Raw genomic sequence first — 144,179 nt, forward strand, 5'->3', positions numbered from 1 at the left:
TTTCATTGCTGCTGACATTTTTACTTTTTTTGTTATTAATCGAAATTTAACGATTTTTTTGCAAAAAAATGACATTTTTCACTTTCAGTTGTAAAATTTTGCAAAGAAAACAACATCCATATATACATTTTTCTCTAAATTTATTGTTCTACATGTCTTTGATAAAAAAAAAATGTTTGGGTAAAAAAAAAATGGTTTGGGTAAAAGTTATAGCGTTTACAAACTATGGTACAAAAATGTGAATTTCCGCTTTTTGAAGCAGCTCTGACTTTCTGAGCACCTGTCATGTTTCCTGAGGTTCTAGAATGGCCAGACAGTACAAACAACCCACAAATGACCCCATTTCGGAAAGTAGACACCCTAAGGTATTCGCTGATGGGCATAGTGAGTTCATAGAACTTTTTATTTTTTGTCACAAGTTAGCGGAAAATGATGATTTTTTTTTTTCATATTCCACTTACTTGTGACAAAAAATAAAAACTTCCATGAACTCACTATGCCCATCACGAAATACCTTGGGGTGTCTTCTTTCCAAAATGGGGTCACTTGTGGGGTAGTTATACTGCCCTGGCATTTTAGGGGCCCGAATGCGTGAGAAGTAGTTTGAAATCAAAATCTGTAAAAAATGACTGGTGAAATCCGAAAGTGGCTCTTTGGAATGTGGGCCCCTTTGCCCACCTAGGCTGCAAAAAAGTGTCACACATCTGGTATTGCCGTACTCAGGAGAAGTTGGGCAATGTGTTTTGGGGTGTCATTTTACATATACCCATGCTGGGTGAGATAAATATCTCGGTCAAATGCCAACTTTGTATAAAAAAAATGGGAAAAGTTGTCTTTTGCCAAGATATTTCTCTCACCCAGCATGGGTATATGTAAAATGACACCCCAAAACACATTGCCCAACTTCTCCTGAGTACAGTGATACCAGATGTGTGACACTTTTTTGCAGCCTAGGTGGGCAAAGGGGCCCACATTCCAAAGAGCACTTTTCGGATTTCACCGGCCATTTTTTACAGATTTTGATTTCAAACTCCTTACCACACATTTGGGCCCCTAGAATGCCAGGGCAGTATAACTACCCCACAAGTGACCCCATTTTAGAAAGAAGACACCCCAAGGTATTTCGTGATGGGCATAGTGAGTTCATGGAAGTTTTTATTTTTTGTCACAAGTTAGTGGAATATGAGACTTTGTAAGAAAAAAAAAATCATAATTTTCCGCTAACTTTTGACAAAAAAATAAAAAATTCTAGGAACTCGCCATGCCCCTCACGGAATACCTTGGGGTGTCTTCTTTCCAAAATGGGGTCACTTATGGGGTAGTTATACTGCCCTGGCATTCTAGGGGTCCTAATGTGTGGTAAGTAGGTAAATGACCTGTGAAATCCTAAAGGTGCTCTTTGGAATGTGGGCCCCTTTGCCCACCTAGGCTGCAAAAAAGTGTCACACATGTGGTATCGCCGTATTCAGGAGAAGTTGGGCAATGTGTTTTAGGGTGTCTTTTTACATATACTCATGCTGGGTGAGAGAAATATCTCGGCAAAAGACAACTTTTCCCATTTTTTATACAAAGTTGGCATTTGACCAAGATATTTATCTCACCCAGCATGGGTATATGTAAAATGACACCCCAAAACACATTGCCCAACTTCTCCTGAGTACGGTGATACCAGATGTGTGACACTTTTTTGCAGCCTAGATGCGCAAAGGGGCCCACATTCCTTTTATGAGGGCATTTTTAGACATTTGGATCCCAGACTTCTTCTCACGCTTTAGGGCCCCTAAAATGCCAGGGCAGTATAAATACCCCACATGTGACCCCATTTTGGAAAGAAGACACCCCAAGGTATTCAATGAGGGGCATGGCGAGTTCATAGAATTTTTTATTTTTTTTGGCACAAGTTAGCGGAAATTGATTTTTTATTTTTTTTTCTCACAAAGTCTCCCTTTCCGCTAACTTGGGACAAAAATTTCAATCTTTCATGGACTCAATATGCCCCTCACGGAATACCTTGGGGTGTCTTCTTTCCGAAATGGGGTCACATGTGGGGTATTTATACTGCCCTGGCATTCTAGGGGCCCTAAAGCGTGAGAAGAAGTATGGAATATAAATGTCTAAAAAATTTTACGTATTTGGATTCCGTGAGGGGTATGGTGACTTCATGTGAGATTTTATTTTTTGACACAAGTTAGTGGAATATGAGACTTTGCAAGAAAAAAAAAAAAATTCCGCTAACTTGGGCCAAAAAAATGTCTGAATGGAGCCTTACAGGGGGGTGATCAATGACAGGGGGTGATCAATGACAGGGGGGTGATCAATGACAGGGGGGTGATCAATGACAGGGGGGTGATCAATGACAGGGGGGTGATCAATGACAGGGGGGTGATCAATGACAGGGGGGTGATCAATGACAGGGGGGTGATCAATGACAGGGGGGTGATCAATGACAGGGGGTGATCAATGACAGGGGGGTGATCAATGACAGGGGGTGATCAATGACAGGGGGGTAACCAGGGAGTCTATATGGGGTGATCACCCCCCTGTCATTGATCACCCCCCTATAAGGCTCCATTCAGATGTCTGTATGTGTTTTGCGGATCCGATCCATGTATCCGTGGATCCGTAAAAAACATCCGGACATCTGAATGCAGCCTTACAGGGGGGGTGATCAATGACAGGGGGGTGATCAATGACAGGGGGGTGACCAGGGAGTCTATATGGGGTGATCACCCCCCTGTCATTGATCACCCCCCTATAAGGCTCCATTCAGATGTCCGTATGTGTTTTGCGGATCCGATCCATGTATCCGTAAAAAACATACGGACATCTGAATGCAGCCTTACAAGGGGGTGATCAATGACAGGGGGTGATCAATGACAGGGGGGTGACCAGGGAGTCTATATGGGGTGATCACCCCCCTGTCATTGATCACCCCCCTATAAGGCTCCATTCAGATGTCCGTATGTGTTTTGCGGATCCGATCCATGTATCCGTGGATCCGTAAAAAAAATACGGACATCTGAATGCAGCCTTACAGGGGGGTGATCAATGACAGGGGGGTGATCAGGGAGTCTATATGGGGTGATCACCCACCTGTAAGGCTCCATTCAGACGTCTGTATGTGTTTTGCGGATCCGATCCATCTATCAGTGGATCCGTAAAAATCATACGGACGTCTGAATGGAGCCTTACAGGGGAGTGATCAATGACAGGGGGGTGATCAGGGAGTCTATATGGGGTGATCACCTCCGTCATTGATCACTCCCCTGTAAGGCTCCATTCAGACGTCCGTATGTGTTTTGCGGATCCGATCCATCTATCAGTGGATCCGTAAAAATCATACGGACGTCTGAATGGAGCCTTACAGGGGGGTGATCAATGACAGGGGGGTGATCAATGACAGGGGGGTGATCAGGGAGTCTATATGGGGTGATCACCTCCGTCATTGATCACTCCCCTGTAAGGCTTCATTCAGACGTCCGTATGCGTTTTGCGGATCCGATCCATCTATCAGTGGATCCGTAAAAATCATACGGACGTCTGAATGGAGCCTTACAGGGGGGTGATCAATGACAGGGGGGTGATCAGGGAGTCTATATGGGGTGATCACCTCAGTCATTGATCACTCCCCTGTAAGGCTCCATTCAGACGTCCGTATGTGTTTTGCGGATCCGATCCATCTATCAGTGGATCCGTAAAAATCATACGGACGTCTGAATGGAGCCTTACAGGGGGGTGATCAATGACAGGGGGGTGATCAATGACAGGGGGGTGATCAGGGAGTCTATATGGGGTGATCACCTCCGTCATTGATCACTCCCCTGTAAGGCTCCATTCAGACGTCCGTATGTGTTTTGCGGATCCGATCCATCTATCAGTGGATCCGTAAAAATCATACGGATGTCTGAATGGAGCCTTACAGGGGGTTATCAATGACAGGGGGCTGATCAATGACAGGGGGTGATCAGGGAGTCTATATGGGGTGATCAGGGGTGATCAGGGGTGATCAAGGGGTTAATAAGTGACGGGGGGGGGGGTGTAGTGTAGTGGTGCTTGGTGCTACATATTACTGAGCTACCTGTGTCCTCTGGTGGTCGATCCAAACAAAGGGGACCACCAGAGGACCAGGTAGCAGGTATATTAGACGCTGTTATCAAAACAGCGTCTAATATACCTGTTAGGGGTTTAAAAAATCACATCTCCAGCCTGCCAGCGAACGATCGCCGCTGGCAGGCTGGAGATCCACTCGCTTACCTTCCGTTCCTGTGAACGCGCGCGCCTGTGTGGGCGCGTTCACAGGAAATCTCGCGTCTCGCGAGAGGACGCGCCGGCGCGTCCAGGAGGAATCAATCAACCACCTCCAGGACGCGTTGCTGCGTTCGGCGGTCCGGAGGTGGTTAAATGACCCTCATAACTATTTATTTCTTTAGCATTGCTCTCGTCTTTATAATACAAAATTATATACAATAATATAAAGAAAAATAGCAAGATTTATGACTATTAAACCCACATTTTGGTTGGTTGTTTGCAATTGCATGTTTTCCTTTGCAATAAATATTTTAGCACATAAGTTCATATAACTGAGACTGACACAAGCCCAGGAAGAAATGCTATAAATTCTAACTCAAGGACTTGTCTTGACTCCTGCTTGCCATCTTGTGGTTAGACCGGGGTACTACATTTAATATTTTATCCTATTGGTTTTACCATATTAATATCACTGTTTTATTAAGATTTAATTTCATGTACACGTCGCTGTCTTTAGTAAAGAAAATGTAAACACTGATTCTGATGTTTTGTATGGTGACTGAAGAAAAATGACAGTAGTTAAAAAATGTCAGTATTTATTATGCCTTCCACATTTCACGTTAGAGGCCATGCTTTGATCACTCATGCTTTGCTGCTGTGTATGAAACACCAGACTTTTTTTTCCCATTGTCCATTAAAAAAAAAATTGCTACATCTTTTTTTTTTTTATCTGATAGAGCAGCTTGTGCAGTTAATAGGGTTCTGTTACAGTCACAGTGGGATTGCAGTGCAGCAGTGCTAGACTAGAAATGAATGGGGTCACAGCACGCCTCACACATGTGCGCAACTGTGACCCCTGAATCGCAAAAAAATCCAACACTGCTGGATGTTTTTGTGATTCTGGGTTCTCTGCAAATGTGCGAGTCACACTGCAATTCCATTCATTTGTATGCTAGCACTGCTACACTGGGGTCCTTAATTGCCACACGTCACCTGGCCAAGATCGTTGTATAGTCGAATTATTACCATTTTACAGTTCACAGTAAATGCTGCTAATGAGTTCATATCTTTATTCTCTCATTTTTTTTTTTCTGACGAGTCTGTGACTTTTGGATAAACTGCCACAAAAAACAAGTTGATAAGCTTTGGCTTCCATATTGCATTGCATTACAACGTTCTTTTGACTCCCTTCTTGCTGTATTAGGCCCCTTTCACACGAGCGAGTTTTCCGCGCGGATGCGTTGCAGGAGGTGAACGCACAGCATCCGCACGGAATCCTGACCCATTCATTTCTATGGGGCTGTTCACATGAGCGGTGATTTTCATGCATCACTTGTGCGTTGCGTGAAAATCGCAGCATGCTCCTCTTTGTGCGTTTTTTACGTAACGCAGGCCCCATAGAAATGAATGGGGTTGCGTGAAAATCGCAAGCATCCGCAAGCAAGTGCGGATGCAGTGCGATTTTAACGCATGGTTGCTAGGAGACGATCGGGATGGAGACCCGATCATTATTATTTTCCCTTATAACATGGTTATAAGAGAAAATAATAGCATTCTGAATACAGAATGCATAGTAAAACAGCGCTGGAGGGGTTAAAAAAAAAAAATCATTTAACTCACCTTAGTCCACTTGATCGCGATGCCGGCATCTCCTTCTGTCCCCTTTACTGAATAGGACCTGTGGTGAGCATTAATTATAGTTCAAGGACCTTTGATGACGTCACTCCGGTCATCACATGGTACGTCACATGATCTTTTACCATGGTGAATCACCATGGTAAAAGATCATGTGACGTACCATGTGATGACCGGAGTGACCTCATCAAAGGTCCTTGAACTATAATTAATGCTCACCACAGGTCCTATTCAGTAAAGGGGACAGAAGGAGATGCCGGGCCGCGATCAATTGGACAAAGGTGAGTTAAATTATTTTTTATTATTTTTAACCCCTCCAGCGCTGTTTTACTATGCATTCTGTATTCAGAATGCTATTATTTTCCCTTATAACCATGTTATAAGGGAAAATAATACAATCTACAGAACACCGATCCCAAGCCCCGAACTTCTGTGAAGAAGTTCGGGTTTGGGTACCAAACATGTGCGATTTTTCTCACGCGAGTGCAAAACGCATTACAATGTTTTGCACTCGCGCGGAAAAATCGCGGGTGTTCCCGCAACGCACCCGCACAATTTTCCCGCAACGCCCGTGTGAAAGAGGCCTTACAGATGTGTCATTTCTTACCTTTCCTCTTGGCTCAACATATCCCGAGATTTGAGGTGCAAGATGACCAGATTTGGGGAAAAAAAAACAACAACAAAAAAACACCTGATTTTGCAATATTCAGATGTATAAGCTATATGTGACCATCCAGTTGCTGTAATGTGAATTGCAGGGTTTTGGTAATCTGTTGTGATATTATATTGAATTTGTTTTGACAGAAACTGAAGTCCTTAACAAAATGTACAGAAAGTTGACACATCTGTATATCTATTATACAGCTTGTGATGGAGGTAGTTGGTTGTGGACACTGCAGCGTCTGATTAAAAATAAAAATAAGCAAGGTTGGCTCTATTCACACTGCCATCACGGCTTCTGTTATTAAGCTATGATGCATCTGTTGTTTAATGAATCCTCATGGATTACACTGACATGTAATGGGTTTGTCAGGTTTCGATACCATTGTGGTTATCAGAAAGCAATGGAAATCTGGTGGAATGGTTACTAATGCAGTGGACTGAGACATAACATACTGTAACATGGTGTGGTTAGTACCAGTTACAAAGCGGATGCGGATCCTCTGTCTTATTTGTGCAGTATTGGCTTGGGGTTTCTCCTAAAGGCATTATCTAAGTAACACTCCTAGTAATCAACCTTTAACGCCTGTACAGGGATCTGGACTTTGCTGCAGGGGATCCACCAGGCTGCTAAAGTATAGAGTCTTACAGGTGGGTGTACCTTGGCTGGAAAAGGACATCCCTTGTGTTATTTCTCCAAAAATGTTTCCACAATGTGGAAGAAAGAGAAAAGGGATGATAATCAAGACATGCAAAGAAGGAGTAACAATAAGATAGGTCATTGCAAATAAATACAGGAGAGATAAAAGAGATGCACCAGGATCGGCATTCAGAAGACTCACATTTAATAAATAATATAGTAACCTTGCATATTTTTTGTCATATTTAACATATATTATAAAATGTTGTATCTCTCTACGTATTGACTATTTAAGGTGAAATACGTTTTTATTAAGTGAATATATTACATCAGTTAACTTCACTGAACATATTGTCCTCCATTGTAAGCATGTAAAATAATCTTATGTGTGCAAAATTTGATGATTCTTAGATCAGACGTGAATCAGGGTCTTCTCACAGTAAGGGCAAGTTCACACGGTGGATTCTGATTGTGCAAAATCTGCCTGTATCACAAGGCAGAAACCACTGTTCTGTGCTACCACATGGCAAAAACCAGTGCAGCCGCCTTTTGAAAACAATGCAGATTCAGCCCAGTTTTCCCACTGAATCCGCACTGAAACTTGCACCCAAAATCCTACGTCTGAAAATACCCTAAAGATCTACTGATCCAGTTCTGCTTGTTGTCTGGCTCTCATAGCCATTGAGAAGGCATCTGCTCTTGACTGACTCAAAGGCCGTTGTGCTTCATAACCTTCCATTTGTCTGGCATCGGATTGACTTCTGCGATGCCGTGCTTGTTGTATATCAGAGTCTTGAGACTGTTCTCCACTGTTCTGTGACTCTTCCTCATATTCACCCTGTTGTCTTGCTCTCATCTCCATCTCCATTGCATCTCTACCTTGTTTTCCATACCCTGCTTGCTGTTCCTCATATTCAGCCTGTTGCCTTGCCCTCATAATCATTGCTATGGTATCTGAAGGTTCAGCACTATCATTGACGGCTCTTTCATTTTCCATGGGAGAACTTTCTTCCATTTGCTGCCTAGCCCTCATAGCAAGTTCCAAGGCATTGGTGCCACCACTACTTGGAGGTCTGGACTCTGTAAGAATAAAATATACTCCTGAAGAACTGAAATGTGAAAGCTGAGAAACAGGCAGACAACAGCTGATCACCAAGGCTTTCTAAAGTTGGATTTTGTGGAGGTTACTTGACTACCATAGCACAGAAAACTTAGAAGAAGCTAATCAGTGCTTCAGGTCCCTCATTCTTAGTATGGTGGAGGGTCTCAGGAGGTCCGACCCCCATGATTATAAAGTCACAGTATATCCTAGGGACATGCCATCACGATAATACCCATGACAATACACTATTAACTTATATTTAAAATTTATATTTGAATTTATATCTAAAGTTTATGTCTATGTCTAAAGTAAATCTAGTTGGTGCACAACTCGGGTACCCAAAGTGCATTTTAACCCATTAGTCACTAATTTAAACCTTAGGGACAAGTAACATTTTCCCCCTCTGTGTTCTAGCGATCAGAACTCAATTTACCTATATGAGAACTTGAATTTTGTGGGACAAGTTGTAATTTTTAAAACCATTTTGGAGTACATGTAGTGTATTAAATACATTTTCTTTATTTTTAGGGGAAGATAAAAAAATTTAACATTACTTTGGGGGATTTATTGTGTTATAAAAAACATGGTAACTTTATCCTATAGGTCAGTACAATTATGATGATACTAAATTTATGTAGTTTGCATTGCAAGATCCAGAATTTTTTTTCTAACAGGGCTAACGTATAAGATCACTCTATTGATAATAGTTAACATGCTAGAGAATCTTTTTCCTCTCCTCCTGCAGGCTTTCAGCTCCCCTACTGCCGCCCCCCCCCCCCCCCTTCCTCTAGCCTCTGTTGAAGATAAAGATATGGGCCTAGTCTTGTTTGAAAGCTGGCAATCTTAGCTTTAAAACAACCAAAATAACAGCATTATTTCCATTATCAGGAGATTTAACCCTTAGAGCTGCTGTCATTTCCAACCTGATTTCTAAAGGCTGTATTTCCCGATCTAGAGGAGACAGTGCTGAAATTCTGGTCTTGTTTAAAAGCTTAGATTATCAACTTTCAAACAAAACACATATCTCTATCTTCTAAAGAGCTGGAGATAAGAAGGTTTAAATCAGACATCACCCTAACTCTGCTGTCCAAGCTCTGCTTAGGCTGAACTGTTTGGTCATTTTCAAAAAAGCCAGAGCATAAAAGTTATTAGGGCGTTAAATAATAAAATTCTACAAACCGGATTCCAAAAAAGTTGGGACACTAAACAAATTGTGAATAAAAACTGAATGCAATGATGTGGAGATGGCAAATGTCAATATTTTATTTGTAATAGAACGTAGATGACAGATCAAACGTTTAATCCGAGTAAATGTATCATTTTAAAGGAAAAATACGTTGATTCCAATTTTCACTGTGTCAACAAATCTCCAAAAAGTTGGGACAAGTAGCAATAAGAGGCTGGAAAAAGTAAATTTGAGCATAACGAAGAGCTGGAAGACCAATTAACATTAATTAGGTCAATTGGCAACATGATTGGGTATAAAAAGAGCTTCTCAGACTGGCAGTGTCTCTCAGAAGTCAAGATGGGTAGAGGATCACCAATTCCCACAATGTTGCGCAGAAAGATAGTGGAGCAATATCAGAAAGGTGTTACCCAGCAAAAAATTGCAAAGACTTTGCATCTATCATCATCAACTGTGCATAACATCATCTGAAGATTCAGAGAATCTGGAACAATCTCTGTGCGTAAGGGTCAAGGCCGAAAACCAACCATACTGGATGCCCGTGATCTCCGGGCCCTTAAACGACACTGCACCACAAACAGGAATGCTACTGTAAAGGAAATCACAGAATGGGCTCAGGAATACTTCCAGAAACCATTGTCAGTGAACACAATCCACCGTGCCATCCGCCGTTGCCAGCTGAAACTCTACAGTGCAAAGAAGAAGCCATTTCTAAGCAAGATCCACAAGGCGTTTTCACTGGTCCAGGGATCATTTTAAATGGAGTGTGGCAAAATGGAAGACTGTTCTGTGGTCAGACGAGTCACGATTCAAAGTTCTTTTTGGAAATCTGGGACGCCATGTCATCCGGACCAAAGAGGACAAGGACAACACAAGTTGTTATCAACGCTCAGTTCAGAAGCCTGCATCTCTGATGGTATGGGGTTGCATGAGTGCGTGTGGCATGGGCAGCTTGCATGTCTGGAAAGGCACCATCAATGCAGAAAAATATATTCAGGTTCTAGAACAACATATGCTCCCATCCAGACGTCATCTCTTTCAGGGAAGACCCTGCATTTTTCAACAAGATAATGCCAGACCACATTCTGCATCAATCACAACATCATGGCTGCGTAGGAGAAGGATCCGGGTACTGAAATGGCCAGTCTGCAGTCCAGATCTTTCACATATAGAGAACATTTGGCGCATCATAAAGAGGAAGGTGCAACAAAGAAGGCCCAAGACGATTGAACAGTTAGAGGCCTGTATTAGACAAGAATGGGAGAGCATTCCTATTTCTAAACTTGAGAAACTGGTCTCCTCGGTCCCCAGACGTCTGTTGAGTGTTGTAAGAAGAAGGGGAGATGCCACACAGTGGTGAAAATGGCCTTGTCCCAACTTTTTGGGGATTTGTTGACACCATGAAATTCTGATTCAACATATTTTTCCCTTAAAATGGTACATTTTCTCAGTTTAAACTTTTGTTTCGTGATTTATGTTCTATTCTGAATAAAATATTAGAAGTTGGCACCTCCACATCATTGCATTCAGTTTTTATTCACGATTTGTATAGTGTCCCAACTTTTTTGGAATCCGGTTTGTACATTCCTGCAGCCACCACTAGGAGGAGACAGGTGTATTATTGCAGTAAATGAAAGCTGTATATAAATGTCTGTTGTACTTCTCTGAGGGGTGGCTGTATTTAACAAAGAAAAAGGAGTGCCAATGCCATTACTGTATTATGTAATTCTTTAGGAAAGAATTATAATTTATTAAGAAAGCCTCTGCTTATCTGAAAGGAGACATCGAGCCTGCCCTCAACTTGTTGAAGGTTACTAGCAATGCTACACTACATCAAGGACCACTCTGGCATTGTGGAGGCCCCGATGACCACAATCAGTAACTACACTGCTATATTTAAAAAAGCGGCTCATTTATTAACTGATGTACACCACTTTTACATCAAAATCTGTGAAAGGGTGTGTGGCATGGATGGGAAAGAGGACAGGCCAGCAAGCTTGTCTCATTCATCATTTCCGCCAGCAAAGGAGCTAGTGTAGATTTAAGTTTGTTGCACGGCCTGCTGGAGGAAGCACCTGTTTATGCAGGGGCCTGTGCCTCCACATAACTTTGGTGCTTCCTCCAGCAGTGCAGAGACAATTAAAACCGGCATGTAAATCGCCGGTCTTAATGAATGAGCTCTATCTTTAGAAGATAGAGATGGGTGTCTTGTTTGAAAGCTGGTAATCTAAGCTTTTAAACAAGACCAGAAGTTTTTATGGTGGACCTACACTTTGAAAAGATATACATTCTTGCACTTTTTTTACTTACCACGTTGAAAAGATATACATTCTTGCACATTTCTTACTTACCACGACCTATCTGCTCATGCTGCTGATCTTTGCTTCCTTGTGACTGCTGAACCTAAAATGTTTAAAGCAGATTAGTAGGGCATTTATAAAAGGAGACGAGAGAAAATAAAAGAAACCTTTAAACTTCATAAAACATCACTCATTGTAAATGTGTTGTCATATTTCCAGCATAGAAATGTTCACCTAATCCAACATGTTTGAGTCTATGGTCACTGAAAATATATTAAAAAAAAATTTCTTCCTAAAAGGGAGTAAAGATATGGGGGTACATATTTTTGGAAAAATAACCTGTCTTTGTGATATCTGATGCGGTGCACCACGATTTCCTTCATCTTGTCTCTGTGATTTCCGAAGTTCTTTAAGCAAAAATGATTTATCTTTGCCTTCCTACAAAAGTAATAATACAGTTATTGAGGATAAATCATAGATAGACTGACCAATAGACAGGAAGAAAGACTTTAAATAGAATAGAAAGATAGATAGATAGATAGATAGATAGATAATAGAGGATAGATAGATAGATAGATAGATAGATAGATAGATAGATAGATAGATAGATAGATAGATAGATAGATAGATAGACAGGACACAAAGTACAGTATATTGGAAAAGTGTATAGCTTTTTATTATACAAGGAATAACCATTATTTGAAAAACCGCAATACTCCTTCATGCCTATATACAATGCTATATACTTTGCCACATCCACTTGTTTCTCTGCATTGTCCAAGATTACAGACATTCTTCAAAACTGAAAGGATGATTTGGCAGAGACTCATTTTACCTTTGCCTGTTTTAGTAAATAATTGTATTCCACATAAAATGGCAATTCTGAAGCATCTGTTCTCATGACTCTGTGTTATGTCATTCTTCTGTTATTCCTATTAGACGTTTATGTAAAAAATGGACAACTGAGTGTTACCAGTTAGGGGGGTGTCCCTGCACAGACTGACACTGTCCATTTAGGGCTGGTAGTGCCAGACACACCTCTTTGACAAGGGGAATGGTGACAAAGTTGGAAAGTCAGGGCCCATTCACACGGTCACTGTGCCCTTGTTGCGGACTGCAAATAGCGGTCAGCAAAACACGGGCACCGACCGTTTGAACTCCGTATTCTGGACTGCTATTTGCGCAACTGATTGTTTTCAGTTGTTCAGTTTTTTCCGCTCGAGTGCAATGTGTTTTGAGGCGTTTTTCACACGCGTGATAAAAAACTGAAGGTTTACAAACAACATCTCTTAGCAACCATCAGTGAAAAACGCATCGCACCCGCACTTGCTTCCGGATGCAATGCGTTTTTCACTAAAGCCCCATTCGCTTCTATGGGGCCAGGGCTGCGTGAAAAACGCAGAATATAGAACATGCTGCGTTTTTCACGCAACGCAGAACTGATGTGTGAAAAAAAACGCTCATGTACACAGACCCATTGAAATGAATGGGTCAGGATTCAGTGCGGGTGCTATGTGTTCACGTCACGCATTGCACTCGCCTGTGTGAAAGGGGCCTAAAACTTGATGCAACATTTTGCACCACAAAAGTGACAAAAGATGTAGGTGTAGTAAATGTGTGCCTTTGTGCTTTTATTTTTAGTTGCTTTAATGGCTATAGGCACCTTCGGGGTAATTTTTTTTATAAATTGCATCTTACTCATTTTGGGCTAGAAATAATTTCTTAATTTAGTCTTTATTAAACATTTAGTAGTTTTTCTGATAAATGCAGCAAAAAAATCAGTCTATTGGCATACTGTCCCCCCTGAGTTCCGTCAGCTGACGGCTCATGTGTAGAGTTGCACTGGGTATCGAAGTATCGATACCCAATCGATACTTTTAGACCCGTATCAATACGATACCGGGTTTTACTATTTTCCGATACTAGGTTGCGCTGCTGCACAGCCTAGTATCTGTTAGAGACCGTGGCACATGTCGCTCTCAGTGCACGCCATGTTCTCTTCAGCAGCACAGTGGAGAAGGAGTTAGTCCCTCCCTCCCCACTGTGCCACTGCCACCATTGAAAACATAGTACTGAGGAGGAGAGGAGGGGCTGTGGCCACTGTGCCACCAATGCATATAATTAACACATTAATTCAAGTGTAGGCTGCAGGTGCCGGAGGCGGTATCACATATCCGGCACCCGGCCTCAATAACAGGGCATGCGATCTCGCGAACCGCGGCAATTAACTCCTCAGGTACCGCACCTGAGGGGTTAATTGATAGGGATCACAGCGCCCTGTTATAGAGGCCGGGTGCCGGCAGTGGTATCACATACTAGCACCCTACACTTTGGTTAATAATATTCATTGGTGGCGCAGTGCATCCCCCCCCCCAACCCAGTATTATCTTCATTGGTGGTGCAGCGGCCACAGGGTCACCTCCCCAACTCTTCATTGGTGGCAGTGGCAGCAGTAAAATCGCAAGGCTCCGATCGGTTATCATGGCAGCCAGGACGCTACTGAAGCCCTGGCTGCCATGGTAATCTCCCTGCTGCCATATGCACAAAGCACAGGGCAGCAGGGACAGTGTAAAGTCCTATTCACCCTAATAGATCTCTATTAGAGTGAATAGGACAAGAGTTCTAGCCCCCTAAGGGGGCTAATAGTTAGTAAATAAACAGTAAAAAAAATAATAATATAAGTTTAAATAGCCCTCTTTCCCAATTTTACACATAAAATGAATATGCTGTAAAATGAACGCCGTAGCACAAAAAAAAAAAATTTGTCACCCCTTGTCCCCCCAAAAAATAGGATAGGACTGTTCTAATATGGGCCAGACGTTCCATAAAATGTGGAATGTATGCGGGTTTTTTGGTGTTTTATTTTTTTTCGCGTGGTATCGAGTATCACAATACTTTTTTATGGTATCGAAATCGAATCAAAATTTTGGTATCGTGACAACCCTACTCATGTGAAGCCTTGTGTCTGAACTCCTGACCTCTTAAACACTTATTATAGATACACTCTTATCAAGTTTACAAGAATATGGCTTAAATGGGTGTTTCTAAGGTCAAGAGATCAGAGAGCCTGTCAGCTGACAGGACTGAGAAGTGATAATCTTCAAACAGATTTTTAACCATTGTATCTAAAAAACGGTGTAACATTTTCAATAAAGACTCCTCGAAGGTGTCCACAGCCTTTAAATGGTAATATCCTGTCAATCCAATGGCTTTAGAGAAACATTATGCAGCTATTATAAGTTATAGTTTATAGACACTTTGGGGGTCATTTACTAACTGATATATGCCAGTTTTCTGGCATATATCTGTCGCAGATTGCGGCGCAAAGGTTATTTGTGCCACAAACTGCGACTTTTCCCCGCTTGCGGCAGGTCTAAAAAAGGGGGCATCGCTAGGCCCGTCTCATTTATCACTTTCTATGCCAGTTTTAGGCGTAGAAAATGTTCAAAATCTACGCCAGCAAGGAACCTAGTGTAGATTTAGACTGGCGGTGAATGCGCCGAAGTTATGTAGAGGCCGGCACCTCTACATAACTTTGCCGGATCCACTGCCAGTGCAGGGGTTATTAAGACCAGCGTCTAAAACCCCGGTCTTAATAAATTACCCCCTTTTTATTTGGAATGCATAGGGAAAGCAGATAAGTTTGCCAACATGTACACTTACATTCGCTATTTGTGTGAACAGCAGCTTCACCATTACCTTCCGCCCTTGGACGATTTGCCAGTAAAGATATGAAATTATTCTGTATCAGAACAGAAAAAGATTTGTGAGACGTCACCTGTGATACACATACTGCTCGCTCTGCTCAGTATATTTATATGTACAAATTGATGGGCTTGTGCAGGCAGTATATATCAATGACCTCAGACACCCAGCACCCCTGCCAATCAGCGGTTTGAAGAGGAGACGGTGCTTGCTTCCTGGTCTTTATACTACATGTTGTCTCCTGTGGAGCGGCGGCATAGTGTAATTACAAGTACTCGCTGTATTCAAGTGAATGGAACAAGTACTTGTCATTACACTGCACTTCCGAGACGATGTGCAGTCTAATGAACAGGAAGCAGCGCTCACATGAAGTTCCGTCTCCTCTTCAAACTGCTGATCAGCGAGGGTGCCGGGTCTCGAACCCCCACCAGTCAGATATTGTTTACCTATCCTGAGGATAGGTCATCAATATATACTCCCTGCACAACTCATTTAAGACCATGCCATAAACTCAATCCATCCACTCCATTCGTAACCAAAAATACAGTTCACAATAGTCATACTTATCACCAATGTCCAGTGGACTGTCAAATTGGTCAGACCCCGGTGAGAGGACTGTCTATCAAGGAGAGGGAGGAACTTGCAGAAGGAGCAAGGGTGCACAGAGTACCTTGGGACAGCGCCCGGTGCACTTAACTTCTCATTTGAATATGGATTAAAAGTACATTTTCTCCAGATATGGCTAAGTGAAAAGTATCATTGTATTCAGCTGAGCTAGCCCTACAGACATTGTGCCTGGTTTAACAATGAATTTCCTTGTGACAGGGCCTGCATATTGGAGGCTTGCATATGACAGTGGAAGGGTAGCCTAATAAATATTTGCGTGAGGTCTCTTATGTTATACCTTGTCACCATTCAGTGACTGGATATTCTTGAGGACCTGTCTAGATTTACTGTAGTTGTGTCCTCACTAGTATCATCTTTCTTTATTTTTTTATTTTCATTTTTAGTACAATGGTTTATCAGCCAAACATGAAATAACACACAGCTTATGCCTTGCTTTGACTTTGCAGATTGGATGCGGATTGCAGACCCATTAATTTTGAAAAAAAATAGTGGGCACCACACTGTGTGATGTCCGCATCCATATGTCCGTTCCACAGTCCCGCAAAAAAAAAAATAGAACGCCCTATTCAAGGATGCAACACGGACGTCGTCTGTACTTTTTGGGGATCACAAAATACATACAGTCATGTGAATTCAACCTAAGACTGGAGTGTTAGTGACGCTATAAGATTTAAACATACATTTATACTTACAATACAATCAGGGTGAGGATGTAAAAGAAGAGGACACTTTCAACCAGGTTGTTGTAAATCCACACGACCCATTTTGTATTTTCAAAAACATTTATAGACTTTATCCATTCATCAACTGAGTCGTAAATAGTAGGCAGAGTCCGGAAAGGTCCACACATCTGTGAAGGCTTCCGTCTGAAATCAGAAACAAGGAGCTTTAGAAAAACCATCAGGCCAAGCATCGCTAAACACAATGGCCAAAATCAAAAAGTGGTAAATTCTACATTACTTCCCCCCATATGTTCAAAAACTCTCTTTCATGCTGCACCATCATGCATCTCTGCTCTCATCTACATCTACCAACCCACACATGACATATGACTTATCCTCTCATATTCTCCTTATTACATACCATCACTCCAGTCTGCAGAACGTTTCCCATGTTGCATCCATTCTGTGCAGCTCACTGCCAAGAATATTAAATCTATCCATCCTGACCTGTTCACATACACCTCCGCTCTCAACTAGCTATTGTTTTCACATCATTCTGCACTTTATGTATCTATTGTATCACTTTTCCCATTATATTTAAATTGTAGGCTCAATCTCAGGCCTTATACAGTCAACCGTGTGTTCGGTCGGCATTTTCTGCAGATCGGATGCGGACTCATTCATTTCAATGGAGCTGCAAAAGATGTGGACAGGACCCTGGATACGGTCATGTGCATGAGGCCTAATCATCAGCAACAAACACTGAGAACCACTAAACTGTGACTTCACAGAGCCTCAATCATAAAGGAAAATCCTGTTTGACTTTACAAACTTTCTGTACCCCAAAGTTGCCTCCGTATGATGACAAACCCAGGCAAAATGACGGTGTTGGAAAGATGGATCCCTCATGAAGTACTGGTGATTTAAAATTCCACTATGAAATAATGAACAGCATGGCATTGTCACGGACGTTCCCATGGCAGGTACCAGGACATATGAGAGACTGGCAACTCGTGGGTTAAATTGACAAGTTCACTGTGGATCTTATTGTGTCTGTGTTTTGGTGAATGCCACACCCCTTGCTTCAGGTGTTGCTTGTTGGTAATTTACTTTTCCCATAAGTAGCCGCTTCTCACTCTTGGAGGTGCGGTTTATAGATTTTCTTCCTGCCTTCTAACTAGCTGGTCGGTTGTACCCTGTGGTGCTTCTGGAGTTGCCAGTTTTCTACTTTCAGATAAGTCTTGTCTTTTTTTATTGTTTTGTGTTTGTTATATTCCCTGTTGTTTGTATCTGGGCCTGAAACAGAGACTTCCATTCGTCCATCTGGGGAGGAATGGGTTGTCTCTGGTCCTAACCTCATCCCAGGGCCTTATAGGGATATAAGGGCCTAGGTATCCAGCATATGAATATTCCTACCTTCAAGGTCTATTCATATTGAGGCCCAGTTAATGTTCCCCTTCCCTCCTGTGATTAGTGTGGAGTTTTTATCCCACACTGATCGTGACAGGCATGCAATTCTATGATATTGATCGTCTCAATCAAATGTGTAATCCAATGTTGCGAGCTCTAAACATTGGCCCAAATGTACTAATCCTGTGGAGGGCGTAAGCTTAGATAGACTTTCTTGACCTGCACCAGATTTATCAGAGGGTGGCTGGATGATAAATCTGGTGCAGGAAGAGACAGTTTTCTGTGACCAAGCATTGGTTGGCTTACTTTAAGACAGATTTTCTACGCCAAAACTGTAGCGCACAATGGTGCATTGTATGCCCCTCCTCCTTTCCAGTGAAGTTCCACCAAGACCCACCCCTTGCTGAGCATGTCAGAAAAAGTGCACCAAACAAGGCCACTTTGCAACACTTTTTAGACAGTTTGGGGTCCACATTAAGGGAGTAAATCAGATCTCCCCCAGAAGGTTTAGGCCTGTAATATTCAAGCGCCAATAAATAAGTGGTCTGGTCCAGGGGTTCAGCAACCATAAAAAAAAAATCTGTGGGTGGTATGCTGTGCCACAGTTTCTGCTAAAAAGGACATTTGGGAGGAGCATGGCCATGTGTTGCTAGGGTTGCGGGGAGTGTTCTCAGCTCTACAAGTGACTGGCAGGGCTCTCCTCATAATTCTCTCTAGATCTTCCTCTAAGCTGGATGCTAGGCAGAGTATACAATGTTCTAAACCTCAGGATGAGCTTAGAACACATTAGTTTAACCTTAATGTTGCTGCCCTACAATTCTTATTCTTCACCTATTCACAGATGGCTGATCACTGGGAGCCACATTACTGGCACCAGTCAATAGAACAGGATCCCGAGCTCCTATTCCTTCCCACTACATGACTGTAGTGAGGACATATAGGAATGGAGTGGCGGTCAAGCATGTGCAGTGTGTCCATTTCAAAATCTTGCAAGAAAAAGTACGGGTGGCTTAGGACCCCAGTTCTAACAATTATTAGTGTTCCAGTGGTGGGGCCCCTAGGGATCCGATATTTCATCACCAAACCCATAGATACATGAGAAATGGTGATTTTGGGACAACCTCGGGAGAGCTTCTCTGCCTCAAGAAAATGACACTTTTTCCTTGAAAAGACATGGTAAGAAATGGTTTCAGTTTGATTAGACAAGCAGTTATCTCTAGTCTTTACCTCCACAAAGTGACCCCAATGACACAGAGGACTCCAGCAAATGATGGGAAAAAGAGGAGTAAAATGAAGATTGTGGTCATCTGGGATGCTCTCCAGGCTCTCCGCGGTGGAATGCAGTTCATCATCAGGCTTACCTAGATAGTGAGAAAATTCAAATATGTGCCTGGCATTTAGACAGTGACTTCTAATTCTTTGGTCTCCCACTTCTGAGCCAATTCAGAAGACTGAAATCTACAGCAGCTATGACCTTCCGTAGATTTCATTCTGGCACACGGACTGCCGGACATGCCCCAAATTTATGATGCACAGGACGGTCTTTAATAAATCTCCCCCACAGTGTTTGCCTTTATTACTAGTCTGTATTTAGTATTGATGATTAGTGTTCTCCAAGGGTGAGTTTTTGGCTAGTTTCACACTAGCGTTTAGGAGCCGGCAGGCTGTTCTGGCATTGCCCGAAGCTTAAACGTCACCATCCAGCCTCATTCACTATAATGGGGATCGTCAGAGATCTGGCCGCAACCTGGCAAATATGCCGGGAGTTGGCCTGAAGAAAACCGCTATGCGCAGAGAGACAGATACGGGAGGATGTTCCCTGCCGAATCCCAAGTGCTAGTGTGAAGCTAGCCTTAGGCCTCATACTCACGACCATATATGTTTTGCGGTCTGCAAACTATGGATTCGCCAACCACAGATACCAGCCATGAGAGTCTCACTCTTTCCTGTCCCGCCCTATTGTAAAAATGCCTATTCCTGTCCACAAAAGAGACAAGAATAGGACAGTTGTTTTTTTTTTAAGTCGGACATTCGGCCGCGTGGATGCGGACAGCACATGGATGACATCCATGTGCTGTCTGCATTTATTGCGACCCCATAAAAATGAAAGGGTTTGATCCGCCAAAAATGCGGATCGAAAAGGGACCAAAATACGGTCGTTTGCAAAAGGCCTAAGTGGGATGATGTCACTATAGTTTACTCATAGGCTGAGTTCTAATGCTGTGATGTCTTTATACAGCATACTGGCTGCGTTCTATTGTGGTGGACTTATTTTGGAAAAATATATTTATAACACATTGAATTTAAATCTATTACCTTTTTAACATAAAATATTATGAAAAGTTTGATCATCTGAATTATTGGTAGCAAAGGAGAGAAGAAGATTCCAATCCTGTGAAAGAAGGAAAATACTATATATGAGGACTCTAAGTCTTTTGCAAATTTGCTTTGAATTGCATTTTAGTTATTCTTTATACATTTTCAATATTGCATTGCCTCTTCTGGTTTTGTGTCCATTTACTGTATATTCAGGTTAGCCTATTCTGCATTGATGATCTGATCTGATATTTGAAGTCCATTTTTTTTTTACCAGCAAAGAATGTTCTCATACATAGACAGTTACATCAAAGTTAACCATACCCATAAGGCGTCTGTAATTTATCATCCCTGCAGTGGCGTACATAGAGAATTAAGGGCCTCATAGCAAGGATCAAACCATGCCCCCCCCCCCCTTGCCTAAACCCATTTCAATGACCCTTGGGCCATTTATTTTTCCACTGCCTCATTTGCAAAAAGTTGTTCCTTTAGAGCAGGCATCCTCAAACTGCGGCCCTCCAGCTGTTGTAAAACTACAACTCCCACAATGCCCTGCTGTAGGCTGATACCTGTAGGCTGTTCGGGCATGCTGGGAGTTGTAGTTTTGCAACAGCTGGAGGCTGCAGTTTGAGGATTCCTGCTTTAGAGTGTAGAGTCCTGACCAAGTTTTCACCTCCAGTAGAAGAGGAGATAATCCCAACTAAGACTGGGCCCCCTCTTGCCCTGGGCCCCATAGCAGTCACATGGTTTGCCGCTATGGTAGTTACTCCCCTGCATCCCTGACCTCCTCTTAAACATGCAAGCTTGGCTTGGCCAAACATGCATGTTTATTTTAAGCTACTGCCAGACACTTATGTCCTGCCACAAAAAAAATCAGGCACCGTAACCTCTTAAAGGAGTTGGCCACATTCAGGCTTCTCTTGATCAATGCTTTTGTGAGATAATTATAAGGCACTTACCATAAGGCATTTCTCATATCTCATAAGGTAGCCTCCATTGTTGCTCAAGTCTTTTGTGCAGTACACACAGAGTTTCTGTCCATAAAATGGCTGCTGATGGAGGATCATGTGACCAGGAAAATCACTCGGCCTCCTCCATTCAAATAGACTACACCTTCACTAAATTCTGAACATTGCAAGGACAGATGTGGTGTATTTGAGTGAAGGCTGAGTGATGTGTCTGGAGATATTTTTGCCTGGTCATATGACCCTCCATCACCGGCCATCTTATGGACAGGTCTCCTGTGTGGACAGCACAGAAGATATGCTCAACATAGGGAAATGACTTGTATAGCAAACAGCACCGAAAATCAACAAAGGTAATATTAGTAAGCGTCATATAGTCATCTTACATACGAATTAGTCAAAAGCGGCCAGAAAGTGGCCAACCCTTTAAGGACCAGGCCAAGCTATGTTTTTGCATCTTAGTTTTTTCCTTTCTACCTGTCAAAAGCTATGACATACCGATGTGTATCCTGCTGCTGCTGCTGGGGAACCAGGTAAGAATGTACTTTTTTTTTTTTTTTTTACTTTCTGTTAAAGGGACACAATCCTGGGCATATTACTGTGAGGGGGCACAATTGGGAATATTACTGTGAGGGGCGCAATCCTGGGCATATTACTGTTAGGGGGCACATATCTGGGCATCGCTACTGTGAGGAGGCACATATCAGGGCATAACTACTGTGAGGGGGAACAATCCTGGGCATATTACTGTGAGGGGGCACATATCTGGGCATATTTGTCACTACCAGAGCTTTGAGACGTTCTCACAGCTCTGTTTCTCCACCCCTGTGATGATGTCACTACTAGAGCTTGGAGGAGTTCTCACTGCTCTGTTTCTCCGCCCCTGTGATGAGGTCTTTACTTTCTGTTTCCTTCCTCCCAGCTGTTCCTCCTGCGTTTGATTTCCCTGCCTTTAAATCACCCCTCCTCCTTTGTAGGGTGTGGATTATATTTCTCATTTGAGTTGTAGCTCTTGCTTGAGTATCTTCACTTGTAAGCTATCATTTCACTGGACCTGTGTTCTGCTGCAGCAAGTACTCCGGATATTGCCAGCTGTCTTTGGATCTGTCTTCTCTGCTGCTGCTGCTGCTGCTGCAGCTCCTTCAGCTAAGTGTGCAGACATTGTAGTGTATCTGTTTATTTTCTGACTGGATCTGAGGCGACCACGGTTCCCTCCATATACTGAGCAGGGCACCGGTGGCCGTGCCCCTTCCACTATTGTAGGGGTTACAGTGGTCATCAGTCTTAGGTACGCGGGCATGCCTCGTTCCACCATTTGGATCCGGGCATGTGCTTTAGCAGCATAGGGAGAGCTTTGAGGGTCTGACAGGGGTCACCCTTTATCCTCCCCAGTTTGGGTCCGGTCAGTAGCTCTATTTACTGTGTATGCTCTTGTTGCTCACATACAGCCGTGACATTATAATCCACCAAAACCGTCCTTTTTGACATGGATCCGCTTTCTGGCCTGGTTGACCGCATGCAGGGTCTTTCTTTGGAGGTAGCGGATCTCCGTCAATCTATGACTCAGCTTCAAGCATTGGGCTCTGCTCCGGCCCATGGAGTCTGTTGCGAGCCAAAGGTCTCACTTCCGGAAACGTTCTCCGGGGGCAGTGAGAATTTTGTTCGCTTCAGAGAGGCATGCAAACTCCATTTTTGCTTGTGTCCCCACTCCTCTGGTAATGAGGAGCAGAGGGTGAGGATTGTCATCTCCCTGCTCAGGGGTAATGCTCAGACTTGGGCTTTTTCGCTGCCATCAGGGGATCCCTCCCTTCGATCCGTGGAAAGATTTTTTGTGGCCTTGGGGCAGATATATGATGACCCGGATCGTGTTGCTCAGGCCGAATCTAACTTACGTTTTTAATGCCAGAACAAACTGTCTGCGGAGCTTTATTGTTCTGAATTTCGGAGATGGGCAGCTGATTCTGGTTGGAATGATGCTGCACTCCGGAGTCAGTTCTGTCATGGTCTCTCAGAGAGATTGAAAGATGCGTTTGCTTTCCATGAGAGACCAACGTCCTTAGAGTCTGCCATGTCATTGGCGGTACGCCTTGACAGGCGTCTAAGAGAAAGAAACGAGACCTCTCTGTCCAGCCATTGTCAGTCTAGGGGCAGTGGTGCGGTCTCATTCAGTGTGCAGGGGCCTCATCCTGTCTCGCTCCCCTCTGAGGAGGAGCCCATGCAGCTAGGTCGACTTGCCCCTGATAAAAGAGGATTTAGTCCTCAGAGTATGGTGTGTTTTTGTTGTGGGGGCATAGGTCATTTGGCAAATGTTTGTCCGTCTAGGAGATTCTTGAACTGTACTAAGAGCGATAATAAGAGAAAAACCTCAAAAGGTAAATCATCAAACTCTGCTTCATCTGCTACTTTGGGCAAAGTTGATGTAGGAATTGATGCTTTTCCTCTGACCTGCAGTTCCCGTTTTCTCCTGTCTGCCAGGGTGGCGCTAGAGAGCAAAGTCATTTCTTGTGAGATTTTTGTCGATAGTGGAGCGGCCGTCAATCTTATTGACACTCAATTTGTAGCCATGCATGGTTTTCAGGTTTGCACATTAGAAAAGGATATACCTGTTTTTGCTATTGACTCTGCTCCACTCTCACAGAGATCTCTGAAGGGCATTGTTCACAATATCCGGCTAGCTGTAGGTGACACTCATGTGGAGGATATATCTTGTTTTGTCCTTAATGGATTGCCTTCTCCTCTAGTTTTGGGGTTACCCTGGCTCACTAGACATAACCCCACTATTGATTGGCAAGGAAGGCAAATAAATGAGTGGAGTGACTTTTGTAGAGAGAATTGTCTCACAGCGACTTTTGCAGAGGTGTCTACTAAAACTGTGCCATCATTTCTCTCTGATTTCTCGGACGTGTTTTCCGAGAGCGGTGTTCAGGAGCTACCTCCTCACCGGGAGTTTGACTGTCCCATTAACCTCATTCCCGGCGCCAAGCTGCCAAAAGCACGCCTCTACAATCTCTCACAACCGGAAAGAATAGCAATGCGAACCTATATCTCCGAGAGTCTCGATAAGGGGCATATTCGTCCCTCAAAATCACCTGTTGCCGCGGGTTTTTTTTTTGTTAAAAAAAAAGATGGCTCTCTGAGACCTTGCCTAGATTTTAGGGAGCTGAACCGTATCACGATTCGCGATCCCTATCCCCTTCCTCTGATCCCGGACCTCTTCAACCAAATTGTTGGGGCCAAGGTTTTTTCCAAATTGGATTTGAGAGGCGCGTACAACCTGGTCAGGGTCAGAGAGGGGGATGAATGGAAAACGGCCTTTAATACCCCTAACGGGCATTTCGAGAATCTCGTTATGCCTTTCGGCCTGATGAATGCTCCGGCCGTCTTTCCGCATTTTGTTAATAGTATTTTCTACCATTTAATGGGGAAATTTGTATTGGTGTATCTTGATGATATTTAGATTTTTTTTCCCCTGATGTTCAGACCCATCAGGATCATCTTTTTCAGGTTCTGCAGATTCTGCGGGAAAATAAATTGTACGCCAAGCTGGAGAAATGTCTTTTTATGGTATCGGAGATTCAATTTCTGGGTTTTCTCCTCTCGGCTTCTGGTTTTCGCATGGATCCGGAGAAGGTCCGTGCTGTACTTGAGTGGGAGCTTCCTGAGAATCAGAAGGCATTGATGTGCTTTCTGGGTTTTGCAAACTATTACAGAAAGTTCATTTTGAATTATTCCTCTGTTGTCAAACCCCTCACTGACATGACAAAAAAGGGGGCGGATTTTTCCTCTTGGTCGGAGGAGGCGCTTGCAGCTTTTTCTAAGATTAAAGAGAGTTTTGCGTCTGCTCCCGTCTTGGTGCATCCCGATGTTTCCTTACCTTTTATTGTTGAGGTGGATGCTTCCGAGGTGGGTGTGGGTGCGGTTTTGTCCCAGGGCCCTTCTCCTGCCAAATGGCGACCCTATGCCTTTTTCTCTAAAAAACTCTCCCCGGCAGAGAAAAACTATGATGTGGGAGATAGGGAGTTGTTGGCCATCAAGTTGGCTTTCGAGGAATGGCGCCATTGGTTGGAGGGGGCCAGGCACCCTATCACCGTTTTTACCGACCATAAGAATCTGGCATACTTGGAGTCGGCCAGGCGTATGAATCCGAGACAGGCCAGATGGTCTCTGTTCTTCTCCAGATTCAATTTTGTCGTCACATTCCGCCCTGGGATCAAAAATGTGAAGGCTGATGCTCTCTCTCGCTGTTTTCCGGGAGGAGGAAACTCCGAGGACCCGGGTCCCATTTTGGCGGAGGGGGTAGTTGTTTCTGCTCTATATTCTGATTTGGAGGCCGAGGTCCAGGCTGCCCAGACTGAGGCACCTGCCCGTTGTCCTTCTGGGAAGTTGTTTGTGCCTCCTGAGCTACGTCACAAACTCTTCAAGAAGCATCATGATACTGTTCTTGCTGGTCACCCCGGGAGTAGAGCCACGGTAGATCTCATTGCTCGGAGATTTTGGTGGCCGGCTCTTCGTAAGTCGGTGGAGGGTTTTGTGGCTGCTTGTGAGACGTGCGCTCGCGCTAAGGTCCCTCGTTCACGGCCTTCAGGTTCCCTTCTCCCGTTACCCATACCTTCCCGTCCTTGGACACACCTGTCCATGGACTTTATCACGGATCTTCCTCGTTCCTCAGGGAAGTCGGTGATCCTGGTGGTGGTGGACCGTTTTAGCAAGATGGCTCATTTCGTACCTTTCCCTGGTTTACCCAATGCTAAAACGTTGGCGCAAGCTTTTGTCGACCATATTGTTAAATTGCATGGCATTCCCTCTGATATTGTTTCCGATAGAGGCACGCAGTTTGTGTCCAGGTTCTGGAAGGCTTTCTGTTCTCGCCTGGGGGTTCGGCTGTCCTTCTCTTCTGCTTTTCACCCGCAGTCGAATGGTCAGACTGAGCGCCTCAATCAGAATCTGGAGACATATTTGCGCTGTTTTGTGGCAGAGAACCAGGAGGATTGGTGTTCATTTCTCCCTCTTGCTGAGTTTGCTCTGAACAACCGTCGTCAGGAATCTTCTCATAAGTCACCATTCTTTGGTGCATATGGGTTCCATCCGCAGTTTGGGACATTCTCGCGAGGGGCTCTTTCTGGTTTACCTGAGGAGGAGAGATTTTCCTTGTCTTTGTCTACCACTTTGCAAAAGATTCAGAGTAATCTTAGAAAGAAAGTATAAGCGTGTGGCTGATAAGAGACGTGTGCCTGGTCCGGACCTGAATGTGGGTGATCTGGTGTGGTTGTCTACAAGAAATATTAAACTGAAGGTTCCCTCCTAGAAATTGGGTCGCAAGTTTATTGGGCCTTATAAAATCTTGTCAGTCATCAATCCTGTTGCCTTCCGTCTTGATCTTCCACGGGTTTGGAAGATACATAATGTATTTCACAGATCTCTCTTAAAACCATATGTCCAGCCCACGGTACCCTCCTCTTTGCCTCCTCCTCCGATTTTGGTTGATGGCAATCTGGAGTTTGAGGTTTCCAGAATTGTGGACTCTCGCATTGTCCGCGGTTCTCTTCAGTACCTCGTTCATAGGAAGGGTTATGGTCCTGAGGAGAGGATGTGGGTTCCGGTGTCGGACATTAAAGCCACTCGCCTCATCAGGGCATTTCATAGGGCTCATCCTGAGAAGGTGGGTCCTGGGTGTCCGTAGTCCACCCGTAGAGGGGGGGTACTGTCACTACCAGAGCTTTGAGACGTTCTCACAGCTCTGTTTCTCCGCCCCTGTGATGAAGTCTTTACTTTCTGTTTCCTTCCTCCCAGCTGTTCCTCCTGCGTTTGATTTCCCTGCCTTTAAATCACCCCTCCTCCTTTGTAGGGTGTGGATTATATTTCTCATTTGAGTTGTAGCTCTTGCTTGAGTATCTTTACTTGTAAGCTATCATTTCACTGGACCTGTGTTCTGCTGCAGCAAGTACTCCGGATATTGCCAGCTGTCTTTGGATCCGTCTTCTCTGCTGCTGCTGCAGCTCCTTCAGCTAAGTGTGCAGACATTGTAGTGTATCTGTTTATTTTCTGACTGGATCTGAGGCGACCACGGTTCCCTCCATATACTGAGCAGGGCACCGGTGGCCGTGCCCCTTCCACTATTGTAGGGGTTACAGTGGTCATCAGTCTTAGGTACGCGGGCATGCCTCGTTCCACCATTTGGATCCGGGCATGTGCTTTAGCAGCATAGGGAGAGCTTTGAGGGTCTGACAGGGGTCACCCTTTATCCTCCCTAGTTTGGGTCCGGTCAGTAGCTCTATTTACTGTGTATGCTCTTGTTGCTCACATACAGCCGTGACAATATTACTGTGAGGGGGAACAACTGGGCATATTACTGTGAGGGGGCATGTATCAGGGCATCGCTACTGTGAGGGGGCAAACTGTGAGGTATTACAAACCGGATTCCAAAAAAGTTGGGACACTATACAAATCGTGAATAAAAATTGAATGCAATGATGTGGAGGTGCCAACTTCTAATATTTAATTCAGAATAGAACATTTTAAAGTTTAAGTTTAAACTGAGAAAATGTACCATTTTAAGGGAAAAATATGTTGAATCAGAATTTCATGGTGTCAACAAATCCCAAAAAAGTTGGGACAAGGCCATTTTCACCACTGTGTGGCATCTCCCCTTCTTCTTACAACACTCAACAGACGTCTGGGGACTGAGGAGACCAGTTTCTCAAGTTCAGAAATAGGAATGCTCTCCCATTCTTGTCTAATACAGGCCTCTAACTGTTCAATCGTCTTGGGCCTTCTTTGTTGCACCTTCCTCTTTATGATGCGCCAAATGTTCTCTATAGGTGAAAGATCTGGACTGCAGACTGGCCATTTTAGTACCCGGATCCTTCTCCTACACAGCCATGATGTTGTGATTGATGCAGAATGTGGTCTGGCATTATCTTGTTGAAAAATGCAGGGTCTTCACTGAAAGAGATGACATCTGGATGGGAGCATATGTTGTTCTAGAAACTGAATATATTTTTTGCATTGATGGTGCCTTTCCAGACATGCAAGCTGCCCATGCCACACGCACTCATGCAACCCCATACCATTAGAGATGCAGGCTTCTGAACTGAGCGTTGATAACAACTTGGGTTGTCTTTGTCCTCTTTGGTCCGGATGACATGGCCTCCCAGATTTCCAAAAAGAACTTCGAATCGTGACTCGTCTGACCACAGAACAGTCTTCCATTTTGCCACACTCCATTTAAAATGATCCCGGGCCCAGTGAAAACGCCTGAGCTTGTGGATCTTGCTTAGAAATGGCTTCTTCTTTGCACTGTAGAGTTTCAGCTGGCAACGGCGGATGGCACGGTGGATTGTGTTTACTGACAATGGTTTCTGGAAGTATTCCTGAGCTCATTCTGTGATTTCCTTTACAGTAGCATTCTTGTTTGTGGTGCAGTGTCGTTTAAGGGCCCGGAGATCACGGGCATCCAGTATGGTTTTACGGCCTTGACCCTTCCGCACAGAGATTGTTCCAGATTCTCTGAATCTTCGGATGATGTTATGCACAGTTGATGATGATAGATGCAAAGTCTTTGCAATTTTTCGCTGGGTAACACCTTTCTGATATTGCTCCACTATCTTTCTGCGCAACATTGTGGGAATTGGTGATCCTCTACCCATCTTGGCTTCTGAGAGACACTGCCACTCTGAGAAGCTCTTTTTATACCCAATCATGTTGCCAATTGACCTAATTAGTGTTAATTGGTCTTCCAGCTCTTCGTTATGCTCAAATTTACTTTTTCCAGCCTCTTATTGCTACTTGTCCCATCTTTTTTGGGATTTGTTGACACCGTGAAATTTTGAATCAACGTATTTTCCTTTAAAATGATACATTTACTCGAATTAAACGTTTGATCTGTCATCTACGTTCTATTACAAATAAAATATTGACATTTGCCATCTCCACATCATTGCATTCAGTTTTTATTCACAATTTGTTTAGTGTCCCAACTTTTTTGGAATCCGGTTTGTACTACTGTGAGGGAGCACATATCTGTATTACTACTGTGAGGGAGCACATATCTGTGCATCACTACTGTGAGGGAGCACATATCTATCATAACTACTGTGAGAGGGCACATATCTGGGCTTAATCTGTTAAGGGGGCACAATGAATGTAAGCAAAGGGGGAATACTTATGTGTGGGCATTTTGTAGACTGGGTGGGATTAGGTGTTTAGTTATGTTTTGGGTGGAGTTAGAGGCATGGCCTAACATGAAAAAATTTTCAAAGCTGGGAGGGTTTATTTTTTGCGGGACAGGTTGTATTTTTCAAAGGCACCATTTAATTTACCATATCTTGCATTGGAAAATGGGAAACAATTCTTTGTAGGGTAAAATTTAAATAAAAAACAAAATTCCATGAAGCCTTTTTGGGGTTTTGATAAAATGATGTTCACTATGCATTAAAAATGGCATGATGTCCTTATTCTGTGGATCAGTATGGTTACAGTGATACCACATTTGTATAGTTTTTATTATGTTTTATTTCTTTAAAAAAAAACTTTTTCTTTGCATCACCATTTTCTGACAACCATAACTTTTTTTGAAATTCCAACTACAGAGCTGTATGAGGACTTGTTGTTGCAGGGCGAATTGTAGTTTCTATTACTAACATTCTGGAGTGTGTACAACTTTCTGATAATTCTTTATCCAATTATTTGGGGCGGAGTCAAGGTGACCAAGAAATGGCAAATTGTGCATTTTTTACAAATTTTTCACTGCAAAGGAAAAAAAATGATATTTTAATAGTGTGGACATTTTTGGACACTGAGATATCTAATTCAGTAAAAAAAAAATTATTGCTTATTTATTTTTAATTAAAATAATTAAAATTGGGAAGGGGAGTGATATGAATTTTTTTTTAAATCTGTGTTTTTTTATTATTTTTTTAAACTTAATTTTTTTAAGCTAATTTTTTAGTACCCTTAAGGGACTTGTACATGAAATCTTCTGATCAATTGTACCATAGATTGCAATAGAATACTATTGTGCAGTCTATGGGATTTTCACAGGCTGCCTGTCAGACTGTGCCTTTAACATGGCTTTTCAAACAGCTGGAAATGACAGTGCAAGAAGCTTTTACAAGATCGCCAGCTGTCATGGAAAATAATTAGAGCCCCTCTGATACCACAGTCACTATTGACTACACCATCTGAGGGTTTAAATGACAAGAATCAGCGCCATTGCCGATCCCAGTCACTGCCAGCAAGAGTCTGCTGTATTATACAGCAGGCACCTGCCACGGCATTAAAGTGCAGATGATGTATGGAGTGATCTCTCACACTGAGCACATTCTATACATCTTCTGCACCTTAATGCCGTACATGTATGTCATTGACCGTTAAGGGGTTAAAATCCAACATGCCTAATTATTGTCTCCCCTGTCGTCTGTGATTGGGGTACAGTCAGGATGCCCCATACACTTTACATTCTTGGTGTATATTAATCTAATGTATAAAGAACTTGAATACATACCAGGCCAATGTCTGTGCATAAATTAGATCCAAAACATTCCTTGCAATATCAAATTCGGGAATTCCCAATGATTTACAGCAGCGTGTGCCAATAATCCTACAAAATATATGCCCTTGAGTAAACTGATAATACCAAAGTGGATCCTAAACTGACATACTACAATGACATATAACTTACTTTCTTAGAAATTCTCCAAAGAAGGAACCAACCAGTGCAAACAGAAAATCGATCACAACCAGACGATAGATGTCTTGTCCAATATAAGATTCCCAACACTATGGAAGGAAATTCACAATTTGGTAACAATGCTTACTTATTACAATTTCAAGACATACAGTTGCAAGAAAAAGTATGTGAACCCTTTGGAATGATATGGATTTCTGCACAAATTGGTCATAAAATGTGATCTGATCTTCATCTAAGTCACAACAATAGACAATCACAGTCTGCTTAAACTAATAACACACAAAGAATTAAATGTTACCATGTTTTTATTGAACACACCATGTAAACATTCATAGTGCAGGTGGAAAAAGTATGTGAACCCCTAGACTAATGGCATCTCTAAGAGCTAATTGGAGTGAGGTGTCAGCCAACTGGAGTCCAATCAATGAGATGAGATTGGAGGTGTTGGTTACAGCTGCCCTATAAAAAACACACACCAGTTCTGGGTTTGCTTTCCACAAGAAGCATTGCCTGATGTGAATAATGCCTCGCACAAAAGAGCTCTCAGAAGACCTACGATTAAGAATTGTCGACTTGCATAAAGCTGGAAAGGGTTATAAAAGTATCTCCAAAAGCCTTGCTGTTCATCAGTCCACAGTAAGACAAATTGTCTATAAATGGAGAAAGTTCAGCACTGCTGCTACTCTCCCTAGGAGTGGCCGTCCTGTAAAGATGACTGCAAGAGCACAGCGCAGACTGCTCAATGAGGTGAAGAAGATTCCTAGAGTGTCAGCTAAAGACTTACAAAAGTCTCTGGCATATGCTAACATCCCTGTTAGCGAATCTACGATACGTAAAACACTAAACAAGAATGGATTTCATGGGAGGATACCACAGAGGAAGCCACTGCTGTCCAAAAAAAACATTGCTGCACGTTTGCAGTTTGAACAAGAGCACCTGGATGTTCCACAGCAGTACTGGCAAAATATTCTGTGGACAGATGAAACCAAAGTTGAGTTGTTTGGAAGAAACACACAACACTGTGTGGAGAAAGAGGCACAGCACACCAACATCAAAACCTCATCCCAACTGTGAAGTATGGTGGTGGGGGCATCATGGTTTGGGGCTGCTTTGCTGCGTCAGGGCCTGGACGGATTGCTATCATCGAAGGAAAAATGAATTCCCAAGTTTATCAAGACATTTTGCAGGAGAACTTAAGGCCATCTGTCCACCTGCTGAAGCTCAACAGAAGATGGGTGTTGCAACAGGACAACGATCCAAAGCATAGAAGTAAATCAACAACAGAATGGCTTAAACAGAAGAAAATACGCCTTCTGGAGTGGCCCAGTCAGAGTCCTGACCTTAACCCGATTGAGATGCTGTGGCATGACCTCAAGAAAGCGATTCACACCAGACATCCCAAGAATATTGCTGAACTGAAACAGTTCTGTAAAGAGGAATGGTCAAGAATTACTCCTGACCGTTGTGCACGTCTGATCTGCAACTACAGGAAACGTTTGGTTGAAGTTATTGCTGCCAAAGGAGGTTCAACCAGTTATTAAATCCAAGGGTTCACATACTTTTTCCACCTGCACTGTGAATGTTTACATGGTGTTCAATAAAAACATGGTAACATTTAATTCTGTGTGTTATTAGTTTAAGCAGACTGTGATTGTCTATTGTTGTGACTTAGATGAAGATCAGACCACATTTTATGACCAATTTGTGCAGAAATCCATATCATTCCAAAGGGTTCACATACTTTTTCTTGCAACTGTATTTAAAGAAGTCAGAGCTTAATTTTTATTACAAGGAACAACCCTTAGAGCAAGTCTAAGGAAAAAAGCAGGAACAAATTCTGGCTGCCTGCAGCCACCACTAGGGGGAGCTTGCTTAAAACAAATGTAGACAGATCACACTGAACTTCATAATAAATTTCTCTTTAGTCAATTTCATTCATTAGCAGCTGCATACATATAGATTTGTATCCTTCAGCTCTATGGCTGGAGGACGAGAGGCAAGGAATTTGGAGCATGGCTGGTAAAGGAAAAAATGGAGCTCCACTCCCTATGAAATATATATTTTCAGATTAGTCTGCACAAATTTTTAGGTGAATTAAATAGGTACATTTTGAGTACATTACAAAACACTAGAGGTTTCAAAAAAGTATTAGAAAACTTCAGCAAATATAAATCCATCTGTTTCTGATGGCTGCCAATACAATTGTTACGGGGGTTATTATCCAGCTTTCTCAATATTTCTGCTTGTCTTTTAGCCTGTATACATGGCTATACTGCAATTTATTCATTTAAATCTCTGCTCTTTCTGAGTTCAGTAGCCATGTGGGTGGTCTTATCAGTGACTGTGTATACACACTAAAGACCACTTAACACTGGCTGACAAGTGGGCAAGTATCGGGAAGGAGCATTGCTAGGAATGCTTGCTCCTGATAACTGCTCTGTGTAAAGGTGCACTGATCACCCAATGAACGAGCAAATACTCGTTAATCAGGTAAAAACATTGATAATGGAGACACCAAAACTGGGCGGCATATCGTGCTATGTAAATAGCAATCTACTGCCCAAAAACATTGATTCTCCATGGGAGAAGTGGGATCTCGCTGCAGCGATTGCTTGTCCTCATACAGAGATCATTTCCCACAAACCTATATATAGCTCCTCCTGCTCCAGAAAACGTTGCTTCCAAATTCCATTGGATTTTCTTGCTGATAGGACCCCTCATATAAGGTCCCTTTACACGGAACGACGATCTAGCAGACTGTCGGGAAGGGAGCATTCCTTCCCGACAATCTGCTGATCACCAGTGGAGAAGACTGTTGCATGTAAATGCACTGATCACCTTCAGCTCCGAGGAGGAGAGATCACTAATGTCATCATTCTTCCCAATACTGTCTTGTTTCCCAGCAGCAGACCGTTTTTACACAGGAAACTATGATCTGTCGTGCTACACAAAAGATTTAATTACCTGATGAACGAGCGTTTTGCTCATTCATCGGGTAATCGGCGGTGCATTTACACCGCAAGATCATCGCTAACAAGAGTTAATAGTAATGCTCGTTAGCGATAATCTGCTCAATTGTCGGCCCGTGTAAAGGGCCCTTTGTTTACAGCAAGCCTGTAAATAGATCCATGTTAACCACTTGCCTACCGCCGCACTACTTTGTACGTCGCGGCAGTAGGCTCTTATCTGTAACCCAACATATAAAAGCGGCGGGTTACATTGCGATCGTGCCGCCGCAGATCACTGTGACCGCGCTGTATTCAGACAGCTGCAGTCACAGGGAGGTGTGCCGTGGCCAGCGGGAGCGGTCAGGCAGTAATAGACGCTTGTAGCATCCAGCTACAAGCGTCTATTACATTGTAAAATCTAAAAGCCGGCAGGGAGCGCTTTTTGTTAGGTAAGAGCGCCACCTGCTGGCCTTAAAATGACATGGCAGCCTGCAGGCTGGGAATTAACCTCTTCCTGCCTTGACTGTGGCAGAAAGATTAATTCACTTTAAAAAAATAAATAAAATAATAATAATAATATAAAAAAATGTATAAAAAAAAAAATATTAAAATGTCCAAATTTCCACACGATGAATAACATAAAACAAAAGTCACTTTGAAGTGTTTTAGCGCTGTACAAGATTGGCGCTGTACAAAAATAGGCCGCCAAAATGCAAAAAGCGCTCCAGTCTTTTGAAGTCTTGCGGCGGACCCAGCCAGTAGATAAATGACATAAAAAGCGTCCATTTTTAGGGTACAAGCGTACGGTAGTGGTTTTAGAAATGTTTTGTATTGAAACCTTTTGTAGTAGTTAGAAAAAAAATTGCTAAGAAAGGAAAAATATTATTTTTTTTAATAATTTTTTCAGTTTTTCCTTAAATATATATATTTTATATTATATCCATCATCTAATAGCACAAAAGAAAGGCCTGAAGTATCACGTGAAAAATAATATCAAATACATGTACTGTAGGCTGGCTCAAAAATGTATCAGTTATTTGCAGTTAGATAGACGCATTGCTAAAACTGGCCTGGTAAGGAAGGGGGATAAACACTCCGGTAATGAAGTGGTTAATGACCACAAACGCAATGTATTCCCTTGGGTAACAATTTTATCAGTGAGATCAATCTGACCTGTAGAGATTTTAGGTCACACACGCATTGTTCTACACAATGGAAAGAACAAAGGAGCACTTAAAGGAAATGTGGTCACCAAAAAGTGCATCTTCCAGTTAAAACCAGATAGTGACACATTCCTTTTTATCTAATCTGTTTTTATATCCTGATTGCAGATTTTAATTTTTTTATTCCTGGACATGATTATGGGGCCTGAGCTGTTCTTAGCAGCATTTACACAGCATTAAAAAAAAAACTGCTTTATGGCAGCCTCAAGGGCAATAGACACAATGGTCTGGCCGAAATCTCAGTGACTTCTATGGGAGAGTTTTCTAGGGATGCCCTGTGCAGAGGTCACTGTACAAGGAAAGAACAGATAAGCTTTGACAATCGTGGATCCTGTCTTATCAATGCACAGAGGTGATATCATTACAGGCAGGATTAGAATGACAGATAGGCAGGTAACTGCAGTTAAGTGATCTCTACAGACAAAGAAATGGCGCCAATTATTAGGCTTAGAGGCCAGTGTAAACTGCAGGATCATCAAAAATTCTCTAAAAATATGTTAAACATAAAAACGTGATTTAAACAATATGTAATTTTCTGATGACGCATTCCCTTTAATAAACTCAATAAAAGAGCACAGCAACTCTGTAATAACATTTATAATGGGTTGTGCTACCAGTTTGTTCTTGTCATTCCCTTCGAGCCCTATCACACGGGCAGATAGAGAAGACTTTCGGGAGGGAAGCGTTGCCTCCCGTCAATTTCCTTCTCAGTATAGGGAGGAGTGATCGCTAATGCATCACTCGTCACTATACTGTCATTGTTTGCCGGCAGCAGAGCACCTATTACACAGCGCGATCTGCCGCTGGCAAACCTGGATGTTTTAACGTTAAAAGAACGAGCGCTTGCGATGGCGGCTCGTTAGTGATCATCTTAAAGGTAATCTGCTCGTGTAATAGGGCCTTTACTCCAGTGGGACTTTATGAACTGTTCTAGCTTTTCTGTAATTTTATCAAATTTCAAAAAGTAAAACAGGCCATAAAAATTAGAAAGTAGCAATCAGTTATGGCTAATTTCGGTGGGTTCTGCTGGGACTCTACCCTTGAAAACCATGTTAGATTTTTTTTTTTTTACTGAATCTGTGTGCTTATGAAATTCCTACTGTATCTTAATGGTGGGAAGAACTCTTCTAGTAGTGATTACTGAAAATAAGTTGTAAAAACCAACGCGGCACATAAAAAATATATGCTGACTGGGTGGACATTTATTTTTGTCTTTTTTTTTTTTTAGATACATTTTTATTAAATTATACAAAACCAGAATTGTAATTCTGAATGTGTGACAACTCTTTACTGGATAAAAAAAAAAAATGAATATTTTTTGAAATGGTGTAACTTTCTTAAAGGGTTTTTCCAGGACTTACTTACTGATGACTTATCTTCATATTAAGTCATCATTTTCAGATCAGTGTGGATCCCACTCCAGGCACTCAGCTGTTTTCACAAGCTCCAATGCCTACGTAGTGGCCATGTCTGGTTACTGCAGAGCTGCTACCATTAATTTAGCCCCTTATATGTCTATTATAAATGGTGCATTGTAATATAATGTTTGCTATAAAAACATCTGCAGCAAGCCCTTGATGTACAGGAGCAGAGGATGGGAGTGATAGTGGCTCTGACTAAAGGATGGGTCACAGTGGTTTCCTTCAGGCCACTGCTTCCTAGAGCCAGTGAAGTGAGAGGAGGGCACACCCTTTCTTGCCTTCGGGCACTCCGTGTAGTTGGGGCTTCTGCCTGATGGTAGTTTGAGTTGCCATTGATATTGGTGGTTGTATGGGTTCCTTGCAGGAGGTGTAGTAGTGCAATGGCCAGTGTATGGTGTGGTAGGAGTCAGGAAACCAGGCCAGAGGTAGAAGAATAAATGTCTCTTTTTTACTTGAGTGCAAAACAGAAGCTGTAGTGCATCCAACAATAATCTGTACACAGTGCAAATCCTTTTCCCAGATGGCAAGGTATGGAGACTGGCAAAGTGGAAAATGTTGGCTTCTTGGTATGCTATCTTACTAAAGTCTCTCACTATAGAATCTCTGTCTGGTAGCTGTAATCTGGCAACAATTGCCGTAGTGGCCACTATGGGATACAGGTCTTAGAGGCACATCTGGCCAGGACGTGGTTAAGTTTGATGGGTGTCTTAACTGTAGACCCTCTCAAGCAGCTAAGTCTGTATGGCTGAAGTAGCAGGTTACCTTGCTGACTCCTATGCTTTTGCCACTCAGATTCCAAGTTCTTAAATTTCTTTCACTCTTTCTGTAGCAGAAGCAGTAACTTTCACAGAGATCTGTTTGTCTGTGGATTCTGAGGTCTAAAGAGAAGGAACTCAAAGACTTGCTTCCTATCTCCTCACTCACTAGACTGAAACGCCCTCACTAGACAGGAAGTCAGACCAGCCCATGCCAAGAGGGAACAGGGTGGTTAACCCTGTCCCTGACAACCATACCATGTCATGCATGGGGTACATAAACACGGCATATTTCAATAAGAACAAACCCTTTGCAGATACCCCCTATAGTGAAGTACTGCACATCTAACCAATGTCGCTGACACTATCATGTCTAACGAAGATTTACCTCTAGTGTGCCCTCTGCAATCTTCTCCAACCAGTAGTAACACAAAATACCAATAATTGAAAATTTTAGCAGGACATTTCTGGAAAGACAAAATGCAATTATATGTTATTGTTTTGTTTTTTTATGTATTGCACTTACTGTAAATAGTAAGATAAAAACAGCTAAAAGGAATGGTAATCAATTTTTTCGCTAAGATCAACCCCTTTCAATGGATCATGTCTGAGGGTGACTCGCTAATCCCAGGAGGTGTCCTGCTGCTGGGAACTGCAATGTAAATGCTCATTTATCTTGTAGTGAAAATAGCATTAAAAGGTTGTCCGGGGCGTTTAATACTGATGACCACATCAGATAGGTGGGCTTCCAAATCCTGACACCCCCTCTGATCAGCTGTTGGAAGAAACTGTGACACGTGGCCTCCTCACAGTTTACCAAGAACCGTGTCATTCATTGTATAGTGGCTGTGTTTGGTATTGCAGCTCAGCCCCATTTTCTTGAAGGAGACTGAGCTTCACCTAGGCCTGTGGGGGTCTGACTCCCGGTACCCCACCGATCAGCTATTTGAAAAGGTTGTGGCGCTCCAGTGACCATCCCGGCCTCTTCCTAGGCCAGTGACATCACGTTCATCTGTCACATGGCCTAGGCCAGTGATGGCTAACCTTCGGCACTCCAGTTGTGGTAAAACTATGACCAAGATGTATACTTCCTTGGCTGTTCTTAGGACTCCATAGAAATTAATGGAGCATGCTGGGAGTCATAGTTTCACCACAGCTGGAGTGCCGGAGGTTAGAAAAGGCTGGGATGCTCACTGGAGCGCCACAACCTTTTCAAATAGCTGATCGGTGGGGCACCAGGAGTCAGACCCCCACCGATCTGATATTGATGATCGATAAGCCATCAGTAAAATAAATCTCGGACAACCCCTTTAAATTATTATTATACACTATATTACAAGAAAAAGGCTTTTTTTGGTGGATAGGTGCACTTTAAAGGAAATCTCTAATATGGACAACCCCTATCTACATCCATGTTAGGTTATAAGGAGATTAAAATGGCTCACCCCCTCACCCTTCAAAGACAACCCCTTTAATATCAGACTGTGAGGACAACACTTTTGCTGTTTTCTGGATAAGTTGGTTCTTCTGTATTATTGCCTCGCTAATGATTTACCACAACAGCCAGATGCTTTATACTTGATAATTAGATTGGGGTACCCTGCTTGTAAAGTATTTCGTAGAACTGCTTCAGATAAATAAATCTATTATGGTAAAAGTGCAGTAAAACTACATGTGGTACTGGTGCTAGTTTGTGATCCAACAGTCTCCAAACTTTTAGCTTGGCCTGATACTTAGTTCATGTAGCACATTGTATGTAATGTTCTGTTAGTCTTACCTTATAATCGTGACATAGATGTGATGCTGCGGGTACTTGAATTGCTCAACTAGTGAGAACATCGAGTAGACTAACGGCAAGATGAGGTTAATGAGGGAGACCACCACAGGAACCAGTAACGTTGCCGCTTGCTTAGTCAATGCATTTAAGTTTGCATTCTGTGGAAATCAATAAGAGAATGGAATTTGAACGGTAAATGAAATGTTAAAGGGGGCTTCTCCCATTGTACATGCAGTCCGATCAGTATGTCACAGAACAGGAGGAGCTGAGCAGATTGATAGTTTTATGGTTAGGAGTCCAGTGGGTGGTGACTAAGCATACAGGAAAGGCTGTCAATCACTGAGTAGGACCGCCTACTGGACTCCTAAACATAGAAAGGGCAGAGGTTTTAATGAATAAATACAAGTAGGGCCTTATGCTCTCAACTGTATCTGTTTTGCGGTCGGCAAATCACGGATCCGCAAAACAATGCCGCCTTTTTAAAAAAAAATGTATGTAGAAATATCCTGTCCTTGTTTGAAAAATGGACAAAAATAGGACATGCTCTATTTTTTATGGACCAACAGAATGGACAAACGCATTTTGCAGCCCCATTGAAATAAATGGGTCCGGATGTGCACCAAAAATACGGTTGTGTGAATGAGGCCTTATAGTAAATCTTTTTGATAAAACTATCACTCTGCTCAGCTCCTCCTGTTCTTGATCTGTCCGGTCAGATTATTATTATTTTTTTTGCCCTTGTTGGCTGAAAGTACAAGTCTATGGCACGATTGCCCAAATTTGGCAGATCATTTCTGACTTGGTTTAAGCCCATGCATGAATGTTCTGATGGAAAATGTATTGGCCACATTTTGGCCAATCCTAGTACTGTGTATATGGCCAGCTGCAATGCACACAGACATATACACTGGTCTAAGCCCACATTATGTTGTATTTTCATACAATGCCTGCTCAACCTCATACTGCCTAATGCATACAAATACGGAAACCCATGAACATGTGCTTTACCTCTGCAGAATCCGCAACTCTAAGGCAAAGAAAGTATACCCCAGCACAGCAGCCAACTGCCAGCCCTGAGGAGAGGATCCAGGCAGCCATATGAATAAAATATCGAAGTATCTTCTCACTCAACGTAAGTTTTAATGCTTCCATTAACTTTTCTGCCAGAGTTTCCTAGGAAAAAAAAAATATAATACAAATGAAGACATTTTACAGCATACAAATTATAGACATTTAAGAGCCTTATTACACCAACAGGTAACAAACATAATCCATTACCATACAATACTGACCATTTTTATCAAAAATATGGAAAAAAAAAGGGATGCAAATGAGCCTTTTAGCAAGCTCTGCCTCAGATGTAAGGCAGCTATCCTATAAGTCAGGGGTGGCCAACCTGTGGCTCTTGAGCCGCATGCGGCTCTTTGCTTCTTCAAGTGCGGCTCTAGCTGTGGAGCCGGGAAGCAGCCAGGTCGGCTCACTCTCCACCCCATGGTCAGATCTCTTCTCCTGTTCGGGCACTGTTGCTACTTTGCAGCTCCAGCTCACTCTCCAGAACGTCCTGATGCACACAGTGTGAGAACGTAGTACATGGAGAAATACTACGATCTGACGTTGTGCTCATCAGGTCACAGTGGAGACGTGTCAGACCTGCAGAGTAGCAGGTGCCCGAGCAGGAGCCCAGTGCCTGATCAGGAGAGGGAAGAGATTTTTTTTTAAATGATAGAACTGAGCATGGGGGTCTGATCTAAGCATGGTGGGTGTCCTGATCTGGGCAATGGGGTTCTGATCTGAGTATGGGGGGGTCTGATCTGAGCATGGGGGTTCAGATTTGAGAATGGGGGCAGATCTGAGCATGGGGGGGGGAGAATTGAGCATGGGGGGTCTTGTTTGAGCATGGGGGGTCAGATCTGAGAAGGGGGGAGAGCTGAGCACTGAGGGTCTGACAATGGGAGTCTGATTTGTGTTGCCTGATCCGAGCATTGGGAGTCTTATTTTTGGGGTCTGATTTGGAGGTCTGATGAGGTTTGGGGATCTGATTTAGGAGTCTTATCTGTGGTCTGATGAAAAATATATTTTTTCTTTTTTTTCTCTGCTAATGAAAAATAATTAAAAAATTTTTTTTATCAGACCTCAGATCAGATGAAAAAATTTTTTTTCTCTTTGTTAAAACCTAGGTGCATCTTGTAAGGCGAAACATACGGTGTAAATGTATAACTTGTGGCTCCTGGTAGTCATACATTGTTTTTTTTTTGGCTCTTTGTGTCTGTAAGGTTGGCCACCCCTGCTATAAGTCAATGATCGACCCTTGAAATAGGTATTGAGGCATGACTTGGATAATAAATAAGCCAGTACCTCATCTGCAGACAGCTGTTTTGGGGCGATTGCCCCGGCTTACAGCGTGAGGAGGCTCTAGGGCATAAATGCTCCTCTAAGCCTCCTCATGTCATTTAAGGCGTTCTCCGTAAGGAGAGGTAGTACTCCCCAAATTCTGTACATTGGGTCCCCAGAATGAATTTTACTGATGGGCCCCAGTCCAACACTGGTTTCAGAGGAATTTCAATTTAATATTTTTCTTCCGTGTAAGTGAGGTCTGGCGTGAGAAAAAAATTCAAGGCATAAACTGTAAAAACCCTGCTGTAGATCGCTATCATGAGTAAAATGGTTCAAGTAAATTTCACTGCCCTCATTGAATGGACTTTTGTAAAGAAGAAACCAGCTTTTCTTGTTTATCCTGGAAAAACACAAAGCAGTGAATTCCAGAAACCTGCCAGTTCTGTGTCTGACACCCTTAAAGTCAACAGAATCTGGGAAGTTTCTTACCTTTATTTGCGTGCTCAGATGTTTCTTCTTTAATTTCACGGCCTTCTCATTATTGATACTAAAATCCCAACTGCACAGAAGTTTAGCAGCGTTGCCCGAAAACGAAGCAGGGTTAATAAAGTTTTTTCGAAATGACATTGCCATGCTGTGAACACATTGAAAAAAATGGGAAGTTAGTGTCACCGCCAGCTATCAGTGGAATTTTAGCCAGTTTTTACTTTTCAACCCTTCATAGGGATACCCCACCATAGTAAGTGGCAGCATACCACGAGGAAATGCAATCACTTCCTGATCAATTGGGGCTATGGCTCCTTCACAGATTTTCCTTGCATGGTTGAGGAGTCGTCCATGCTTCGTGTGGGCAACTGCAACACCCCAGAATAGGGTACTTGCAAACAGTTTTTGTTATGTTATTTAATATGTTAATGCCTTGTAGTGTACCAGCATATCTGTGTATGGATCAGTCAGGGTTAAAAATCCCGACAGTGCCCCTGTAGGAAGTTAGGTGTTGGTCCAGTTGCTAGCCAAGGAAGAGAGAGAAGCTACATGTACTTACACCTCCGAAAACTAGGCCTAAGCTCCAGAGATTCACCATCTCTCAGAGAACCACAGAGAGAAAACTATCAGTACCCGAGAAAGAACTAGAATTAGAAAGTCCAGAATCTGCTTGGCCAAGCACTGGAGTCAGTCAGGTATTTGCTGGTTAAGGCTGGTAGATACTTTACTGCAGTGAGAGGGACATTACTAATAAACTCTTCCTTACTTTGACCAGGCTTGGCCCACCGTATCTTAATCCTGTACCCCTCAGGTGGGAATTATAGAAAATTTTTGCAAGAACCTTATCGCCAGCCTTAGATTCTGCAGAAGAGACTTTGGAGAAATAGATGGAAGGAGTACTACATTCCTCATTCTGGCTTGTATCCATGCATTGCTATCTGGGAAGATTTGCGCTGTTAATTGTTTGTGTGATACATTTGATAAAGAATTAGTAAATCTGTTTATGCGTTCGATCTAATGCAGGGCCTGGGGGAGATGTTCTTCCAATGCTTCTGGCTCTGCACTAGGCGTAAGGTCCGGCTTTAAAAGTATAAATATGGCTTCTTCTTTACTGGCACTTGGTTCTGACACAGGGCTATATAATAATATCGCAGACGGTTGAGTAAGGATAATCAATTATAAGCGTCAGAAGTGACAACATTGAACACTTTATTTCAGCCAGTCCCCAGAAGGTTTTTTTTATCCTCATAAGTAAACTAAAATGTATTTTTGTAAGCATTTGATTATCCAGAACTTTTGATAAATTGCCCCCCCTTGACGCCAGTCTACTGTATATAGCACTACAGCATGCTATGAATGATTGGGCGTGTTCCTAAATGATAGAGAAATCTACGTGTTCACATTCATTAATATTCACTGAGAAATATATCTTTACCCCAATCTGCATATTATAAATGAAATGCTAGATCTTATTTTTTCACTTGATCTCACCTGTTAAGATATTATGTTGTCTGCTTGTTAAGCGTATTGTATTTGAACCTTGGCCTTTTTTTAAGCCTTGAAACTTCCTCTATCGCACTAGTTTCTATTACCACCACTGTAAATATCACCTGAGCCTCCTTTACTAAATAGCTGCACTTCCTCATACTCCCAATCTGACCTCTCATCTTATACAGTAAATATTATTTCAGGGAAAAAATATTTTGCACCTTCCTTTGAAATATATTTCATAACGTGTTGAAGAAATTACTATTTTTTCGATCACAAGAATAGGGGGTTTTCAAAGACTTTTGGGGGTTATTTGCTAATAGAAATACATCTATATTAGGCGTATTCCTGGCACAGATCTGCGACTTTTCCCCGTACACGTCAGGACTACGCCTGTTTTACAAGTAGAAAATGGTCTAAATCTACGCCAGCAAGGGATCTGGCATGGATTTAGAAGTGGCAGTGGATCCGCCGAAGTTATGTAGAAGCCGGCGCCTCTACATAACTTCGGCGGATCCACCACTAGCGCAGGACCTTATTAAGACCGGCGCCTAAAACGCCAGTGGTGGAGGTCTGACCCTGGGACAAAGGTGGTGGAGGTCTGACCCTGGGACAGAGGTGGTGGAGGTCTGACCCTGGGACAGAGGTGGTGGAAGTCTGACCCTGGGACAGAGGTGGTGGAGGTCTGACCCTGGCACAGAGGTGGTGGAGGTCTGATCCTGGGACAGAGGTGGTGGAGGTCTGACCCTGGGACAGAGGTGCTGGAGGTCTGACCCTGGGACAGAGGTGCACCTCTTCACCGTTTACCCAGGCACAATGATGTATGGTATATACCAGTGCCTGATAGGGCTGCTCCAACCATTCAAGGGATGGAGGGGTATAGATCATTCTGAAAATCCCCAATATCTACAGTATTAGGGTTCTGACATTGTGAACTTTTATTTCATTCCATAAATGTTCATTATCTAATCTATATGGGCACCTTTAGGGTTAAAGAACATAGCAGCTGATATCCTATCAGGTATAGGCTCCATTCACACGTCCGCAAATGGGTCCGCATCCGTTCCGCAATTTTGCGGAACGTGTGCGGACCCATTAATTTTCTATGGGGACGGAATGGATGCGGACAGCACACAGTGTGCTGTCTGCATTTGCGGAGCGCGGCCCCGATCTTTGGGTCCGCAGCTCCGCAAAAGATAGAACATGTCCTATTCTTGTCCGCAGCTTGCGGACAAGAATAGGCATTTCTATAGGGGTGCCGGGCGGGTGTGTTGCGGGTCCGCAACACACCACGGACGTGTGAAAGGAGCCTTAGAGTCATTTAAGGACATCTCTGCTGGAACACATGGTGACTGTATTGCTATCGTTGTCATCCAGGACTAAAGCCTGTATTAGGCCTCATGCACACGACCGTTGTTGTGTTCCGTGTCCGTTGTTCCGTTTTCCGTGATTTTCTGCGGACCCATTGACTTTCAATGGGTCCGTTGAAAACTCGGATAATGCACCGTTTGTCATCCGCGTCCGTGATCCGTGTTTCCAGTCCGTCAACAAAATATGACCTGTCCTATTTTTTTCACGGACAACGGTTCGCGGACCCATTCAAGTCAATGGGTCCGTGAAAAAACACGGAGGCACACAAGATTGTCATCCGCGTCCGTGATCCGTGTCCGTTTTTTTCCTATCATTTGCAAGGCAAACTTGACTTAGATTTTTTTTTTTCACTTTTCATGTCTGGTGATCCTCCAAAAATTAAGGAAGACACACGGAAACAAAAACGGAAACGGATCACGGAACAACGTTTTGCGGACCGTGAAAAAATACTGTCGTGTGCATGAGGCCTTAGACAGGCAGATCTGCAAGCGATTGTCGGGAGGGAAGCGTTCCAACCCGGCAATTGCTTGTTAGGAGACTGGAGACCTTAGCTATTAGATGCAGTGATTTCCTCCGCAGCATGAGGAAGAGCGATCGCTATGCCATCACTTGTCGCCATAGTGTCTAGAGGTTTGCCGGAGGAAGATCGCTATTAAACAGCACAATCTGCTGTCGGCAAACACTGATTTTCAAGCATGCTTAAATATGAGAATTGCCCGTATTACACTGCAAGATGCGAATGCTCGTTAGCGATTATCGGTGTAATACATTCTTAAGGGCTATACACACAGCAACAGTATTCACTCAGTTACAAATTATGCATAATGACAGTATGATAAGAGAAATAAGACGTCTGCGAGGCTATACCCTGCTTTTTTGTTGTTGTACTTTCTAATGGCACCATTTAATATTGCATAGAATGTTGCGGGAAGTGGGAAAAAAATTCCAAATGCGGTGGAATTGTAAAAAAACTTAATTCTGATACAGTTTAATGGTGGTTTTTTTTATGGCGTTCACTACGTGGTAAAACTGACTGGCTTTTCATTCTCCAGGTCAGTACGAGTCAGGTGATACCACATATGTATAGATTTTCTTGCGTTTTGATACTGAAAAAAATAAAACTTGAACCCTTTTTTTTTATAGTCATTTTCTGACCCCTATAACTTTTTTGTAGTTATGAGAGCAGGCTCATTTTTTGCACGGCGATCTGTACTTTTCATTGATACCATTCTGGGGTGTGTATAACTTTTTGATCACTTTTTATTTAATATTTTGTTGGAGGAGAAGAGATCAAAAAACATAGAATCGGCCATTTTGACACTTTTTTAGTTTTGTCTTTTCCCATATGGGATAAATATTTTTATATTTTTATAGCACGGGTAGGGATGGAGCGAATTGACTTCGGATGAAACATCCCAAGTCGATTCTCATAAAACTTTGTTAGAATACTGTGCCAAGGTAGCACTTGCAACCGAAACAGAGTTCGGTAAAAGGTTTTTAACAGTAGAAATTCATTTCTGAAGTTATTACCCAAAGTCTTGCGAGACTTCACGAAGTAATAACTTCGGCATGCCGCGATACCATTTATGCATGCCGCGATACCATACTATTTTTAAAAACATTTCTTATTTTTAAAAACAAAAGCATTAGCATTGGAGTCTATAATGATTTTACTGTGTTTCTATGGAGACTACTATGCAGCAGCCTCCTGTCATTCTGAATCACAAGGGCTGCCGCATACACACTCCAGCTCCTCTGATCGCCACACAGGGAAGCGGGTGCATACCTGGAAGCGCGCAATTCTGGTACTTCACGCGACATTTCATAGGTTTGACCACAGCATCTGGGAGGTTAAATGTCCGCGATTGGCATTATCACTGGTCGCTGAGATTAGCCACGGGTGCCTGCTGTATGAAACAGTAGGCACCCAGTTGCTATGGTGCCCGCTCCGTTCTGAAGCGGGCGCCATCTTTAAAGACCCCACATGTGACGTAATAGAGGTTAATGATTCATATGAGTGCATTTACAGTATAGATGCCAACAGCAGCAATGTGAGAGTCAAATCCATAGGCGATCATGGAAAGCCTGAGATATGTGCTTTCTACACCCATGCATCAAAATCGTGCAGTGCGCCACACAAAAACGTGCACTAGGTCGCAGTCTATCACAGGCCCTCTCCATAAGAAACCATTTATGCGAGGGACCGGGACAAGTGGCTAACAACCCCCCCCCCCCCCCCCCCCCCCCCGACCTCAGGGGGTAGCCCATAAGGGGCGTCGTAACCTTGAAAAGTCCTAGTGACAAACAAAACATAGAAAGTGAACACACAGTGAACAATGTGAATGTGTGCCAGTTACAGCCCGGAAATTTGGATGGAATTTAAAAAAATCTTTGTAGTACGCGACACACATATACATTATATAAGGTCGCTGTGCAGATAACTTCTGTCACTTACTGTAGCTTCAAACCTTACTTAAAGGGGTTCTCCAGGAATTAAGAAAATGATAATATGTAAATATTACTTTATTATAAATATATTCCCAAATGCCTTTCATTAGTTATAATGGCTAATTTTGTCTAGGGAGCAATCATTAGGAGAAATAAAATGGCCGCTGTCCTATTGGTATACACAAAACCTGTCCTAATCACACAGCAAGACAAGTTACTTCACAACACTGCTACGCTGTGGTAATGGAGATTGCATACAAGTGCTGCTGCTCATTAGCCACATCTGCTTATGAACTCCATTCCTACAGAGATTCAGCTGAAGATCTTATCCGCTGTATTTAGGATCATAATCCCTGATGAACAGAGCAGGGAGGAGGATGAGGCAGCTCTTCTCACCTCAGTGTTGTGAAGTAACTTGTCCTCCTGTGTGATTAGGACAGGTTTTGTGTGTACTAATAGGATGGCAGACATTTAGTTTCTCCTAATGATTGCTCTAATGAAAGATATTTGGGAATATACAGTTGTGTTCAAAATAATAGCAGCGTGTTTAAAAAAGTGAATAAAGCTCAAAATTCTTCTAATAGCTTTTATTTCCATACACACAAATTGTGAACACTACACATTCTATTCCAAATCAAAACATGAAGAAAAATATATCAAATTTGTGTTGTTCCTCTAAAAGAAAATTAAAGAAAAGTGAATATGAGACTGTTCAAAAATATAGCAGTGTTTGTATTCTTCTTTACAAACTCAAACATTCACTATATAAACTGAAGAATGTTTGAAGATTTTGCTTTTCTTTGAATCACTTAACTAATATTTAGTTATATAACTGCTGTTTCTGAGAACTGCTCTACATCTGTGTTGCTCGGAGTCAACCAACTTCTGGCCCCTGGCCCCTGTGAACAGGTATTCCAGCCCAGGAGGATTGGACTACATTCCACAGTTCTTCTCTATTTCTTGGTTTTGCCTCAGAGACTGCATTTCTGATGTCACCCCACAAGTTTTCTATTGGATTAAGATCCGGGGATTGGGCTGACCACTCCATAACGTCAATCTTGTTGGTCTGGAACCAAGATGCTGCACGTTTACTGGTGTGTTTGGGGTCGTTGTCTTGTTGGAACACCCATTTCAAGGGCATTACCTCTTCAAGTATTCTGATGTACTCAAACTGATCCATGATCCCTGGTATGCGATAAATAGGCCCAACACCTTAGTATGAGAAACATCCCCATATCATGATGCTTGCTCCACCATGCTTCATGTCTTCACAGTGTACTGTGGCTTGGATTCAGTGTTTGGGGGTCGTCTGACAAACTGTCTCCGGCCACTAGACCTAAAAAGAACAATCTTACTTTCATCAGTCCACAAAAAGTCTCTTCAGGCCGGTCAATGTGCTCTATGGCAAATTGTAACCTCTTCAGCACATGTTGTTTTTTCAACAGTGGTACTTTGCGGGGACTTCTTGCAGATAGTTTGGCTTCACATAGGCGTCTTCTCATTGTAACAGTACTCACAGGTAACTCTAGACCTGCTTTGATCTTCCTGGAGCTGATTGTTGGCTGAGTCCTTGCCATTTTGGCTATTCTTTTATCCATTCGAATGGTAGTTTTTCGCTTTTTTTTCATGTCTTTCAGGTTTTGGTTGCCATTTTAAAGCACTTGCGATCATTTAAGCTGAGCAGTTTTCCCCTCGCCAATCAACTTTTTAATCAAGGTACGCTGTTCTTCAGAACAATGTCTGGAACAACCCATATTCCTCAGAATTTCAGAGAGAAATGCACTGTAACCAGCATGTACAACATTTGCTGCCTTCCTTCCTTACATAAGGGCAATAATTGCCACCTGTTTTTCAAAGAATGAATGACCTCACTCATTGAACTCCACACTGCTGTTATTTTAAACATGCCCCTTTCAATAAGTGATTGAATTACAGAGAATCAGCAGCATGCATGTCATGACTATTGGGTCTGTTGGGTTTCTATTACTCTACTACACCTGCTAGTAAATTATTTGCCATGTAGAAATATCATTTCTACCAAAAACAGTGATTGATCAGGTTAGTGATGTCTGACTGCTATTATTTTGAACACAACTGTATTTAAAATGAAGTAATATCTAAGTATTTTCATTTTCTTAATTCCTGGAGAACCCCTTTAAAGCGAGCATAGATCTGTACAGTATAAAAATATGTATGAAGACAACCTCTCAACAAGACTTAAAACGGGTTGTCCCAAATTATCAACTATACTGTGGAGAGGTGATAAGTGTTTGATTACTGGGGGTTCAACCACTGGGATCCCCACGGATGGTGGATGATGCATGGAGTGGGAGTGGAGCATGCACACTGCCACTCAATTGAAAGTCTATTGGACTGCTAAAGATAGCCGAGTACGGCGCTCAACGTTCCCCCACAACCCTTTTAAATGGATTGCCTGACTTAAATTATTTGTAAAATAAATAAATAAATGGGAAGGTATTAAAAACAAAAAAGTTATACTCACTATACCAAATCCCCTCTACTCACCTCCACTCCAATCCTGCCCACCATGGCAGCCATCTCTGCAGGAATGACATTCTGTATACTGCACGTGAGCGCTGCAACCAGTCACTGGCCTCAGCAATACACAGCACAAGACTACTGAGGCCAGTTATTGGCTCCCGCAGTTACATGCAATATATGGGCACAGTCATTAAAACACATTACCACTGAGGTCATTGATGGGCCAGCGCGGTGTCCATCAGACAGCTGTAATTCTGAATTTCACAGATTGATGGCGGAGAGGGGAGCTGTGAACCAGACTCACTTTAACCCCTTAAATCCACCTCAATATCAATATCTGCAGAGTGTTTGGTTGTTTATTACCCAGTGAGAACTTGCATCAATTACAAGCAGTCATATCCTTTTATGATGCCCTCAATTACAGTAATCATTCTTAGGTTAACCATCTCCAGGGATACATCTCAGATGTTGATTACAGGTCACATGCCTATTTTAATTACTAAGTAACAAAAAGTTTTAAAGTCCGCACCTCTGTAAACTTTTACAATATGATTTACAATAATGTTTGCACATGTAAAGTCTTCAAATATTCTACTCAGCCATTTCCGAGTTACGTTGGTCTAAACTTGCTCTGTTCAAGTCTATAAGGACGTAGACGGAGATTTGAACTGTATGGTGCCACTGTGTGGGCCCTTAGGGCACATAAAGCCTCATGCACAAGGCTTTACTATGGCTGTAATAGGTCACAGAGGTGCAACGGGCTCTACTGTACCCCCATATGGGTGCATTCACACAGCGTATGTATTTTGCGGATCCTCCAAAAATATGGATGACGTCTGTGTTGCATCCGTTTTTTGATGATCCATTGTAACAATGCCTATTCTTTTACGCAAAACGAACAGGACTAGAACATGTTCTATCTTTTTTAAGGGGCTACAGAACGGTGTGCTGTCTGCCTTTTTTTGCGGCCCCATTGAAAAGAATGGGTCTGCATCCAATCCACAAAAAAATGCAGATCGGATGCGGAGCAAAAATACGGATGTGTGAATGGAACCTTTGTCATGACATGCTGTATATTAGGGGAGAATACCGCTCTCATAGGGCACCTGACAGGGTTTAGCCTGATGGTACATGGAGATGGGTGCCAGGTGCACAAGGCCTTAGCCCCATTACCTGTTTGACTGTCTACGTCTAGTGATAAAGTAGTGATTACAGGGGCAGACTTTTAAAATGGGTCTGGAATTATCCTAGCTTTGCCCTACGCACACAATAGATTGCATGGCACAGGCAAATAACATGGATTAGAGTTCCTGTAAAGGAAACTGTATGCAAATAATCCTAGCTGGCAGTAAAAGTGAATGCAAATGTCAATGCTGCCAGTCACCGTACGTTTATGAAAAATATATCACTTTATAATGGCAGCATGCACTGTTACAGTAGGTGGAGCAGTAACCTCTCGTAGACAAAAATTTCCAGGGCTTCATTCATAAGGCCACTATCACATAGTCCATATAAAATCAGTAATTTTTATCAGTATTTGTAAGGCATGGGTGAGACAAAACTTTTTCCATTACACTTTTCTCTGCTCCTTTCCTGGTTTTGGTTTACAAAATACTGACCAAATACCGTGTGAAAGTGCTGAAAGACTACACTGCTATTACAGTAAAGCAAATTTGAGCACGGAGAACCCACAGTTACAAAGGACCTGTACTTGAATCGCAATTGAAAACCACGAATATTATTTCTTGTTTAGGTCCAGAATAGAGATCATCAGCAGGATCAGGGACTATCCTCTCCGATGAAGAAGTGCCCATCTGCCGTAAGATTGACAAGGCTAGACATTTAGCCCGGCCCTGACAATTTCCTGCCTTCATCACTGCTCCGATTAGCAGAACAAAAGGCAGAGGCTCTGATTCGGCTTCGGAGCAGTGACTGCGCAGGTGCCCCCTATCCAGAAGTGTAACTGCACCTGCGCAGTCACTGCTCGGAAGCAGCCTCTTCCCTTGTTCTGCTAACTGGAGCAGCGGTACAGGCGGGAAATTGTCAAGATTGGGCTGAATGTCTGGCCCTCTCAATCTTGCGGCAGGTGGACGCTTCTTCACCTGCGGGGACAACCCCTCAAAGGTGAAGAAGCCCTGCTGATGATGATTCGCTCATCTCTAGTCCAGAATCTGAAACCTGAATTAATCCTGCTCAAAGATGAGAGTTGCACATATTTATATCCAGTCGTCTATAGCCAAGGGTAGGTTCACACCTCCATTTATCGGATCCGGCAGGCTGTTCGTCTGATCCATTATAATCAATGGGGTCCAGCAAGATCCTCGTCAAATCTATTATAGTCAATGGGCTCCAGCAAGATCCTCGTCGGATCCATTATAGTCAGGGGTGTCTAGCAGTGAACGGCAGTATCTGGCTAAGGCTACTTTCACACTAGCGTTTTTGCTGGATCTGGCAGGGTTCAGCAAAAACGCATCCGTTACTGATAATACAACCATCTGCATCCGTTATGATCAGATCCGGTTGTATTATCTTGAACACAGCCAAGACGGATCCGTCCTGAACTCCATTGAAAGTCAATCGGGGATGGATCAGTTTTCTATTGTGTCAGATTGTGTCTGAGAAAAAGGATACAGCTTGCTGCGGTTTGGGAATGCAACCAAATGGAATGGAATGCATTTTGGAGCACTCCATTCTGTTAAGTTATGTTTTGTCCCCATTGACAATACGAAAGCGTTTTTTCCGGTATCGAGTCCCTATGACGGATCTGAATACTGGAAAGTAGAAACGCTAGTGTGAAAGTAACCTAAGCCGGATACAGGGAACCCCGGCAGGCTATTCTCTGCAGGGGTTCCCTGGATCCGGCTTAGCCAGATACTGCCTTTCACTGCTGGACACCATCGACTATAAGGCCCTTTTCACACGAGCGAGTATTCCGAGCGGGTGCAATGCGTGAGGTTAACGCATTGCACCCTCACTGAATCCTGACCCATTAATTTCAATGGGGCTGTGCACATGAGCGATGTTTTTCATGCATCACTTGTGCGTTGCATGAAAATCGCAGCATGCTCTATATTGTGCGTTTATCACGCAACGCAGGCCCCATAGAAATGAATGGGGCTGCGTGAAAATCGCATCCACAAGCAAGTGCAGATACGGTGCGATTTTCACGCATGGTTGCTAAGAAGACGAGGGATGTATGACCCGGGACCCCATTTACTTTATTGTTTTCCATTATAACATGGTTATAATGGAAAATAATAGCATTCTTTAATACAGAATGCAAAGTCAAATGTCAATTGAGGGTTAAAAAATAATAAAAACATAAATCGCACCATCCACTTGATCGCGCAGCCGGGATCCTCTTCTTTGTTCTTCTTGAAGGACCTGCAAAAGGACCTTCGCTGACGTCATCGCGCTCACCACGTGTTGAGCGCAGTGACGTCAGAGCAGCTCCTGCTGAATGAAGCTAGAAGGTCGATGACGTCGGCGAAGGTCCTTTTGCAGGTCCTTCTAGAAGAACAAAGAAGAGGATCCCGGCTACGCGATCAAGTGGATGGTGCGAGTTATGTTTTTATTTTTTTAACCCTCAATTGCCATTATACTTAGCTTTCTGTATTAAAGAATGCTATTATTTTCCATTATAATCATGTTATAATGAAAAATAATAAAATCTACAGAACACCGAACCCAAACCCGAACTTCAGTGAAGAAGTCCGGGTTTGGGTCTGGGTATTCACATTCATTTTTTTTTTCACGCGCGTGCAAAACACATTGCACTCACGCGGAAAAAACTGAACAACGGAACGCAATCGCAGTCAAAACTGACTGAAATTGCGTGCCTACTCGCACAATTTTCCCTGAACGTACCTGCATCGCATCCGGCCCTCACCCGCGACGCCCGTGTGAAGGGGGCCTAATAGATCCAAAGAGCATCTCGCTGGAGCCCATTGACTATAATGGATCTGACAAGGATCTCGCTGGACCCCATTGATTACAATTCATATGCAGCAGCAAGACTGAAGCTTGAAAAGGGAGCAATTTTAATAACTTTATGTAAGGTTATGCTCACGAGTTCAAGTTTTTGGGTGAATTTTTTTTTATGCCAAAACAAAGATTAAAAAAATAGATATTAGTCCTTGAAGGGGTTCTCCAGGATCCCACCCATTGTGATTTAGCCCCTACAGCATGGTTGATGTAATATAAGAATTATACTCACCTGGTCCCCACCATTCCAATTCTGTCCCCTGGCTGCGGTTGGTCATCTTCCAGTCTCAGGTGTGTTGACTTCCATGCAGGACGTGGTCACATGTACCAGTGGCCTCAGTGGTGAAATGTATCCCGAGTTGCACATGACCCAGCAGCTGAAGCCAGTCAGTGGCTGCAACGGTGCACATGACCGCCGCCTGGTCAGAAGTCGACAAGCTTGGGACCAGAAGATTGGAGTGGTGGGAACCAGGTGAGTATGAATTCTGTATTAGGTCAACTACATTAGAAGGGGGGGTTAACTCAAAACCGAAGGGATTATGGAGAACACCTTTATTTTTTTTCCATTTTTGGCAATAAAAATGGCAGAAAAAAAAAACTTGAATTTGTGGCAGTGCCTATTAGGCAATTAATACTATTACCTCTTAAACTGACTCAAGCCGGAGCTTTACATATTTCACTGAAATATCATGCGTGGGGCTGTTTGTGTCCTGGCATAATACATGTTTCTGGATAAAGTGACCGAGAATGAACTGACAGATCACATTACCTAATGAGTAGGATGAGAAAGCAGGTAGCCAAATACAATCCAATGGTAAATATATATGCTAACTGCATATTATATGGTGCTAGGTAGACATCTTTCCTGATGCTACTATTTGAATAGTATCCATAGTACAAGACTGTATCTTCAAAGTAGCCCTTAAAAAAAACCAAAAAAAACCATAATTCATATTTTTACTGGTACATGTCCGCCCACTAGGGGGCTGATTTGTATACAGTTCAGGTCAATAGGGGCTGTATACTGCTGCATTCTAGGGGGCCTAGTGGTAGAAACAGGCAGAGGTTTACACATATGTGAGTGGGAGAAAAGAAGAACTGTGCTCTATGCAAATAAAAAAGCATTATAAACTTACAAATTACATGAAGAAGACAATATGAATAATTTATGCTGAAAAAAATGTAATGTAATGCAATCAAGCCATATTATGGGAAAGAGCAAACAAACTCTGTCCTGTCTCGTGAACCTCGTAAAAAAAATAATGTTTTTTGTCTTCAGGTGTAAGGACAGTAAAGGGAGTAAAAGTGGTGAAGATAGCACCCATATCGTACATATCTACAGTAAATACTTCTTTCTTAGCATACTTTGCCCAATGAATGTAATTTGAGGGTTTGTTGAGAATTGACCTATCCATACTTACCGCTCCTGTAAGAAGTTCCAGACCAGAGAAATTTAAGTCATTAGGCGCCATATCAACAAACTGAGGAACGGTGATGAAACTGAAATTCACCACAAACGAGAAGATGTTGAACATCAGCAGCCATTTGATGAAATTGAAATATGACAGAATACTTGTTCCGAATTTCCCTTCTATGACTTTCAAGGTGCCATGCCAAAGCTGAAGTGTCTCTAATACCTCTGAAGCCGCCTGCTTAGACCTCCGGAAAGACTGGTAGGGAAGAATTTACAAAAGAAGTATGGATTAAATGACATGATTGTACCAAAAGTGTTGATTCATCAACTACTACTTCAACACTGTATTACTTATCGTTTGTTTGAAGGGGTATCCCCATCTGGACATTTACAACAGGATATTTGTGCGTTCCATCTCTGGGATCAGCACTAGAGATGAGAGCATCTATTTTATTACAAATTAGGTTCCTGGAGCACCGAGTGGCTGGCTCAAGCCCTCAGAGCACCAGTTCATCAACACCCTGCTGCCCCCTTGATTGACAGGGCTAGACATCTCATCTGGCCTTGTCAATCATGCATCTGCTCTGCTAGTCTGAGCATTGGCACATGGAAACATACCCACTGCACATGCGCCGCTTATGTCCAGGTGTACCCAGACGTCAGTGGTGCATGCACAGTAGGTACCTGCACTGCACAGGTAGCAGCAACAGATCCCCTGTGCTAGGGGCGATACTAGGACCAATGACGCAGATGTGAGATTGACAGGGCAAGGCAAGATGTTTGGCCCTGTCATTCAATTTAGTAGCAGGGTGTTGAAGAATTGGTGCTACGTGGGCTTGAGCCAGACCCCCGGTGCTCCAAGAGCCTAATTTCTAACCAATTAGATTTCGTTAGAATTGATTTGCTCATCTTTAATCAGCACTTTTCTCAAGAACATGGCCATCTCAGAGCCACTGTGAATAAGGCCTAGTTCACACGAACGTGTGTGATCCGTGGCCGTATTGCGGCCCGCAAATCGCGGGCCGCAATACACGGCCACAGTTCCATGTGCATTCCACATCAACATGTCCTATCTTTTAGCGGAACGGGCTGACCTACGGCCGGCGATCGTGTATTGCGGCCCGCTATTTGCGGGCCGCAGCACGGGCACGGGTCACACACGTTCGTGTGAACTCGGCCTAAGGATGTGATTGTGCATGCGTGACTCTCTCTGTTCACTTCTATGGGAGTTCTCAAAAATAGTCAAGCTTCCTTGAATTTCAGCTGTGCTCTGAAGTTAGGCGGTTGCAATGTGGAACATCACTTGGACACTAGGTGTTCCGTTCACATTTGGTGATTAAGATGTGCAATAAGTAAGAGCTGGGATCAGTTTCTTCAGGCACATATTTTTTTACTTTTCTAGATGCACAGAGATGTTCCTTGCTTTTTAAATGGATCACTAAAGTGTGATTTTTTTTTTTTTAACATTCTGGAGAGCTGCCACTATCCTGGCCCAGGGACCCGAATTCTTCTTGTGCACCCAATGGACTATTCCTGTACTTCTAATGGACCAGGGTGAGCTGACTTTTCTACTGACTTTTTGAGTAGTATTCTTAAAACAAAGTAGTTTTTGTAGAAACCTCACCTGACCTACAGGATCAATAACACCCATTTCCAGAACTGTATCTTAAAAGAGATGTCTCTATAACCATATTTTTTTAATTAACCTCCAAATTTAAGTAGCGGATAGACGGGAGTATTGACCATATTGATGATAATGTTGAGGACACATATAAAGTAAATATTCCACCTACTAATTTCATACTATGCAGACATCCGCTGCAACAGTCCATTTGCGAGACGTCCTTTGAAGATTTCTGCTTCAGTTTCAGGACTCTGTTCCTGTGGAGAGTCATATAATTCCAGAAATCATATAAAAGTAGGCAACGGCTGGTGATGTTGTCTAAAATAAACTGCTTCATGGGTCTCTCATTCAAGCTTAAAGGCGTCTGACAATTTAGAAACTTGTCTCCTATCTACAGGATAGGGGAAAGGTATCTGATTGGTGGGAGTCCAACCACCGGAACTCAGGAGAATGGGGGTCCTGCCCCGCATATGGATCGAGTCCACTGCTGCTCCATTGATTCTATATGGCACGGCTGAGGGTAGCCAAATGCTGTACTTGGTTATCTCTGGCAGTCACAAACAGAATCAATGGAGTGGCGGCAAACATGGGCGACCTGCCGCTCCATTCATATAAGGGGCACAGGACTCCTGTTCTCGTGAGGTTAGACCCCCCCAACAATCAGATAATTTGTAACTTGGCATAACCCCATTAACATAGGCAGCACGATGGCTCAGTGGTTAGCACTGGTGCCTTGCAGCGCAGGGGTCCTAGCTTCGAATCCGACCAAGGACAACATCTGCATGGAGTTTGTATGTTCTCCTCGTGTTTGCGTGGGTTTCCTCCGACACTCCAAAGACATACTGATATGAACCTTAGATTGTGAGCCCCGTTGGGGACAGTTGGATGCTAATGTCTGTAAAGAGCTGTGGAATATAGTAGAGCTATATAAGTGCATAAAATAAATAAATAAAAATAAACATGATCAGAGCATAAATACTGCACGTTCAAGCAACACTTATTATTCTATAATAAATTAATAAAATTCATTAAAAAAAATAAAGTAAAAACTTCAATGTAAATTAGCTGAAGCACTGAGCTACAGCAAAAAGCTGCTTTTGCTCTGGGGACCACAGATATTTAAGCATCTCTTCAGTAAAATGAATGTTTACCTGTAATAAGTGGGAATCTGCAATTATCTAGACTTATCCACTTAAGGGCATCTGTTGGCAGATTTGTACTGTGGGGTTTCGCTCTGGTAGATAGGGTAAGCGGGCGCAGTACAGAGGCAAAATACAAGTGCTTAACTCAAAACGTCAGTGTTTATTCACACTTGAGGCAATTGCAAAAAACAGCACGTAACTTTGCAGTCTTGGTGTTAATTCACACACAATGGAAAGTTCAAATAACACAGGTCACCTTGCTGGCAGTTCTGCCTCGAGTAGTCCACAGCAGGCTTTAGGGGGCCTGTTTCCCCAGCATGCGGCTCTCAGCCCTCCATCACGGCACAAAGCCTCAGATCCCAAAAACAGAGACATCTCTGCTGAGCACAGCTGCCTATTTAAGGACAGCCAGGTGCTGCCAAAACCCGGATCCGCACTTAAACTCCGGTCCGGTATTTGACCTCACCTGGCTGGAAACCAGCCCAGCTGCACATGCACCTGCCTTGCCAGACACAACCCCTCATTTTGTCACAGTACCTATGACACTGGCTGACTTGTTACATGTGCTCCTGGCAGTTGAAAGCATCTGTGTTGGTCCCATGTTCATATGTGTCCTCATTGCTGAGAAAAATGATGTTTTATTATATGCAAATGAGCCTCTAGGAGCAACAGGGACGTTGCCGTTACACCTAGAGGCTCTACTTTCTCTGTAACTGCTGCTCACGCAGCACTTTGACAGGGCCAGGCAGGTGCAATGATGTTTACACTGCTTGGTCTGGCCAATTAAAGTGCAGAGGGCATGGCAGCTGCAGAGAGGGCAGAGCCTCTAGGTGTAACAGCAACGACCACGTTGCTCCAAGAAGCTCATTTGCATATAATAAAACATCATTTTTGTTCAGCAATGCGGGCACATATGAACATGAGACCAATACAGATGCCTTCAGCTGCCAAGTGCATATAAAACAGGTCAGCCAGCGGCATAGGTACAAATCCGCCGACAGACAACCAAAGGACAATAATTGTGAATGTCTGCCCTCCCAGTGAACACATACTCCTGTACATCAAACCAGCCTGGTCTGGGGATGGCAAGATGGGGAAAGTACTGCGTTCTGTCTCAGATTTGTAGACTTTCCTTATTTCCACATTATCTCCTCTGAGTGGAATGGAATCAGTTGGTGATCCTTAGTGTCCGCCATTAATCATTTTGGCTTCTGGGAGTCTATACTTCTAGCTTGATGCTAGAACAAACCCTTGATAGGACTCATCACTTTATCTCACTTGTAGTACTGGTGTCTTTTTTAATGTTGAAGAAAGGCCATTGAGCTCCTTCAGGCACCTGGGCCCAGGTTTGCTTGCTACCTTGGCATACCCAAGTCATGACCAGGTACCAGGAAGCACTAGCTCGCCAAAGAACAAGACCATTCAAAATGTTTGTGAGAGTTCCGTTTGCTTTTTGTTGCACATATTGCATACTCCACTGCTGTATATAATAATTCATAAATACACAAAATAATAACCTACTATGAGGTGAACATTCTCATCATTACTTAATAATAAGCCCTACCTAAGGTTGCGCTTTTCATTCAGACACACTGGGATCTTCCGGACTTCCTTGTGTATGTCAGCAGCAGACATCTCCGCTAGCTTTGCTATCATTTTTTCATGTTCTAATAAAATTATGAAAAAAGAGAAAGCAATCAATGAAAAGGCATATGTACTAATGAATGGACTGATTTGATGACTTACATTTGGCAACATACATTACAGTAAAATTACATTACAATTCCTCTATTAAAGGAGCTGTCCCACTTATAATATTCTACATTTTTCAAACCAGCACAAGGATCTGAATACTTTTATAATTGCATGTAATTAAACATTTAGTATAGCCGCTGAGATAATCAATAAAATATATCTGTATAGCACCACCTGCTGTTTGTTCTTCTCCCTGTTTCTCCGTCCACCTCAGTGAGATGGTCGCACGCACTCAGTTTAAATTCTTCAACTGTCACCAGCCATATCTTCTGTTAGAAGCTGTGGCAGTTACAGGGAAAGAGCTACAGCAAAATAGACATGCCTCCCGAGAAAGGTCACACCCCTACCAGCCTGAAATAAATCGAGAATAGTTGCAGCAATAAATGGGGAGATCTCTGGATCCATGTGAGGTACAGGGCTGGTTAAGGTATTGTCAAGTACAATATGATGTCTGATTTTCATTTTTTACATCAATAACGGCATTCCCCCTTTATTTAGGCTCTGTTCACAATGGTGACATGGTATGATGGATGCCACGACGCTATGACAGATATGTCATTCAACAAATCCAAATGACAAGTGATGGACCTCACTGACGTATACTGAGATTTTGTCATTTTCTAAGCAAGACTAGCACTATCCAGGTATAAACCTGCAGTGGGCGTCCTTCTGAGATACTTCTGCATCATAGGGGCGCATTACAGTATATATCAGACTCAGGAGTATAAATGTCATGAACATAGTCAAAGTCCTGCCATACGCCTATTTGACCAACAGCTATCCCCCCCCTGCCTGACCTCCCATATACGGTACATTTCTGCTCGACCAAGCATACATGTATCCTGAATGTGGAGAGAGAGGAACAACTTGTCTCCCCAAGAACAAAAAGATCAGGCAAATGAAAGACAACTGGCTGATTGTTATTTCCCCGACATCTGCCATGGGTAGGCCCCCATACACATTAGAAGATCGGTGGTGGTCTGACATTTATCCAATGTACAGTACAGACCAAAAGTTTGGACACGCCTTCTCATTCAAAGAGTTTTCTTTATTTTCATGACTATGAAGGCATCAAAACTATGAATTAACACATGTGGAATTATATACATAACAAACAAGTGTGAAACAACTGAAAATATGTCATATTCTAGGTTCTTCAAAGTAGCCACCTTTTGCTTTGATTACTGCTATGCACACTCTTGGCATTCTCTTGATGAGCTTCAAGAGGTAGTCCCCTGAAATGGTCTTCCAACAGTCTTGAAGGAGTTCCCAGAGATGCTTAGCACTTGTTGGCCCTTTTGCCTTCACTCTGCGGTCCAGCTCACCCCAAACCATCTCAATTGGGTTCAGGTCCGGTGACTGTGGAGGCCAGGTCATCTAGCGCAGCACCCCATCACTCTCCTTCATGGTCAAATAGCCCTTACTTTCAAAGTTTTCCCAATTTTTCGGCTGACTGACTGACCTTCATTTCTTAAAGTAATGATGGCCACTCGTTTTTCTTTACTTAGCTGCTTTTTTCTTGCCATAATACAAATTCTAACAGTCTATTCAGTAGGACTATCAGCTGCGTATCCACCTGACTTCTCCTCAACGCCACTGATGGTCCCAACCCCATTTATAAGGCAAGAAATCCCACTTATTAACACTTATTAAACCTGACAGGGCACACCTGTGAAGTGAAAACCATTTAAGGGGACTACCTCTTGAAGCTCATCAAGAGAATGCCAAGAGTGTGCAAAGCAGTAATCAAAGCAAAAGGTGGCTACTTTGAAGAACCTAGAATATGACATATTTTCAGTTGTTTCACACTTGTTTGTTATGTATATAATTCCACATGTGTTAATTCATAGTTTTGATGCCTTCAGTGTGAATCTACAATTTTCATAGTCATGAAAATAAAGAAAACTCTTTGAATGAGAAGGTGTGTCCAAACTTTTGGTCTGTACTGTAAGTGGCCAGAATAGGCTCTGATGTTCTGCTGGCACTACCTACAGTCCTAATCTATGGTAAGTTCACTACAACGATGGCCTGGACACCATTATTTGCTATCAGTAGTAACACTACGGTTTTCCGCGGTATTAATAAATGACCACCACTGTTTTTTCTCTTCTAGAACAATGCTCTGCCTAGGCCGGGAAAATAAGAGTTACGAAAAGATCACATTCCTTCCTTCTCATAACCTGAAAATAGTAAAAACAGGAAGAATTCTGCTGGGACACATTCTATCAGGATACTGGCTAGAAAAGAGGCAATAACAGCCTTCCTCGAACACGTATATATCAGAATAGGAAATGGCTGTTACTACAGCGCTCAGCATGAATCGCCTATCTTTCCTAGATGCCTACATGGCTGATTTGCAGGGTTTTTGTCATCTATATTGCTGCATAACTAGGCAGATGTTTCATAAAAACTTCAATGAAAACTGTACAAACACCAGGTGTTTTAGCTGGAAATGCTACCTCCGGCACTCCAGCTGTGGTGACACTATAACTCCCAGCATGCTCCACTCACTTCTGTGAGAGTTCTGAGAACAGCCAAGCAAGTGTGCATGATGGGAGATGTAGTTTCACCACAGCTGGAGTGACGAAGGTTGCTGACCCCTATGCTAGAGAAAGGCCAGTTTCACCTAAGTGTTTTCTTTCTGGGAAATATGCTCCATGTGATGGCGGAATTTCCCAAACTGACCGCTGCCCGTCTGGCCCGAACTCACTGCATCATAGTGAGCTAAGATGCTGTGAGTTCCTGCCTGACTGTGGATCTACTGTACTGTACACACATGATTGATGATCACTATGATGCAGTGAGTTTGGGTCAGACGAGCTGTGGTCGGTCTCGGAAACCCAGCCATCACATGGAGTGTGTTTCCCAGAACAAACGAGTTTGTGTGAAACTGGCCTAAATATTCTGTGCTGTTGGGGCCCCTCAGTCAATAAAAACAGTTATGTGGTATGCATGAATCATTTGTATTAAAAGTGTTTTCTGAGATTTTTTTATTGAGGTATCCTCTGGATAGGTCATCAGTATCTGATCAGTGGGGGTCCAACATCCAGGACCCCCGACAATCAGCTTGCAGTAGCGCCGTGGCCTTCTCTCAGCCCACCAAGCACAGGGCAGTACATTGTACAGTGGCTGTGCTTTGTATTCAATGTGGCTGAGCTGTGCCTAGGCCGTGTGACAGATGACGCTGACGTCAAATGGCCTAGGGAAAGCTGCGAGAAGGTCATGGCACTACTGTGAGCACTGGTGTGTTCTCAAACAGCTGATTTGTGGGGGGTTCCAGGTGCTGGACCCCTACAGATCAGATACTGATGACCTATTGAGACGATAGGTCATCACTTATCAAATCTTGGTAAAACCTCTTCCTACCTCCCAGGATAAATTAAATGTGTTTAATGGGGTTGTCCAGGATTTTTATTTTGATGGACTATCCTCAAAATAAGCCATTAGCGGCACCCGCACCCTTGCTGATCATCTGTTCCGCCATGGCTCCAGTGACGGAAGAAGGTGCCAGAACTACACAGATCCATCCGGTGTGCAGTGCACAGAGCTGGTTACTGCACCACTGCTATCATTCACTTCAATGACATGGTCTGCAACTCTTTTTCTGTATTTGGACAGTTCCTCAGTAATCCCGTGATATCAGCCCAGAAATCTCCTGTGCAGAGGGGTCTTGGGGACATGCAGAAGACCAGCTCTGTGTCTCCTTTTTCATCTCTCCATGTACTGTATATAGCTCACTGGTAATGCTCCTCTCCAAACCCACACACACACACACAAGTATTAGACATACTACAAATGCACGTTATATGAACATCAAAGGGGTTGTCTGGGCTTTTTCATATTGATGACCTATCCTCAGGATAGGTCATCAATATCAGATTGGTGGGGGTCAGATACCCGGCACCCCCGCTGATCAGCTGTTTGAGGAGACGGCGTGCGCTCCCCTGCTGTATGTCTATGGAAGAAGGAAGAGGGCACGTGCGCACAGCATGCATCGTCTCCTCATACAGCTGATCTGATATTGATGACCTATCCTGAGGATAGGTCATCAATATGAAAAAAAAACCGACAACCTCTGTTCATATCACCTAGAATGTATGCCACCCAAACCATACAGGGATACCCACCCAGCAATCGTCGTATGTTCTGGCCCTATATGCTCCTATCTTTTCACTAATAACCAATTCATTTATCTCTGGAAAATAAAAAACGGAGCCTTTGTTCTCACGCTAGTGATACCATCCAGTGTACAGTGTACGCATTTGACATTGTTATGCACAAGAGAATTAGGGTTTAGCCACATGGGGTAGATTTTCTGCAGAAGAATTTGCTAAGTTTCTGCTGTAAGATTTGCAACAAATCCAAATTTGTCACTGATTTTGCTGTGGATTTGCCAGTGAAATCCAATGTAGAAATCCATAGCGGGATTTAACGTGCTGGGGATTAAAGATCCACATCACTTCACATCAATTTTCGCTACAAACTTTTTTCCGCAGTGTGTGGATGACATTTTGTTAAACGTCATCTACTTTGCTGCTACTGTGTTATACTGCAGACGCACCACCCACAATTCCGTGGTGCTAAATTTAGGCTACTTTCACACTTACATTGTTAATTTTGGTATTGAGATTCGGCAGAAGATCTCAATACCAGAATTAAACTGATCTGTTTTGATTTTGCACATCAGGGTGGATCCCTTCCATTAGGATGCAGAGGTGTGAAATCAAAATGGGGAAAAAAATGTATCCGTTACTAAATACATTGAAAGTCAATGGGGGAAAGATCAGGTTTTTTTTTAGGCTCTGAAAAAACAGATCTGTCACCATTGACTAAGGGTCCATTCACACGTCCGTAGCACCCCCCATAGAACTGCCTATTCTTGTCCGCAATTGCGGACAAGAATAGGACATGTTCTATTTTTTGGGGAGCCGCGGCCCGGAAGTTTGGGGCCGAAGCCCAGAATTTCGGGCCCGCGGCACGGAAATGCGGATGCGGACAGCACACTGTGTGCTGTCCGCATCTTTTCTGTCCCCATAGAGAACGAATGGGTCCGCACCGCAAAATTGCGGAACGGATGCGGACCCATTTGCGGACGTGTAAATGGAGCCTAAGGGCGGGTTCACATCACCGTTATGGTTTTCCATTGTAACATGGTTATAACAGAAAATAACTGAATTCATAAGACAGAATTCAAAAGGGAAACCTTTGGAGGCATTCCGTTTTGATTCGTCATAATAGAAGTCCACGGGCAGCATAACGGATCCGTCTGATTTCCATTAGGCAGGACGGAAAAGAAAGTCCTTGTAGCAGTTTTGTGTCCACAAAACGGAATGCTGACGGAACAGAAGACGTCCTGATTCATCCTGAACGGATCTCTTTCCATTCTGAATGCATGAGGACTAAACGGAAACTATTTTTTACCAGTATTGAGATCCTCTGCCGGATCTCAATATCGGAAAACAACAACGCAAGTGTGAACATAGCCGTGTATCTGTCACAGAATGAAACTTGACGTGTCAATAGGTGTGATTGTAATAAATGACAACCATGGCGCACTCATGAGCATAGCCTTAGACCTACACAAACAAATAGATATTACGGACCATCAAATGCCACCATTTGGTCGGAAAAATAGTGCTGCATACAACACTATCCTTCCCCATAAAAAACAACAGAATATGCTTTTGATGACGTCACCGATGCGGATGTGAGTAGAGACTTAACTCCCATTTAAAAAAATAAAATAATAAAAAACGGGGACAACTTTTTAATGAAAATGAGTCCTATCAATAGTCCTGGTGACCAGCATGACTTCCATCATTGACAGGAGTGTATGTAGACATAAGAACACTTACCTTGTTTGTTGCTATACTCTATTTGCCTCTCCAGTGAGGGGTCCACTACTGTGATGGTAGAAGGCCTCAGTACCTGCGCTGGGACTACGGCCTGCCGTACTGATTGTCCACGTGTCACTTTAAAAAAAAAACACACAAATACAACCTTATAGTGTAACATAAAAATGCCATTTCCATAAATCCAAAAATTCTTATAAGGCTACGTGTGCGGCCCATTATAGAAATGGCTATTCCTGTCCCCAAACGGACAAGAATAGGACATGTTCTATTTATTTAATTTTTTGCGGGGCCACGGGACGGAGCAATGGATGTGGACGGCACACGGAGTGCTGTCCGCATCTTTTGCGGCCCCATTGAAGTGAATGGGTCCGCACTCGAGCTGCAGACCAGAACAACGGTCGTGTGAATGAGGCCTAAAGCAGAAACCTTTTCCACCACAAATCAGCCCTGCAACATAGACTTTCAGAAGACAAAAATCTGAAGACTTATCAGAAATGTCCAGTTAAGAAATGTATTTGATTGCAACCAATCAGATTCCACCTTTCATTTTTCCCAGCTCCTTTGGAAAATGAAAGGTGGAGTCTGATTGGTTGCTATGGGGAACTAAGCCAGTTCTCCTTTACACTAGTTTGATAAATGAATGAAATACATTTCTTTATGTATTTCCAAAATTTTGATAATTCAGCACTTTTTGATAATCCCACGCTTTGTATATTTTCTCTTTGTGTTTTATATAAGTTGCTGTACTTATTTACAATGTTTATTACTTCTAGTTTGTTCTACAGTTGAACAGTAACTTGAAGCTCCTCGGTAACTATGGTATTATACCCACAATACGTGAATTATAATGCTGGAGTTTTCTTACATTGCTGAGAAAAATGATGTTATAAGATATGCAAATGAGCCTGTAGGAGCAACGGGGGCCTTGCCGTTACACCTAGAGGCTCTGCTCTCTCTGCAAGTGCCGTGCCTTCTCCAATTTGATTGATAGGGCCAGGCAGGTGTGATGATGACTTCACTGCCTAACCCGGTCAATTACAGTGCAGGGGGCGCGGCAGTGGCAGAGAGAGCTTATAGGTACAAATCTGCTGACAGGTGCCCTTTTAAAGGGGTTATCCCATGATTAATGTAAAAAATGACATTCCAATATCATATAGAACATGACAGTCTCTTTCTAAGAAACTTTCTGTGCGTGCACTTTCTCAGGGGGCGTGTCCTTTCTGCTGCAGCTAGTAGCAGTTGAAGGATGGAACTGAGCATGTGCTTCCATCTCAGTGAGGAGGACAGTAGCTATAGGGGGTGCAGAGGTAGCAGTCCCTACCAGTGCCAGGAGTCTGAGGGGGCCCAAAGACCCTTGTGGTCCATAAGAAGACAACAGTATTATAGAAAGTGCATGCAGGTCCAGTTGCACCTCTTGCTGGAGGGAAGGGGTGAGGTCAAGAATTAGATAGGTGGGGGGGGGGTGCCTTTACAATTTTTGCCTCAGGCAGCACGAAGGCTATGTGCTTCCCTGCCCCCTGGCCACAAAGCACTGAGGGAAGGGGGGGCCCAAGCTGAACTCTTGCACCAGGGCCCATAAGCCTTTAGCTACGCCCCTGGGACAGAGAAATTAGAAAAAGAGCAAACAGCAGGTGGCGCTATACAGATATATTTTAGTGCAAAGCTCACTGGCTAAATGTTTTATTTTATACACTTACAAAAGTATTCAGATCCAGGTGCTGGTTTGAAAATTGTAGAATATTTTCCGTGGGACAACCCCTTTAAAGGGGATTTTACTATTGACGTCATATGCGCAGGATAAACCATCAATATCTGATGTGTTGGTCCCCTGCCAATCAGCTGCATCACCGCAGTCTGGGGCCGAGACTACACAGCCCTGTCCACTGTGAGGTGGATGAAGCAGGTCACTGGAGCTATGCTCTCATTGAAGGAAATGGAGGTCACTCGCCTGGCGTTGATCTGCTCAATACTGATAAAAATAAAAATAAATCACTGAATGGAAATAAGTAAGTGATCCTGTGTTTGAATCAGGGTCCCTGCCACTGGTGGCTGCTGTAGCTGCCCTTAGATAGGGTAGCATACCACTAGTGAGAACTTCCCTATAATCAGATCAATCGGAGGATTAGGTTCCCATCAATAAGTCATCATCCGGTGATTCCAGACTACAATGGCAAATAGAAGTATTCCGAAAAAGATGTCTATGTACATACCTCCTTCTGACACATCAATTGCACTGTCCGTATCCTGGTCTGAATCAAGGTAAGAAGGCCTAGCTCCCAAGTCAGGTTGAAAGGACGGATTAACTAGGACAAAAAAAAATTAAATTTTACTAAAATGCACAATGGACGATGCAACATTTGTGCAAATTTCGGATTACACGGTTATATACATTAGTTATATTTATTAAATCTAAAAATGCACTTTTTGATTTTTAGGTGTCAAATGAAACCTGTGTATGGGCAGAATACAGGGTGTCCTTGATGGCAGCCTGGATTATGATGATGGATAAATTGCCAACAGCAGATAATTAGATTTTCCACAGTCCCATATTATTTTTTTTGACAAAGTAGCTTTTATGCCAAGTTCACAGGTCGTTATAATTTGGGGTTAAGCGCTAAAGAAAAATATATATATGTGGGAGAGGTTTATTAAACTGTCTAAGGGTACGTCCACAGATCACGCTGGAACTGTGGCAAAGTCGCCAATAAATCTGTGTCGAAATCTGCAAGCGTTACCTTTTGCGGCACATTCTGCTGTAGATTTGCAGTGCACTTGTCTGCGGATGAGATGCTGGCTTAATTATTATCAAAGTCATGTATCAAGGCCTGTTTAAAAATAGGATAGCTGCCTTACCTCTGGTGGCATCAGAGGCAGAGCTTACTAAGAGTTCATTTGCATACCCTCTTCCCAGAATTTCAGAGGAACATTGCCTGGCCTATAAGGCTTCTCATGCCAATTAGGCGCTCACCATAAGGATACATCGTATTCCCCGAATACTGCCCTAGGCCTCTGACCCAGTTAAGCCAGTACTCTCTGTTCTGCACTGATGAGGGGCAATTGCCCGACAACAGCTGCCTGCAGATGAGATACTGGCTTAATTATTATCCAAGTCGAACACTAACTTATAGGACAGCTGCCTCACATCTGGTGGCATCCAATGCACAGCTTGTTAAGAGCTGATTTTCATACCCAAAGCCCTATGTAATGCAAAGGGTATAATTCACAACAAAAACTGGTATGGTGTAGGTTAATTTTTATTTGCTCAGCATGTGGATGAGATTCATTGAAATTTGATCCACTTTGATGCCACTGTAATATGCTGCAGATTTTCTGGCCGCAAAATGCAGACGGAAAAAATTCACAAAGGGAGCCTGTCAGTAGAATCGTGCCACAGCCAGCAAAAAATAACAGGCTCCCTCGTTACAATGCTATATTTTAGGGTGCATTCACACAACCATATGTATTTTGCAGTCCACAAAACACGGATACCGTCTGTGTGATGTAATTTTTTAGGACGTCTTCCATGTACTTTCCGTTCTTCAAAAGACAGAACATGTCCTCTCCTTGGTTTCAAATGCAGGCCACGGACCCCTTGAAGTCAATGGGTCCACAATAAATGGGGATGTCACACAGACGGTGTCCGCATTTTGCAGAATACAACATATATACAGTTGTGTGAATGTACCCTATCTCTGAAATGTCGCAATGTTTCAGGGAAAACATGATTACAAACAAGTCAGGAACGGGAAAAGAGTCCAGTAGGTGGCTCATCACCGATATCTCCCAGCCCAGTTGGGATTCATCATTAGGTCATAGCTGTTTACAAGGGAACTAGTCAGGATTTCATGCTGCCCCATGAAACTTCTGACAGGTTCCTTTTACCATACAGTTTTCCATAGTTATTTCCGCATTTCATCCCTGCAGTTGAGGTGGGCTTTTGTGCTGCACCACAACACAGGTGGTCCAGTAGGTCCAGTAGGAAGCCACATTAGAAAACCATTGTGTAAACCCAAACGGCAAAATAATCTACAAACCAGAAATCATTGAAATCCCAGGAATCAGTAAGAAAGGTTTCGCACTTACAGCGCCCAATGTTGTATGATGCATCTACAGAAGGGGGGTATCGAGGTATCTCCATATCCAACTGTACATCGTTTGTTGGCCCCTGAGTCCTCCTCCAGTTTCTGGCTTGTACCGGATAACTGACATCATCATCATCATCTCCATATGGGTTGTTGTGGAGGGAGGATTGCTGCCTGAAGGAAGGCCTGTTCATGGATCATAAAAATATGTTACAAAACCACAAACAATCAACTCTACATCTACAATCAACCCCTACTTTATGTCAACGGTAAAGGAGAGGATTAAGAAACGGCAGCCATTTTGTGTCGTTGCTGGGACACATGAGGTGACCTGTGTTGCTATGCAACAGCCACAGCTGCCAGCCTGTCTATTTTACATGTTAGTACACCACATGCATTTTTAAGGTAAATTTTTAAGAATATTTCCTTAAAAGGGGCTTTCCCACAGCACAGTCCCTTTTCGGAGGAGGACAGCCCCACTGCTGATTTTACACAGTCTATTCACAAATGTTTTTTTTATTTAGTTTTTGATGCAGTTTTGAGAGCCAAACACAGCAAAGGATACAACAGAGAAGGACTAAAAATCTTTACTTAAAGGGGTATTCCCATCTCATACAACGGGGGCATATTGCTAGTATATGCCCCCATGGTCCCCCCACTTCTGGGACCCGCATCTACATCGAGAAAGTATCCCTGGCTCGGCTATTTCCGTCGGCCCCATAGAAATTTATGGGTGCGGTGGCCGAGCAAGCGCGGTGCGTTCCTATTCACTTCTATGGGAAGAATGCTTGGCGGTGGCCGGACCACGGAAAACCCGGGGTCTTCTGGCCACTACCTTCCCCGCTCTGTTCTCAGTTCTCCTCTGGGACCCACACCTATAAGACAATATCCTAGCGATATGCCCCCATTGTGTGAGATGGGAATACCCCTTTAAAGGCTATGTACACCTTCAGAGGCATTTTTCATTTTGCTTAGGATTGCATTTTACTCATTTTTGGCTAAAAATCATTTTTTCAATTGGCCTTTATTAAAAATATTGAGCTGTTCTGTCGCATACAGTTAACTGGTTTTCTAGCTGTGTGACTGGTACTTTCACTGTGTGTGAAAAAACCTTATCTCTAAACTACTAAAAGGCGTACATGGCCTTTATTATCAAACATTTCGCATCCATTTCTGACATTGACTAAAGAAAACTGCATAAAAAACTTCATGTATGAATAAAGCTTTAAAGGGGTTGTGCAGGGTCATAATATTTATCACCAAATCTCAGGATAGGTCATCAATATCAGATCGGTGGGAGCTCAAGTCTCGGCACCCCGGTCGATCAGCTGTTTGAAGGGGTTGCAGCGTCTTCTTCAATATTTACCTGCTGCCGTCTCCCTTGTAGCCACGGTGCAGTGTAATTACAGCTTCCCCTTCTATTCAAGTGAACAGGACAAGCGGTTGTAATAACACTGCACTGCCAGTACAAGGGAGATGGCGCTCAGGTAAACTCTGAAGAACAAGAAGCAGCAATGGCACGACAGCGGCGATCCCTTCAAACAGCTCATCAGCGGGGGTGCCGGGAGTCAGATCCCTAACCATATGATATTGATGACCTATCCTGAGGATAAGCCATCAATATTATACCACTAAAAGTTTAAAACTTATCCCCTATCCAAAGGGGTTAGGGCCACAAAATGCGGTCCTTGGTCCCATTGAAGTCAATAGGTCCACACAAGAAAAGCAGATGGCACAATGAGCGTATATATTTATTTTGCGGATTAGCGGTTAGCAGACCCACAAAGCAGATGCCGTCGTGTGCATGAGGCCTTAGCGGATAACTAGCTGATGAATGGCGTGCAGCATACATGCTCAGCCACTCCTTTTGGATTGGAGAACAGGACAACCATTCTCTGGATCAGTGAGGTTCCCAGCAATCAGATCCCAACCAATCTGGATAGTGGGTCGTCCCGTTCCCCTATCTGAATGCATGCTGTCACTCCATTCATTCTCTATGGGATTGCCAAAGATGGCAGAGTAGAGTGGTCAGCACAGAGAAAGACTGGAGTGGCGGTGCCCCTGCTCGACTTTTTGATTCATCATGAGAAGGAACAGGATCGGTGGGGGTTCGAGTAGATGGAAACCCACTGATCACCTAGTTATCCCTTATCCATAGCATAGGGGATAACTTTTAAACTTGGCATAACCTCTGAGACATTGATGGCATGTCACTAGAATATTCCATCAGATAGGTGCAGGTCTTATGTCTGGGGCCTGCTTCTATCTCCCGAACAGGCCCCCTAAAGTGAAGGGAGAGCATCCGTTTATGCGTGGCCACTCCTGTTCACCGCTATGGGAGCTCCGAAAATAGCCAAGCACTAACTTGGATCTTTCCAGTATTCTCATAGTAGTGAATGAAGAGGCGACCGTGCGTGCGCAGTGCACTCTATATTCACCACTATGGGACTTCTGAGAATAGCCAAGCTTCATGCACTCCATTTATAGTACCACCCACCTTCCAAAAAATACTGACAGCTCAATTGGCTTCATAGGAAATTACAACAAGTAAGTGTGGAAAATTAGATTGTGTGGCTTCTTGAGCACAGGAGCTGGTTTGTAGGACGACAACCTCTATATGGCACTGCAGAATATGGTTAGGCTTGATAAGCAGCTAAAAGTATAACAACTAATATAAAGAATAAAACTGAATCCGATGTTTTATCAAACATTGCTGCCATACCCTCGGTCAATCTCGAGAGTCTCTGAGTCATGATAAGCAGAGTTGTAGACCCCATCATTGTACGCCATGATGCCCCCCTTTTAATCTTCTCCTCTTTCTGATCTCAGCTTCTTAGAACATTCTCTTCCATGTTACCCTACAAAAAAAAGACACATTTTATAGCGGTTGTCCAGGATTTTCAAACATTTTAGCAAAGGAATGTGATAAAATAAAAAATAAAAAAATTATACTCACTTGCTAATCTCTAGTGGTCCTCACAGGTCTTCCTCTTGTCCCGCATTGATGACATGCTGTACACGCACATGTGACGGCTGCAGCCAATCACTTGCCTCCTTGGTATTGTGCTGTACATGTGAATATGACTGCTGAGGCCAGTAACTGGCTGCAGTGCTCACATGTATGACAGCATGTCATCATTGCAGGACAAGTGAAAGCCCAGCGGGGATCTCCAGAGCAGCAGCCCTGGCACGGCAGGGGAACAAGGGTGTATAAGTTATTTTTTACCTTAACACACCCTCTGCTGTTATTATTATTATTATTTTTTATTCTGAACCATTTTAAGCAAAAATGGATCGACATCATTCTTAGGTGGTGTCATATTCAGGCCTTATGCACATGACCATATGTTTGGTTTGCGTCCGATCCACTTTTTTTTTTTTTTACGGATCCAATGCGGACCCATTCATTTCTATGGGACCGCCAAAAATACGGACAGCAAGAGGATGTCCTCAGTGTGCTGGGCATATTATAGAACAAGTCCTATTTCCGTTTTTAGAACATGTCCGTTTTGCAGACAAGAAGAGGCATTTCTAGCATGGGGACTGTGAAAACGACGGACTGCATGCACAGCTTGCGGATCTGTGATTTGCGGGCCGCAAAAAGGAAATGGTCTTGTAGAGGACATAGGCTAGTTTCACACTTGCGGTAGGGAACTGTACAGAACAGCCTGCTGGAGTTCTCCGGATCCGGCACTGCCAGATACTACCGCCTTCCATAATAAGGTCTGGCAGAGGTCTGGCCGCTACCCAGCAAATATGCTGAGAATCATCTGGACAAAAACCGCGGCACACTGGAACACCCAGCTGCAGGTGTGAAAGAAGCCTTACCCAGCGAAGTGGCACGCACAAGATTCCTCAGATATCTTAGCAGCATTATCATGAAATGCCATAAATTGTGTAAAGTCATGAAATGTTAGAATAAGCTGCAATCTCTGATAAGTGCGGCTTGAAGTTGCAGAGTTGATAACAAATACCTGGAGATCTGTGACGCTCTAAGAATTGTGACATCAATTACAGGTCAATAGGGAATTGCTTGCATAGCGTAACGTATCTTCTACCCTGCGACGACAGACACAGAATGTTTTCAAGTAGCTTGTAGTCAAAGTCTGATTAACCGCAGACTGTGTCCAAGAATGGGAAAGAGCTATATAGAAGATAAAGATAACTCCGCTGCCATGTCAGTGCGATCATTCTGAACTGTGTCTGACGAAAGTAAGCCTAAGAGGATCTGGTTACGGTGTATTAGGCGTATTTCTGGTGCAGATTGCGGCACAAAGGTTATTTGTGCCGCAAACTGCAACTTTTTCCCCCTCATGCCAGGTCTAAAAAAGTGGACGTGGAAGGGGACGGCCTGTCTCATTCATCATTTTGTACACCTGTTTTAGGCATAGAAAATGGTCTAAATGTAAGTCAGCGAGGAAGCTAGTTTACATTTAGACTGGCGCTGGCCGATGCCTCTTCATATATTCGGTGGACCGCCAGCTATAGGGGTTATTAAGACCGGCATCAAACACCAGTCTTAATAAATGACCCCCATAAGCCTTATACTGTAAGATCACCATTTTGATGATTTCTGAGTTGTAACTTGACTAAGCAGACTCTCTGTTCTGTAGCGTCATTGTGTGAATTACCTCTGTGCTGTGATTGTTATCTGCATGGATCAACATCACTGTATTTATTATCACTGTGTTCATTATCCCTGTACTGTGACATCACTGTGTTTATTATCCCTGTGCTGTGACATCACTGTGTTCATTATCCCTGTACTGTGACATCACTGTGTTTATTATCCCTGTACTGTGACATCACTGTGTTCATTATCCCTGTACTGTGACATCACTGTGTTCATTATCCCTGTACTGTGACATCACTGTGTTCATTATCCCTGTACTGTGACATCACTGTGTTCATTATCCCTGTACTGTGACATCACTGTGTTCATTATCCCTGTACTGTGACATCACTGTGTTCATTATCCCTGTACTGTGACATCACTGTGTTCATTATCCCTGTACTGTGACATCACTGTGTTCATTATCCCTGTACTGTGACATCACTGTGTTCATTATCCCTGTACTGTGACATCACTGTGTTCATTATCCCTGTACTGTGACATCACTGTGTTCATTATCCCTGTACTGTGACATCACTGTGTTCATTATCCCTGTACTGTGACATCACTGTGTTCATTATCCCTGTACTGTGACATCACTGTGTTCATTATCCCTGTACTGTGACATCACTGTGTTCATTATCCCTGTACTGTGACATCACTGTGTTCATTATCCCTGTACTGTGACATCACTGTGTTCATTATCCCTGTACTGTGACATCACTGTGTTTATTATCCCTGTACTGTGACATCACTGTGTTCATTATCCCTGTACTGTGACATCACTGTGTTCATTATCCCTGTGCTGTGACATCAGTGTGTTTATTATCCCTGTGCTGTGACATCACTGTGTTTATTATCCCTGTGCTGTGACATCACTGTGTTTATTATCCCTGTGCTGTGACATCACTGTGTTTATTATCCCTGTAGTGTGACATCACTGTTTATTATCCCTGTACTGTGACATCACTGTGTTTATTATCCCTGTACTGTGACATCACTGTGTTTATTATCCCTGTACTGTGACATCACTGTGTTTATTATCCCTGTACTGTGACATCACTGTGTTCATTATCCCTGTACTGTGACATCACTGTGTTTATTATCCCTGTACTGTGACATCACAGTACAGGGATAATAAACATCCCTGTACTATTTACTATGCCCGTACTGTGACACTGTGTTTATTATTTTTGTACTGTGATATCACTGTGTTTATTAGAATAAATAAGAAGGGGCACTCCCTAGTGTGACACCACCCAAAAAGATAGGTGACCCTCTGCGATTACAATCTCCTTACAGGCGAGTGTTGTGCAAGCCGGTACAAAACAAAGTTCCTCTAAAGCTAGAGGATACCTGGGCTGCTGTGCTTAACGCCAGGCATGTCCATAAGAGGGCCGGAAAAGTATAGAAGAAAAGAAACCAATAAAGACAGCGGACCGCCATTGAAAAGTGTAGCGTGTCTATTGTTTGTTTTTGTTTTATTCATCAGTTTTAATAAACACCTTTGAATAGAAGTTCCTGGTGCGGCGTGAGATTCTTCTTGGTGTCCATCTGGTGACTCTGCATCACTGTGTTTATTATCCCTGTACTGTGACATCACTGTGTTTATTATCCCTGTACTGTGACATCACTGTTTATTATCCTGTACTGTGACATCACTATGTTTATTATCTCTGTACTGTGACATCACTGTGTTCATTATCCTGTACTGTGACATCACTGTGTTTATTATCCCTGTACTGTGACATCACTGTGTTTATTATCCCTGTACTGTGACATCACTGTGTTTATTATCCCTGTACTGTGACATCACTGTTTATTATCCCTGTAGTGTGACATCACAGTGTTTATCTCTGTAGTGTGACATCATAGTGTTTATCTCTGTACTGTGACATCATAGTGTGCATTATTTTTGTACTGTGACATCTCTGTGTTTATCTGCCTGCTGTGACATCACAGTGTTTATTATTGTTATACTGAGACATCACAGTGTTATATCACTTGTACTGTGCGATCACTGCATTATTTTTTTTTAAATCTCTTTTTATTATAACGAAATATACAATAGAATACAGGCTTCAATACATGTTTGACATTAGGTAAGCAACAAGTTAGATAGTACAGTTACGCCTAGGCATGAAAATCAACAATGAGACAAGGATATAATCAGTGTTATCGTACTCTAGGGATTAAGTCATAATGGTACATATTGCTCCCACGTATAATAGTAACAGTGTACTCTAATAGAAATAACAATAGTCATTTTGTTAAATAGGGCAGAGTTCTCTCCTGCATAACGGAAACGTAACGGATCCGTTTTGCAGGCCATAGACTTCTATTATGACTGAATGAATAACGGAATGCCTCTAAAGGCATTCCGTTATTCATTCCGTCATAGAACTGCGTTATGGTCAGTGGTAACGGAATCCATAACGCAATTCAGCTTATACCAGTAAACGAAGCGTGAACGAATTTCAAAATATGAAATTCGCTCATCTCTAACAATAATAGCCAGGTTTAGGTGGCCAAACCACATAAGACCGTGCAGTATTGCTGGTAAAGCAAATGTGTGTATATACAGTAGAAACTGTCCCTGCACACTGTCCTATCCCTTGCAGAGTAAGGGTCCATTCACACGTCCGTATGTGTTTTGCGGATTCGCAAAACACAGACACCGGCAATGTGCGATCCGCCAGCACTCTCACAGAAAATGCCTTTTCTTGTCCGCAATTGCGGACAAGAATAGGACATGTTCTATATTTTTGCGGAACAGAACTGACGATCCGGAAGTGCAGATCAGCAAATGCGGATGCGGACAGCACATTCCGGCCCCATTGAAAATGAATGGGTCCGCACCTGTTCCGCAAAATTGCGGAATGGATACGGACCCATTTTGCGGACGTGTGAATGGACCCTAAATTGAATACCCTCTTGTTACACATTTTTAGTAAATCCAAGTTTTTGCAAAATCACTGTGAAAAGGCTGCAGCCTTAGGCCTCTTGCACACGAACGATCCGGATTAGTTCCGGATGCCTTTTAAGAAAACTTGCACCATTGAGCAAGCAATTGCAGTCAGTTTTGTCTGCGATTGCGTTCAGTGGTTCAGTTTTTTTCGCATGGGTGAAATGTGCATTGATGCGTTTTTCACGCGCGTGATAAAAAACTGAATGTTTATAAACAACATCTCCTAGCAACCATCAGTGAAAAACGCATCGCATCCGCACTTGCTTGCGGATCCGATGCGTTTTTCACGCAGCCCTATTCACTTCTATTTGGCCAGCGTTGCGTGAAAAACGCAGAATATAGAACATGCTGCAATTTTTACGCAACGCACAAGTGATGCGCGAAAACCAACGCTCCTGTACACAGACCCACTGAATTGAATGGGTCCGGATTCAGTGCGGGCGCAATGCGTTCGCATCAAGCATTGCACCCGCATTGAAATCACGCTCGTGTGAAAAGGGCCTTAGGGTACATTCACAGTTGCAGTTCAAAATCGGGTCTTCTGTTAGCCTGTTCTGGCATAAATGTCAGCTGTTGGCCAGACAAAAAGCACCATATGCAGCGGTATTTGTCCGTCTGAAACCCGGCCGGATCACCACCAGACCCCATTATAGTCCATGGGAATCCAGCGGTGAACTGTCGAATCTGACAATGTCGGATCCGGTGACCTCTGGAAGGCTTCTCTTGGCCCAAAACGCCTGCTTGATCCCCTGCCCCATATGTGTATATACTTTTACAAAAACTGCCGTTAAATCACAACTCATCCACAATGTGTGAATATGGCCTGAGCCTATATTCAAACTTTAAAAAAAATTTATGTCAAATTGAAATTGTTGTGCATTACTTTTGGTAAAAACAAAATATCATGATGGCTATAGTTGGAATTGATGAAGACTGATGCAGAATTGGGCCCAGAATGGGATCTGAAATGAACAAGACACATACCAAAAAAGGATCCTTCAGGCTGACTTTACCTGTTCTGTTTTTGTTAAGTCTTCTTGCTGCTTTTTAAAAAAAAAAATGCCACACAAAAAAGGAGCAAATTTGCAAAACTACAGCTTTAGGTCACAATTTTGAGGGGGGGGGGGGGGGGGGAAGGAGGGCACACGTGTGAATTCAGCCTCATCAGTTTTGTTACCTTGTACCAAATGTTTCCAGTTGGCAAATCCTCAAAACCTGACCCGTTAGATTGCCATGAGGACTGGGTTTAGGATAAGTTGTACTTGACATAAAACAGACAACCATTCAAGAACAAGGGAAGGACAAGCAACAAGTTTTGCTCTGCCACATTCCAGGAAATGCATGCCCTGTCTGAGCGGTTATCTACCAGGAAGAAGTAAAATTCTTATTTGTATTGATTAGTATCTTGGCTACAAAGTTAGAACAAGTTATTCATGCCTGTAGTCACAACGTCATGCCAAGTAACTGTCCTGCCAAAGTGCTATTTACTCAGTCCGTGCTCGACTTTGTCATATAGGTTGATGGTGGATAACCATGTTGAGTCTTTCATCGTGGAGGAGACTGTAGAGGAACAGGTTTCATTAATAAAACTTCTGTCCATTTGTCATTTTAGCGTAACTAGTCCGTTGATGAAAATGTTGTACATTTTACAGAATATGCTCCATCTTCTCCAAACTGGCATGTGCATATACTGAAACAGACACATACTATATAGTGGGGCACACAATCCAGTTTCTGCTGCCATTAGGTTCTGATAAGGAGGTGCCAACCCTCGTACACCATGAAAAGTTTGTATTATGAAGGTAACTTTTTTTAATTCTAAAGCTGAATACTAGAGTTCCTCTCCTACTTCAGATACCCCCCTGCTGATCAGGGAAACCTCCAGTGTAATACGTGGACAAGGCAAGAGAGAGGCGCTCTTTTTCAGTGACTCTCTGCTCTGAGAAATACAAAAGAATAATGAACTGGTAACTCCCTCTATGATACTTCTATGCTCTAAAAGGGTATCTGGAAAATGGTTGTCCTGATTAAACAACCCCTTTACATTAATTCACCTTTATTAGACTCACTCCCAGTTTTAGGCATTAAAAAAGTTGCAAGATCCTGAAATCCAAAATATTGTTACTAGGGTGTTTTTGCACCATCCTTGACACTAATGGTGGGGCCAGGCTGGGGCATTGGGCCCAACTAATTTACTTACTTTTACACCTGAAAACAGGCATAAAAGAGGATAAAAAAAACTACTCCAGTCAAGGGCTGTTCTTAATTCAGGTGCACGGAGTGCCAGCGGTGAGCCTAATTTATGATGCTGTTCTTTGTAAAGGACCCCCATTGACTTCCCTAGTCCCAGCCCAGGTTGCTCTTATTGGTGTTTGGGTTGTTTCATCAAAGTATAGTTTGCTGAGGCACTTTTCTTTAAAGTGCTTTATGGGCTGGATTTTTATGGAATGCCAGATAGGTGCTGGTAGTGGGATTTGCCATTCCCTCCCCATTACAGTACACCACTTTGATGATTAAGAACTATCAAGTTTGAAATGTGTAGACTAACCCTACTTATGGTATGTGAATTTTTTTAAATGGACTTTATTAAATTGTGTGCTGGACTTGTGGCTGAGGGGTTGAGCAGGATCTTTTTTGCATGTTTTCCACACTACTTTCCTTAACCCAGGGCAACCGAGGTGTAGCGGCTGGGCTCATTTCAGGGGAAAAATACAGGGCTAAAAACCTCATTCAGTGTCAAAGCCTAAAAGCTGCATGACCTGGTGGCTGCCTAATCTCCCGTGTTTTGCTGAGTGCATAGGTGAGGAAAACAGCTATTTAGTTAGCGCCCAGACGAGCAGGTGCTTTATTCTGTTAATTTCATGTGGACTGGCCAAAGTGAATGTTGAACTTTGATACCTCGGCTGTTTTAGAAGACAGTAAACCTTGTTTAGGACTTTTAAACTGCTTAAGCCTTCAAAGTCTCTCATTGCCAACACTGCCTACACGTACAGATCTCAACACTATGGGCCAGATTCATCATTAGCTCAAGTCAAAATAATGGAGTGAAAAAGTCGCAAATTTTTGCGCAATTGCTAAAACTGCGCAAAAATTTGCGACTTTTATTGGCTCTGCGCTATGCTCGCCAGTTTTCTGAAAGTGGGCGTGTTTTCTTACGTAAATGAATCTCTAGACAGATTTACGATTGCGACAATTTAAAAAGTTGCAAAAAATTGCGCAGTTTCACTCCAGTGAGGACCATGCTTATCTCATGCGACTTTTTCGTAAAGACGCGCGACTTTTGTAAAGCCGCTTACTGAAGGATAAACTGCTATCGTCAAAACACATTTATCACAGTATTAAAGGACCATTAATAAATCTGACTTAGCCAAAAGTGACTTTGGACATACGTAAAAGTAGAGTAAGATGTAAGTGTAATGATAAATCTGGCCCTATGTATTACTGTACAACAGCCACTGCTTGTAGTCTGCTTTCCACTATGGTCATAAATGACGTCCCATGCAGAGGATTCCTATCCTATGACATACATATCTCTTATTAATCACATGGACAAAAGTTGTACTGTATATAGAGCGGTATATACAGTGACGCAAAAAGTAAAACAATGTGAGCTTTGTCTCCACTGTGTGGTATGGTACCAGGATGTGCTCCACAAAAAGGCAGAAATATGACCCAAAGTGTGTGATAACATTTAATACTGGATGCTGAATTGCCACATTCTCCTTCATTCTCCTATCACTTCCTTTTGGCAATGACACTATAGCATGTTGCGACGGTTAAATTTACCTGAATCTGTATTATTTCTGTCATCTCAAACTAAAGGAAAGATTTTTTTTACTAGAGGCACATAAGATGACAGGTTTCAAACATCGAGAGAGAGGTTTAAATTATTCACAGTAAGACAAAAATGTTCATTTTGGTAAATAACTGAAGCCCCTGTGAAACATTTATTCTACATTCCACATTGATTGAGTCTACATTGTGATGTTCCTCAGTTACACAGTTAATATGGTTGAAAAAAGACACAAGTCCAACCAAGGGATAGGTGGGGATATGAATTTTAGAAAAGGGGATCGAAACCCACACTTCTACACATTTTCATAAACATTAATGCTATTTAACTTTAGGGAAATCTAAGCCCTTTTTAAAACTGTTCCTGTTGTGACCACGTCCTGTGGTGGACTATTCTTCAGATTTACACTAAAGAAGCCTTGACGCTTCTGGAGACTGAATGTTGTCTTCTCCAGTCGGAGGCAGTTCTCCCTTGTCTTTTGAGGGCATTTTACATGGAACTGCCACTACCGGCACTGATTGGAGAGTGTCACATCCCTTTCATAGGGGGAATGGTGAAAGCCAGTTGACATTCATAAATGTTCAGGAGGAAAAACAGAGGAACGGCACAATGCAGACCAATAAAAAAAAGGTGCCGTTTTAGCTCTTACCTCTCTGTTTGCCAAGTAAATAAAAGACGTGCTTAAAATGATATTCAGAGATCAAAGTAAACATTTGATGAGCCCTATGGAACCTGGGCAGCAGTCAAGATATGGGGAATTATTATTGCACATATGAATTGTGGGCTGTATGGTATTCACAAGCGTCAAAGTCGATGTGCTATAAATAAGACCTGTAATCTATTAACTTGTCTTATCCTTCTCAGAAGTAGTTTTGCAATAGGTCTTTTATGTGACAGTTCTTTTGCTCACACACTATTACGGTATGCCATTTTAATTGAAACACCAAAAGAAAACAAAAAATATACACTCCCCTCATGAATCCTCCTGTCCTTCTTGTTCTGATGCTTACTGGGTCCCCTCTGGTCTTCGTGGTCCTGTCTCGACACACAGGAAATGCCCACTCAGCCAATGAATGGCTGAGGAGAGCCACCACTGCGGCCAGTGATTGGTCTGGCCGGCATTTCCTGTGTGCCAAGGCGGGACCAGGAAGTAGAGACAAGCAGAGATCCGGTAAGCGTTGGAACGAGATGCGAGTAAAGCTTTTGTTATTTTCTTTCTTTTACCAAGTCTAAGGGGGCCATTTATTAACCTGAAATACACTTATATTAGGCGTATTTCAGGTGCAGACTGTAGCGCAATCTGCGACTTCTCCCCACTCGTGCCAGGTATAACAAAGTGGATGTGGTGTTGGCAGGGAGGGCCGGCAGGCCAGTCTCATTCACCATTTTCTACGCTTGGTTTAGTTGTAGAAAATGGTCTACACGTAAGACAGCTCGGAAGCCTCTTCATAACTTCAACAATTCACCGCCAGTGATGAGGCTTTATTAAGACCAGCGTCTAAAACCTAAATCCCAGTACAAACATCCTCTATCACCAACTACTTATGGTACAGGTTGATATAAATTGAAATTTTTTCTATGGGTTACAACACATGAACCTATCATAACCCAATCACAAAAGGGACATTTACATTGACTTGTAGCTGTGCCACCATTAAAAGTTACGTTAATATAATTCAACATAAAAAACTAGTAACTTTTTTCTGTTACAAAAATGATCCAATTGATATTCTCGTTATTTTTTTATAATGGTGCCACCTTGTGTTTAATTTGTATAGTAATGTGCACGTCTTCCTACTGAGATGGTGACAGATGCTCAGTTCCATCCTTCAACTGTCACTGGCCATGTCTACTGTTAAAAGCTGTGACATTTACAAGGAGCCAGCTGATGCAAAAAGAACATGCCCCCTGAGCTATCAGCCTGAAGAAGATCTTGGAGGGTGTGCACGTCTCCCTACTGAAGTGGTGACAGATGCTCAGTTCCATCCTTCAACTGTCACTGGCCATGTCTACTGTTAAGAGCTGTGACAGGTACAGGGAGACAGCTGAAGCAAAAAGAACATGCCCCCTGAAAAAGGACACACAACCCGAGCAGCCAGCCTGAAGAAGACCTAGGAGGGCAACTGGAGCACTAAATGGGAAGATCTCTGTATCCATGTGAGGTACAGAGCTTGTTCTAGCTTTCTTAGAGATTGACATACTGTATGAATCATTTTCAAGTTTCCATCAATCATGGCATAACCACTTTAAAGATTGCCATGTCTACTAAAATACATACCTCCCGGATTTCAGCAGCTGTCCCATGGCCCAGGGTATGTCCTGCTTTCAACTGTCTCTGCATTGTAAAGACGCAGAGACAGGTGAGTGCAATGGTAAAGAAGCTCCCTGCTCCTCCATGCACCGGCCAGTGCTCTGCCCAGCATGTGCAAGACGGTCACCTCATCTCGCCTGCTGGTGATCATTCCCTGGCCTGTGCGCTTCTGTTTTCAGTTCAGCAAGCGCGATGATGTCACGTCATCATGTCCGCTGGGGAGAGCAGGATGAGCTCAATTCACCAGAGCAAAAACCCCCACTGCCATCCACCCTTTATGGCAAAATCGTGTGGCTATTGGTTGCCATAGGTGCAAATTTATTATTTTTTTTTTTCGGAGGGTGGTACTGGACCGTGTGGACTTCTCATATATGTACAGTATCTTAATTGAACTAATGAGTGATGTGTGTTAATGTCCCTTCAAAGGTCCTTTCAAAATACTTAAATGCACAGAAATTTGTGTGTTTTCCGCCAAAACAACCCATTCAATAGATTTTCCATTTTGCAAATTTCTGCAACAAATCTGCTGCTGTTTGTAAATCCCTAAAACATTTCATGTAATCAGCCATAACCAACTAGAGCTCAGCGTAATAGGGCAGCTTATTTTCATCGATTATTGGCTTATGTATGAATGCATCGCTGGAATCCTAAATTGCTACTTACGCTTATAATACAGTATTCGTGAAGTGACGGCTTTACCTAATGTAATGGATGAGGTCTGTCAGGGCGGAAGCTCCTGTTGTTCAGTAAGGCAAGAACTCACCGCACAGGATTTCCAACCTAATCTATTAGTCACAATTACAACAAATATAAAAAAAAAATTCTGATGGGTTTTATTTGTTTTTCTAATTAACAAAAGAGTGATTTTTTTTTCATTTATAGTACTTTTTATTACAACTATTTTCTTACTGGCTAAATGTTAGTGTCACATTTGCCAATATACAGCAATGTATAGAAAAATAACACAGTAGGGGCGGCTGAACAACCCGCAGTTTATTTGATCTGGTGAAAAGTCCTCTTTAAGGCCGAATGCACACGGCCGTGTTCCGTGGCCGAGAGCGGTCCGTGGTATGCCGGGCTGGATTCCTGTTCAGAGCAGGAGCGCACGGCGTCATTGTTGCTATGATCTATACGAGTGTATTACTGTACAGCAGCGGCGGCATAAAGCGCACGGCGTCATAGCAACCAATGACGCCGTGCGCTCCTGCTCTGAACAGGAATCCAGCCCGGCATACCACGGACCGCTCTCGGCCACGGAACACGGCCGTGTGCATTCGGCCTAAAGGATAGGATTTGCCCCCACTGTCCGATAGTGATCCCACCACAGGGACCCGCACCTTCTAAACAAAGCCCCGAAAGTGTTGGAGGGCGCACTGCGCATGTGCAACCACCCTCCATTCATTTCTATGGCTCACAGCTATTTCTGTCGGGCCCATAGAAGTGAATAGGAGCAGTGGCTGGCATGCGCGGTGCGCTCCCATTCGCTTCTATGGGGTGAGCGCTTGGTGGTGGCCGGACCGGAGTCCTCCAGCCACCACTTTGCCCACTCCGTTCTCAATATACGGTAGCTGTGGGTCCCAGCGGACCTATCAGACAATCCTAGCGATATGCCCCCATTGTCTCAGATGAGAATACCTGTTAAAGATGCCTTTCATTCGCAGCTCTGCTGTGGTACCATCACTGCAAATGTGTAGTTACCATGACATGTCATCAGTAAGGGCTCTTGCACATCGCTGTAGCCATTTTTGCTGTCCGCAAAATTGCGAATGCGCAAAACACGGATACAGGCAACGTACGTCCCGGCACGTAATGTGGACAAAAATAGGACATGTTCTATTTTTTGCAGGTGCTGCGGAACAGACATACGGATCGGACAGCACAAAAATACTGCCGTGTGAATGGGGCCATACAACTCCTGCCTCAAAGGAATAGTCTGTATATTATATGAAACTAAAGCATGTTCACCCATAAGTGACACACAACTGAACTGGAAGGGTCTGTCACTAGTTTATGCAGTCCTTAAAGAGCTCGGTGCTCATGTTCGTTGTTTTTTTAAACTATGGTTCAGAATATGAAAAAATATTTTGCAGCGCTCACCCACGTTAGGTACTTCCGAAGCACGGACACGGCCGTAGTACAACTTGCAAACAAAATGGATAAAGTCTAGTTTCTTTAAAATGTTGTTTTCTTTATTTCAAACTGTAAAATCCATAAGCAGAATACAGTATATTGTACACTGTATTCTGCTTATGGATTTTACCGCTTGAAATAAAGAAAACGACATTTTAAAGAAGCTGGACTTTATCCATTTTGTTTGCAAAATATGGTTCAGAATAGATTAGAAAACGTACACAATTTTACACATATATATGTATATATGCTAACTGTGCATTGCTCTGTGGCAGCAGTACGTACACATTGGTATGGTAGGTATGAACATGGAGAATTCACCAATTTATGGGGTGAACATGAAAAAAAAATATTGTAGCATCATTCATCATATTTTTTCTTAATAACCTACTGCAGGCTTATATTCGTCCTCTCCTGCTTCTTCTCCAGTGCACTCCCAGTCAGAGCATTTAGGAAAGAAATGTAAGATACCCCGTTGCAGGAATGTTCTCGAGGGGGAGAAGGTCTGCTAACCATGCCATTTGAGAGACCTATACTTCTATATATTCTATAAGTTCAAATAAACTATTCTAAAAGTTAAAATAAATTGTTGTAGAGCTCCATGTTTGTACCTTATATGCTGCATTGTAACCCTCAGTTCAGACCTGAGTGTTTTACAGCGCGTTCCTACGCGCTGTAAAACGCTCATCAAGGAGAAACCAATGCTTCCCTATGGGAATGGTTCTCACCTGGGCGTTTTACAGCACGTACGATCGCGCTGTAAAACGCCCGACGCTCAAACAAGTACATGAGCGTTTTTTTTGGGCGTTTGTCGCGCGTTCCCGTACATAGACTTTCGGGAACGCGCGACAATGTGTGTTCACTTGTCTCTGTATGCGCGCTTGTAAACGCCCGTACAATCGCGCATACAGAGCGCTCCTTTCAGAACGCTCTGGTGTGAACCCAGCCTCAAACAGTTAAAGGGGTTGTTTCATAAAGGCAAATGCCTATTAGGGCATATGGACATCATAGAGGACGGTCCTCTGCTTGGTACTCCCTTCTATAAGCCAGAACTGAGAATGGCTCTGTAGGAGAAGTTCCCATCCTGGTGGACTTCAGCTGTCCTTGTCTTACATGGATGGCCGTTCATCTGAATGCCTGCCAAGTAAGGCTAGCTCTACACGACGACATTTGACGCGCAACATTTTGTCACATCAATGTCGCGCGACAATTTTTATAATGGTAGTCTATGGTGTCGCACTGCGTCATGCTGCAACTGCGACGCGACAGTTGCAAAAAAACTATTCGAGATGGATTTTTCTGCGACTGTCAGGTCGCAGTATGACGCATGTTGCATTGCGACACCATAGACTACCATTATAAAAATTGTCGCACGACATTGGTGCAGTGTAGTTGTGCCCCATTTGTCGCGCGCCAAGTATCGTCGTGTAGACCTAGCCTAATGCTACATTTGATTGCCTGGCGGCTACATCTTACTGGGGTTATCTCCAATGCAACAACCCCTTTAAATTCTTTAGAAGCTAGCATTTCTGCTTCATGACACACCAAAGGCCTCTTATACACGAGCGTGACGGATTCGGTCTGCATGCGTTCAGGGAAACTTGCACCATTTTGCAAGCAAGTTCAGTCAGTTTTGTCTGCGATTGCGTTCAGTTGTTCATTTTTTTCCGCGCGAGTGCAATGTGTTTTGATGCGTTTTTCACGCGCGTGATAAAAAACTGAAGGTTTACAAAAAACATCTCCTAGCAATCATCAATGAAAAACGCATCGCATCCGCACTTCTTTCTGGATGCAATGCGTTTTTCACTGAAGCCCCATTCACTTCTATGGGGCCAGGGCTGCGTGAAAAACGTAGAATATAGAACATGCTAAGTTTTTCACGCAACGCAGAACTGGTGCGTGAAAAAAAAATGCCTGTGTACACAGACCTATTGAAATGAATGGGTCAGGAATCAGTGCGGGTGCTATGCGTTCACGTCACGCATTGCACCCGCGCGGAAGACTCGCTCGTGTGAAAGGGACCTAAGAAGCTCATCTAATGCAGGTGTCCATTGAAAGCCTCTTTACAAATGACTTGAGCTCAATTTCAGGGATTTGGAGAACTTTCCAAGATGCAATAAGCACAACATTGCAATGCTTGGTGAATAGTTCTGTAATTTACATTGTGGTCAGCTGTGAAATATTGATCTGTACTTTTTGTTCTGGAAAGCGGCAATGGACGTTTTCTATTATCCTGCCATACAGAAACAGTCCTCCGGTGAAGAAAGAGCAGCAGGAGATGCAAGTGTTGACCACACGAGGACCATGGATGCATAGACATACATACCTTCATACACCATGGTCATGGAAAACATACCTCCCAACTTTTTGGATGGTCAAAGAGGGACACTTATGGTTCATTGTGTTAAAGTCAATTTTTCCTGCATATTTATACACTTTAATAGCTTTCTTAGCGCACAATAGTGCAAAAATGATCTGGATAGAGAAATTTTTAACATCCAAATTGCATCAAATAATAAAGTAATATACAAGATGGGCTCTAATATACATATAGGAACCAGACAAACACTTTCTGGATCAATATTGTAATTGTAAAATTTCACTTCTATCCCTCAGATCAAAAAGAGTAGTTGTGGCGAGAGACAAAAATGGAGAGAGGCGCTCATAGGGTGGTGGGTATCGATAATGCGGTTTAGAGAAATGGATGGAGTATGCTCACCTTTTGGTGTTGTGCGTGTGTGCGCACAACGTCCGTAGGGGCAGGTCCACAGAGAGAGGGGGGGGGGGGTCGGTGTCGCCAGTACCCGTTCGGTCCCTTTGGATGGTTTTGCCAAAAACTCCTAGGGACTGTGGAGGAAGTAGTGGGTGGTGTGTGTGCTGGCACACGGTAGGGTACTTCTTTGGCGCACAAAAGACGACCTCAATTGGGGAACGTATGGTTTAATAGCTGTTTATTGTGCAGTAGACATTCAGATCAGTAGACATTCAGATCAAAAAGAGGGACATTTAAAGGGGTTGTCCCGTCTCAGACAATGGGGGCATATCACTAGGAGCTGAGAACGGAACCCCGAAAGTTACGGAGGGCGCACTGAGCATGCGCAGCTGCCCTCCATTTATTTATATGGGGCCACCGAAAATAGCCGAGCACTGGCACAGCTATTTCCGTCTGCCCCATAGAAATGAATGGGATCGGTGGCCGCGCAAGTGCGGTGCATTCCCATTCACTTGTATGGGGAAAGAGCTTGGCGGTGGCCGTACCCTGGGAAACCTGGGGTCCTCCAGTCACCATTCTCCATGCTCCGTTCTAGGCGAAGGTGCGCGTCCCAGAGGTGGGACACGCACCTATGAGACAATGGGGCCATATCCTAGTGATATGCCCCCATTGTCTGTGATGGGAATACCCCTTTAAGGAGAAAAGAGGGACTTGGATCAAAAATAGAGACTGTCCCTCCAAAAGAGGGACACTTGGGAGGTCAGAAGCTGGCATGCATGTGCTTCACTATAGCCAGTACACCCAGAGAAACTACAGTATAGGAAAGGGTTGAGATGCAATGCCAGGTACAGCCGCTGGGCAAGGGTGGTACTGCTTCCTGGAAAAAAACACCTTCTAAACAAGTACAACCCATCGGACAACCTAAAGGTCGCCTATTTCTAAACATAAGGCTTATTTCTGTAACTTTATGTTCGTCACAAGAATGCTAATGAACTGAGAGGGATGCAGGAGTTCTCGTGCTTGTAAAGCTGCTCCAGCCATTGTTTGCTCAGACAAACATAACCTTTATCTGGTAACAATGTACTCAAGTCGTATCTACAAATGAAATGCTGTTGTGTAGCAGATGACATGAACGAGGATCCCTAGGAATATGTAGAAATACCCATAGAGATAACAGGCATGTTATACATTACACTGAGGGGTGTTCACCACTGATAAAGGAAGAACCTTGTGATAACCATGCTTCCTGCAGAATGGGACTGATGAATGAGAATAACCAGGGGTGACCTATTACCATTCATCCATACACGCCCTGGCATACTAGCACCACAGACATTTTTTAGCCTATTATGAAGAATAATTTAGACCCATGAAAGGATCACCGCGGGTCCAGATCTAGATATCCTCACTGTTCAGCCATCCATACATTTCCCCAGCAGTAGATAGCAGACCAATTAATGGTTGACCATGTAATACATGGACGTGACGGACCCGACAGCGTGAGACACATTCATGGTCAGCATCTCTATGCTTTGGATCATAGAGGAGTCCTGAGCAGGGAATCCCCTCAATAGGCCATAAACAAGGGTTGACATTGGCCTCTTTCACACTTGCGTTGTTGGGATCCGGCATGCACTTCCGTTGCCGGAGGTGCCTGCCGGATCCGGAAAAACGCAAGTGTACTGAAAGCATTTGAAGACGGAACCGTCTTCCAAATGCTTTCAGTGTTACTATGGCACCCAGGACGCTATTAAAGTCCTGGTTGCCATAGTAGGAGCGGGGAGCGGGGGAGCGGTATACTTACAGTCCGTGCGGCTCCCGGGGCGCTCCAGAATGACGTCAGAGCGCCCCATGCGCATGGATGACGTGATCACATGGATCACGTGATCCATGCGCTTGGGGCGCCCTGACGTCACTCTGGAGCGCCTGGGGAGCCGCACGGACGGTAAGTATACTGCTCCCCCGCTCCCCACTACACTTACCATGGCTGTCAGGACTTTAGCGTCCCGGCAGCCATGGTAACCACTCTGAAAAAGCTAAATGTCGGCTCCGGCAATGCGCCGAAACGACGGTTAGCTTAAGGCCGGATCCGGATCAATGCCTTCCAATGGGCATTAATTCCGGATCCGGCCTTGCGGCAAGTGTTCCGGATTTTTGGCCGGAGCAAAAAGCGCAGCATGCTGCGGTATTTTCTCCGGCCAACAAACGTTCCGTACCGGAACTGAAGACATCCTGATGCATCCTGAACGGATTACTCTCCATTCAGAATGCATTAGGATAATCCTGATCAGGATTCTTCCGGCATAGAGCCCCGACGACGGAACTCTATGCCGGAAGACAATAACGCAGGTGTGAAAGAGCCCAACTGAGAACACCCGCTTAAGAAAGACCTTGGACTTTGGTGGCCAGTATAAAAGGCAAAGTCTATATGGAATGTATAAGACACATATTTAGATAGAACAGGGATCAGCAACCTTCGGCACTCCAGCTGCTGTGAAACTACAACTCCCAGCATGCACAGTTACTCGGTTGTTCTTCTAACTCCCATAGAAGTGAAAGGAGGATTCTGGGAGTGGTAGTTTCAGAAGAGCTGGAGTGCGGGAGGTTGCTGATCCCCGACATAGAATATTGAGCCTGAAAATCTCAATACTAGCCAATATTCTACTTCATGTTTCGATTATCCTGTGTCACACTCTTCACAGACAAGTGAAGCAGCTGAGCTACAGGGGAGCTGTTATATCTGCCCCTATGTCCGCCTGTGTCTGAGACATGGAGAGGACATTGTTGTCACTGGTGGAATTCCCACCTTGACTAACAAAATACCTGGGGAACCAGTAAAACCTGCAGTAAAACCTGAGACATGCTATATACCTCATGCACAGGATCCCTAATATAGCACCCACAGCCTGCTATAGGCCCACAAGCTACATCCACGTCCCTGCAATCCTACAAGGAAGGGGCGGATTGGCCATAAACCCTACAAGGAATTTTCTCGGAGGTCCGCTGCCTAGGATGGCCACCCAAGCCCTCCTCACTCTCTCACTCACCTGACCAGCAGCCGCAGGTTCCCTCCTGAATTCAACTGTATCGACATCCTCAGGACAGCGATACAGTTGAATACTGTGGCACAGGTGGCAATATTTTGTGCTGCACTGTGATATTTGGTTCATCTGGGGTGGTATATTTCTCTGCACTAGGATATTGCTGACCCTGCCTACATATGTTGGCCACGCCTAATTATGTTGCCCCGTCTTCTAATTTTGACCACCTGCCTCATGGGGGCACTTTTTCCTTTTTTTCCAGGGCCACTTTTAGTTCCCAGTCCACCCCTGCTACAAAGTACTGATGGATGCATAGGACCGTATCCATTTTGCATTCCGCAAATCGCGGTTCTGTAAAATACGGATGCAGTCAGTGTGCACCCGGCACCCTTTTGCCGATCCCCATTGAAAAAAATGAGTATCCATGTCCGCCAAACGGACAAGAATAGGACATGTTCTATAATCTGCGGCTCAGCCGGACGGATGCGGACAGCACGCGGATGACATTCATGTCCTGTTCGCAATTTTTGCTGCCCTATATAAACGAATGGGTCCATGTGCGATCCACAAAAAACGGAGAATGGACGCAGACCTTCTAGTAATGATTTAGCCAGTCTGTGGAATATATTTCTATTGGGCCAGCTTCTACTTTGTAGGAAATCTAATAGACTCTGGACAATGAATCCTTCATTTCTCCTATGTAAAATCATGGCTGTAGCTCTTTATTGCTACGGAGGAAATATGATCTCATTTATTTATTTTGTTTTTGCATGTTGTTATAATTTAATGAGAAGTATCCCTTTCCGCAATTGTTTGCCACTAAAGCAGAAGAAAAGGATATAAATTATACATGCACTGGATCCAATGCCATGAAACAAGTTGCTTGTGGATGGTCGTGTATTAACAGGATACTAGAGGCTGGAAAACCGTGCAGAAAATGTAGGCATTATACCTAAAAGGGCGGATTATTTTTTTTACCTTTTTTTTTTACTAATATATTCCCAATAATCATGAGTGTGTAGTTTAGCCAGAAATTTTGTAGCTGTAGAGGTGAAACAGTAGCAGAAAAAAAGGAGCGCTACCAAATTTATAAAAATTGAAAAATTTATAAAAAGTGAAATATTAGCAAATAAAAGGGATAAGAATTTGGAGGGAATTCTTCATGCTTGAGGTGCACAATTAAAACTGCCCGACAGGGTGAATACACATGACGTGGTCATGTTGCTGTATTTTCAAATGGTTTGTGAACAATACTGCGCACACCGCGATGTATCATTTCAACATTTATAGGCCCTTAGCGCAGTGAGAATTTGGCAAATGCCTTGCTTTCTATAAAGGCGGTGGACAGTAAATAGAGAGATATAAAACACCCTACATACAGTGCATATTTTCAGTTGTTTTTTTTTTTCTTCTCAAAATGCTGCATACTCAAGGAGTGGTGTTTTTTTTCCCCCCATGCATTTTCCCATAGGCTTCACTATAGGACTGAAAAAAATGTATGTAAAAATGTATTAAAAAAACATTCCGACATGGCTATGCACTTATTTACTCTAATAAATGTGCCCCAGTGTCTCACTGGTGGACATTTCATGCTTTCACCTTCTCCAGTATCTTCGTGTCTTTGTGTAACCATAGAGATCTCATTGACTACAGCAAGTCCTACCGGTAAAGCAGGTATTTGCGGAAACTAATAGCCTGTGATAGTCCAGCGCAGAATGTATTTGCTACCAGAGTCGTATAGGTGTAGAGATATAGGCAATAGCCTCAAGGAGCAAACGCAGAGACTACACTGGATTAGGGCTCGTTCACACAAACGTTTTTTGCGTTCCGTATACATGACTATTTTTGAGGTCCGTATACGGAACCATTCATTTTAATGGCTCCGCAAAAAAAAAAACGGAATGTACTCCGTATGCATTCCGTTTCCGTATTTCAGTTTTTCCATTCCGTTCAAAGATAGAACATGTCCTATTATTGCCCGCAAATCACGTTCCATGGCTCCATTCAAGTCAATAGGTCTGCAAAAAAGACGGAACACATACGGAATGTGTTTTCCGCATCCGTTCCATTTTTGCGGAACCATCCATAGAAAATGTTATGCCCAGCCCAATTTTTTCTATGTAATTACTGTATACTGTATAGGCCATACGGAAAAACGAAATGGAACCGGAAACACTACTGAAACAAAAAACGGAGAAAAGGATCCGTTAAAAATGGCCCGCAAAACACTGAAAAAGCCATACGGTCGTGTTAACAAGCCCTTAGTCTGTTTCGGCAAAAAATTGCAAGATATTCGAGAAACTTTAGCACTAGTGTAAGGCCTCTTTCACAAGGGCGTCATGTTTTTTGCCCGGATAAGATGCGGGTGCGTTGCGGGAAAATGCACGATTTTTTCGCACAAGTGCCAAACATTGTAATGCGTTTTGCACGCGCGTGAGTAAAAACTGCATGTTTGGTACCCAAACCCGAACTTCTTCACAGAAGTTCGGGTTTGGGTTAGGTGTTCTGTAGATTGTATTATTTTCCCTTATAACATGGTTATAAGGGAAAATAATAGCATTCTGATTACAGAATGCATAGTAAACTAGCGCTGGAGGGGATAAAAAAAATAAAAAATAATTTAACTCACCTTAATCCAATTGATCGCACAGCCCGGCTTCTCTTCTGTCTTCTTTCTTCAGGACCTGGGTAAAGGACCTGTGATGACGTCACTGCGCTCATCACATGGCCCGTCACATGATCCATCACCATGGTAAAAGATCATGAAGCCGGGCTGCGCGATCAATTGGATTAAGGTGAGTTAAATTTTTTTATTTCTTTTTAACCCCTCCAGCCCTATTGTACTATGTATTCTGTATTAAGAATGCTATTATTTTCCCTTATAACCATGTTATAAGGGAAAATAATAATGATCGGGTCTCCATCCCTATCGTCTCCTAGCAACCGTGCATGAAAATCGCACCGCATCCGCACTTGCTTGCGGATGCTTGCGATTTTCACGCGGCCCCATTCACTTCTATGGGGCCTGCGTTGCGTGAAAAACGCACAAAATAGAGCATGCTGCAATTTTCACGCAACGGCCAAGTGATGCGTGAAAATCACCGCTCATGTGCACAGCCCCATAGAAATGAATGGGTCCGGATTCAGTGCGGGTGCAATGCGTTCACCTCGTGCATTGCACCCGCGCGGAAAACTCGCCAGTGTAAAAGAGGCCTAAAGCTGGCCATACGTTTTAAACAGCTGTTTGGCTAAAAGACTTTACTCCCAGCTCGCCGTGCACATGCATGCTCAGCTTGGCCAAGTGTGCATGTGTTCTGAGTGGAAAGAGCCACTGACAGATGCCTGGTGGCAGCTTATCTCCCTAAAAACAAAAGGATTGGCAATCCAACTGCCCCGTCTTTATATCGCTCATTTGCCATTTGGAGAGTCGGGGGCACCATTTTGGTCGGTCTTACCATTTAGGTGGATTCACACTATATTAAAGGGCATCTGTCAGCAGATTTGTACCTATGACCTGTTACATGTGCACTTGGCAGCTGAAGGAATCTGTGTTGGTCCCATGTTCATATGTGCCCGCATTGCTGAGAAAAAATTATGTTTTGATACATGCAAATTAGCCTCTAGGAGCAACAGGGGCGTTGCCGTTACTCCTAGAGGCTCTGCTCTCTCTGCAACTGCTGAGCCCTCTCCACTTTGACAGGACCAGGCAGTGTAAATGTCACCTGGCCCAGTCAATCAAAGTGGAGAGGACGCGGCATTTGAAGAGAGAGCAGAGCATCTAGGTGTAACGGCAACGCCCCCGTTGCACCTAGAGGCTCATCTGCCTATATTAAAACATCATTTTTTTCACCAATGCGGGCACATAGGAACATGGGACCAAAACAGATGCCTTCAGCTGCCAAGCGCACATGTAACAGGTCAGCCGGTGTCATAGCTACAAATCTGCTGACAGATGCCCTTTAAGAGTCCATTCACACGTCCGCAAATGGATCCGCATCCGTTCCGCAATTTTGCGGAACAGGTACGGACCCATTCATTATCTATGGGGGCGGAATGGATGCGGACAGGATGCGGAATGGATGTGATCTTCGGGTCCGCAGCTCCGCAAAAGATACAACATGTCCTATTCTTGTCCGCAGCTTGCGGACAAGAATAGGCATTTCTATAGGGGTGCCGGGCGGGTGTGTTGCGGATCCGCAATTTGTGGGTCCGTAACACATCACGTACGTGTGAATGGAGCCTTATGCATTGAAAAAACACAACACAACAGCACTCTGCAAACACAAATAAAGTACAATAATGCCATAGTTATAGAAAATATTCTAGTGCTAATGCTACGCTTATTTTATAAATTTGAAATTCTTGGCAAATACATTTTGTACAAAATTATCTGGGCCCGTCTGGCGGTGTCAAGGCGATCTCTATAAGACGGGAACCTAACATTAAATACTACCATAAAATTCAGGGAGTGCAGGTTCCACACGCATGCTGGGCCCTCTCTGTCTATTACCATTGTTTGTGCCATAATGGCCTCCATTAAATCCAGGGAATGCAGGTACTAAATGCATGCCGAGCCCTCTCTGTGCCTCTCCTGGGGCCAGATGACTATCAAGGAGTGCAGTGAGAGCAGGCTACAGCTTTATACAATCAGCCTATGCATTGTATATGGCCCGTTTTAGGATTGTATTCTACTCCACCCACCCGCCGGTCTTCTTTCAAGTTGCTAGAATGCCATTCAGACCTTTTAGCAATATAACTGGACGGCACCCAATTACGTGACATCAGTTACAGCTTTCTTAGGGGCATGAATGTATACAGTATACAGTGATATAGCAGCGGGTACCTAACACTATATAAGTAAGCCTCAACTGGTAGCTGAGTAGGGTAACTTACTTGGATGTGGTTCCTTCCCTCCTGGCACTTTCGTATTGTCCCATGAGAAGAGCCCTAGAGGGACTGGAGCAGGGCACGAGGCAGACCAGGATGAAAGTCATGATAGATATTAGGATCTATTCATATACACAACAGATTTGCTGCAACTTCCTTCCTCTACGATTCAAATGCTCAGTTCCAAGAAGAGAAAATAAATTAAGGGTCCATTCACACGTCCGCAAAATGGGTCAGCATCCGTTCCGCAATTTTGCGGAGCAGATGCGGATCCATTCATTTTCAATGGGGCCGGAATGTGCTGTCCGCATCCGCACTTCCGTTTCCGCCAAAAAATAGAACATGTCCTATTCTTGTCCGCAATTGCGGACAAGAAAAGGCGTTTTCTATGAGAGTGCCTACGATGTGCGGTCCGCAAAATGCGGGACGCACATTGCCGGTGTCCGTGTTTTGCGGATCCGCAAAACACATACGGACGTGTGAATGGACCCTAAAAACACTTTCACAAATAAGTTCACAAGAGAAAGGAATGGCTGAAAATTAAAGAGTTGTCTCACTTCAGCAATTGACATTTATCATGTAGAGAAAGCTAATACAAGGCACTTACTAATGTATTGTGATTGTCCATATTGCCTCCTTTGCTGGCTGGATTCATTTTCCCCTCACATTATACACTGCTCGTTTCCATGGTTACGACCACCCTGCAATCCAGCAGTGGTGGTCGTGCTTGCACACCATAGGAAAAAGTGCCAGCCTCTCTGGTGACAGGGACCATAGGAGGTCACGTAGGCCGGTGCCTTTTCTTATAGTGTGCAAGCACGACCACCGCTGATGGATTGCAGTTGTGGTCGTAACCATGGAAACAAGCAGTGTATAATATGATGGAAAAATGAATCCAGCCAGCAAAGGAAGCAGCACTATAGATAGTAACAATACATTAGTAAGTGCCTTCTGTTAACTTTTTCTACTCGATAAATGCCACTCGCTGAAGTGAGACAGCCCCTTTAAAATTCAAATCAAATCCTAAGAAATCTTTGTGCGTTGTGAGTGGAATATTGCAAAGTGCACTTCACTCTGGAATGAGAACATTATAAGGCAACTTTTTAGTGAAGAAATCTACCCCCCAAGCCATGAAATCATTTTGTCACCTGTACACTCAGCAGAGTATGCATTTGTAGTGAATGGGGGAAATGCTGCTGCCAGACTCCTATGGCGGCAGCTTATCTCCTGAGAACAAAAGGAAAGGGCAGTTAAATTGATCCTCCGGCTGCGGATCGGATGCGGACCCATTAATTTCTTTGGGGCCAAAAAAATCCCCGCAGCAATGCCATGCGAGAACGTATGCATCTTACTGATTTCAATGGGAATTTCCACGTGGAATCCACACCAACAATAAACATGACGCTTTTTTTTTTTTCTGTGAGACCGGAACGCTTGCAGATTTTGATATTGAAAATGCTAAAAAAAATCTATGTGGAAAATCCTTTGTGTGAACGTCAAGCCCTTCAGTCACGTGTGGACATAACCAAAGAGTGATAAATAGTTTGCATGGTTAATAAAGGTTAATTAGGGCCAACGCCCCATAAAGGAGTCTATTCCTAGTCCACAGTTCAAGAAGACTCCTCTCATTTATAATTCCTAAGGACAAAGGTTCAAAGGGAAAAAAGATGAAACAACCACCGCTGCAGGGGCTGATAGCCAGTCTGACTGAGTGCCATGTAATAGTGGATATCTAATAGACTGTTGTATTAAAGTATCCATGACGATGGATAATTAGCAAAACATAGCAGTGGTGTGAATGCCCGCACTGGTGTTACATAAGCTGACAGTGAGCACTAAAGGTACGACCAACACGCACGGTCATGTTACGGTTGCGACGCGGCTGTGCTGCGGTTGAGTACTGCTGAAGTACTGCGCTGTCCAGTGGGTCTGTATTGCTAATGGTCGCGCAGTACTGAAGGTGCCATGCGGCTATCAAAGGGGGTTTTCCGAGATTTAAAAACTGATGACTAGAGATGAGCGAATTTCATATTTTGAAATTTGTTTGCGATTCGTTTACTGGTAAAAGCAGAACTGCGTTACCACGGACCATAACGTAATTCTATGACGGAATGCCTTTAAAGGCATTCCGTTATTCATTCCGTCATAATAGAAGTCTATGGGCTGCATAACGGATCCGTCCCGTTTGCGTTATGCAGGGGAAATTCGCTCACCTCTACTGATGACCTATGCTCAGGATCCGTGATCAGTATCTGATCGCTGGGGGTCCGACACCCGGGAGACCCCCACCGATCAGCTGTTTGAGAAGGTACCAGCGCTGCTGTGAGTGCCGCGGCCTTCTCTCTGTTTTTCCAAGGCCAGTGACGTCACGTTCATGTGTCACGTGGGCTTGGAGCAGCTCAGCCCTATTCAAGTGAATAGGACTGAGCGTGATACAAAGCACGGCTGCTATACAATGTACGGCGCTATGCTTGGTAAGGTGAAAGAAGGCCATGGTGCTCACAGGAGTTCTGGTGGCCCTTTCATACGGCTGACAGGCGGGGGTCCCAGATGAGGATATATCATCAGTATCAAAATCTCGGAAAACCTCTTCAACAATACAGGCCCACGAAACAGTGCGGTCTCATAGAGGCAGCTGCGGCCCGTAAGACCGCAGCATGGCCGCGTCCCAAGTGCAACACGACAGTGCCATGTGGTCGCACTATATACTGTGGATCGCCTGAACCGCACTTTTGGAAAGGGTAAGCAAGCAGCTCCAGCTTTCACGCTTCATTAAAGGGGTTTTCTCATTACCAAAAAAGATGCTGTGGATAAGTGAAAAATATATGACCACTAAGGGTGCAACTGGTGGGATCCCCACCACTACTGCGATAGGGGCCTTGGAAACGACTTTGTCAGCAGAGTGGTGGTGTGAATGCATGCACATCTCTTCTATGGGACTGGCGGAGATAGCCGAGCGATGTATTTGGCAGGCCCATAGAAAGTGAATGAAATGGTGGTCATGCATGCACACTACAACTCAATTCACACAGGGAACTCAAGGACCCTATTCTCATGATTGTTGGGGATCCCAGTGGTCCGACCAACAGTGATCATATAATTATGACCTATCACATGGATAGGTGGTAAATGGGAGAAGCACTTTAACCTAATTCATATTTGATTACCCATGTCCTCTACTGTACCTGTAAATGCTGCTACCAACATAAACATCTATAAGGAATGCAGCGGGACAAGGCTATGTTCACATGCAGCTAAAATACTGTGGATTTTCTGCAGCAGAAAAAAATGCACTAAATGATTTTGTTGCTGCTGATTTGACACAGATTGAAAAATCTGCCTCACAGGCCTGTTGATTTCTTTCTGCCACGTGTGAACTCATTGGGGGTCATTTATGAAGACCAGATTTTTACGCCGGTCTTTTACTCCCCTTTTTATGCTGACTTTGCTGACGTTCGATGCGCCCCGTCATAAATAAGGCAGACCTTCAGCAGTCCGTGTGCCTGGAGGAAAAACTAGACTGGAGTAGTTATTCACCAACATTTACAACATTAGGCCCCATTCACACGTCCGCAAATGGGTCCGCATCCGTTCCGCAATTTTGCGGAACGGGTGCGGACCCATTCATTTTCTATGGGGACGGAATGGATGCGGACAGCACACAGTGTGCTGTCAGCATCCGCATTTGCGGAGCGCGGCCCCGATCTTCAGGTCCGCAGCTCCGCAAAAGATAGAACATGTCCTATTCTTGTCCGCAGCTTGCGGACAAGAATAGGCATTTCTATAGGGGTGCCGGGCGGGTGTGTTGCGGATCCGCAATTTGTGGGTCCGCAACACACCACGGACGTGTGAATGGAGCCTAAGGGTCTGAGCTGAGGTCTGATATACATTGGAGGCCTGATTGTGATCTGATCTGAGGTCTAATGAAAAATATATATTTTTCTTATTCTCCTCCTCTAAAACCTAGGTGTGTCTTAAGGGCAGGTGCCCCTAACCCATTCAGGACCCTGCCATAGTTCACCTTAAAGGGATTCTGTCACCTCGTTTTAGCTTATAGAGCTGCGGACATGCACGGCTAGATCGCCGCTAGCATGTCCGCAATATACCTGTCCCATAGCGCTGTGTGCTTTTATTGTGTTTAAAAAAAGATTTTATAGATATGTAAATTACCCTGGTAAGGAGCCCAATGGGCTGCACTAACCTTCCTGGTGCCCAGCCACGCCCCCCTGTGAAGGAGCCCAGCACCGCCTTTGTCCTCCGAATCTCCTTTCTTCACAGTTAGGGCTGGGTTCACACGAGCGGATGCCGTGCGTGACATCCGCTCCGTGAATGACAGCCAAGACCCGATGCAGACTGCAGAAGCATGGAACATTAACATGGTTGATAATGCTCCGTGCCTCTCTGTGATCTCTTTACTACGAAATCACAGTGACAACTTTATCTCCCTGTGATTTCGTAGTAAAGAGGTCACAGAGAGGCACGGAGCATTATCAGTCATGTTAATGCTCCGTGCCTCTGCAGTCTGCATCGGGTCTTGGCTGTCATTCACGGAGCGGATGTCACGCACGGCATCCGCTCGTGTGAAACAGCCCTTAGATTGCCGTGAGCTTGCGCATGCGCAGTTCCTTCTCTGAGGCTGATGCCAGCACAGGGAAGGAACACTATACCGGCACTGCGCATGCGCGAGCTCGCGCATCGCAAGATTACGTCAATCTAACTGTGAAGAAAGGAGATTCGGAGGACGCAGGCGGTGCTGGGCTCCTTCACAGGGGGGGCGTGGCTGGGCTCCAAGAAGGTTCGTACAGCCCCTTGGGTACCTTACCAGGCTCATTTACATATCTATAAAATAATTTTTCAAACAATAAAAGGACACAGCTTTATGGGACAGGTATATTGCGGACATGCTAGCAGCAATCTAGCCGTGCATGTCCGCAGCTCTATAAGCTAAAACGAGGTGACAGAATCCCTTTAAGGACCAGGCCATTTTTTGCAAATCTGACATGTGTCACTTTGTGTAGTGATAACTTTAAAACGCTTTTACTTATTCAGGCCATTCTGAGATTGTTTTCTCGTCACATAATGTACTTTATGACAGTGGTAAAATTGAGTAAAAAAAATATCATTTTTATTTATAAAAAATAAATAAAAATTACCAAACATTTGGAAAAATTAGCAAATTTCCAAATTTCAATTTCTCTACTTTTATAATAGATAGCAATACCTCCAAAAATAGTTATTACTTTACATTCCCCATATGTCTACTTCATGTTTGGATCATTTTGTGAATGCCATTTTATTTTTTGGGGACGTTAGAAGGCTTAGAAGTTTAGAAGCAAATCTTGAAAGTTTTCTGAAAATTTACAAAACCTACTTTTTAAGGACCAGTTCAGGTCTGAAGTCACTTTGTGAGGCTTACATAATAGAAACCACCCAAAAATGACCCCATTTTCCTTTGCGCAGAAGGAAAGGAACGCCATATGGATTTTGGAAGGCAGATTTTGCTGGAATGTTTCTTTTTACACCATATCCCATTTGAAGCCCCCCCCCCCTGATGCACCCCTAGAGTACAAACTCCAAAAAAGTGACCCCATTTTAGAAACTACACCCCTCAAGGTATACAAAACTGATTTTACAAACTTTGCTAACCCTTTAGGTGTTCCACAAGAATTAATGTAAAATGGAGATGATATTTCAGAATTTCACTTTTTTGGCAGATTTTCCATTTTAATAATTTTTTTCCAGTTACAAAGCAAGGGTTAACAGCCAAACAAAACTCAATATTTATGGCCCTGATTCTGTAGTGTACAAAAACACCCCATATGTGGTTGTAAACTGCTGTACGGGCACACGGCATTGCTCAGAAGGAAAGGAACGCCATATGGTTTTTGGAAAGCAGATTTCACTGGGCTAATTTTAAGCTGCCATGTCCCATTTGAAGCCCCCTGATGCACCCCTAGAGTAGAAACTCCAAAAAAGTGACCCCATTCTGGAAACTACTGGATAAGGTGGCAGCTTTTTTGGCACTATTTTAGGGTACATATGATTTGTGGTTGCTCTATATTACACTTTTTGTGAGGCAAAGGTAACCAAAAATTGCTGTTTTGGCACCGTTTTTATTTTTTGTTATTTACAACGTTCATCTGACAGGTTAGATCATGTGGTATTTTTATAGAAAAGGTTGTTACGGACACGACAATACCAAATATGACTTTTTTTGGTTGTTTGTTTCAGTTTTACACAATAAAGCATTTTTGAAAAAAAAAATGGTTTTTTAGTGTCTCCACATTCTGAAAGCCGCAGACTGTCTTGTGTAGGGGCAACTTTTTTTCGGTATGAGATGACGGTTTGATTGGTACTATTTTAGGGTGTATATCACTTTTTGATCGCTTGTTATTACACTTTTTGTGATGCAAGGTGACAAAAAATAGCTTTTTTGACACCTTTTTTTTACGGTGTTCACCTGAGGGATTAGGTCATGTGATACTTTTATATAGCAGGTTCTTACGGACGTGGTGATACCTAATATGTCTACTTTTTTTATTTATTTAAGTTTTAGACAATTATATAATTTTTGAAACAAAACAAAAAAAAAACATGTTTTAGTGTCTCCATAGTCTGAGAGCCATAGTTTTTTCAGTTTTTGGGCGATTGTCTTAGGTAGATGTGGGATGAGGTGACGGTTAGATTGGTACTATATTGGGGGGCATACGCCTTTTTTATTGCTTGCTGTTGCACATTTAGTGATGTAAGGTGACAATATATTTTTTTTAGCACAGTTTTTATTTTATTTTTTGACGGTGCTCATCTGAGGGGTTAGGTCATGTGATATATTTATAGAGCCGGTCGATACGGACGCGGCGATACCTAATATGTCTACTTTTCTTTTCTTCCCTATTTTTGAAACTTTGGGCCAGATATATCATTAGGCTAAGTCACTTTTGTGGAGTCAAAAAGTAGCAAAAAAATGCGCAAATCAAAATTTTGCGACTTTTTTGCGACTTTTTGAAGGCAAGCGCTAAGCACTCCAGTTTTGAGAAAATGGGCATTTTGGCTTATGCAAATGATTGGCAAGTCAAATTTACTATTGCGACTTTTTAAAAAAGTCGCAAAAAAGTCGCAAAAAAGTCCCAATTTCACTCCAGCGAGGACCATGCTTATCTTATGAGACTTTTTAATAGAACATGCGACTTTTTCATAAAAACGTGCAACTTTTTCATTAAGATGTGCGACTTTTGGAAAGCTGCTTACTGACGGATAAACTGCTACCGTCAAACCACATTTATTATAGTCTTAAAGGGCCGATCATAAATCTGACTTGGCTAAAACTGACTTTAGCCATATGTGAAAGTGGAGTGAGCTGTCAGAGTAATGATACATCTGGCCCATTATTTTGGGAAAAGGACGCTTTTTTTTTTACTTCAAACTTTTTTTTTCACTTTATTTTTTGTCCCACTTCTGTATTGTAAAGCATTGGCTGCTTGCCAGGCTTTTCCAGAAGGCAGCCACGATGCCTAAGTAAGGCATCGGACTGCCTTCCATGCCATCGGGTCCCTGTCAAAGCAGCGCGGGGACCCGATGGCAGCTCCGATCCCCGCATGGACAGCGCACGTGCCGCGGTCAGCGCGGACCGCGGCACATCAAGGGTTATTGTGCTGGCGCATGCAGCAGGGGTCCAGCTATCAGTGACTGCCGGACCCCTGCCACGGATTGGGCGGACGCAGCTCCTGCACCGACCTGATCACTGCGCCGGCACATGTACGGCACGGGTCCTCTACGGGTTAAAGGGGTTATCCAGGATTTAAAAAAATGAAAATACTTAAATATTTTTTAAATATATTCACAAATACCTTTCATTACTTAGAATGGTTTGTTTTGTGTAGAGAGCAATCATTAGGAGAAATTAAATGGCCGCCGTCCTATCAGAACACACAAAACCTGTCCTAATCATACAGGAGGACAAGTTACTTCCCCACAATGAGCCATAGTGCTGCCTCATCCTCCTCTCTGCTCTGCTTGTCAGGAATCATGATTCTGAATACAGGTGAATCTCTGTGGGAATGGAGATGATGAGGAGACATGAGAGGAGGGGGTGAGGTGTGGCTAATTAGCAGCAGCACTTGTTTACAGACTCCATTACCACAGCAACACATTACCACAGTCTGTCCTCTCTGTACTTCATGTCTCCTCACGAACTAAATTCCCCAGAGATTCAGCTAAAGTTCTTATGATGTATATTCAGGATTATAATCCCTGACAAGCAGAGCAGAGAGGAGGATGAGGCAATTATTTACCTCAGTGTTGTAAAGTAACTTGTCCTCATGTGTGATCAGGACAGGTTTTGTGTAAACTAATAGGACGGAGGCCATTTTGTTTCCCCTGATGATTGCTCCCCTGACAAAACGAGCCATTATAAATAATGAAAGGTATTTGAAAATATATTTATAATAAAGTAATACTTAAGTATTTTTATTTTCTTAATTCCCGGAGAACCCCTTTAAGATATAGGGAGAAAAATACAATAAATGGTATGGGTTTCAGGGGTTGGACCCGTCATGGTTTTGATTTGGTGAACGGTTGTCCAGATGGGACTGTGCATCTTTATAAATCACCAACCATTTATTCTCTTACATATATATCAAACAGTATTGTAGCCAGCTTAAGGGCTCATGCACACGACTGTATGCCCTCCGAGACATACGGTTCATGAGCGGGCTACTATATGTCCCGGAGTGGCAAACATGGTGCGCACGGGAGCGCACAGCATCATAGGTCACTATAATACTGTGCGCATCGGGCCGCCCGATGGGGCTATTGTCCTCCACTCATATGGGGCTATTGTCCTCCACTCATATGAGCTTATGAGTAGTGATGGACGAACATCTGCCGGGGCGGTTCGCGCAAACACGATCAAATGTTCGCGGCGGGTCCCATTCATTTTAATGGCAGGCGAACCTGAAAAACCTTCAGCTCATATTTGCAACCAAGAAATAATTACTAGAAGTGCACAAATAGTCCCACAACATGGACAGCGACATACCAGGTGTATTATTCGAATTTGCGATCTCCATTCATTTTTGTTTTCAATGTGAAATATCGGCAATATAATTTTCGCGTACGCGCATGCACTATACAGTACCCAAATGCACTATAAAGTATATTGTTATATATAACCCCCATTCAATCTGGGGTTTTTTGGGGGGGGGGACTGGTATATCACACCAGTAGAAATTATTTGTTCCAATAACGCTTGTCCCTCTATATACCTGCAGTATCGCAGCAGAACCGCACACAACTGCCGCACAATACAAATGCACTATAATATACTTTCTAGCAAGAAGCATAGATGTGGTAGGCAATAACAAGTGCTCGGCGGCACCAAATCAGAAACCATATGTCCTACCACAATCCGGTGGGGTCCAGTGCACATCCATGAATCCAGGAGGGAAAGCAAAAAAACATCCATCCCTGGGCTAGATGATGATGTGGTATTGAAGAACTGTCCCTGATATTGCCCTATAGGGGGGTGCTATTCTGGCCCTGATAGCCTAACCACAGACCACCCGCCCTGATAAGAGCGACCCCGTCGGGAACCTTACCCTATATAAAAATGGCCCTAGTAAGCCCCTAGGCCCCTGACTTCCAGGTGATCACTATATAGATCTATGTGTTTTTGACTCATTATAAAAGTATATTATAAGTATATCGCACCCCTCTGTGTATCACACATATCGATAGCACACCTATACTAGTGCTTAAAAGGACTTTTGTGGCCCTATTAGCTAGCGTTTGGTGTCCCTAACAGTCTGTCCCTGCTCCACACAGCAACCTCTCCCTACACTGGCAAAACACTGAATGTAAAATGGCGGCCAGATCAGGTTTATTTATAAGGTAGGGGGTACGTCCATGTGCTGAAATGTCTCAATTGGCTGTCCTGTACCACCTGATGGATGTGTCATGGGTCAAAGTTCTTCACAATGTAAAAGAATATGGCGGGCGCGAATTTCTCCATATGTTCGCATGTTCGGCGAATCGCGAACGCGCAAAGTTCGACGTGAAACGACCGCCGGGCAAACCGCAAGGCCATCTCTACTTATGAGTGCAGGACAATAGTCCCGCGGGCGGCCCCATGCGCACAGTATCATAGTAACCTATGATGCTGTGCGCTCCCGTGCGCACCATGTATGCCACTCCGGGACATATGACCCGCTCACGGAGTCCTAGGGGTGCCTTCACATGCTGCAGATTTTGTGACGGAAATTTCTGTGACTGAAAATCAGTTCCATTCATTAGAATGGAGCAGCAATCCTGTGGATTTCTGCAAGCGTGTGAGTGAACCCTGAGAAACAGACCTAGATAACAACATATGGCGCTCCACCCTGGTATTTATGTTTTAAGTAGCATTATCCACCATTTATGCATCCACCTTTGAACACCAGTACGTTATCGAACTTGTACTGAGGGCGCATTTACATAGGACCTTCTGACCACGCAGTCATCTAAGAGCATTAAAAAAAAACATGGCAAAATGTACAAAAGATTCTGAGTAAAAAAAAATTCCATGTAAATGCACCTTAAGGGCTTGTTTAGTTGTTAAGGGCAAATTGCGGTCCACAATGCACCCGCACCGACCGTGGGGCAGCCACATGCGGATCGTGGATTCATTCACTTGAATGGGTCCGCGATCCGTACGTTCCGCAAAAATATAGAGCAAGTTCTATCATTTTGCAGTTCGGAGGCACGGAACAGAACCCCAGGAAGCACTCCGTAGAGCTTCCGTAGTGTTCCGTTCCGTGCTTCCGTTCCGCTTCTCCGGATTTGCTGACCCATTAAAGTGAATGGGTCCGCATCCGTGATGCGGAATGCACACGGAACGGTGCCCGTGTATTGCGGATCCGCAGATGCAGTCCGCAATACGGCAACGGGCAACACACGTTCATGTGAATGAGCCCTAAGGCTGAGTTCACACGGGCGAGTATTCTGCGCGGGTGCAATGCGGGAGGTGAATGCATTGCACCCGCACTGAATCTGGACCCATTCATTTCTATGGGACTGTGCACTTGAGCTGTGATTTTCACGCATCACTTATGCGTGAAAATCGCAGCATGCTCTATATTTTGCATTTTCCACGCAACGCAGGCCCCATAGAAGTGAATGGGGCTGCGTGAAAATCGCAAGCATCCGCAAGCAAGTGCGGATGCGGTGCGATTTTCACGCACGGTTGCTAGGAGACGATCGGGATGGAGACCCGATCATTATTGATTTATTCTGATTACAGAATGCATAGTAAAAAAGCGCTGGAGGGGTTAAAATAAATAAATATATAATTTAACTCACCTTAATCCACTTGCTCGCACAGCCCGGGATCTCTTCTGTCTTCATCTTAGCTGTGTGCAGGAAAAGGACCTGTGGTGACGTCACTCCGGTCATCACATGATGCATCACCATGGTAAAAGATCATGTGACGGACCATGTGATGACCGGAGTGACGTCACCACAGGTCCTTTTCCTGCACACAGCTAAGATGAAGACAGAAGAGATGCCGGCTGCGCGAGCAAGTGGATTAAGGTGAGTTAAATTATTATTATTTTTTTTAACCCCTCCAGCGCTATTGTACTATGGATTCTGTATTCAGAATGCTATTATTTTCCCTTATAACCATGTTATAAGGGAAAATAATACAATCTACAGAACACAGATCCCAAGCCCGAACTTCTGTGAAGAAGTTCGGGTTTGGGTACCAAACATGCCGATTTTTCTTACGCGCGTGCAAAACGCATTACAATGTTTTGCACTCGCGTGGAAAAATCGTGCATGTTCCCGCAACGCACCCGCACCATTTCCCGCAACGCCCGTGTGAACTCGCTTAATCCTGAGTTTCAGAGCTGAAATCTTTCAGTATTTCTTGCTAAAATGTCGACGCAGAGCTTGTTCCGGTGATCTGCGTTTCTGAGAGAGTTCTCTTCACACCAGGCACTATACAGTAATCTCGTACAGGAAGAACATATTGCCCTCTGCAGTTTACGAGCTCACCTAAATGTACATGGAGTGCCGGGAATCATGCAGGCAAAACCACACATGGTTACGATACAATTTTGCGATGTGGTTTTCAGTCATGTGGCAAGTACAGGAGACGCATATTAAAACCATGTGCTTCACTTGTACCTGTTGTGCAGACAAAAAAATCACAAAGCTCAGTTATTTGCTGTAAATTGTGTGCACAGACCGCTGCGTGGACGGACACACCTAGGGACCTGTCTGGCATCAAGCTAGTTCACTATTTCCAATGACAACCAGCAAAATTCTGGGGTATAACGCTGTATTGGTACAAGATACTTAATACAATGGGGGGATTTATCAAAACTGGTGCAAAGGAAAACTGTCTTAGTTGCCCGTAGCAACCAATCAGATTCCACCTCCCATTTTTCAAAGGAACATACAAAAACGAAACGTGGAATCTGATTGGTTGCAATGGGCAACTAAGGCCAGTTTCACACTAGCGTTTACAGATCCCGACTGGAACAGCCTGGCGGATGCTGACGGAATTCCGTCCGGCTCAATTAACTATAATGCGATCTGGCGTAGATCCGACTAAAACCCAGAAAATATGCCAAGATAAAAGCCACAGCGCACAACAGTTTGTGTCCAGACGATTCCCACCATAATATTCTGGAACAGCCTGCTGAAAGGCTGTGCCGGCAGTGTGAATTTAGCCTAAGGCACTGTAGCACACAAACGTATTTTTTTCAGTGTCCGTTCCGTTTTTTTTTTTTTATGGCCCCGTGGCCATATGTCCGCAAGGCCGTTCTGCAAAAAAATACAACATGTCCTATTATTGTCCACATTACGGACAAGGATAGGACTGTTCTATTAGGGGTCAGCTGTTCCGTTCCGCAAAATACGGAATGCACACGGACGTCATCCATATTTTTTGCGGATCCGTTTTTTGCCGGCCGCAAAATACATACAGTCGTGTGAACAAGTCCAGAGTTTCCCGCACAATGGTTTAAAGACCAAAAGTCAAGGGACGGTAGCATTCATGACACGCAACTTCATGAAGTTCTGCCTTACCTCTTCATAACTTGGCAAGCAACAGGCGCGTTTCATGACAGTTTTGTGTTCATGTCACACAGCTCTAATGACCGTGTCGTGTGATAGCTGGTATTATGGATGGACTTTACAGATTTTACACGTTGCACTGAATCGGTGACAGAATCAAAGGCTGAAAAATCGGAATTACTAAATGGCGGATAAAACGTTTACTGTGTATGTGGTGCAAATATTATAGTAAAATGTTATTCATATGGTGCAGATCACCATCAGAACACAGTGTGATTAAATATAGGCACACACTGCATAACTATATAACGATATACTGTAAACTAGATATGAATCAGGTATAGCACACTGCATACAGACTGTATTACTCATATGTACATGTATATATATGATATAATATGAATCAGGTATAGCACACTGCATACAGACTGTATTACTCATATGTACATATATATATATGATATAATATGAATCAGGTATAGTACACTGCATACAGACTGTATTGACTCATATGTATATATATATATAATATGATATGAATCAGGTATAGTACATTGCATATAGACTACAGACTCATCTACATTTCACATATACATCACTTTTACATTTCACACATACAGTATATAAGCTTACATATAAGTCCACATGGTATCCAGTACTCAAACATATGTACTTATATGTAATACTCATCTTGGGTAGTACATTACTAATGAATTGTCAACACTGTATATGGTAAAGTAGAGTCACATATAAACCTACATATAATACACAATAAATATTGTTGCATGTATAGTACATACATGTAGCAATCTGCCCTATGCAGTTTAGCTAGGGGCTTTTATATTGTGCAGAGCACACATCCTATATGCAGAAATGTTATGAGTACATATAGCAACCGAGTCATATGTGTTACATCTGTAAATGTTAGAGGTGACATTACCTGTCATGACAAGTCTCGGTTTATTCTCCTCCAAGGTCTCTCAAGGAAACGATTACCCAAAGGACTGCAGCTAGGTGCCTTGTGAGACGATCCTAGAGCTGCAGGAGGTGGAGGTGTGATCACATACAGGAGGTGCAGACCTCACTGCTCCTCTCTCTTCACTGTTCTTCTGCCCTCACTACAACTCTGTTCACACTACTCCTCCTCCCTCACTGCTCCTCTGCCCTCAATGTTCCTCTGTCCTTACTGTTTTTCTGCCCTCAATGCTTCTCTGCCTTCATTGCTCCTCTGCCTTCATTGCTCCTCTGCCCTCAATGTTCCTCTGCTCTCAATGTTCTTCTATCCTCACTGCTCCTCTGCCTTCATTGCTCCTCTGCCCTCAATGTTCCTCTGTCCTTACTGTTTTTCTGCCCTCAATGCTCCTCTGCCTTCATTGCTCCTCAGTCCTCAATGTTCCTCTGCTCTCAATGTTCTTCTATCCTCAGTGCTCCTCTGCCCTGGCTGTTCTGCCCTCAATGTTCCTCTGCTCTCACTACTCCTGTGCCCTCAATGTTCCTCTGCTCTCACTACTTCTGTGTCCTCAATGTTCCTCTGCTCTCACTACTCCTGTGCCCTCAATGTTCCTCTGCTCTCACTACTCCTGTGTCCTCAATGTTCCTCTGCTCTCACTACTCCTGTGTCCTCAATGTTCCTCTGCTCTCACTACTCCTGTGTCCTCAATGTTCCTCTGCTCTCACTACTCCTGTGTCCTCACACCTCCTGTGTTCACACTGCTCCTGCACTCTGCTTCTCCCGGAAATCTCCCCTGGCTGGAAGCCGTTCCCTGGGAGACAATCAGCTGCTCCTACTATAGAGGAATGTAATGGATGGTTACAATACTCACCTCCCATGATCGCACTCCATATAACAGCCCTGTGCGAAAAAGTGACAAAGTATCAGGAAACTGCACAAAAAGTAACCTGAGCAGTCACCAAAGAGAAGCTCCTCATCTCTGGAGCCAAGGGAATAATAGGAGCAATTTGGAAAATGAAATGCCCTCTGGCTGATCTTCAAGTCCAGTTTTCAGGTATCTCTCTATGTGAAATGTGAGAGCATAGAGGCGGTGTTCACACTGTTTTACATGCAGTTTTTGTGTTTTTACATGCAGTTTTTGTGTAAGTCTACCGTCAAAAGTGAATTTTTCAGTTCACGCGGTGGGGGGTCATTTACAAAGGCCTGTGTCTTACGTTGGTATTTGATTCCCCCCCCCCCCCCCCCCCCCCCCCCCCCCCCCCCCCACACAGCTCTAGTCCAAGCAACAGAGGAGAAATCACTGTTAGGCCTCATGCACACGACAGTTGTTTTTCTTGGCCTCCGTTCCGTTTTTTTTTTTTGCGGATATACGATGGGGACCCATTCATTTCAATGGGTCAGCAAAAAAATGCTGATCGTTCATCCGTTTGTGTTCCGCGTCTTTTGTCCGTGTTTCCCTTCAGCAAAAAAAAATTGTGCATGTCCTACTTTTTTCACATTTGCGGACAAGGATAGGCATTTATTACCAGGGATCTGTGGGAAAAAACGAATCCTCCCGCATCCGTTTTTTTTGTCGGACACAAAAAACAACTATCGTGTGCATGAGTCCTTAGATATAAAGTCGGGAATAATCGTAGGTAAAATCTGCTTTTACTTTCAGCTTCATACACAGCATCCCAATTTCTATCATTGATATCTTCCCCTGTACTGAACTGATTTATGTCATTCTGGTATTGTCTGAAAGCTTGGAATGTCAGCTTTAGGACAATATTTCTATCTGGTACCAAACCAGAGATATAAGCAGCCCCCCCCCCCCCCCCCCCCCCCCCATCCCTGTCAGTCTGGAAGAGAACGAGGGACAGCTGGCTATTAAGAGGTTAAAAGAAATGCTTACGGATTTAATGTAATTGTAGGGCTTGTATCTGGTTAGCTGTATGTGAGGATACAGTGCTCTGGGTACTGTGGGAAGTTATCTGCGTTCTGATTGGTCCTGCTAGTTCATGTGAGGAGAGCAAGGGCTTATGGGAAGTGAGGGAAATACAGGATGGCCTCAAGGAAGGGCAAAGATCATCACAGGAAGAGCAGCAGAGGCCATCTTAAGAAGTTGCTGAAATACAGGCACAGAGAAATATGGTTGCTAAGGGCTGTATACAGACATCAGAAAGGTAAAATTAGTTGAAAAATGCAGCTTCATGAATATCTTCCCTTCAGCATCAGGATCATGTTAGGAATTTCATTTTTGGTAGTGAAATGGCAGTTACACTTTCAGACCAGTGTTTTAGGCGACGATCTTAACCCCTTAGGGACAGAGCCTTATTTCACCTTAAGGACCAGGCCATTTTTTGCAAATCTGACCAGTGTCACTTTAAGTGCTGATAACTTGAAAACACTTTTACTTATCCAGGCCATTCTGAGATTGTTTTTTCGTCACATATTGTACTTCATGACACTGGTAAAATGAAGTAAAAAAAATTAATTTTTTTGCATAAAAAAATAACTTATTTACCAAAAATTTGGAAAAATTTGCAAATTTCAAAGTTTCAGTTTCTCTACTTCTGTAATACATAGTAATACCCCCAAAAATTGTGATGACTTTACATTCCCCATATGTCTACTTCATGTCTGAATTATTTTGGGAATGATATTTAATTTTTTGGGGATGTTACAAGACTTAGAAGTTTAGAAGCAAATCTTGAAATTTGTCAGAAATTTACAAAAACCCAATTTTTAGGGACCACTACAGGTCTGAAGTCACTTTGCGAGGCTTACATAATAGAAACCGCCCAAAAATGACCCCATTCTATAAACTACACCCCTCAAGGTATACAAAACTGATTTTCCAAACTTTGTTAACCCTTTAGGTGTTGCACAAGAGTTATTGGCAAATGGGGATGAAATTTGAGAATTTCATTTTTTTGCCAAATTTTCCATTTTAACCCATTTTTCCACTAACAAAGCAAGGGTTAACAGCCAAACAAGACTGTATCTTTATTGCCCTGACTTTGCTGTTTACAGAAACACCCCATATGTGGCTGTAAACTAATGTACGGCCACACAGCGGGGCGTAGAGTGAAAGGTGCGCTGTTTGGTTTTTGGAGGGCTCATTTTGCTGGACTGGTTTTTTAACACCATGTCCCATTTGAAGCCCCCCTGATGCACCCCTAGAGTAGAAACTCCATAAAAGTGACCCCATCTAAGAAACTACACCCCTCAAGGTATTCAAAACTGATTTTACAAACTTTGTTAACCCTTTAGGTGTTGCACAAGATTTAATGGAAAATAGAGATACAATTTCAAAATTTCACTTTTTTGGCAGATTTTCCATTTTAATATTTTTTTTCCAGTTACAAAGCAAGGGTTAACAGCCAAACAAAACTCATTATTTATGGCCCTGATTCTGTAGTTTACAGAAACACCCCATATGTGGCCGTAAACTACTGTATGGCCACACAGCGGGGCGTAGAGTGAAAGGTGCGCCGTTTGGTTTTTGGAGGGCTGATTTTGCTGGACTGATTTTCTGACACCATGTCCCATTTGAAGCCCCCCTGATGCACCCCTAGAGTAGAAACTCCATAAAAGTGACCCCATCTAAGAAACTACACCCCTCAAGGTATTCAAAACTGATTTTACAAACTTTGTTAACCTTTTAGGTGTTGCACAAGATTTTATGGAAAATAGAGATACAATTTCAAAATTTCACTTTTTTGGCAGATTTTCCATTTTAATATTTTTTTTCCAGTTACAAAGCAAGGGCTAACAGCCAAACCAAACTCAATATTTATGGCCCTGATTCTGTAGTTTACAGAAACACCCCATATGTGGTCGTAAACTGCTGTACCGGCACACGGCGGGCCGCAGAAGGAAAGGAATGCCATACGGTTTTTGGAAGGCAGATTTTGCTGGACTGGTTTTTTTGACACCATGTCCCATTTGAAGCCCCCCTGATGCACCCCTAGAGTAGAAACTCCAAAAATGTGACCCCATTTTAGAAACTACGGGATAGGGTGGCAGTTTTGTTGGTACTAGTTTAGGGTACATATGATTTTTGGTTGCTCCATATTACACTTTTTGTGCGGCAAGGTAACACGTTTTTTTTTTTGTTATTTACAACATTCTTCTGACAGGTTAGATCATGTGGTAATTTTATAGAGCAGGTTGTCACGGACGCGGCGATACCTAATATGTATACAATTTTTTTTATTCATGTAAGTTTTACACAATGATTTCATTTTTAAAACAAAAAAAATGTTTTAGTGTCTCCATAGTCTAAGAGCCATAGTTTTTTTTTAGTTTTTGGGCGATTATCTTAAGTAGGGTCTCATTTTTTGCGGGATAAGATGACGGTTTGATTGGCACTATTTTGGGGGGTGCATATGACTTTTTAATCGCTTGCTATTACACTTTTTGTGACGTAAGATGACAAAAAATAGCTTTTATTACACCGTTTTTATTTTTATTTTTTTACGGTGGTCATCTGAGGGGTTAGGTCATGTGATATTTTTATAGAGCCAGTCGATACAGACGCGGCGATACCTAATATGTATACTTTTTTTTTATTTATTTAAGTTTTACACAATGATTTCATTCCATAGTCTAAGAGCCATAGTTTTTTCAGTTTTTGAGCGATTATCTTGGGTAGGGTATGATTTTTGCGGGATGAGATGACGGTTTTATTGGCACTATTTTGGCGTACATGCAAATTTTTTGATCACTTTTATTACCTTTTTTGGGAAGTAAGGTGGGCAAAATTTCAATTTTATCATTTTTATTTTTTATTTTTATGGCGTTCACCGTTCGGGTAAAGTAACATGACCTTTTTTTTAGATCAGGTCGTTACGGACGCGGCGATACCAAACATGTGTAGGGAATTTTATTTTTTTCATTTTTAATCAGTGATAAATGTGTTTTTCGATTTTTACTTTTTTTTTCACTTTTTTTTCACTTTTTTTTGACCCAGACCCACTTGGTTCTTGAAGATCCAGTGGGTCTGATGTCTGTATAATACAGTACAGTACACTATATAGTGTTTTGTACTGTATTTTACTTACACTTTGTCTGAAAAGATCTATGCCTTTAGCACAGATCTGTTCAGCACCATGGACAGCAGAATGCCTGAGAAGGCGTCCTGTTGCCATGGGAACCTTCCCCGTCTGCTCAGTTGTGGCCACAACTGCGCAGATGGGGAAGGGTAAGGAGAGGGGCTGTCTGGGGGCTCTCTCCCTCTCCATCGGGGGGCTGCAAAGGCACAGCAGCCCCCCGATGGGAGAGGGAGCTCCCTGAGCTGTTAACCTTTTCCATACAGCGGTCCGTACGGACCACGTTATTCAAAGGGTTAAACGGCTGACATTGCATCACAGATGTCAGCCGTTTATACCAGGGTGTCAGCAATGTGCTGACACCCTGGTATACCCACTGTACACCAACCAACGATTATTCAAGGGGAGGCGGACGGGGGATCGCGATCCCGCCTGCCGCACCGCCCGCCTCCCGCACCGCCCACAACCCCCCCTGCACCTCCCGCCGCCATCAAATCATTCAGGGGTGCAGGAGGGGTGAAACATATATAGTTTAGGCATACTAAAGTTTCTGATCCCCGCGGTCAGGGACCGCGGGGATCAGAAACTGCAGAAAGCGCAGCAAACCGCAGGTCTGAATTTACCTGCGGTTTGTTGCAATCGCCGACATAGGGGGGTCACGGGACCCCCCCGGGCATTTAGCCGAGGTGCCTGCTCAATGATTTGAGCAGGCACCGGCTTCCGATCACCGCCGGCCGGGCGGCAGTGATCAGAAATACACAGGGCGTACATGTACGCCCTGTGTCCTTAAGTACCAGGTCATAAGGGCGTACCTGTACGCCCTGTGTCCTGAAGAGGTTAATACCCATTTGCACTGGCGGTGGATGCGCCAAAGTTATGCGGAGGCGCTGGCCTCTACATAACTTAGGCACACCGACTGACTGTCTAAATATACGCCAGGTTCTACACCTTTTTTCTACTAATGCATTGGAGTGTATGACAGGAGCAATATAACTTGTTATAGTTCCCTAGTTCCCTATGGGAACTATAAAAAAGTTTAAAAATAAAATAAATGTTTTTAGAAATAAAAAAAATTATAAAAATTCTAATCACCCCCCTATCCCCAAAATGTAAATAAAAATATGTAAACAATAAAAAAAAATACACATCATGGGCATCGCCGCATGCAAAAATATCTATCCCATGTGGCAAATGGCGAAACAGAAAAAAGTCAAAATGGCCGATTTGCCGTTTTTTGGTTGCTTCACCTCCCACAAAATATTAAATAAAAAGTGATCAAAAAGTCTTACACAACCCAAAATGGTATCAATAAAAAATACAGACCCCTTTTTGTGGCTTTTAACCCTTTCAGCCCTGGAGTTTTGTTTTGTTTTTCCGTTTCATCCACCATGACGGCTACGGATGAGATTGACCTCTTGACCTCTATAGGGGCAGGAAATACACAGAGAAAGAGTTTAAAAAGCCCCCACCCACTCTCACCCTCAGTGTTTTTCCTGTCCCTAAGGGGTTAGGCGCACAGAGTAAGGCCTCTTTCACACTTGCGTTGTCCGGATCCGTCGTGCACTCCATTTGCCGGAGGTGCCCACCGGATCCGTAACACCGCAAGTGAACTGAAAGCATTTGAGGACGGATCCGTCTTCAAAATGCGTTCAGTGTTACTATGGCACCCAGGACGCTATTAAAGTCCTGGCTGCCATAGTAGTAGTGGGGAGCGGGAGAGCAGTATACTTACAGTCCGTGCGGCTCCCGGGGCGCTCCAGAATGACGTCAGAGCGCCCTATGCGCATGGATGACGTGATCCATGCGATCACGTCATCCATGCGCGTGGGGCGCCCTGACGTCACTCTGAAGCGCCCCGGGAGCCGCACGGACGGTAAGTATACTGCTCCCCCGCTCCCCACTACACTTTACCATGGCAAACAGGACTTTAGTGTCCTGGCAGCCATGGTAACCATTCAGAAAAAGCTAAACGTCGGATCCGGTAATGCGCCGAAACGACGTTTAGCTTAAGGCCGGATCCGGATTAATGCCTTTCAATGGGCATTAATTCCGGATCCGGCCTTGCGGCAAGTGTTCAGGATTTTTGACCGGAGCAAAAAGCGCAGCATGCTGCGGTATTTTCTCCGGCCAAAAAACGTTCCATTCCGGAACTGAAGACATCCTGATGCATCCTGAACGGATTTCTCTCCATTCAGAATGCATGGGGATAATCCTGATCAGGATTCTTCCGGCATAGAGCTCCGACGACGGAACTCTATGCCGGAACACAACAACGCAAGTGTGAAAGAGCCCTAATTCCTACGGGGATTAGAAGAGTTTCTTCCTTTTTTTATTTTCTTAAAACAAATGATTGGCTTACCAATCTCTTCCTCAGCCCTCCCGCAGCTTATGCCAAAGCTGGGCTGGGGAGGTTAATGTGGACCTCCGACTTGGGAGGCCTGATTTTACTGGGGCTGGAGGCGGTATTCCTGCCCATCATTTCGTGGAAGCAGACCGACACGTGAAAGGACGCCGAATGCGCCAGAGTCTTCGCGGCATTCTGCGCTTCCGGGGGGTGTAGCTTATCGGGCACACGTCATCGCGCTGGCAGGTAGCTCCTGATGACGTCAGATGCCGGTCTTTCAAACAAGTGCGGGAGCGCATAGCCAGCGTCTCCACCCAGCCTCTGCAGCAGCGATGTCGGCTCCGGAAGCACCTGGGACCCGCGGTGACTGTAATGAGCCACCTTCGGTAAATCCAACCGTGAGTCTCCCAGTGGGGAAAAACCTGCATATCTGCTTGTATATGTTGCCTCCTTAGTCCATAGGCCTGATTAGGTTTGCTCTTCTTTCTGCCTAGGTTAAAGAAATGAAATAAAAAACAAAGTATCTTAAGTGCATTAATTGCTCCAAAAAATTACCGGAAGGACATAAGAAAAAGCTCTGCAAAATTTGCATTAGTGACCTTCTGAAGGAAGAGCAACCGTCCATCATGACAGAAATTTAAGACCATGATTCAGGACGAAATCAGATCATCATTGACCTCCCTCCAACCAGATTCTGAGGACATGGAAGAAGGAGTGTCTGCATTTAAACACAATCTAGATGAGGCTCAGAGGGATGAGGGAGAGATAATAGAGGAAGAGGAAGGGAAAAAATATTTTTTCTCCTCTGAAGACATGGACGAGCTTATTAAAGCCATCAGGGAAACCATGGGCATTGAAAACATCCAGAAAACTAGATTTGTTCAGGATGAAATGTTTGGGGGATTACGTACCAAAAAAATCTACGGTCTTTCCCATTAACGAAAATATAAAAGAAATGATTATTGACTATTCGGACGAATGGCCAGATCCTGAAAAAAGACTAGGGGTCTCTAAAGAATTTAGGAAAAGATTACTTTTTGATCCAACCGAATCAAAAATCTTTAACGAGACCCCTAAAATCGACGTTCAAGTGGCAAAGGTCGTAAAAAAGACTTCCTTACCATTTGAAGACGCGTCCCAACTACGTGACCCCATGGAACGGAAAGCAGATTCCCTCCTAAGGAAGTGTTGGGAAACCTCGATGTTTGGAATTAAAACAAATATCGCAGCTACGTCAGTCGCTAGAGCCATATATTTATGGCTCAACGAATTAGAAGGTCATATAAAAAATAAGACCCCTAGGGAAGAGATCCTTCAGTCTATCCCCCTTTTAATATCTGCCACAGTGTTTTTAGCAGACTCTTCCGCTGAATCGGTTAGGTTTGCCGCAAAAGATGCCGCCTTCTCCAACTCTGCCAGGCGTGCACTATTGATGAAATCCTGGGGGGAGGCGATAAAATTTCTAAATCCAAGCTGTGTTCCATAGCATTCTCGGGGGAATATGTTTTCGGACCTGTACTGTAAAAAATATTAGAAAAAGCCGCCGACAAAAAGAAAGGCTTCCCGGAAGAACAAAAAAGGAAATTTTTTCGCCCCTTCGGTCAACAATCCAAATCCTACAGAGGCAAAGGCAAATCTGGTCGCTGGAGCTACCAGAAGGGAGGCAAAGGCCGGGGTTTCCTCCTCAACCCCCAAAACAAGCCAAGCGAAAAACAATGATGCCATAGTGGGGGGGGGGGGGGGTTAAAAAAATGTCTTAGCCCAGTGGAATAGTATAACATTAAAATCTTGGACTCTAGACATTGTAAAGAACGGATACAAAATAGAATTTACCTCAACCCCATCCAAAAGGTTCCAGGTAACGTCCCACGCTCCAAATACCCTTTCAAAAATCTGCCAGGGCATAATAGAATTAAAAGAGTCAAAGGTAATAAAACAAGTCCCAATACCAGAAGAAAAACAAGGGTTCTACTCGAGACTCTTCTTAATCCAGAAACCAGATGGATCTTCCAGAACCATCATAAACCTAAAAGATTTAAACAGGTTCATAGCGTACAAAAAATTCAAAATGGAATTCATCTCCTCAATCGTACCCTTAATAAGAAAAGGAGCATACATGACGTCAGTAGACCTCAAAGACGTATACTATCACGTCCCGATACATCAAAATTCACAAAAATTTCTGCGGTTTGCCCTGCCAGGCCCGAATCATCAAATTCATCATTTCCAATTCTGCGCTCTTCCGTTCGGCCTTTCATCTGCACCAAGGATCTTTACAAAACTTGTAGTAGAAATGCTGCCCTCCCTAAGAGAAGCGGGACTTACAATTTCCCCTTATCTAGACGACTTTCTTCTATTGGGAAATTCAGTAGTAGAATCAGTCTTAAACACGGAGACATTCTTACAGAAGCTTTCCAGCCTGGGTTGGCTGATAAATATAAAGAAGTCTTCCCTAATACCGTCATGCAACAAGAAATTCCTGGGGTTAATCCTAGATTCAGATGCCCAAAAGACTTTACTACCTCGGGAGAAAGTAAGGGCCATAATAGAAAATATTGGAAGATTCCAAACCCAAAACAATACCTCGATCAGGAACGCAATGAGTATCCTAGGTCTCATGACCTCCTGTATACCAGCGGTCGCCTGGAGCCCAGCCCACACAAGCACCTGGAACAAATACCCGTCATCATTGGACAGGATAATAAAAATCCCCAGGCAAGTAAAAATAGACCTAAATTGGTGGAAAATAGAATCCAATCTTACCAGGGGGGTCTTCTGGCAAAAAGAACCAGGAGTACAGGTAGTAACCGATGCAAGCGCAACAGGATGGGGTGAAATAGTAGGCTCCTCAAACTGGCAAGGAAAATGGCCAGAACAAATAAAAAACGAATCCTCAAACTACAGGGAGTTAAGAGCGGTCTGGGAGGTTCTAAAATCAAACCCAATTTTATTAAGCGGCAAACACCTAAAAATATCCTCAGACAATACAACAACAGTCGCCTATCTGAAACATTAAGGAGGCACCAAGTCCGAAAAACTAAAATCCTTAACAAGGAAAATCTTTTTTTGGGCAGAAAGAAATGTCATCACAGCCATTCACTTGAAAGGTTCTGAGAATACCGGGGCAGACTTTCTAAGCAGACAAACCCTAGACCCAGGAGAATGGTCTTTAACTCCAGCCATTTTTCAAAAACTAACAAACAAGTGGGGCCAACCACAAATAGACCTATTCGCATCCAAAAAGAATGCAAAGGTCAACCGTTTCTGCTCACTCAACCCCAGGGAAAGTCCATGGGCAGTGGACGCATTTTCAATAAAATGGAATTGGTACCTAGCCTACGCATTTCCTCCATGGGCATTAATACCCAAGGTTATTCAGAAAATCCTCACGGATCTAGTTACAGTGATTCTAATCACACCCTATTGGCCCAAGCGAACCTGGTTTCCCATCCTGAGAAATCTATCCTTGGAAGATCCATGGCTGATTCTGTTCCAGAAAGACATTCTGTCACAGGGTCCAATTTTAGACCCAAACCCGGGACTCTTCAAACTGGCAGCTTGGATCCTGAAAGCGAGGTCCTTAGGAGTAGGGGCCTTTTAAATTCCGTAATTAGTATCCTAAAAGCCAGTAGGAAAAAAGTCACAAACGCCATCTATTTAAAGATATGGAGAAGATACTGCTCATGGCTGGGGAAAGATTGTACTAACATTTCATCCCTCTCCATACAAAAAATCTTAGAATTTTTACAAAGGGGCCTAGACTTTGGCCTTATGCCTAGTACCTTAAAAGTACAAATCTCGGGGGCGTGGCCGGAAGCTGGCATGAGCAGACGCGGTTAGCAGAAGCTCCGGACCTCATACCCTAACTTTTACATTACTCCTGAACTTACCAAACGCCAACATTTCTACACCGAGGGGTAAGAGATCGGGTAGATCTTGTGAATTGAAAATGTCCCGAAACAAAGCTCCTACCGCCGTGGAAAAGCTCAAGGAGTTTGCCCGTCTGGATAATCAAGATGGCGGCGGAGCGGGAACACAGGCACGCTCACCATCGGCTTCTGGGGAATCGCTGGTGGAAGCAGAGGAAGCGACCCAGGGTGAGCCGTCACTCAAGCAAGTGACCGAACAGCTATTACTAGCTATTACATCTTCTCGGTCCTCCTTATCAGGGAAGCTGGAGGAGGTGAAGGTAGACATAGGCCTACTACGGGCTGATATGCAGAATATGCGTGAGCGCATCAGGGAAACAGAACAAAGAATATCTGTGGTAGAGGACAGAGTGAACCCGATACCAGAGCAAATATCCGACCTGGAAAAAAAGGTTGAATTCTGGCAGCAGAAATGTGACGACTTTGAAAATCGCACGAGACGCAATAATCTGCGTATAATCGGCCTTCCAGAAAGAGCAGAAGGTACTGACCCTGGTACTTTTGTCACTACATGGTTAAAATCTACCTTTCCTGACGCCACCTTCTCCAGCGCTTTCATTGTGGAAAGAGCTCACAGAGTTCCCGCCAAGGCACCACCACCAGGAGCCCCTCCACGTCCGCTGCTGGCACGTTTATTGAATTCCAACGATAGGGATCGTATCCTTCAACTGGCGAGGCGCAAGCAGAATATATGCTTTGAAAACGCCACAATCATACTTTTCCGCGGAACTACAAAAGCGCAGGGCTACGTTTGTGTCCGTGAAGAAACGCCTCCGAGATCTGGACATACCATATTCTATGGCGTATCCAGCTCGCCTGCGGATAGCGGATGGAGAAAGGAACAGATTCTTTAACTCACCGTCGGAGGTCGTCGCATGGCTGGAAAGCAGACCTCGTCCTGCCAGAGAACAAAGATGACTTTTTTCCCGGGTCATATGTGGTATGCTGCAGTGATGGGAGGGGGGTATGATATCAAGATGTAAAGCCTTAATATTGGGGTGCAATTTACTTCCACACTTATCTTATTTTATTGAGAGAAAAATGTCAAGTTGAAGCACTCATATGTTGCCTTATTACAATAATCTATATGCTGCTAATGCGGGTTTTGAAACCCTGAAAGTGATGTGTCTGGTGGGGGGCCGGGGGGGCGTCTTCCCTCTAGATATAGGAACATAGCGATCCACAGATATATGATTCATAACACATTGCTGATGGATAAATGTAAGGGAAATGGAGGGGAGACGTCCCACCTGGGCCTAGACACCTATAATGTGGATAACCTCATATCATTTATAAGAAGAGTTTTAAGTTGTGCGTATTTTATATATTTTTCTCTTTTCATATACCTATGTGAAAGTTGGGGTATGTGTCCGTTTACATGTTCAGCTGTTAACAACAGTACTACTGGTAAAGATATACCATTAGTACTCTCCGTTTAAGTTTTTTTGCCACGGTGCTTTGTCACTACTGAAGTATAGCAGGATTGAAAAGTATTCACCTGGAATGGAACACATTCCGAATTCTGCTTTTTTGTATTGTTTTAATTTTTATTTTTATATGCTCACAGATCCGTACTATGTCAATACTATGTTATTAAGGTCAGTAAATCACGTAACTACTAGAATATCAGACGTGAATGTTGGGAAATGGCAGATATAAGAATAATGTCGTGGAATATCCGGGGCCTGGGGAGCGTGAGGAAAAGAGCTATGGTGTTTTCTGAGATAAGGAAATTTAATCCACACATACTATGTCTGCAGGAGACTCATTTGACCACAGATACGGTTAAGCGACTGAAAAAACCGTGGCAGCAATGGGCACAACATTCCTGCTATACGAACCTGTCCCGGGGAGTATCTTTAATGGTACACAAATCATTAAGGTGGGAGCTTGAGCAAATGCAGATAGACCCTGCAGGGCGATACGTATTTGTGGCAGCGTATATTCAGAGTATTCAATATGTCCTGATAGGTGTATATATACCTCCACCATCCTCTCTGCAAATACTCCATCAGGCTATTAGTTTCGCTGTTTCATATCCTTCAGCTAGGATATTATGTATGGGAGACTATAATATGATTATGTCTAACACTTTGGACAGGTTTCATTCAGGTGGCCCAGTAGGTAATGCTAATGAGTATGGATCCCCTCTAGCTAAATTAATGACAGAAGTTGGATGGGTGGATATGTGGCGGCTCAAGCACCCTAATGATAATGCTTATTCTTGTCATTCTGCCAGTCATAATAGCCTATCTAGAATAGATTATATTATGGGGAATTCGGATATGTGCTCAACTAGCTACCAGATTGCATTTGGTGTAAGAGGGGTATCCGACCATTCACCAATACTCTTAACTCTATTGACTGGACATAAGAGGACAGGCCAATCGATGAAGATACACCCCTTTTGGCTTACCCTCTTTTCACCCAGCGATCGTGTGCCGGATCAACTTGCGGTATTTGCTGAGGTCCACGAGGACAATGTAGATCCCTTGCTGAAATGGGACACACTTAAGGCTTATTTGAGAGGCTGTCTAAAGTCCTCTATATCCTTTGTGAAGAAGGCCTCAGCTAGGTTGGAGGAGGAGATGGCATCGGAGTGCTCTGCTTTGGAAAGGATATATGTGAATGATCCCACTGAGCAGAACAAACAGAACTGGCTTATGATAGGAAGTAAATATTTGGCCCTCCTGAAAGAAAAGGCCCAGCGTAGACTATTTTTCACCAGACAATTTTATTTTGAAATGGGGAATCAATCCAGTAAACTGTTAGCCCATATAATCAGACAGAACCAGGCTTCCCCAGCGATTCTTAGGATTAAGGATGCAAATGGTGTCGTACTGACTGAGCCTGATGCCATTGTCAGCAGGTTCAGGGAGTATTACCAGGAGCTGTATACTGCAAGAGCAGACTACACAACTGATGAGGTAAGGGACTACTTTTTGGACATAGAGACTCCGAAGTTATCACAGGAATCAAGGAGTATATTGGATGCTCAGATTACAAGTCAAGAGATTCTAGATGCTATATCCGCATTAGCAAAAGGGAAGTCCCCTGGTCCAGATGGACTACCAGTGGAAGTTTACTCCAAATATATTACCTCTATATCCCAATCTATGCTACAAATGTATAATGAGTCATTTAGTCAAGGAATCTTACCACCATCCCTATACGATGCGTCTATTGTGATTTTGTTGAAACCTGGAAAGGATCCAGTGGAGTGCGGTTCTTACAGGCCGATATCCCTGCTGAATCTGGATTATAAAATCTTAGCAAAGATTCTGGCATCAAGATTGAGTGGGGTGGTTAGCCCATTGATTCATCCGGATCAGTCGGGATTTCTGCCTGGGAGGTCCACTTCAGATAATATCAGAAGGGTGCAGGTGATCACACAAATAGGCTTGGCTAGACATAGAAGATGGGCATTGGCTTCACTAGATGCGGCTAAAGCCTTTGATTCTATAGAATGGCCATACTTACTCACAACACTAGAGCAATTTGGGATTGGACCGAATTTTATTAAATGGATCTCCATATTATATAAAGAGCCTAAATCCAACATTTTAGTGAATGGAATATCCTCATGTAGCTTTCAGTCGGGTAGAGGCACACGGCAGGGATGTCCACTTTCGCCCTTGCTATTTGCATTGGCTATAGAGCCCTTGGCTATACGTACTAGAGCAGATGTAATATATCAGGGAGTGAGTCTGGGACAAGGGGAAGACAGAACAGGCTTATATGCAGATGACATGGTATTATTCATGTCTGATGTAGAATCCACACTCCCTAGAGCTGTGACACTTATTGAGGGATTTAGTCGCTTTTCTGGTCTTCTAATCAATTGGACCAAGTCCATACTTTTTCCCTTATATGACATGAACCCTGTGCAACTCCCTAACGGGGACTTACCCATAGTTTCCAGTTTTAAATATCTAGGAATCACCATCACGAAAGATGCAGCTTCTTTTCACACTTCCAATATTGTACCCCTGTTGGACTTTTGTAAGGAGAAATTTAGGGTTTGGGGAGGCCTACCATTATCGGTAGCAGGTCGTATTAACTTGATTAAATTGGTTGTCCTACCCAAATTCTTATATGTTATGGAACATGCTCCTTATATTATTCCAAAGAAGGTATTCCAGCAGTACACTTCTATGCTAACGCCCTTTTTATGGGGACCTAATAGACATAAGTTGTCAGTGGATATATTATGCCGTCAGAAAGGTTATGGGGGCATGTCATTACCGGACATATACACATATTATTTAGCAGGGCAGCTACGCTATTTGAAAGCATGGTTAAATGTGGATACCCAGATACCTAGATCAGAATATCTTCTTGCTGAATTTTTAGATCTAAAGTCACTCTGGCCTGTTCTGGAAATGCCAAACTTATTTCCTAGACGATTATTACCAATACATAGATTGGGTGTCCAGGTATGGAAAGCATGTAAAACCTTATATAAATACTCGGATTACACACCAGAAATTCCGCTGTGGGATAATCCCATGTTCCCATCTCTGTTGTCGCTCCCTGGAATCCAATTTTGGAAATTACATAATGTAAAACTACTAGGAGATGTATATGACGATAATAGTTTTTGTACCTACGACTCTTTGTGCAGCAAATTTGATCTACCTAGAAGCTCATTCCATAAGTTCCTGCAGATACGGCATGCTCTACAGACACATTTTGGTACGCCTCAAGCTCGAATAACCAAATTTCCCATGATAGGGGTAATCCGCTCTCAGGGTCCCAAAGGGTTTATCTCAGGATTGTACACACATCTTCTGAATGCCAAATGTAAACTAGCTCCGTTAAAGGTGCTATCAAAATGGCGAACATTGATACCAGATTTAACCGACGAGGATATAGAAGATTTATTAGAATCTCCAGTTTTGGTATCCCCGGCCATAAACAATAAGTTTATACAATTATGTATAATTCATCAGGGGTATCTATCTCCTTGGCGGTTATTTAAAATAGGTGCACTCACACATTCTTGTTGCCACAGATGCTCCATGGAGGGTGCTGACTTTTGGCATCTGGTATGGAAGTGCTCACATATTCAAAGGTTTTGGACAAAAGTTATGGATTTTTTAAGTATTCTTATGGGACGCTCAGTATCAATGGATCCCAAAGTATGCATATTTGGCATATTAGATGAAGAGTTATGGGATCATTATGAGAGAATATTTTTGAGGGAAACTTTATTTTTGGCGAGAAAAGCAATAGCAATTAGGTGGATGGGAGAGAGAGTACCCACCTTGACTCAATGGAAAAAACTAGTAAATATCGTCATCCCGTATGAGAATGTTGTTTACAAGAATAGGGGCTGTACCTCGAAGTCCAATAAAATATGGGAAAGATGGTGCTCTTCACCGCAGTCAATGTATACTAGGCAAGATCTTTCTAACTCTTTGGCAGAAGTATTGAGATGAATGTGTACCTATAAACCTCATTAAGCATACTATAAGCTATCACAACAGTAAATGGTAAAGTTTATCAAGTAACGTGATTGACCAACATGACATGTACGGACTGTATTTGTATTTGAATCTGTGTTTTTGTACGGCACATACCGTTGTATGTACTCTATATAATTTATGTATTTTTTATGCTCAATAAAAAGAATTAAAAAAAAAAAAAGTACAAATCTCAGCCTTGGGGGCCTTCTACGACACCAACCTTTCAAATCATAGATGGGTTAGAAGATTTATTAAAGCCGCGTCTAGACCATCCTTAAAGTCAAATACTCCGACATGGGACCTAAATTTAGTCCTTAATGGATTAACAAATCCTCCTTTTTCCCGACTATCGGAAATCTCTCTAAAACATCTCTCCTTTAAAACAGCTTTCCTGATAGCGATTACATCCGCTAGACGCGTAGGAGAAATCCAGGCCCTGTCATGTAAGGAACCATACTTTTTTATTTTTTCCCGATAAGATCGTACTAAAACTAGATCCGGGTTTTCTCCCAAAAGTGGTTTCTAACTTTCATAGGGACCAGGAGATTATCCTACCTTCCTTCTGTAGGGAACCAAAAAATCCCTCGGAAGAAAAATAGCATCCACTCGACGTAAGGAAAACGATTATCCAATACCTAAAAGTGACAGCCCCTTTTAGGAAAGATAATAATCTAATAATTCAATTTTCTGGAAAAAATAAGGGTAAAAAACTCTCTAAAACATCAATAGCACATTGGATAAAAACTACTATTGTTCTCTGCTATAGTTTAGTGGTCCAGACATGCCCTTTTGGTATTAAGGCACACTCAACTAGAGCTATGGCCTCCTCCTGGGCGGAAAAGGCAGGAAAATCTCTTGACCAAATATGCAAGGCTGCAACCTGGTCTAGTATAAATGCGTTCATTGGGCATTACCGCCTAAATTTCTCATCTGCAGTAGATTTGGCGTTCAGCCAAAGAGTGCTACAAGCAGTTGCCCCCCCCGCTACTTAGTAATTTGGTAGTTCTCATCCGTAGCCGTCATGGTGGATGAAACGGAAAATCCGTAATTAGACTTACCGGTAATTCTGTTTCCTTGAATCCACCATGACGGCTCATATATTCCCTCCCATAACAGTTTTGTAAAAAAAAAAAAAAAAATGTACCCACTTGGTATCTGGTACACACTGAGGGTGAGAGTGGGTGGGGGCTTCTTAAACTCTCTCTCTGTGTATTTCCTGCCCCTATAGAGGTCAAGAGGTCAATCTCATCCGTAGCCGTCATGGTGGATTCAAGGAGACAGAATTACCGGTAAGTCTAATTACGTTTTTTTTTATTTTTTCCTTTTTTGTTTTTTCTCTCCCTGCCTTTCCGGGGCCATAACATTTTTATTTTTCTGTTTACACAGCCGTATGAGGGCTTGTCTTTTGCGGGACAAGTTGCACTTTTCAATTTCACCATTTAATATTGCATAAAATGTAGTGGGGAGCTGGAACAAAATTCTGTTTTATGGGTTTAGTTTTCACGACATTTGCTATACGGTAAAACTGACCTGCAGTCCCCAATGCACTGGCACCGTCCATGTGGCTGGCGCAGACGGATGCAGACCCATTTAACCTGAATAGGTCCATGATCCGTCCACACCACAAAAAGATAGAACAAGTTAGCCTTTGTTCCGCACAGCACCTTCCGGATTGCGGACCCATTCAAGTTAGCGGGCCGAAATAGGGCATGGCCAACAACGTTTGAGTGCAGATCAGGCACAGGGCATTTCATTTCACAAACCACTCTTTTTGTTCAGTAGACTACAGGGTTGGAGCCCGCCTAAAGGGTCCTTACACACATGAATTCTCTGGTGTTTTTACATTTAAAAAAAACACCAGAATTGTGTGCTTGCATTTTTTTTTTGTTGTGCTTTTTTTCTGCCCTTTTTTTGCACACTATGGCCCAGACTGGCCGTCTGGACCATTCATTTCAATGGTTCCGCAAATATAACGGAATGTACTCCGTATGCATTCCGTTTCCATATTTCCGTTCCGTTGAAAGATAGAACATGTCCTATTATTGCCCGCAAATCACGTTCTGTGGCTCTATTCAAGACAATGGGTCTGTAAAAAAAACGGAACACATACGGAAATGCATCCGTATATCTTCCGTATCCGTTCCGTTTTTGCTGAACCATCTATTGAAAATTTTATGCCTAGCCCAATTTTTTCTATGTAATTACTGTATACTGTATATGCCATACGGAAAAACAGAACGGAAAAACGGAACAGAAACGGAAACACAATGGAAACAAAAAACGGAACAATGGATCCGTGAAAAACGGACCGCAAAACACTGAAAAAGACATACGTTCGTGTGAACTAGGCCTAACGGTCCATAATTTACGGATCCGTTGTTCCGTTTTTTGTTTCCGTTTTGTTTCCGTATATACTTAGTTTCCATTCCATTTTTCCACAAAAACATGTCCGTATTGTTTCCGTATGTCATCCGTTTTTTGCGGATCGTGAACGGAAACAGAAGCAGGGACTAGTCAGAATTTTTGACTTTTCCCCTTTTTCACACCCCCTATATAAGTTGGTCATGTGATTGTCTAGACTCTATTTTATTCAGCTTTTTGCAGCATTGAGAGCTTTGTTAGAAGTTGGTGTTTTGCTGGCATTGGTTTCGGACTTTGTCTGTTGTTGTATAATGGCTGATGACTTTGAGGAAGAGTTCCTCCTGTGCTGGCTGCTTTCGTGGCACAATGTACAGCAGCCAACTATGCTGACCAACGAACCGGGGTGGAGGCGGCAGTGAGTTCACCGAATTGTCTCTCAGCGGAGCAGGAGGGGCCACTTCCACACGCTGTACACGGATTTGCAAAATTGACGTATGTCTGTGAGCAGTTTTGACATTTTGTTAGCGTCTCTGCACCCTGGCCTCACCTACCAGGACACAAATATGAGGTGCTGCATTTCTCCAGAGGAACGGCTCATCGTTAGGGCTGATTCACACGACTGTGCCGTGTTTTGCGGTCCGCAAATTGCGGATCCACAAAGCACGGATGCCACCTATGTGCCTTCCGGAATTTGCGGAACGGAACAGGCGGCCCATTATAGAAATGTCTATTCTTCTCCGCAAAACGAACAAGAATAGAACATGTTTTATAATTTTTGCGGGGTCATGGAACGGAGCAACGGATGCGGACAGCACATGGAGTGCTGTCCGCATGTCACGGTGGGTAGGATACAAGATACAATAAACACACAGAAAAAGGTCACCTCCTGACAATTCCCTACCAGCTCTCCCTGGACTTCTGTGCCCACGTTCAGACCCTAAAGGTCGGAATCAACGTGCCCCCATGCCTAAGGCTGAAGATTCCCTAAAGTCCCTAAGATAGTGGAAAGGGGGAAAGAGGCAGCCTGCTTCCTCAGGTCCTGGAGGAGGCAGGTGTCTCTCTAACAGCCTAGACAGAACAGAAAAAGGAATCCAAAACCAACTTATCTTGTAGCAGAGCAGAAACAGCAAATCCACATTTCCTCAGAGCAAGATAGAAGCTATAACCCGCACAGGACACTGGGAAGGGGCGTAATTTAAACTCACACAAACGACCCCACCCAGTGCACCTGAAGGGAGGCGGATACAGCTCAACTCCAAACCCAAAACAAACAAAAAGAACTACACACGTGCTGCTAACCTGGCAGACCTCCGCACATAACCTGAGCAGGGCATGACAGTACCCCCCCTTCTACGGGTGACCTCCGGACAACCCGGCCCAACTTTATCCGGGTGGGCCCTGTGAAAGGCCCTCACCAGTCGGATGACACTAACATCCACAGCTGGAACCCACATCCTCTCCTCGGGGCCGCATCCCCTCCAGTGTACCAGGTACTGAAGGGAACCCCGAAGAACACGTGAGTCGAGAACCCTAGAGATCTCAAACTCTAAATTGCCAGCAACCAGAACAGGGGGAGGAGGCAATGGCGATGGTTCCACCGGTTTCACATATTTCTTCAGTAAAGACCTGTGGAACACATCATGGATCCTCCAGATCTGTGGAAGATCCAGACGAAACGCCACTGGATTGACAACCGCAGATATTTTGTAGGATCCAATAAATCTTGGACCCAGTTTCCAAGATGGTACTCTCAGTTTAATATTTTTAGTAGATATTCACACCAGATCAGCCACACACAGGTCCGGACCAGTCATACATCTCCTGTCAGCCATTCGCTTATATCTCTCACCCATCTTCTCCAAATTCACTTGGATCCTCCGCCAGATAGAAGACAAGGCAGAAATAAATCTCTCCAAACTGAGGATGAAAACCGTATGCGCCAATAAATGGTGACTTACCCGTGGACTCCTGCCTGCGGTTATTCAAAGCAAACTCTGCTAGAGATAAGAATGAGGACCAGTCCTCCTGGTTCTCAGCAACAAAACACCTCAAGTAGGTCTCCAGGTTTTGGTTAGTAAGCTCTGTCTGCCCATTCGAAACAAACTGCGTGCCCCTATCAGAAACCACATCCGAGGGAATACCATGTAATTTCACGATATTATCAACAAAAACTAGCATTGGGCAGACTAGCTAACGATACAAAGTGAGCCATTTTACTAAAACGGTCCACAACCACCAAAATCACAGTTTTCCCTGAGGAACTCGGCAGATCAGTAATAAAGTCCATAGACAAGTGCGTCCAAGGACGAGATGGAATAGACAAAGGAAGAAGTGAACCAGAAGGTCGAGTGTGAGCAACCTTTGACCGTGCACTGGTCTCACAAGCTGCTACGTAATCCTCAAAACTCTTATGTAACCCGGGCCACCAGAACCTCAGAGAAATAAGATCAAAGGTGGACTTGCCACCAGGATCTCCAGCAAGGACAGTATCGTGATGTTCCTTGAATACCTTGTATCGCAGTCTAGCAGGAACAAACAACCTCCCTGGGGGACAAGAATCAGGAGCCCCCTCCTGGGCTCCCAACACTTCCATCTCCAACTCGGGGTACAGAGCGGAGACCACATCCCCCTTCCGCCAAAATCGGAGCAGTATCCTCTGAATCACTTCCCCCAGGAAAACTACGAGACAATGCATCTGCCTTGACGTTTTTAACCCCCGGGCGAAAAGTAACCACAAAATTGAACCTAGTAAAGAACAGTGACCATCTAGCCTGTCTAGGATTCAGACGCTTGGCAGATTGCAGGTAAGCCAAATTCTTATGATCAGTATATACCGTAACGGGATGAGACACCCCCTACAACCAGTGACGCCATTCCTCAAAGGCCAATTTGATGGAGAGCAATTCCCTATCTCCTACATCATAATTCCTCCCGGCGACCGAGAGCTTCTTGAAAAAAAAAAGCACACGGACGCTATTTGCCAGGAGATGAACCCTGCGACAACACTGCTCCAACCCCCACCTCTGATGCATCCACCTCCACCACGAATGGCTGAGACACATCGGGCTGCATCAGAATCGGAGCAGACGCAAAACATTCCTTAATAGCCGAAAAGGCCTGCAATGCCTCATCCGACCAGACAGAGAAGTCAACGCCTTTCCTAATCATATCGGTCAAAGGTTTTACAATGGTAGAGTAGTTCAAGATAAAATTTCTATAATAATTGGTAAACCCCATAAACCGCATCAAAGCTTTATGATTCTCCGGTCTGTCTCATTCCAGAACCGCCCGGACCTTTTCGGGGTCCATATGAACGGAAAACACACATTTCTCCAATTTAGCATATAATTTATTCTCCCGAAGGATCGACAAAACCTGTCTCACGTGATCCTGATGGGTCTTCAGATCAGGAGAGTAAATTAGTATGTCATCCAAGTAAATTACAATGAACCTTCCCACCAAATGATGGAAAATGGCATTGACAAATCGCTGAAACACCGCTGGCGCGTTAGTTAACCCAAAAGGCATAACCAGATTCTCGAAATGACCCTCGTGCGTGTTGAAGGACGTTTTTCACTCATCCTCCTCCTTGATTCTGATCAGATTGTAGGCCCCTCTTAAATCTAACTTGGAGAACACCTTGGCTTCAACAATTTGATCAAAAGGGTCAGAGATCAAAGAAAGGGGATACGGATCACGGACCGTAATGAGGTTCAATTCCTGGAAATCCAAACAAGGTCTAAGCGATCCATCCTTTTTCTTTACAAAGAATAAACCAACAGCGACCGGAGACTTAGATGGCCTAATATGACCCTTTGCCAAACTCTCAGCAATATACTTCCGCATGACCTCTCTTTCGGGTTGAGAAAGATTGTATAGCCGAGACTTTGGCAACTATGCCCCTAGGATGAGATTAACCCGACAATCATATTCACGATGAGGAGGCAACTCCTGAGCCCCACTGTCACGGTCGTATTGTTTGACCATGACGCGGTTGCCGTGCAGACTGGTTGCCGGGGCAACGAGTAGTTTTTGGTTTGCACGTGCACTTCCCCTTAGGTGATTCTTCCTGCTGTTTGGTGAGTGTGGGGTTAATTTCCTGACTTGGTGTGGTCTCTTGGAGCTTTTTAGCCTAGGCTTGTTGCATGGAGGTGAGTTGTGCTCTAGCCTTGCTTTGGGCTGGAAGCTATGCTCCTTTCTGTGGCAATTCCATCTGCCCAGTCATTGAGGGCCACCTTGTTGGACATCAAGGTCTTTTAGCAATGTCACCCCCTATGTCTTCTCCATGTCTCCACCCATCCTTATGTGTCTATGTCTGGTGTGGGTTTGATTTGGGATTTGGTTGTTATGTCTTGTGCGTTGTTACATGTCTGGTCTGTTGATGTTGTTACCAGCATGTCTACTAGACATTTCCCCTGTTCGTCTTCTGAACCTAAAAACATTAGCAGCCTTGCCTGGAGCCACCTTGCTTCGGTGTCCGCATGGGGGTCCAGGTTGTTGTTGTGTGGTTATTCCATCTTTGCTGCGGCAGGTAAGTGTTTGATGTTGTTACATTGTAAGTGTTTGACGTTGTTACATTGTGTTCTTACCTGCCGTATTGTCTTTCTCCCTGTCTGCTACCGGGCCGCTGTAGACGCCTTTCATCCTTGGTGATGGATGAACAGGAGGTCTTTGCCCTGTCACTATGTTGAGGGCGATGCAGGGATTCCTAGACCTTTAGGTTCGTGGGTATGAGCCCCCTTACCTTTGAAGGTGGGTCATACAGCTAGGAGTCTAGGGCAATTTTAGGGAAGCTTTAGGAGGTGACCAGCTCCCTTTTCCCTGCCTACGGCCTCGTACCTGGTGACATTGTACGGTGGGGAGTTTCCCCCACTCCCCACCGTGACAGTATGTCCAACCTAGGCTCCTCAGTATATTTTGCCTTCGGAAGAGGGCACAGCATGTGTCGCCTGCCGTATTTTGGCGCACATGCTTATCCTCCGGAGGGAGGGTAAAAGAGGAACCCTGTTAACAGTGCGGTTCTCTGTAACTGAGGTTGCAGTAGGTGTGAACAGTCACTTGTGTTTGTGTCTCCCCTCGTCCTTTTTCTCAGTGGTTCAGTCGCTTGTTCTGTGGTGGCTGGCAGCATTCCTGTAGTACTGTGGTTCGGGGATGTTTGCTGGCTGCTACCTGGTGTCTGAACTGCATCTGAGTGTGGACGCAGCGGTCAGTGCGGTCCCTCCTGGCTGTTCATTGGCTGGTTTCCTGGTTCCTAGTTGGTGGTTCCAGGGTGCTGACAGCAGTCTGGGAGAGACTTGCTTGTACTGACACTGATTCTGCAACTTTTTTTTTTCTTTTCCCCTCCCCCGTTGTTTGTGGGTTCCCCACTAGCTTCCCCTTTTCTTTTGGGGGGGCTTTGAGGGGTGGGAGTGTCACGGTCGTATTGTTTGACCATGACGCGGTTGCCGTGCAGACTTGTTGCCGGGGGCAACGAGTAGTTTTTGGTTTGCACGTGCACTTCCCCTTAGGTGATTCTTCCTGCTGTTTGGTGAGTGTGGGGTTAATTTCCTGACTTGGTGTGGATCAGGGTGTGGTTTCTTGGAGCTTTTTAGCCTAGGCTTGTTGCATGGAGGTGAGTTGTGCTCTAGCCTTGCTTTGAGCTGGAAGCTATGCTCCTTTCTGTGGCTATTCCATCTGCCCAGTCATTGAGGGCCACCTTGTTGGACATCAAGGTCTTTTAGCAATGTCACCCCCTATGTCTTCTCCATGTCTCCACCCATCCTTATGTGTCTATGTTTGGTGTGGGTTTGATTTGGGATTTGGTTGTTATGTCTTGTACGTTGTTACATGTCTGGTCTGTTGATGTTGTGTCCAGCATGTCTACTAGACAGTTCCCCTGTTCGTCTTCTGAACCTAAAGACATTAGCAGTCTTGCCTGGAGCCACCTTGCTTCGGTGTCCGCATGGGGGTCCAGGTTGTTGTTGTTGTGGTTATTCCATCTTTGCTGCGGCAGGTAAGTGTTTGATGTTCCGTTGTTACATTGTGTTCTTACCTGCCGTGCAGTTGCTGCATTGTCTTTCTCCCTGTCTGCTACTGGGCCGCTGGAGACACCTTTTATCCGTGATGCTGGATGAACAGGAGGTCTCTGCCCTGTCACTATGTTGAGGGCGATGCAGGGATTCCTAGACCTTTAGGTTTGTGGGTATGAGCCCCCTTACCTTTAAAGGTGGCTCATACAGCTAGGAGTCTAGGGCAATTTTAGGGAAGCTTTAGGTGACCAGCTCCCTTTTCCCTGCCTACGACCTAGTACCTGGTGACATTGTACGGTGGGGAGTTTCCCCCACTCCCCACCGTGATACCCACCATCCGAAAAGACATCCGCAAAATCTGGGAGATACTGAGGTAGAACCGTAGTAGACACCCCTGATATAGATGCACTAAGACAATTGTCCAAACAAAATTCACTCCAACCAATGATCTACCTTGCCTGCCAATTTATAGTAGGGTTATGTTTTATCAACCACGGTAAACCTAAGACCATAGGAGCGGGCAAGTCTTTCATGACAAAACAAGAAATGGTCTCAACATGTGAATCGCCCACCCTTAGCTGAATACCATGAGCAATATGAGTGAGACTCCTTTGAGAAAGAGGGGAAGAATCAATTGCGAACACCAGAATCTCTCTTTCTAACGTGCAAGTACTTAAGCCCAGATTTTGAAGAAAGAGAAAATCAATAAGGTTTACCCCAGCACCACAGTCAATGAATACTTCAAAATAAAATTTTCCTGAGTCTACCACCACCATAGCTGGAAGGAGAAAATGAGTATTGCAGGGAGATTGCATACCTGCTTGCTCTGACACCCCATTCACACTACCAAGAGTCAGGGATGTTTTTTTTTGTTTTCTTTATATATACCTTTTTATGGTTCTTTATCAAAAACATGCGGTTTAATAAAAGGACAAGCATAAACAAAATGACCACTTTCTCCACAGTAATAACATAGCTTATGCAACCTCCTAAAGTTCCTATTACCAGAACGGAAAGACACCTGACCCAGCTGCATGGGTTCCTCCCCTACCCCAGAATTACATGTCATATTACCCTGGGGAACCGATGAGAGGAAACGACTCACAGAAGGGATCCCTCGCGCGGAAGGAACCTTACACCTCTCTCTAATGCGTCTATCTAACCGTACTGCTAAAGACCTAGCATTCTCCAATGTATCCGGATACTCATGAAAAGCGAGGGCATCTTTCAATCTCTCAGACAACCCCTGACAAAACTGACTACGTAGCGCGGGGTCATTCCACTCAGACTCCGTAGCCCATCTCCTAAACTCAACGCAGTACGCCTTTGCAGTACGTTCTCCTTGTAATAAAATACGCAACTTAGATTCCGCCATTGAGACCCGATCTGGGTCATCATAAATTAATCCCAAGGCTTTAAAAAACGTATCCAGCGACCGGAGGGCCAGAGAACCGGTCGGCAGAGAAAAGGCCCAGGACTGCGCGCCCCCTTTAAGCAGGGATATGATTATCCCTACTCTCTGACTCTCATCACCAGACTCTCTAAAGCGGATAAAGTCATCCACACCCCCTGAAAATCTATCAGGGAGAGCGACTCTAGGCTCCCCATAAATTTGACTTCCTCCTATAGCACCTGATGCCAGTGCCATCTTAAGAGCATTATAGGCCCCCGGGCAATACAGTGCACTGGGGCCCTGTCTACACAATCACGCACTAGAATAAAAATGCAAATTATCAATAAGGCGATATTTATTGGGCATTTCCTCTTGTGGATTTTCCCCAGCAGTAGGATCAGGTAATGATACCATTGGTATTTCTGCTGGAATTGGAGTGCATGTAGATGTGGATGCTACATCTGGAGGAGCAGAACTACTGGCTGACGTTGCACCTGGATTGAGCCAAGATGTTAGTTTTGGAAGTTTGCACATTTTCTCTTTCTCCTCTGCAGCCTTTTTCCTCTTCTGTGCTCCACTCAAAACATTACGTTTCATTTCTGCACTAAAGGTTATTTTCACCAACACGTAATAAACTTTATTTTTCCTCACCTTTTTTACACTTCCTCGAACGAGTGGCAACTCTAAGATTGCTATATAAGGGGGACACATAAGATATTACAGTCAAAACTTGAGGGGCACTAATAACTTAAAGTGGATGTAAACCCAAACATTTTTTTTTTTTGTGATGTCACAATGTAGAGTACCCAGGCAGTACACACGCCACTCCAACATTAATACCCACCAGCACCAGCAGTACCCACACCAGCATTACCCACCAGCACCAGAGTGTGTGTACATTTATATATATATCTATATTTATTTCGTTTTTTTAGTTGTATGATTAAAGTGGATGTAAACCCCCAAGTATGCAGTATAGCACCCTATAGTATACAGCACCACACAGTATGCAGTATAGCACCCTATAGTATACAGCACCACACAGTATGCAGTATAGCACCCTATAGTATACAGCACCACACAGTATGCAGTATAGCACCCTATAGTATACAGCACCACACAGTATGCAGTATAGCACCCTATAGTATACAGCACCACACAGTATGCAGTATAGCACCCTATAGTATACAGCACCACACAGTATGCAGTATAGCACCCTATAGTATACAGCACCACACAGTATGCAGTATAGCACCCTATAGTATACAGCACCACACAGTATGCAGTATAGCACCCTATAGTATACAGCACCACACAGTATGCAGTATAGCACCCTATAGTATACAGCACCACACAGTATGCAGTATAGCACCCTATAGTATACAGCACCACACAGTATGCAGTATAGCACCCTATAGTATACAGCACCACACAGTATGCAGTATAGCACCCTATAGTATACAGCACCACACAGTATGCAGTATAGCACCCTATAGTATACAGCACCACACAGTATGCAGTATAGCACCCTATAGTATACAGCACCACACAGTATGCAGTATAGCACCCTATAGTATACAGCACCACACAGTATGCAGTAGGGTTGTTGCGGGTATCGAAATTTCGATACCCAATCGATACTTTTGTCCCGGTATCGATACGATACCGGGATTTCCGTTTTTTCGATACTGGGCTGCGCTTCTGCGCAGTCTAGTATCTCTGAACATGAGCGCGCTGCTATCGGCGTGCTCATGTTCTCTCTCAGCAGCACGGGGAGAAGGAAGCTGTCCTCCCTCCCCCTGTGCTGCTGCCGCTGCCACCAATGAGAAGAGAGGGGCGGAGGAGGGGCGGCAATGAGAAGAGAGGGGCGGAGGATGGGCGGCAATGAGAAGAGAGGGGGTGGAGGAGGGGCGGCAATGAGAAGAGAGGGGGTGGAGGAGGGGCGGCAATGAGAAGAGAGGGGGTGGAGGAGGGGCGGCAATGAGAAGAGAGGGGCGGAGGAGGGGCGGGCGCACTGCGCCACCAATGATAGGATTACTATCGGAGCGATGGGAGGAGACATCAGCTTCACTAGTGGGCGTTCCTTTTCCCTGCGCTGCGATTGGACAGCGCTACAGCCAGGGAGAAGGAACGCCCACTAGTGAAGCTGATGTCTCCTCCCATCGCTCCGATAGTAATCAGCAGCATGTGGAGCAGGAGAGGAGACAGTAATGGGGCACTGCGGGCGAACGGAGCGGCGCCCAGGACTAAATGGTGAGTGCTGAGACATCGCTGGGCGCCGCTCTGTGTGGCCTAATAGTGAAAGTCTGGACTCATATACAGTAGTCAGTCTTTAACACATACAGGAGGCGGGTGCCGGCAGCAGAATCGCATTGCCGGCACCCTGCCCCTGACAGGGAGCTGCGATCAGCGGCAGTTAACTGCCGCTGATCTGCTAGTACCCGCCTCCTGTATAAAGGGGTAAAATCATTGGTGGTGCAGTGTGCCCCCCCCTCAATCCCCCCATCCCATTAAAATCATTGGTGGCACAGTGCGCCGGCCCCTCTCAACCCTCCAGTATTAAAATCATTGGTGGCAGTGGCCACAGGGACCTCTCCACTCCCCCTCATTGGTGGTGCAGTGGCAGCTTCTGATCGGAGCCCCAGCTGTGTAAGCCTGGGGCTCCGATCGGTTACCATGGCAGCCAGGACGCTACAGAAGCCCTGGTTGCCATGGTAACATCCCTGATGCTGTGTGCACAAAGCACAGAGCAGCAGGGACAGTGTGGAGTCCTATTCACCCTGATAGAGATCTATCAGGGTGAATAGGAAAAGGGATGAAAGATCCCAGGTTCTAGCCCCTAAGGGGGGAAATAGTTATTAAATAAAAAGTGAAAAAAAAAACAACACTAAAATATGAAGTATAAATCACCCCCCTTTTCCCAATTTCACATATAAAATTTATAAATAAACATATTACATCGCCACGTCAGAAAAGTCCAAACTATTAAAATATAAAAAAAAAATCTAGGTGGTGAATGCCGGAACAGAAAAAATAAAATAAAAACTGCGCGATTCGCCATTTTTAAAAATGAGGAATGCACGTGGCTTTTTTTGTTTATTTTTTTCGCGTGGTATCGAATGGTATCGAGTATCGCAATACTTTTTCATGGTATCGAAACCGAATCAAAAATTTGGTATCGCAACAACTCTAGTATGCAGTATAGCACCCTATAGTATACAGCACCACACAGTATGCAGTATAGCACCCTATAGTATACAGCACCACACAGTATGCAGTATAGCACCCTATAGTATACAGCACCACACAGTATGCAGTTTAGCACCCCACACTATACAGTACCCCACAGTATATAGTAGAGCAGTATAGACCCCCACACTATACAGCACCTCACTGTATACAGCACCCCAAACTATACACGATACAGCCCCCCACACTATACAGTACAGCACTCTACACTATACCGCACCCACAGTATACAGCCCCCCACACTATACAGTACAGCAGTATAGCACTCCCCCCACTATACAGCCCCCCCCCCCCCACTATACAGCCCCCCCCCCCACACTATACAGGCCCCCCACACTATACAGCCCACCACACAGTATACAGGCCACCCCCCCCCCCACACACAGTATACAGCCCACCACACAATATACAGCCCATTACACAATATATAGCCCACCACACAATATACAGCCCACCACACAGTATACAGGCCCCCACACAGTATACAGCCCCCCACACAGTACACAGCACCCCACTATACAGTAGTTTACAGTATATTAAAATAACAACCCCATGTCACCTTTTTCTGATGTAATCTTTACACAGAAAAGCTCCACAGTTAACTTCTGCAACACTCCTGATAGGACCTGTGATGACTTCATAGCCATGTGACCAGTAATTGCTAGGTTACTGGTCACATGGTAATGATGTCATTAAGGTCCTAGATCAAAACTCATTAAGGTCCTAGAATTAAGATCATTAACACAGTACGATCATGATGCCTGTGTAGCCGACAGCCTGACACCCGGGGCAGTAGCTAGCAGGGCTCAAGAGGCAGCTGCCTTGGGCCCCCCCAGGAGCAACTGGGCCCAGGGCAGCTGCCCCTTTTGCCCCTTGGTAAAGACGGCCCTGGCGGCAACGCTGCTAAATGACGGTTGGGAAGTTGGCTGGTGGGTTCACTGGGCAGGCGGGCCCCCAGGCAAGTGGGGCCCCCGGGCAACTGCCCAGCGTGCCCATTCGAAAAGACGGCCCTGCCTGATGCCAGCGCATTCTGACACCGTGCGACAGAATTACGCAGATCAGCAACCTCTAGGGATAATCCCTGCATGCGATCAACTAACGCATCAATTGACTCCATCTCAAAGCAGCTGAGAAATTGCAGTCTAGGTATTGGCGGGTTATAATGTCACGGTGGGTAGGATACAAGATACAATAAACACACAGAAAACCTCAAAACAAGCGTCTAGGCCAGAAGCTGGGGATAAAGGTCACCTCCTGACAATTCCCTACCAGTTCTCCCTGGACTTCTGTGCCCACGTTCAGAGCCTAAAGGTGGGAATTAACGTGCCCCCGTGCCTATGGCTAAAGATTCCCTAAAGTCCCTAAGATAGCGGAAAGGGGGAAAGAGGCAGCCTGCTTCCTCAGGTCCTGGTGGAGGCAGGTGTCTCTCTAACAGCCTAGAAATTTCAATAATCCGCAGCACTCGCCAGTAGTTGGTGAAAAATTGTGATTTTTTTCACTCAGACAGCTAGATTACAGCGACGTTTCGACCTTGGTTGGTCTTTACCAGAAATAAACGATTGCTTGATAAAGACCAACCAAGGTCGAAACGTCGCTGTAATCTAGCTGTCTGAGTGAATAAATCAAAATTTTTCACCAACTACTGGTGAGTGCTGCGGATTATTGAAATTTCCATTACGCCCCATGACGACACCTGTGAGAGATCCTCCCCCTTCCGGACAGGAAACAGGAACTTCCCAGATCTTTAAATTGGTCCACTGCCTTCCACCACTCAGTTCTTTCCTGCTTCCTGTCCAGAGACAGGAGGATTCTTCTCAGGTCTATCCTTTGGGCTGCAGGACCTCTAGGGTTAAAAGGTGGAAACCTAGTGGAGGTACCTGTAAGTCTCCACTAGGAGCCGCTGAGAAGCCTGGCGTTTTCTTCCCTTCTTCAGAGCCATGGGGGGATGCCTGTAGCTGCCTCGTTGTCTCTGCCTAGCCGGCGAAGTTCGGCGTGAGGGGGGAGGTGGATCCTCTCCTCTCATTGCGGCAGGCCGAGTCTGGACGCGCGCGTCGCAGCGGAAGTGACGCGTGCGTTCCACTGGCCGGAAGGGGAGGAGCTTAAACATGGCGGGCATTGTGCGGCCTATTTGAAAAAGGGAACGCCGGCCAGCCAGCATGGAGGGAGTAGCAGCAAGCAGATACCGGTCCGGACGGCCAGATCTTCCCTCCATTGCCCCCCTTGAAGCAGCATCATCATGCAGGAAGAAGGGGAAGTACAACTGCGCACTGACAGACAGGAGCAGCTCTCTGAATCCAGCATGGTACTCCTGGGGGTAAGAGGGATTAACCCCCACCATCTCCCTTTGGGGAGTTATTATTGTGGTCAGAATTAGACTCATTAGGGCTGTTTTTATGCAGGTTAAAGAAGCCCCAAGAAAAGCTACCCACAAAACAAAAGCTAAGGAGTGTGGAATTTGCTAACGTAAATTGAGCCCGTCCTACCCCAAAACATGTTGCCAACCATGTCTGGATAAGTTAGTAGCAGATGAGTCGCCATCTTTATTACAAAGCATACAGGAGTAAGTTAAAAAGGAAGTTCGTTCTTCTGTGGAAGATCTTAAAAAATCCCTGCCTAGCTCATCCAGACATAAGAAGGCTCAGACGATAGTGAAGGATACTACGGGATCAACTTCTGGAAGCTATACCAACCATGTCCAGAGCAGTGGGCTTTATTTCTGATGCCTCCGCTGATGCATTGAGGCTTTCCGCTAGAGCAGCCGCACTGTCCAATTCAGCCAGAAGGTCCCTATGGTTGAAGGGGTGGAAGGGCGATGTGGCTTCAAAATCTAAGCTATGTGCCCTTCCTTGTCAAGGAAATTTTTTTTCTGCCTTGGACAATATTTTAGATAAGGCATCTGATAAGAAAAAAGGATTTCCAACACCGTCCTTTCCTAGACAGGGGAAGCCATTTCGGAGTAATGAGAGAAGGAAAGGTTTTGGGGATCAGAAGATAAGAAGGGAATGGAGATCGGATAAATCAAAAAGCGTGCTGTTTAAATCCAGACCTCAGACTTCAAGTTCCACTCAACAATGACGCCAGACCCCAGGTAGGCGGTCATCTTTCTTTGTTTTCTCCTGCCTGGCGAAATATTACCGCAAGCGCCTGGGTAAGGAGTATTATAGAGGAAGGCTACTGCCTAGACTTCAAAAGGCTACCACCCAGGACATTCAAAATTACTTCCTTAGACCAACATTCTCCAAAACAGGCAGCACTTACAGAGGAAATGAACAACCTCCTGGAAAAGGCAGTCCTTGTTCCAGTCCCAAAGAACAAACAAGGAGAGGGTTTTTATTCAACCCTATTTTTAGTTCCCAAACCCAACGGGACGTTACGGCTGATAATAAATTTGAAGAGTCAGGATGGAATCCATCTCCTCCACGGTCCTCCATCTGTTCCCCAACTGCGTGATGGCCTCAATAGATATAAAAGATGCCTACTATCACGTGCCTATTCATCCATCATCTCAAAAATACCTCAGGGTAGCGGTGAAGATGAGAGAATCAATTGTCCACTTTCAGTTCAGAGCACTTCCCTTTGGGATATCACAGGCGCCGAGGCTCTTCACGAAGCTAATGGCAGAGGTAATGGCAGAAATAAGAAGATCAGACATCATTATAATCTCATACCTGGACGACCTTCTCTTGGTAGGGCAGTCCCCAAAGCTGTTGAGATCTCAAATACAGGAGGTCCTGGGGACCCTGATGAGCCTTGGCTGGTTAATAAATTGGGACAAATCGTCCCTGATTCCAACTTCCAAATGCGTTTTCCTAGGCATCTTATTAGATTCCCAGATGCAGAAATCTTATCTTCCGGTAGACAGGAAGAAAGTTATTCAGCAGAAAATCAAGTCTTTCAGCAAAACCAAGGAAGTATCCCTAAGAAAAGCAATGTCTATTCTGGGTTTGATGACGGCTTGTATTCCTGCTGTGAGGTGGGCCCAATTCAGGTCCAGAGTACTTCAATGGCGTACCTTAGCCAGGTGGATCAAGAGAGCGATAGGTCTGGCATATTCACAATCAGATTGTCAGGTACCTTTTAGATTTTTCAGCTAATTCCACCAGGGCAGTAGCCTCTTCCTGGGAAGAAAAAGGGTGCGCTACCATTGAGCAAATCTGTAGGGCAGCAACGTGAAG

General features: G+C 43.8%; 1 protein-coding gene across 1 annotated transcript; it reads right to left on the minus strand.

Moving 5' to 3' along the window:
- Nucleotides 1-7,420: 7,420 nt before the first annotated feature.
- On the minus strand, nucleotides 7,421-110,317 carry TMC5 (transmembrane channel like 5). The gene is made up of 22 exons (XM_040441199.1): nucleotides 110,205-110,317; nucleotides 72,476-72,611; nucleotides 69,755-69,939; nucleotides 67,882-67,974; nucleotides 65,672-65,788; nucleotides 59,626-59,728; nucleotides 57,089-57,176; nucleotides 55,303-55,551; nucleotides 54,651-54,802; nucleotides 42,092-42,236; nucleotides 40,277-40,441; nucleotides 39,269-39,426; nucleotides 37,880-37,958; nucleotides 31,136-31,233; nucleotides 30,959-31,054; nucleotides 20,492-20,567; nucleotides 19,403-19,536; nucleotides 16,796-16,969; nucleotides 15,435-15,513; nucleotides 12,111-12,209; nucleotides 11,823-11,874; nucleotides 7,421-8,263 (listed from the first exon to the last, which is right to left on the minus strand). The coding sequence occupies exons 2-22, from the start codon at nucleotides 72,541-72,543 to the stop codon at nucleotides 7,824-7,826; spliced, it is 2,850 nt and encodes a 949-aa protein (XP_040297133.1). The 5' UTR covers nucleotides 72,544-72,611; nucleotides 110,205-110,317; the 3' UTR covers nucleotides 7,421-7,823.
- Nucleotides 110,318-144,179: the final 33,862 nt, after the last annotated feature.

Source organism: Bufo bufo, chromosome 7 (genome assembly GCF_905171765.1).
Source record: "Bufo bufo chromosome 7, aBufBuf1.1, whole genome shotgun sequence".
NCBI classification, from domain to species: Eukaryota; Metazoa; Chordata; class Amphibia; order Anura; family Bufonidae; genus Bufo; species Bufo bufo.

Bases quoted from the DNA above. Each gene is read 5' to 3' on its own strand.
- TMC5 (XM_040441199.1), bottom strand. From the start codon at position 72,543: ATGGCGTACAATGATGGGGTCTACAACTCTGCTTATCATGACTCAGAG. The intron at 40,442-42,091 runs GTAAGAAACTTC...TTTTTTTCCTAG, and splicing joins ATCTGAGCACGCAAATAAAG to GAAACTCTGGCAGAAAAGTT. The intron at 15,514-16,795 runs GTAAGTATAAAT...GTTCTGATACAG, and splicing joins ATCCTCACCCTGATTGTATT to AATAATTTCATATCTTTACT.